The sequence below is a fragment of the Microcaecilia unicolor genome, chromosome 12, assembly GCF_901765095.1.
Source record: "Microcaecilia unicolor chromosome 12, aMicUni1.1, whole genome shotgun sequence".
Classification (NCBI taxonomy): domain Eukaryota; kingdom Metazoa; phylum Chordata; class Amphibia; order Gymnophiona; family Siphonopidae; genus Microcaecilia; species Microcaecilia unicolor.
Window position 1 is genome coordinate 37,913,945 of NC_044042.1, and position 144,179 is coordinate 38,058,123.

At 42.7% G+C, this 144,179-nt stretch overlaps 1 protein-coding gene across 2 annotated transcripts; it reads right to left on the bottom strand.

Moving 5' to 3' along the window:
• Positions 1-22,500: 22,500 nt before the first annotated feature.
• Positions 22,501-101,027, bottom strand: POU2AF1 (POU class 2 homeobox associating factor 1). Of its 2 annotated transcripts, none has more exons than XM_030221926.1 (5): positions 100,912-101,027; positions 35,247-35,374; positions 27,051-27,093; positions 26,667-26,938; positions 22,501-24,819 (listed from the first exon to the last, which is right to left on the bottom strand). In XM_030221926.1, exons 1-5 carry the CDS (start codon positions 100,925-100,927, stop codon positions 24,508-24,510), a joined length of 771 nt encoding a protein of 256 aa, XP_030077786.1. In that variant the 5' UTR covers positions 100,928-101,027; the 3' UTR covers positions 22,501-24,507. The 2 variants fall into 2 exon arrangements, with proteins under 2 accessions (XP_030077786.1, XP_030077785.1); XM_030221925.1 differs by having other exon boundaries at positions 22,501-24,822.
• Between the last annotated feature and the right edge of the window lie 43,152 nt (positions 101,028-144,179).

Here is a 144,179-nt window from a genome sequence, read left to right on the forward strand (position 1 = left end):
TGCTTAGCACTGCCTTTCTGCGGCTAAAATACCATTTATCCAGAGCAAATATTGACAGTAGCTTTGCATTGCTTCACTGCTAATCTCAAGTGAATGGAAAACTCATCTGGAACCCAAACTAGCTTAAGGTGTAAAATGAGAGATTTTGTAAAGATTTTCTCAGATGGGCAAACAGTGGGAACAGGCAGTATTCTCAGTACATTTGCAGAGAACACTCAACCTTAGGGACCTATGCACAGTGGCAGGGCACGTTTGGTGGCATGGAAGATTAGCAGGGTGCTACAGAATTGTATAACTGTTGATGTTACTGAAAGGAATGCTAATTTCAGTGTACAGTGAGTCAACCATTAACTTTATGAGGCTTGCTTTAGGCTGCACTGTAAATGCACCTAAGATGAAAGGAACCACATCTACTAGTATTACTACCTCAGTGTGACTCTTAGGACTTGATGTGTAAAGGGCTGCAATCCATTTGTTGGAGTGGAGTAGCTAGTAGTTAGAGCACCAGTCTTGACATCCAGAGGTGCCTTGTTCAAATCCCACTGCTGCTCCTTGTGATCTTGGGCACTTAACCCTCCATTGCCTCAGGTACAACATCAGATAGTGAGCCCTCCAGGGACAGGGGACTATCCAGTGAACCTGAATATAACTCACCTTGAGCTACTACTGAAAAAGGTGTGAGCAAAATCCAAAGAAATAAATTTGTGCCCTCATAAGCTGAAAAACCAGGATCAAACCTGGGCAACGCTCTGAAATCTTTCTTGCAGGTCAGCCCCCCAAAAGCTTTAGGCTCCAGTTAAATGGAGAACTAGCCTAATGGTTAGTGCAGTTGGCTGAGACCCTGGGGGACTGGGTTCCATTCCCACTACAACTCCTACTGACCCTGCACAAGTCACTCAACTATCCTTTGCCCCAGGTACAAAGCTTAGAATGTGAGCCCACTAGGGACAGAGAAAGTACCTGCATATAATATGTTGGTAAAACATTTTGCTTGTACCAGAGCAGGGGTTCTCAAGTCAGTCAGGTTTTCAGGATATCCACAATGAATATGCATGAAAGAGATTTGCATGCAGTGGTCCATTGTATGAAAATCTCTCTCATGCATATTCCTTGTGGATATCCTGAAAACCTGACTGGCTTGGTATGTTCTGAAGACTGGGTTGAGATCCCCTGTATCAGAGAAAAGCAGTATATCAAATCTCTGACCCTTTACCCTTTTTAGGTGAGGTCCAAGAACTGTGAATGAAACTATCCAAACCCATTCTTGCCTGATTGTGGCATTCATGAGGTCTGATGTAACTTCCGGTTTCCGCGAGGGCGGGACACAGGGAGGGAAGGCCCGAAGGCAGGCGATCTGTGACTGCCGCTTCGAATGCAGGGGGCCCGAAGCCGAGGAGGCAGGCAGGTGAGACTGGGGACTGCAGTGCCGGCGGCCTGACCCCAGCGCCGGGCCCCCTTGGAGGCCCAGGGAATTTTGTCCCCCCTGCCCCCCCCTCTCGGCGGCCCTGAGTATAGTTATAATTATAACCATAAAATATTCTTAAATAACTATGCAATTTATTCCAATAATATACATCTATTAATATACAAAATGAATCATAAAACTGTTTACTTATTATACATGTACTTAGAGATCATACAACATTGTAATTATACTCCCAAAACTTCTTCATATTTATCTCTCAAGAAGGCAGAAGCACCTATCTTGCATTTAAATTGTCCAGTATACATTCATGCAGTGTATCACTGTATCATCCTTCATTGCCCATGTTGATTCTCAAATGTATAACTGTATTCGAGTCCACATTCTTGAAAATATTGTTTCCTAACGGACAGTTTCACTATCTCAAATAGCAACGTGCAGTTCGAATCAGGCTCAGTAGCACTCCACAATGCACAATATCTTCATTTGCTCTAAACACAACATGATGCTATATTTCGCTTAACTAAGCGTCATTAGGGGATGAGACTTACAGCATTCAAATTTCTTACGGCTGCCAACGAGCCAAGAATTTAACAGCAAGTGTTTTATTCAGCATGGTGTTGAGACAACAAAAACGCTGACACATGCTTTCTACCTTCTTGAAAGATAAATATGAGAATGTTTTGGGAGTATAATTAATAACGGAGTATAGAGATTTTGTATGATAGGCAACACACCTATCCCTCCAGTTCAGTTTTTTAATGATATGTGTGAATAATACAGTGTTGTATAATCTCTAATTACATATATAATAAGTAAATGGTTTTATGATTCATTTTGCATATTAATAGAAAGTGTATGTAATTGGAAAAATTTGCATAGTTACTTAAGAATATTCAGGGGGTCTTTTACTAAGGCACACTAGCATTTTTAAACACTAGAGACACCCATAGGAATACATTGGCTTCTCTACAATTTAGCGCACGCCTATTTTCAGCGCGCATTAAAAGTGCTAGCGCGCCTTAGTAAAAGACCCCTCAATGACTATGCATGAGATTATTTGCATGCACTGCCTCCATTGTATGCAAATAGACTTCATGCATATTCATTGGGAAAATCCTGAAAACCTGACCTGGCGAGGGCCGAGATTGGACACCCCTGGCCTAGAAAATCAGAGTTTAGAGTCAATCCACTGAATTAGTGTTTCCCAAGTCCAGTCCTGGAGTACCCCTTGCCAGTCAGGTTTTCAGGATATCAACAATGAATACGCATGAATTTGATTTGCATATACTGCCTCCATTATATGCAGATCCATTTCATGCATATTCATTGTGGATATCCTGAAAATCTGACTGGCAAGGGGTACTCTAGGACCAAACTTGGGGAAACACTGTTCTGACTAGTGCAAAACTAACTTAGTTTGACCATTTTGACCTTGGAGAGGTTGGAGAAGGTTGATGGTCTAACTAGAAGCAAAGAGCAATACTTGTTGGTTGGTCCAGTTTTGAGCTTACAGCTCAAAGCAGTGTGTGGTATTTGTAGCCCCTGATTCAACCCTTTGAAATACGTGCTGCAGATTCCTGAGTGAACAAGAATGGGATTCTCAGAAAGCCAGGGGTGTAGCCAGACTTCGGCGGGAGGGGGGTCCAGAGCCCGCGGTGAGGGGGCACATTTTAGTCCCCCCTGCCATTGCCGACCCCACCGCCACTACCAACTTTGCCCCCCCCCCGCCGACGACCCTCTCAACCCCCCCTCCCACCGCCAACCCACCGTCGCCTACCTTTGCTGGCGGGGGACCCCAACTCCCGCCAACCGAGGTCCTCTTCTTCCCGCAAAAGGCTTCCGTCTGTTTCTGACGTCCTGCACATTATATGTGCAGGACGTCAGAAACAGAAGGAAGCCTTTTGCGGGGAGAACCTCAGCTTGCAGGGGTTGGGGTCCCCCGCCAGCAAAGGCAGGCAACGGCGACGGGGGGGAGGGGGGGTCAAGAGGGTCATTGGCAGGGGGTCCAGGGCCAAATCTACAAGGACCCAGGCCCCCTGGCCCCACTTAGCTACGCCACTGCTTCTTGGCGCTGAGTAAGTTGGCAGCTCTGTTGGCACAGGGTCTTTTCAGTGCTGAAGTAAGCTTTCATGCAGGGCTGTCTGCATATATCCCTGGATTCTGTCTAGGTCACCCAAATTTGGGTGCAGGTCCTAGATCCATTGCATAGTCAATTAGGTGTATATTATTGGAGTTAACAAGCACTTAGGGGCCATTTACTAAGTCGCATAAGCGCCTACGTACGCCCAATGCACGCCAATTCTGAGTTACCACCCAGATACCACGTGGCTCTTGCGGTAATTTCATATTCGGCGCGTGTCCACTACGCTTCTCTGAAAAAGAGTTTTATTTTCTGACGCGTGTCAGCTACGCACAGCAAGTAGCATTTGATGCACACAGGTCATTACCACCCGGTTACCACGTGAGACTTTACTGCTAGGTCAATGGCTGGTGGTAAGGTCTAAGACCCAAAATGGACGCGCGGCAATTTTCATTTTGCCGAACGCCCATTTTTGGCAAAATATTTTTAAAAGGCTTTTTTTTTACAGATGCTCTGAAAAATGATTCTGTGCACACCCGAAACCCACGCCTACACTACCGCAAGCCATTTTTCAGTGCACCTTAGTAAAAGGACCCCTTAATTGGCAGTAAGCAGGAGTTACCTGCCCTACGCCCTGTTCTATAACATGAGCATCTAGATTTCATAGCGCGCAACTTCAATGGGAGACGTGGCCATGGGTGAGGCATTGGCAGGTCAGGGGCATTTCCAGAATTTAGACGCAATGTTATAGAATACCTGGATTTGCACTCCTAACTGCCATCAGTTGTGTGCCAGCATTTACACCAGTCTTTGGCAGGCATTAACTGCTCACACCGAAAATTACTACTACTACTACTTATCATTCCTATAGCGCTACAAGGCATACGCAGCGCTGCACACCATACACAAAAAGACAGTCCCTGCTCAATGAGCTTACAATCCAGATAAGACATGAGATAGACAGAACAATTAAGGGTAGGGGAATAAAGAGGTGAGGATAAAGGATAGGGCAAGTGAGCAGTGGTTAGGAGTCAAAGCAGTGGTAAAGAGGTGGGCTTTAAGTTTGGACTTGAAAACGGCCAAAGACGGGGCTAGACGTACAGGCTCAGGAAGTTGCAGTAAGATAAAAGGAACGGAGTCTGGAATTAGCAGTAGAGGAGAAGGGGACAGACAAGAGAGATTTATCCACAGAACGGAGTACCCGAGGGGGGGGGCGTAGGGAGAGACAAGAGTGGAGAGGTACCAGGGAGCGTCAGAGTGAATGCACTTATAGGTCAATAAGAGAAGTTTGAATTGAATGCGGAAACGGATAGGGAGTCAGTGAAGTGACTTGAGGAGAGGGCTAATGTGAGCATAGCAACTTTGGCGGAAAATGAGTCGCGCAGCAGAGTTTTGGACTGACGAAGAGGAGAGAGATGGCTAAGAGGGAGGCATGAAATGCGCACTAAAGCTAGTATTCTATAAACGACGCTTTGCGCAGAGCACCCTTTAAAGAATACTAGTGAAAAAGGCCCATTTCTGAAACCAATGAAACGGGTGATAGCAAGGTTTTCCTCGGAGTGTGTATGTTTGAGAGAGAGAGTGTGTGTGAGAGTGACTGTGTGAGAGAGAGAGAGTGAATGTGTGAGTGTGTGTGTGTGTGTGACAGAGAGAGAGTGAGACTGGGTGCAAGTGTATCTGTGAGAGAGTGTGTGTGTGTGAGAATGAGAGTGTGTGTGTTAGAATGAGAGTGTGTGCGAGTCCGTATAAGAGACAGTGTGAGAGAAAGAGTGTGTTTCACACAGATACACTGTGTGTGAGAGAGTGTGTGTGAGAGAGAGAGAGAGAGTGTGAGAGACTGATTGAAGAGGAGAGAGATGGCTAAGTGGGAGGCACAAAATGCGCACTAAAGCTAGTATTCTATAAACGACGCTTTGCGCAGAGCACCCTTTAAAGAATACTAGTGAAAAAGGCCCGTTTCTGAAACCAATGAAACAGGCGCTAGCAAGGTTTTCCTCGGAGTGTGTATGTTTGAGAGAGTGTGTGTGAGAGTGACTGTGTGAGAGAGAGAGAGAGAGTGAATGTGTGAGTGTATGTGTGTGACAGAGAGAGAGTGAGTCTGGGTGCAAGTGTATCTGTGAGAGAGTGTGTGTGTGTGTGTGTGAGAATGAGAGTGTGTGTGTTAGAATGAGAGTGTATGCGAGTCCGTATAATAGACAGAGCGAGTGTGAGAGAAAGAGTGTGTTTCACACAGATACACTGTGTGTGAGAGAGAGTGTGTGTGTGAGAGAGAGAGAGAGAGAGTGTGAGAGACTGATTGAAGAGGAGAGAGATGGCTAAGTGGGAGGCACGAAATGCGCACTAAAGCTAGTATTCTATAAACGACGCTCTGTGCAGAGCACCCTTTAGAGAATACCTAGTTTAGCATGAGTCATTCTGATGCCTAATTTTGGGCACCATTTATTGAATCTGCTGCTAGACTAATATACAGATTGAATAGATATACCAGTGTTTCAACTCAACAAACTGCACTGGCTCCCCATAGCAGAAAGACTCCGGTTCAAAGCTGCTTGTTTAGCTTTTCAAATCCTACAGGGTTTCAAGCTCTGAACTGCTGACTAAGACCGCTTCGCTACGTCTGGTCCAGTCTAACAGACTGAAAGAACAACTGATGCTAGTGTCACCGTTTCAAAAGACAACTCGATATCAGAAGATTTACAGCTCGCCGTTCCCCGTACTTGGAGTTAAAATATGGAACACTCTACCTATTGCCATCAGAACAGAAAACAACTACCTTAGCTTCAGGAAGAGGCTAAAAACCTTTCTCTTCCCAAAAACTGTTTCAAAATAATCCGTTATGACTTCTACCTTCTACCACCCACAATCCTTTCTTATAATATTTTGATCTCATACATTACATCAATGATATCTAATCTTCTCATACCTCACACTAACTCCATCTGCTTTTGTCTCACCTAGATTGTAAACGACACTGAACTCTAGAAAGGGGATAATAGCGGTATACAAGAATTGATTTGAATTTCAATTTGAATCTAGCCCATACTTAGTAGATGACGGCAGAGAAAGACCTGTACGGTCCATCCAGTCTGCCCAACAAGATAAACTCATATGTGCTACTTTATGTGTATACCTGACCTTGACTTGTATCTGCCAATTTCAGGGCACAGACCGTAGAAGTCTGCCCAGCACTAGCCCTGCCTCCCACCACCGGCTCTGCCACCCAATCACCGCTAAGCTTCTGTGGATCCATTGCTTCTGAACAGGATTCCTTTATGTTTATCCCACACATTTTTGAATTCCGTTACCGTTTTCATCTACACCACCTCCCGCAGGAGGGCATTCCAAGTATCAACCCCTCTCTCCGTGAAAAAATACTTCTTGACATTTTTCTTGAGTCTGCCCCCCTTCAATCTCATTTCATGCCCTCTGGGATTGGTTAAATCAATAGAGACCCCTCCAGACATGGCCTCTGGCAGTCACCTGGTTGGCCCATGCTTAGTGCTAGATCTGCAACAATGTAAATCTTGTTAAAATATCATACAATCCTTTGTATTTGTCTTCCAAAGAATTATTGTTGATGTCTATTGCAAAATTCTGGCATCCATGTAAGGAAGGCTTCCTTCTCAGTGAGAGGTAAGGACTCAAGTTATGCAAATGTCCCGGATATCTGAGATTATAAATTAATGGAAGTTTCAGAGGTCACGCTTCATGTGCTTTCTCACTTGGCTTCAGCTGCTGCAGTGTGTCCAACTTGTCCTGTTTGTACAAGAAGCTAAACCAGGGAACAGGGAGGGAGATAATGCTGATGGACTTATCTAAGACTACCTGGTACGTCTCTTTAGGTGTTATTTTTAATTTTTAAAACATTTCATTTCATTTATAGATCATATGGCATTGCAACAACTTAATGGGCTTTACAAAATAGAAATGACATATTAAAATACACTAGCCCCTTACAAAACCCACAAAACCAGCTCTAGTAACACAAGGACCAACAATCAAAGTAGTTTAATCGGGAATAAGAGGCTTCTGACTGGTTAAATTGTATTGAGCAGTCCAGCTGCTGCTATTCACTGGCACTTAACAATATAGTGCTGCTGAAAATTGGTCCTGACCAGGGGCTTAGGCAGACTTCGGCGGAAGGGGGGTCCAGAGCCCGAGGTGAGGGGGCACATTTTAGACCCCCCCCTGGCGCCGCCGACCCCCCGCCATTGCCGACCCCACCAACAACTTTGACCCCCCCTGCCGACGACCCTCTCGACCCCCCCCTCCTGCCGCCAACCCTCCCCCGCCATCGCCTACCTTTGCACGGATGTCAGACTCAGAAACAGAACGAAGCCTTGCGCTGGAAGAAGAGGACCTCGGCTGGCGGGGGTTGGGGTCCCTCGCCAGCAAAGGTAGGTGACGGCGGGTTGGCGGTAGGAGGGAGGGTCGAGAGGGTCGTCGGCAGGGGGTCCAGGGCCAAATCTATGGGGGCCCAGGCCCCACATAGCTACTCCACTGGTCCTGACCACCGTGGCACTGACTGGGTAGAGCCGGTCAGGCCACAAGATTTGGGATAGTCCCAGAAGTTATGCAGGCACTGAAACAAACAGCAGGTTTGGTGCTAAATCTCAGCTGTACTCCCATAATTTCTGGGTATCACTGCTTATCCTGGAATGGCTCCTGGCCTGTTAAACAGCACTGAACTGGCTATCTGGCAATATTCAGCGGGAATATTGCCAGATAGAGCTTAGTGGATAACCAGTTATTTCAAACATGAGTTAGATTTGCAAACAATGGAGATAGTGTATGTAAATTTATCTCATGCATATTCATTGCAGTTATCCTGAAAATTTAACCGATAGGTGTGTCCCTAGGACTGAATTAAGCACCCATGCTTTATAGAATAGGCATCTAAACAAAAAGCACGCAGTTATGAAACTACCCCCTTTGCGCTATTGTATATTATGTTATACTGAACATCTGACTAGTTAGGTATGTTCCTAGGAGTGGGTTGAGAACTCCTGTTTTAGAGGGAGTGGGTTCAGTTTGGTGCCATGTGTTCAGTAAGACTGAAGCTGGAGCTAAGACAGAGACTTCCAGAAGCATGTAAAACCAAGCTCCCAATGAATCCCAGATTCCTTGTTGAAAATTTGCAGTAGTTCAAATAAAGTAAACTTGAACTCGAGAAGCATGCGGTGCTGCCTGTAAGAATGAGTGGCACCTTTGTTTCACTGGTAATCATAGCTTGTTACAAAGCATGCCTTATGCAAATTGAAGTGCTGTTTGCTTTCACCCTGTGGTGGCAGTGTTGGTCATACTGCTTCCTATAGGTCCTTCCTCTTTTAGCTGAAGTGATTTCAGGTAACAGATCACTTTAAGTGGTTTCTGCTCATTCAGCAAAAGAACTCAAATTCGCAGCCAATGGCTTTTTCATTTTCATGCGCTCTTTTCTATTCTCTTCAGAAAAAGCAATTTCAGTAGCTCTTCTGAGGAGTGATTGGCACCTGTAAGCGTCTTATAAAAGTATAAAAGTGGGCCATGGGTGGCATTTGACACAGAATGACTTGGCAGTCTGAAGTCTCAGTTTACCATGTCTGTCTCCTAGCCTCACTGCTTCCTAACTGGTGTACACGCAGCCATGGACATTGTTTTAAAGCCGGTTCACCAGGTAACAAGATATCATCCATACAGGCCCTCTACTACCCAAGTTTATGTACTGCATATCCTTCAGAATGATGTGTGTGTGTGTGTGTGTGTGCCGGAGGTCATGATAGAGCGACTATATTGCTTCATAACACAAGGGAGAACATTAGAACATAAGCATTGCTATACTAGGACTAACCGAAGGTCCATCAAACCCAGTATCCTGTTTCCAACAGTTGCCAATCCGAGTCACAAGTACCTGGCAAGATCCTAGAGAGTTCTGGGTTTTCTCCCACTGCATTCACAGAATTGTCCTTACAATTTGGGTCTTTTTGATCTGAACCCACTGCCCAGGAACATTTCAGAATGAGGCTGCAATACAAGTGAGCTTAGTATTGGCTCAAAGAAAAAACTGAACCACCTAATTCAAGTTGCGATCCGTTGCAGGGCCACGAATGATTCAATCACCTTTAATGGAGATGTCGTATTGTAGCAACATGCCAATATTTCCAAAACCTTTGTTAGCGAAGCCCATCTCATAAACCATGTTATTTCAGTGATGCTCTGTATGGGCCACAAAACTTGTAATCCTGTTCACACTATGATTGTGACAAAACCACAAAACAATGTACCTCTTTGCAATGTGTTGGGGGAGGGGGGGATCAGTTTAGACAACACTGAATGCTCTATCACATAATCTTAGGTTCCAAGGTCCAGACAATCCTTGTTTTTAAAAGTCTTCAATTGTCCTTAAAAACATTAAAAGCTTAGATCAGAACCTGACATGATCTGCATGTTTTGTTAACAGTACTTCAGGAGTCAGGGGTCAGGGGTCAAAGCTACTCGCTATACTTTTACTTTTTGCTTTCATCTTACATCAGGTCACAGATTGATCACACTATAGAGCATTCAGCAGTTTCATAACTGGAAAAGCACATTGCATACGAGGTTCCACCTAGACATAGGAAGGTAGTTTGAGTAGATTTTGAATTTTATATGTGATACCTTATTTTGGGGTACCTCATACTGGATCGTGAGGAATATGTATTACAAATAAATGACTCAAGTTCTTTTATAGTGCTTAAAAATCATGTGGATGTTGGAACTGTTGTTTTAAAATATTCTTATTTGATATAAACGATATCACTTCCATACCTGGATGACTTCGGGATATCCATAGGTTGCAGCAAGGTGGAAGGCAGACTGCCCTTTGTTATCTACTGCATGAACATCAGCTCCGGCTAAGATCAGGTCACGCACGATAGCTGGCTGCCTGGCAGTAACGGCGACCAAGAGAGGAGTCTGAAAGCAGTACAACATGATCTGTTCTGCATTAGCATTGAACAACTAAGGCCTGCTGATTTATGGAGGAACTAGTAAAAAAAGCCCCGTTTCTGATGCAAATGAAACGGGGGCTAACAAGATTTTCTTCTGTGTGCATGTGGGAGTGTGTGTGTCCCTGCCCTCTGCCCTCTCTCCTTTCCCCTGTGCTGTCTGTCCTCTCTGTCCCCTCCCCCCTCGGAGTCGAGTCCTTCAGTGTTGTTTCCTGCTGTGCTGTGTTGTGTTACAGAGATAGTGAGGGCTTCTGCCCTCTCTCCCCTCCCCCTCCCCCCTCTGAGTCCTTCACTGTTACAGAGAGAGCGATTTGATTTTGTGCTTTGCTGTGTTTTCCTTCACATCACTGTTTGTGTTACAGAGAGAGCGAGGGCGGGGCAGACACTCATGGGGAAACTGGATATCTCTCCCCCTTCACACTTCCGGCTGGAGGCTTCATTTAGAACGTTGGTGGTGCCTTTTATATATAGAGATGAGGTTTTGTGCCTTTCAAGGGAGCATTCTGTAATTCATGAGACTGGTGTTCTCTAGGGGGGTCAGTGATATTGGAAACTGACTTTTCATGCAGGCAAGTTGAGTGAGCCAAGGACATGCTGATTGAACCTCCCAATCGTGCTCATCCACTGAAGATGGCCCTCTGAAGCTCATGTCTCAATAAATTGGTTAGTTCTAAGTTTCCACCTCCCTCTGTCATTTTAGTTGCACCAGACAACACAGCTACTTCCTTGAAAGTTTTTTTTTTTTTTTACCAAACCAGGATTGGCATCTGGCAGCAAGCGTAGGGGCCTTTTTACTAAGCTGTGAAAAGCGCTAGTGCGTGTTTACCGCAACTTAAAAGGGCTTGCCGTGGGATGCACTCAGGCATTCTGCAATAAGATCTCAATCTGCCTGCCCAACTGTGCACTAAAAAATATTTGCATTTTTTTCATGGAGGGAGTGTGTCTGGGGATGAGAGTGGGCATTTCTGTATTAATTAGTTAATTAGCACAGGATTAGCATATGAGCTCTTACCGCCTACAAAATAGGTGCCAGTAAGTATTCATGCTAATCGTAACATTAACGCATGGCCATTAATTCAAATAATGCAAAATCGGCAATTTTACAGCTGTGGTAGAAATGATCTTAGTGTGTGGCAAAGTAAAAGGGCCCCTTAATTCTCAGGCCAAACAATGCTGGGAAACCAAAGTGTCAAATCTAAGAAGTGACTTGCGAATATTCACATTTTTCTTCAACTTTTGCCAGCAATGTCATTCTGACCATGAGTATTCAGGAATATTTTAAATTAAGTTAAACATTACCAAAATATTACTAGTGTAATTAATATGAGGAAAAAACAACCTCAGTGGCTCTCCTGAGTCTGAAATAAGGAAGAGAGATAGACAGGGGCATAAAAGAGAATGTCCAGTGGCCTTATTTTATTGATAACATTTTTATGTTTTTTTTTCTCCCATTGGAAAGGAATACTGATATATTAACTTTTTTTTGCTTACAGATTGTATGAGAAGCAACAATCACTTTGCAGTTTATTTTTTATAAATATAAGAATATTTAACCCTAATATTAAGCACAGCTATTGTAAATCTGAGCACTGAAAGGTTGAATGATTTGCTTAAATCGTCTCTTTCTTTTCCCCGGAACCCACTTTGTCCTTGTCTCTCCTCTTCATAGTTGATTCTTTTTGCCTTCTCCAGGTCAGGATAAACTATCTGTGCTTCCTCCTTGTATCTTAAATGATCCATTTTTGTACAACAAACCTTGCCTGGCTCAGAAGATGATGCATGATCTAGGAACCTTATAGTTTTGAAACTGGGAGCTTGAAGCAAATCTCCACTTTATCCTTAACAGTTAAAACTTCTCTAATAGGCAAAATTCACATGTCAGCCACAATCAGAGTATTGCTGGTATGTGCTACCCTGGGTGAATCCCTCATTCAATAATAAGGCATTTTCTTACCTGTGATTTATCATGTTATAAGCTCCTAGTGGAATAAACTTTATTACCTTGTACCTAATTCTAGACAGTGTTATGTATAATAAATATTTGTCTATAATAGCTTTAGCTTCATTCAATGCTACTGTCTTGTCTCTTTGAGGGCAAATTATTTGCATTACCTTGCCTTTGTGTTCCTTCATATCAAGTCTCCTTAGGTCTGCCATGCGCTCTGCAGCCGCCAACGAAAATTCTCTCATACCTTTAGCTGCACATATATGAAGAATTCTAAGACAGCAAAAGATATTAGTCATGGTATGCTCATTGCAATCACTGGGATACATATGTCTTGCAAGCACCATCTGTATGACTTCATGTGTGTGTGTTAGATATTCAGGAGTCCAGGGCAGAAACTGGGGACAAGGCCCAAAAGCCCACCTGAGGGCTATGCCTTCTTCAGCTTGAGGCAGATTTGGGGGCCCCTGTAGCTTGGAGGCCCAGGGCAATTGTCCTGTTTTCCGCTCTCTAACACCAGCCCTGGAGGCATATGAAGACAGGGTCCTCAAATATTCCATATAGTAGGCTTATGAGTAGGTAGCATGGAAGCTAATTCATTTAAGGGAAAGAAAGCGTCAAGATGAAACTGAGTCCTTCTAGCCTTGACTTAAAATGCTGATGAATGGCAAAGATAATTTCATGAGTGATATGTCCCATTATGCATCAAGATAGTATTGCTACTGGGAGTGGGATTGATAGGCAGCACGCTACCACCAGACTGGACAAGAAAAGATAGGCCAGAGAGTCCTAGAGGAAATCCAGATAACCTGAAGTGCTGGGAGTTGGGTGACACCAACAACTACAAAAGAGCCACCGTCACCACACAAACTACTAAAAAGACACCAAAATGGGGGAACAAATTCTTTGGGTTTTGCTAAAAATCATTACGGCCCAAAACTGTACTAAATAGTGTGTGCTTGTTGACTTGGGACTTCTATGCAAATAAGTCTGCTACCAAAATTTCAAGTGTGTTAAAATTTTACAGGAACTGCGTATTAGGAAATTTAATGCATGGTAGTGGCAAAGCCTCTGTTGGGGGTAGGGGCTTACTCTTTCCATGCAATTAACACAGATACAATACACTCACCACATGTTAACCACATTACGGATAATGTGGACACAGTTAACACCCATCTGTTGAGGTAACATTAACTGATCCGTGTAATTTGCTGTGTTGATAGTTAATACATGATACTACTATAAGTTACCATTTCTGAACTCCAAGGCACAGTCCACATCCATTCCGTGCCCTATTCCATGCTATACATTACCGTGCATGAACCAATAGCCCCTAGTAGGGCCTCACACGCTATTGGCCATGCAATAATGGGAGATTTAGCATGTGGTCATTAATGCTGGAAATAGAAAAATCAGTCATTTTACCTCAGCGGTAAAAATGGCCTTAGCAGGCGGGAATGACCTGTATGAGGGCTCGCTGAGGCCACTTTTTACCACAGCTTAGTAAAAGAGCCTCATGGAAATTGCTCATTATCTAAAAATTTGCATGAAGTTTCACAATAGTTTAAGTATATACCAAATTAAGGGCCCTGTTTACTAAGGTGCGCTAACATTTTTAGTGCGCGCTAAAGCTAGAGACACCCATAGGAATATATGGGTGTGTTTAGCGTTAGCGTGTGCTAATTTTTAGCATGCACTAAAAACGCTAGCACACCTACAGCACGGCTTAGTAAACAGGGCTCTTAGTTATTTGTGAAGCTGACAACTAAATTTTGCTTGCTAAAAGGGCAAACAGAGCATATTACCCATGTAGCCCACACTAATTGCCATAATAGCACCATATTTGGCCTTTAGGAAGGCACTGAAAACTTCTTTCCCAGATTTTAAATTTAGATTTTATGTGTTTTATTTATACAGCTTTATTATAATCACCCCAGATCACAACCTCCCTATCTCAGACAGCCTGAAAATTCTCGGAGTAACAATTGACCAAAATCTCACACTAGAGACCCAAGTGAAAACTACAACAAAGAAAATGTTCCACTCAATGTGGAAGCTCAAACGAGTGAAACCTTTTTTTCCTGAGGGAAATATTTCACAACTTGGTACAATCCATGGTACTAAGTCATCTAGACTACTGCAATGGAATCTACGCGGGATGCAAAGAACAAATACTAAAGAAACTCTAAACTGCTCAAAACACAGCAGCCACGCTTATATTTGGAAAAACGAGATTCGAAAGCGCAAAAACCCCTACGAGAAAAACTGCACTGGCTGCCAATCAAAGAACGCATTGCATTCAAAATCTGCACCATGGTTCATAAAATCATCTACGGAGATGCCCCAGGATACATGACAGACCTCATAGACCTACCAACCAGAAACATATCAAGATCAACACGAACATACCTAAATCTCCACCACCCAATCTGCGAAGAACTCAAATACAAATCAACCTATGCATCCAGCTTTTCCTATATAAGCACACAACTATGGAATGCATTACCAAGCACCGTGAAAACAACAAACAACCACCTAAAATTCCGGAAATTACTAAAAACTAACCTGTTCAAAAAGGCATACCCTGACGATACTACTTAAATGCCTCAACCCTGCAACACAACGAAACCAAAGCTCATGCTGGACATAACTGTTCCCCCTTACGATTCCCTAATGTGTCTGGAACACATGAACTGTACTCTACTACAACATCACTCTGTATTTGCTCAGACCGGTACTGGCGATCGCCTGTACGGTATTATGTAAAACAACATTGAGCCTGCAAATAGGTGGGAAAATGTGGGATACAAATGTAACAAATAATTATTATTATTATTTCATTGTGCTGTTCACCATCTTGAATGGCAATTTGTTGGCCAAGAAAAGGATTATATAAAGTTTTATTAATAAATAGTAATGGGTTTTTGCACAACTCTGAGCTCCTTAATACATTGGCCTCATATGCTAGATTGGGTTACAGTTAACCCAAACAATAAATGGCAGTTTTTATAAGCTTCTAATGCAAAGTAAACAAAGACGGATTTACATGCTGCGGATAGTTGCACCTGCTGGTCTGAACAGGATAATCAGCTGAGTTCTGAGTTGTGTTTGTTGTGATTTATGTGAACATTTCTACTTTGGTGGTGATTATGTTTCTGTGAAAGGTTCAGCCTTCTCATTGTTGAAGGAAGAGCCATTCAAATACACCAATAGGGGGAGAGCAGCAAGCCATTTTCTTGAATGCTTGAATGCACCAATAAAACAGTGATTGGTTAGCTCGTAAAAGTTTTGAAGTAATTGTATAAGCAGTGGGTTTCAGTTCCCGGAAAAAAAAAAAACAATTTTTAGGGATATGCAGTCCAAAAGAGAGATGAAGCATTTCTTATGGCTGTAATAAAGCACTTTGGATTACAAATCACCCTGAAGCAGGCATTTAGGGTGCTGAAACACGACTACGGTTGGATTTGTTTCTATAAAGAAATGAATTTGCACACTGGCCACTGAAAATCTGGGGTCTATTGCCATCTGGGGTCTATTGCCAAGGAATGTATTTCACATTGTAAGTATTGAAAACTGAACTTTAGAAAATTGTTTGAAATGACTTTGATGCAGCATGATTATGCCAAGGATTTTATGGGGTCAATTTGATAAATTAGGTTTTATGTGCATAAATGTTTAGAACGTTAGTACGCAGCTAAGCATTATTATTATTATTTGTTACATTTGTATCCCACATTTTCTCACCTTTTGCAGGCTCAATGTGGCTTACGTATAACCGTTAACGGCGTTACCGATTACGGTCTGAATACATGGTATGAATGAATATAAAGTGATATTGTGGTAGAATGAGGTACATGTAAGGTAGGTACAGTTGGGGGAACTTAGAGAGGAAAAGGGGGAAGAAGAGTCAGGTAATGTTCGTTACGGTCTTTGGTTGCATTGTGTTGCAGGTGAACAGGCATTTTTATGTTGGGTCAGTTATTCTGCAAACACCTGCTTAAGTTAAATAGCACATATTTGTAAGGGGAGGGGTATGTACAGAGGAGAAATGGGTGGGGTTTCCATTGCCATGTGTAACTTACAGTACTGTAAGTTAGGTGAGTATCTGCCACACTTAGGAGCTCACGCTTGCACAAGTTCCATTGGCTGGTGTAAGTGGTCACACTTAAATGCTACATACATTTATACCCAATTAAGCTGCTTTTCTATAAAAGAAAGTATATGCCTACTTTCCTATACAGAATAGACACTTATTGCATGCCTTCTGGTTACCTCATTCTAGGTGCCTTGTTATAGAATTGCCCCCTAAGTGCTGAGACACCATAGCAAATGCTGTGCATGATAGGTTTTTAAAGGCATGGCATTCCAGATACAACAACCTGGGGAGGGGGGGGGGGGGGGTCGTTTTACTAAGCCGTGGTAGCATTTTTAGCTCATGGTAGAAATCAGCTGGTGGTAAGTGCTGAGACACCCATTCTGCCTTCTTTATTAAAGAAATTGATATTCCAGGAGGTTGATATTCTTAGGTGAACCAATCTGGTTTGTAAAATTCAGACAAAGCAGCCTGTCTGTCCAACCTCCAAAGCTTAAACCCAAACATTAAAAAACAAAAATCTCCCAGGCTCCCATTCCATCCCTCCCAGCCTCTTGCAATCTTCTTAACTTAACTTATTCTCAGGGTCAAAATGGGGCAGGAGTGTGGCCAGTGCAATTCTGGAGTAAAGCATGGAGTGAAGCTGCATACGCCTTGTAGTGCTATAGAAATGCTAAATAGTAGTAGTAGTAGTAGTAGTAGTAGTAGTAGGATGGGACGGCAACAGAAGGTACTGAGGAACATTCCTTCCCTATTTGGACTCCAGAGATCTTTTTAGATAAAGAGAGGTAAGGAGATGCATGGAATAGAGGGGAAGGTGTCTTTTAAAAAATCAATTATACGGGTTTAGGCAGCAGCGAGAGGGGTGGTACTGTTAGCAAGTTTTTACAGCGTGCTGCTAATAGCACTCAGTAAAACATTTTAGTGTGTGTGTTAATAAAAAATTATGAGCATCATAAAAAAAGGGTAAACAAAATGAAAAGCCTCAATGAAACAAAAACAAAAATGGCATGAAAAAAATGTACCTGCATAGCCCTACACAGCATGTTCTGTGAATAATTCATACATTAGTCCAAAAAAGATTTCAGAGCCAGGAAAGAATTCAGCTTTCCAAGACAGAACTGACAGAAATTTCTATTTTCTTTTGATGAAACATGATACACCACTGGACATGGGGAAGACAGTGTTATATGATCATTCACTACCTGAAATTTAATGCATACTGGTCTCAGAGTAAAGTTGTTACGAGTATAGACATTTCCCCGAAATAACATTGCAGTCATTTGACAATTCTTTTGTAGCAGCACCCTAAAAAAATCATCCTCTATATTTATAATGAGGACATTTCTGGAGTTTCTGTTTCTAAATGTTTGTGTGCTTGTTGATGTAATGGAAGATGGGCTAAGAGATCTGTCACTGTCAAGGAGTGTTTCCCATCCCTGGAGATTAATTCTGAGAGGGAGAAGCTGCCAGTAAGGTAAGTGTGCTAAAGAAGCCTAGGAGGGTTCAAGGATTGCTGAGGAAGCATAGGATCTCTGAATGGCCTGCTAGGCCTACCAAAGAGAGGGGATGCCCATAGGTGACATTAGCCTAATCTAGGAGAACGTGGAAAGCTGGACAGGTCAATGGAGGGTCTGGAATGAAAAGCTAGAAGGAAATGACTAACAAAAACAACAGAAAAGCTCTATCAACACTCAGCAAGGGGACTCTGGGAGAGCCCAAATGCCAGAGAGTTGTCTTCCTTTAGGAGATGAGTGAAACATAGAACATGGTGGCAAACAAAGACCATATGGTCTATCCAGTAGGCCCATCCATGCCAACTAATAAGCTCTAAAATCCTTTTTTTTCCCTTAGAGATCCTCTGTGCTTGTCCCATGCTTTCTTGAATTTAGGTTCAGTCCTCATCTGTACCTCCTCCACTGAGAGACTGTTCCATGCACCACCCTCTCTACAAAGAAACGTTTCCTTAAATTACTCCTGAGTCTATCTCCTTTTACCCTCATCTTATGACCCCCTTTTCAGAATTTCCTTTCAACTGACAAAGGCCTACTTCCTCTACATTTTTGGCACAGGAAGTATTTAAGTATCAGTATCATATCTCCCTTCTCCTGTTTTTCTTCCAAAGTATACATACATAGGAGCTAACTTTTCAAAATGATTGGAGGTGCTAAACACAATGGAAATTATCCCCTTCCTGGACACAGTAAAGAAGTTTGCCCAATATTGGAGGTGCTCAAGTACCCATAGATCTGGCTCCTATGCATATATAGCTCTTGAAATCTGTCCCCATATGCCTTATGACAAAGAATACTAAGGGGGTGTTTTACAAAGTCGCACTAAAGTTTATCAGCTGCCGGTAAATGCTGAGATGCCTATAGGAATATAATGTGATAAGTCAGAAATCAATCCCACAGTCTTTGGTAATAAGTAATCATACTACAAACAGAACCAAGACTCTACGCTTGCTACTACAACGCATTAATCAATAATGTAAACCCACAGATATAAGCACCAGTGCGTGTAAATTTTCAAGATATTTTACTTTAACAAATTCTTTTTAATTTTTTGATTTTTTTGAAAGTAGTAAATTGGCTAATAAGAAGCGATGTGAGGAGAAGACGGCTCTATCCTGAGTGTTCGTGTGGCCTTAACCCAAGTCCCTGATGAAAGATTTCTTGAAACCCGCGGTGTCGGGCATTTCCAGGGGAAGCTGGCCAACTGGTCTTACTCATGAGCAAATGAGGGCGAAGTGATAGTCGTCAAACAATATTGTTCAGATAAGTTTTTGGTTTTCATTTTTGTATTTTTTATTTGAGCTATTTGAGTAGCACTTTGCACACTGGCACACGTATTACAGCACTTTCAAAAATATATGAGAGTAGCCCGATGAAAGAGGTGCTATGCCACTTGGCAATAAAACTGTATTGCCTAAAAATAGTGGTTGTTGCTGAGAGCACTCTTTTAAAAAAATGTTTTTAAAAAAATCAAAAAATTAAAAAGAATTTATTAAAGTAAAATATCTTGAAAATTTACACACACTGGTGCTTATATCTGTGGGTTTACATTATTGATTAAAGCGTTGTAGTAGCAAGCGTAGAGTCTTGGTTCTGTTTGTAGTATAGGAATATAATGGGCATCTCAGCACTTCCCACCAGCTGATTTTTACCGCAAGCTAAAAATGCTAGTGTGGCTTTGTAAAAGACCCCCTAAACATATTAGTAGCTGTCCTCTGGACTGACTCCATCCTCTTTATATATTTTTTGAAAATCTGGTCTCCAGAATTGTATTCAGTACTCCAAATGAGGTCTCACTAGAGTCTTGCATAGAGGTACTATCATCGCCTTTTTTTTTTTTTTTTTTGCTGGCCATTCCACTCCCTTATGCACTCAAATATCACTCTGGCTTTTGCCATTGCATTTTACCTGTTTGGCCACCTTAAGATCATCAGTTACAATCAACCATTCCACCGGAGTGGAACAGGGTAGACGTGAATCTCTTGTTTACCCTTTCCAAAAATACTAGGCCTAAGAGGCACGCAATGAAGCTACAAAGTAGTAAATTTAAAATGAATCAGAGAGAAATATTTCTTCACTCAACATGTAATTAAACTCTGGAATTCGTTGCCGGAGCATAAAGTAAAAGCAGTTAGCTTAGCAGGGTTTTTAAAAGGTTTGGCTAGCTTCCTAAAAGAAAAGTCCATAAACCATTATTAAGATGGACTTGGGGAAAAACCACTGCTTATTTCTAGGATAAGCAGCATAAAATGTATCGTACCATTTGGGGATCTTGCCAGGTACTTGTAACCTGGATTGGCCACTGTTGAAAGCAGGATGCTGGGCTTGATAGATTTTTGGTCTTTCCCAGTATGGTAATACTTATGTACTTAACCTTCTTTCATGTGATCTCTCTCTCTCTCTCTATAAATATATAGATATAAATATATAGATCACCTAAAATGTCTCACCTAGAATGTAAACCACACTGAACTATGGAAAGGGGATATTAGCAGTATACAATAATTGATTTGATTTGATATATGTCCAAACAACCAAAGTAGATTGTGCTGCTGATGCAGGTATTGATTAGCAACTCATGTTCGGCAGCTACTTAAACAACTAAATGGTAGGAAAACACGGACACACTACTTTCAGTGGTTGCTAGCTTAATAAATTTTACGTTATGGCCACTGGCTAGTTCAGTTGGCTCTTCCTTTCTTCTGGAGCTCATATTTAGCCTCGGCTTTTCTGTGCCTCTTGTTTCTTTGGCTAGAAACTTGAGAAACAGTTATTCAAGACCAGTAGCCTGTTTCTGACCAATGGCGTGTTCAATTAAGTTGTTCCAAAATAAAACACTCTTAAGCATCTGCAAGCAAAGTCCTTTATTGGTAAAAAGAGAGAGAATAACCCAGAAAGAAATTCACATACAAAACATTAAAATTACAGATCATTGCCTTGAGATCATACAGAGCATGAAATTACATACACAGCTGATAATCGCCAAGCTTTGTGTGCCAGTAGTGTGATGCACCAGCTGTGAGGATGCGCCACAGCCATTTCCCCTGAACTGATGGCGCTACCATGGCACTGTGTAGCCTATTCAAAAATGGCGATTGTCACTATGTAGCTTACAAATGCATCTGGAAAAAAAAAACATATGCAATTTCTTTGCTGGGTTTTTCTGCCATGGTAAGCCACTACAGTGTCCCTCCAGTCTTAAGTCTTTGGTTACTCGGGGTTTCTTTTACTAAGCTGCGGCAAAAGGTGTTTTGACGCACGCTGAGGCCCTCTTTTACCGCAGCGGGTAAAAGGCTGTTTATTTAAAAAAAAAAAGAAATGGCCGTGCGACAAGTGAAGCACTTGCTGCATGGCCATTTTGGTGGGGAGCACTTACTGCCACCCATTGAGGTGGCGGTAGCGCCGGTGCTTAACTGGCAGCAATCGGTTACCGCCAGGTTAGCATGGGAGCCCTCACCCAGTGGCGTAGCAAGGGGGGGCGGGAGGGGCGGTCCGCCCCGGGTGTCAGCTCAGGGGGTGTGCTCCCTGCCAGCTCCCCCCCCTCGGTGAATCGACACCCCCCCCCGACCAGCTCCCGCACCCTACCTTTAAAAAGAATATCGGGAGGCGAGGCGCAGCACCTCACGCCTGCCCTGCACGTAAAAGAAATGTGGACCGTCGGGCCTTCTCTCGCTCTGTCTGTCCCACCCTTGCGGAAATAGGACGTTGCGTCAGCGGAGGGCGGGACAGATAGAGCGAGGGAAGACCCGACAGTCCACATTTCTTTTACGTGCAGGGCAGGCGTGAGGTGCTGCGCCTCGCCTCCCGATATTCTTTTTAAAGGTAGGGTGCGGGAGCTGGTCGGGGGGGGGGGAGGGGGTGTCATCGTGCTGCACCCGGGGGGGTGCAACGGCGAACTGCCCTGCCCCGGGTGGCAGCCCCCCCTGCTATGCCACTGCCCTCACCACCACCTCAGTGAGTAGCAGTAAGTGCTCCCCCCAAAACCGCTGCTTCACTTGTCGCACGATCATTTCTTTTTTTTAAAAAAAAAAAGTCTTTTACCTGCTATGGTAAAAGGGGGCCTCAGCGCGTGTCGAAAACAACTTTTGACGCAGCTTAGTAAAAGGACCCCCTAGTAACTAGTTCCAATCGGTTTTGAACTACAAAAAACTACACGGCCTTCAGCATCAGGAAATGCATTTGAAATAGGGCTGAAAGTACCTTCAAATGCTTAACGAGAGTGCTGAATGATATCACAGTCTAAATCTATAGATAAAAAATCATTTGAAGGTTTCAAATCCTTTAATTTTTTGTGAATAAAGACTACATTTAGAGGGCAATTTTATAAATCATTTTTCATCTAAACTGCTGTTTTATGCACCCAAATGGGCTTTTATAAAAATTAGATTATGCCTAAAAGTCCTTGCAGTGTGAGTGGGTGAATACTTTCACATTAGGCAAGCTCAGGGCAAGAGTTAGGGTGGAGCAAGGGTAGAGTTTAAAAAAAAAATGCCCAGATGTGCATAAAGTATGTGCTATGAACAGGCGTGATGTCCAAGTCTTCAATCTATACACTATTCCTGTCGGTTTTGTGCTCGTATTTTATAGTCACTTAGGCGCCTAATGCGTCTTTGAAAATAGTACAAAACAAAGAAGGAAAAAAAATCCTCCAAAATGGAAAAAAAAAACACAGATAGAACAAAAAGTAGAGTCAATAAGCGCATATGGGAACCAGATGATCCTTTATGGTCAGCAACGATAACATTGGAAGAACCCGACACAGGTGAGTTTCGGCATAAACATATGCCTGCGTCAGGGGTCAAAACAAAATCTCGCTTAGAGACGATAATGACCTTCAGGTTAGCAAACCCTCCAGCATTTGGATTATGGCAATGTGGTTCCCTGAAGAAGCGGAGCGAAACGGGACTGTTGGGACTGCATGACAGTTTTTCTGGAAGCAAGGAAGTACCACCCTTCATTTGAACTGGACAGCAGGCTAGGATAAGTGATTTGAATTCTTGCTGTCAGTTTGGGCGTTCAAAAGCGAAGAATTTAATTATATATATTTTTTTATACACTTTTTTGCATATTTAAAAAACCAAAAAAAAGTATTTAAGGGTTTTTTTTTAATGTCTTTGATTACTTTTTGCGCTGTGTGCACCTGAAAAGTGAGAGCGTTGCCACAGGAGTGAATGAGACATTTTCCCCATTTTTTGAGAAGTCACATATTTTGGTCTTCACTGGCGTACATTGTCTTAATTCTTATACTCCTTTAAAAGGTGTAAACATAGCACAGCGAGTGATGGCGCTTAGTATGCCGCCCAACACAGAATGCCTTGTTCGTAGATACAAGCGTGATATTGCTTTGATCCCTGACGCAGGCAAACGTTTATGCTGAAACACACCTGTGTCGGGTTCTTCCATTGTTATCGCTGCTGACAATAAAGAATCATCTGGTTCCTATATGCATTTATTGACTTCATTTTTTGTTCTGTCTTTGAGAATAGCACCAAAATAGGCATCTTCCTGTTCAATTAACCTATGCGCCCTGTTATAAAATTAACCCCTTGTAGTCTTACAGATTGATCTTGTGATCTACAGTGTGGTTTTCCTTTATTATTTCACTCAAACTAGACTGTTATAATTGGATGTAAATCCTGGGCTTTGGGAAGCAGAAAAACCCAGAAAAAAATGATATTCGGGTAATGGAGTATTATTAGCTATTTAAGACAACACAAATTTGCAAATTTATGAAACATTTGTTCTGTCTTTCAGAAAATCTTTGACATCAAACAGCACTGGAAAATACCTATTCTGCTTTACTGCTCACCCTGACTTTTATCAGCTGCTTCTTCACTGTCTTCAACTAGGTAGGGGGTGGTTGAGGTGTGTTGTGTGGGATGATGATTAAAGAGTTCCCTACCTTTTTTGATTAGATTTTCAATTTTTGCTTTAATCTTTAAAATTAAAATAAATCTTCAAAACTTTGATACATGTTTTAATCACACCCATTGTAGAGTAGTTGAAAGGAAGTGCCGTTTTATCCTGCTGGTGGAAGATGATTAGGAAAGAACCCACAAAGTAGATGTGATAGGAGTTTGTATCTAGTCTGTGGAAGAAGAGACCTGAACAGGTATGTGCTGAAACCTCCTTTAGTCCAATAAAGGTATCATCCATACCCAGCTACAGTACTTTGAGGGATCCCTTTCAACTAATTTTATTTTATGGACACAATATTCACCTGGGCGGAGAGACAGATAAGAGGGAAGGAGAGAGAACATAGGAGGTAGAGTTGTGGCAAATGTATTTATGGATGGGGTTGAAAGGACTGTGGGGAGATTCCAAATAAATTTAGACCAGAATTGTAGAGAGCTTCACTCATCCTCTTCAAACTGACTCCCTCCCCTTCATTTCCCTCTCCAACCCAGTACATGGAGAAGACGTTGGCCAGAAATAATTTGAGCTGGCATGGTCATCCTTGTTAAAATAAGATCAAACAAATTCAGTTTCAAAACCCCTCAATGGAGAGAGTGTTATTTAAAACATACGTATCGTTATCCTCGTCCTCCTGGAGTAATTTTTCAATGGGAGTGCAGCTGATGACTCGTCTCGCCTCTTCTAGGTCATGCGGTACTGGCTCTGGTATGGAAATGGGGAGAGGCACAAATTGGGGTCCAGCCAATGTGTTTGTGGGTGTTGGGTACTGCAGGGTGGCCGTGGGTAGTGTGGAGATTGGTTGAGCCCATGGGAAATAAGTCAGCGGTGCTTGTTGGTCTGTGAGCTCCAGTGGAGGCATTGGTCCAACAGAGCTACTCCTCGGCTGCTGAAAGAAGTGAAAATAATTAGTAAACACTCTGGGATAGAGTAAACAGGTACCTCCATAAGTGAGCAGGAAACAACTTTGTTTAGTTTAGGTCCCAATGATCAAAACAGCTGAATTTCTAAATTTAGGACATGTGGAGGGGCAGTTTTGATATGACGTCTAAGTCGGACTTTGGACGTTTTGTGCTAAACTTCCCGAATCTGAATAGGAAATATAGCCATTTTCGAAAAAGGCAAAAGTCTATCTTTTTTTTTTTTTTAAATGGACACTTGCAAGATGTTATTCTGCTCTATGTGTTTATCTTTTTTTTATTTTTTATTTATAACCATTTACATTTTTACAAGTGATAAAACAACTTGCCGGAAATACAGAGAAAGTAATAAATAGGAATTATTTCACTCAGGTATTTTTATTCTCTTCCTTAGACCACTAAATAGGGAGAGTGAAACAAGACAAGGAGATCAATTAAACAGTAAACAGAAAAAAAAGTGGTATTAACCTGATTATCCCCAGATATTACTCATCTAATTCATTATCCTACATTGATCATCTGGTTGGCTTCTTCAAGGCCAATACGGTGTATAGTCAAATCATTGAAAACATACTTATTGTCCAATATTAGTTAGAAATAATACATCTGATTACATTCTTTCTCTTTTAAAAACCAGAAGTTATTTAACAATACATATACTTAAGTTTCTAATTCAAATCCCACTGATTAAAGTAATCCCAGTTTTCACAGGCTTCACTCCTTTTAAAGTAATAATTTCTATGTGTTTATCTTTTTGGTCCATTTTTGAAAAACATGTCCAAGTGAAAAACATACAAAATCAAGCCATTGGGATGTAGGAGGAGCCAGCTTTCTTAGTAGACTGGGTTTGCATTTTTCGGGCATGGCCTTAATTAACATATTGCTCCATTCCAGCTCTCTTCTATACCACTCTGTGCTCAAGAATAACCCTATCCCTACCTGCCTAGACAAATATCCTATGCTTCATTTCCTCTACTAGATAACTGAAGAATGTTGATAGAATAACCATGTTTATACGTTTCTTTTGCAAAAAAAATCAGGTAATGCATTTCTATGATTCTGTAGGTGAACATTAATACAACTGCAAAAGTATAAATGATTCATGTCTCAAAACACTGTTCTGTTCCTTAATAAGACAGGACATGAGGTTTCAATATGAAGAAAGTTTTCTCCTGGCTCCTGCTTGTAAGATAATCATTATGGCCCGATACTCAGCAGGCGGTGATCAGCATTTTGCTGACCACTGCTGATGTTAATCCTGGAAATTCAATGCCAGGCTATGGGCCCTGTTTACTAAGTTGCGTTATAGGCGAGTTAACATTTTTAATGCTTGTTAACCATGTACGCGCCTACAATATCCCTATAGGCACCTACACGGTTAGTGCGTGGGCTAATTGTAGGCGCATTGGAAATGCTAACGCGCCTTAGTAAACAGGGCCCTATGTCTGGTCACGGGCATTGAATTTCTGGGTTTCCGAAGCCAGCTAATGCATAGCTAGTTAAGTGTAATATTCAGCACTTAACCAGCTATGGGTTACCTCATAAAGACAGGACTGACTTTTATGTGGTCCTGTGTATGAACCTTGCTGGTTAAGTGATGAATATTGGCACTTAACTCCACCCCTGGAATGTCCCCCAAATAGTCCGTTTTTAGTTCGGCGCTAACCTGTTATTTTCAACAACACTAACCAGTTAAATGTCGCTGAAAATTTGCGATCAGTCCCGAACAAGTGATTTAACCAGCCAGCTGCCATTTCTGGCCAATTAAATTGCTTTGAATATTGACACTCATGTAGCCTGGGCCTTCACTCACCGTGAAGTTGGTAAGCAGCGGCTGTGACGTGTAGGTCAGCACTGAAGAGGGGCCGACCACTGCGTAGCTGGGACATACAGGCTGTACGTACATATCTCCTGTGTAAGGACAAGTGACTGCTTCGTGGGGCACGTACTCTGGGCAAGTTGCCCACTGGGATAAAGGCTGTAGAGCAGTAGGAGAAGGCTGTGAAATCCAACCAGCATATAAAGCTCCATCATCGGAAATTGGCAGTGAAGGTGTGCTGATGTCCATATCAATACAGGACTGATCTGGAGAAGCCAGAGAAGGAAACAGTTACGATCCTGAATGCTGAAGCACTCTTATAACTAAATTAACAAAAAAAGAAAATGGAAAGTCAATGAAAAGTCTTGGCAGGATTACCAATAGTTGAGTATGTTGAAAGTGTCTGATGAGGCAGAATAACCTACAGGAGAGAGAGAAAAAAAATGTTATTACAAAAGGTTTCTGAGTGGTGAAATATTCTTAATACTGTCTGCATACCGAATAATTTGATAATTTGTTGACTGAAGATTTGACAGGCTTGATTCAAACCTTTCAGCCTCTCTAGTTTTCAGAATCTTTATTTGTGCTATAGAAACGAGAGAGGAGCAGCTTCTGAGCTTCCGGGCCCTCAGTCTTTCTCTGGTAGCCCTCCACAGGGTGCATACAGAGCTATTACATAGAAGAACAGACAGATATAAAATACCAGTATCATAACCTAGAGTGCCCTGTGTTTTTTGTATTTTTAAAAATGTTTTAATTAATTGTCTTCCTTTTCCATCCTGGCAAAATAAGCCAGCTCCTGCCAGAAGGGCTGTATTAGTAGGATACCAATTTAACCTCTGCGTATAATTGTGACGTCAAAGGCTATGCATTCATTTCGAAACAAATTGAAAAAGGTTGCGTTATTTCAAAATAAACCAAAATTAACCACAATGAAATAGCTTTTTAAAATCTGTTTCATCTTCAGGTCAGCATTGGAAAGGATTTATACGTTTACTGGTAACTAGTAACTTAAGTCCCCTGGCTTCTGATTTACTATGAGGTAAATTCTGTATAGATCGCTAAAAGTTAGAGGCCAAAAAACTGAGCGCTAAGCTAGTATTTTATAATGGCAGAAGTGTGCATCAAAGTGTTATAGAAAACTAGGGTAAGCCCACAGTTACGTGCTAAACTTTGGCATAACCACTTATACCGTGTCTATGGCTGGCGTAAATGGTGATGTAAAGTCTGTGCAAGAATAGTCAGAATGTCTCTGACACGCCCATACCCCTCCCCCTGGACTTGTGCAAGAGGGAAGTTAGGCTCACAGGGCCCGATATTCAGCGGGTGGTGGGCAGCACATTTGCTGTCCTCTGCTGGTGTTAAACCAGATATTCAATGCTGGGCTATATCCAGTGACCGGCATTAAATATCCAGGTTTGTTTTGGCCACTAGGAACTTAATCGGCTATGCTGATATTCAGCGCTAACTAGCTAATTTATTTTCAGCAGTGAAAGTTAGGCCTGGTATTTAAGTGGCCTATTTTGACTGCTCAGCTTTATATCCACGCCTAACGAGCATAGGCGTAGACTGGGGGGGCAATGGCCCCCCAAACGACGACGAGGCGCCGCCGCGCCATTAGTTAAAAAAAAAAACACATGCAGGCACGCGCTCCTCTCCATTCGCTTGGCTTCCCTGCCCTCTCTGTCTTCGTCCCGCCTTCCTCTGACGTCAGAGGAAGGCGGGACGAAGACAGAGAGGGCAGGGAAGCCAAGCGGAGTAGCGGACGGAGAGGAGCGTGTCCGTCTACCCCTCTCTCTTCCTCCCTCCCTCCGCCGCAGGCAGCAGTCTTTTCCAGTGTTCCTGGCAGCGGTAGCGTTGTACACGCTGCCTTTGGCTCTGCCCCGAAGCCTTCTCTTCAAGTTCCTGTTCCCGCATAGGTGGGAACAGGAACTTGAAGAGAAAGCTTCCGGGGCAGACCGAAGGCAGCGTGTACATCGCTACCACTGCCAGGAACGCTGAAAAAGCTGAAGACTGTTGCCTGCGCCGGAGGGAGGGAGGGAGGGAGGAAGAGAGGGGGTAAACGGAGTCACCATCTTGGACCTCGCGGGGGGGGGGGGCAGTAGAAGGAAGATGGATGGTACTGGGAGGGGTGGGGGAGCAGAGGGAAGGAGCAAGAGATGGTTGGGACTGGGAGGGGTGGGGAGCAGAGGGATGGACCAGGAGATGGATGGGATTGGGAGAGGTCAGGCACAGCAGAGGGAAGGAGCAGAAGATGGATGGGACTGGGAGCGGTGGGGAGCAGAGGGAAAGAGCAAGAGATGGATGGGACTGGGAGGGGTGGGGAGCAGAGGGATGGACCAGGAGATGGATGGGATTGGGAGAGGTCAGGCACAGCAGAGGGAAGGAGCAGAAGATGGATGGGACGGAGGGATGGTGAGCAGAGGGAAGGAACAGAAGATGGATGGGACTGGGAGGGGTGGGGAGCAGAGGGAAGCCTACTGGAAAGAAGACACTGCATAAAACAGAAGACACTGGGACCAAAGCGAATAGAAAAACTAAATGATCAGACAACAAAGGTAGATAAAAGTATTTTATTCATAATTTATTAATTGAAATGTGTCAGCTTTTTGAAATGTGCATCTGTGATATTTTGCCTGTAAATTTCAATTCCTTTCTCCATATTAGCATATTCATTTGCATATGTATATATGCAAATGATATGCTAATATGCTCCGCCCATTCTTTGCCACCCCAAATGAAACAGTCAAACTACGCCTATGCTAATGAGCTACGTCATGTGATATAGCTAGCTAGCTGCTAACCGGTATATTCAGCGAGAGATAACTCTTTTTCAAAATGGCAGCCGCACTAGTCTCGCAGGTCTCGACAGTCTTGCAAGACCTCCGCAGGGAATCTCGGCTGCCATGTTTAAAGTACGATGGTGCTGGGCAGGGGGAATAGCGGCAGCACAACGGGCAGGAAATAACATGCCCCCCCTGCAGAGGCCACTAGATCACCAGCAGCACGCCTTTAAAGGTAGGACTTAGGAGGGCTGTAGTGTGCAGCGGGCATCCAGGCAGAGCCTCTTGGCCCCCCTAGAGCCTCTGAGACCTCAGGCATTGCCCGGTTGCCCGAACGGTCAGTCCGCCCCTGCTTATATTAGATACTGTGAGACTAGATCTGCTGCTTTTTCTGTGGCTGGGGTGCATCTATGGAATGCACTAAAAGGTTAATTGAGATTATACACTGAAATTTTGCAGTTGGCTTTAGAAAACTTTCTTGTTTGTGGAGGCATTTATGTAAAGCGAGTCGTTATAATGGCACAGCTTTGCAGCAAGTTCTGGTTATGATACAGTGATGGCCTGTAATTTGTTGTTGTTTTTGTTGTTGGTGATTTTATTTTGTATGTTTTTATTGTAAACCACTTTGATTTAAGTGGTCTATAACAGTGTAAAATAAATAAATATTAATGTACACTTTACATACTAGCATTTAGCATTTACATGTGTATCTGCATCAGTGCATATTTTCTAGCGAAAAAGGTGCCGGTACTCAAATGGCAGGCCACCCTTCAGGGGTGGAAGTGATCACTGAGGGACCCACTCCACAATAGCCAGGCCCCCTGCAACCAGTAACAGAACCTATGATAAGGCAGAATTGTTGTGTAGAGCCTGAGCTCTTTCAATTAAAACTTGGAGACCATGGGTCAATTTTAGCAGACAATGGAAAAGGTGCCGGTACTCAGTACCCCCAAGTACCCCCTCAAAAAAAGCCCTGATCTGCATACTTACATGCATAAATGCTAGTACAGTGCCTGAGCGCTATCCTTCAAATTCTTGCTTCACTTACATAGCACATATTTCCAAAGAAGGTGTGTACATAGGGGTAGAGTATGGGCGGAACATAGGCAGGGCTTCAACTTACATATGTAACTTACCAAATGTTATAAGATACTGCTGCCTGCCCCTATAGAGGCACTGAATACAAGCATTTTGTTTAAATGCTGAGGCCAGCATTTAGAAAAATATTGTGGCTGCCTGTATATTTATAGTGCTTGGTATTTAAAATAACACGCGCCAAAACCGAAACTGGACAGAAAACAGAGGGTAGGGTTAAATTGCCATTTTTCTCAACAGAGGAGGGTGAATAGTGGAGTGCCACAGGGATCTGTACTGGGACCGGTGCTATTTAACATATTTATAAATGATCTGGAAAACAGAACTACAAGTGAGGTGATTAAATTTGCAGATGACACAAAACTATTCAAAGTTGTCAAAACACATGCGAATTGTGAAAAATTGCAGGAAGACCTTAGGAAACTGGAAGACTGGGTATCCAGATGGCAGATGAAATTTAATGTGGAGAAATGCAAAGTGATGCATATTGGGAAGAATAATCCGAATCATAGTTACCCGATGCTAGGGTCCACCTTAGGAGTCAGCACCCAAGAAAAAGTTCTAGGAGTCATTGTAGACAAAACATTGAAATCTTCTGCCAGATGTGCAGCAGTGGCCAAAAAAGCAAACAGGATGCTAGAAATTATTAAGAAAGGGATGCAAAATAAAACTACGAATATTATAATGCCTCTGCATCGCTCTATGGTGCGACCTCACTTTCAGTATTGCATTCAATTCTGGTCGCTGTATCTCAAAAAAGATAGAGCAGAATTAGAAAATGTTCAAAGAAGAGCGACCAGAATGATAAAGGGGATGGAACTCCTCCCATATGGGGAAAGGCTAAAGAATTTAGGGCTGTTCAGCTTGGAAAAGAGACAGCTGAGGAGGGATATGATTGGGTCTATAAAATCCTGAGTGGTGTAGAACGGGTAGAAGTGAATCAAGTGAATCTTCCTGAGAAGCAGTTGTTTTAGTCCAATAGGTGGAATTGGTTTTACTGCACCACTGGGTTGTCAAATGCTAGCCCCTGACGCAGCCCTTTAGGAGGGCAAAATGTGGCCGTGTCAGGCTTATTTTAAGTAATCTGGTGAATAAATTGTTTTTCTCAACATTGCCATTGGCGATTTGCATCGTTTTTCTATTCCATGTTGTATATTGGGGTTGGACAGTGCTACCTTGAGTGTTGTGTATTTTATGTTTGTTGCATGATTGTTTCTTACTTTTCTATCATGGACTTTGGAGTTCTTTTATTTTATGTATATTTTTATTTATTTATTTATTTTTGCAAACGTTTTTATCAAGGCTCAAAAAACCAAAATACAATCAAGAACAAGATAAAACAGGAAGGCAGTATATACTTCAAACCAAATTTCTTAGGCATAACTTCTATGTAGTTATGAGCACTAAATGCTTCCCACTGCTCATGTATGAAAGAAAAACAACTTTGGGTGGCTAAAAAATTTTTAAACCACCATCCCGCTGATAATGACAAATGGGGAAAAAGCCTCAAGGTGCTGCAAGATCCAGCTCTGATCTCACTAGCAACACGTACTCCCATTGACCAATTGCTGGTCTTAAGGGGATTCGTACCTCATCATAGGCAAAACCCCCCCCCCAATGTATTTAAACATTAATTCAAAACAACAGAGCACCTATAATGCTTCCTAATCATAAAGAATAATGTCACTTGTATACTTTTAGATTGTAAACCGCTTTGATTCACAGTTTGATGGTTAAAGGCGGTATAGTATTTCTTAATAAATAAACAAACAAACCTGTTTTTAAAATAAGTGCTGGCCAGCCAAAGCCTTTTAAAAGATTACTATAATCAATGCTACTATGGGGAAAATTCTATATATGGTGCTGAACATTAGGCACTATTCTGCACCAAATTCTCACGGTGCAAAAAAGTGTTATAATGAATGAAAGGTGCTGAACCGAGGCAAAAATGGCACATCCATGCAAAAAACACACTTATGTGCCCATTTATAGAATAGTGTGCACTTCCACGAGGATCTGCAAATGGGGTGTGACAAGGGAAGGGCATGGGCATTCCCTTAAATGCACGTAGTGTTATAAAACTTGGTGGATCCGCACCCAACTTCATGCTGGGATTTACACCTAGTTTCAGTTGATGTAAAACTCCTTGAACTCAAAGCTCAAAGTTATCTCAAAGTTAAACTCAAAGTTATCGAAACGAAAGATGGATGTCCATCTTGTTTCGATAATACAGGTTTCCCCGCCCCTTCGCCGGAACGTCCTTAGAGATGGACACCCTTAGAGATGGTCATCCCCATTCGATCATGCCCCTCCACTGGGCCCTTTTACAGAGCAGCAGTAAGCCCAATGCGGGCTTACCACTTGGTCTTCCAGAACTACTGCTGGCCCAACGCCCTGTTACTGCTCAGTTAGCATGGGAGCCATTATTGCCACCTCAATGGGTGGTGGTAAGGGCTCCCTGTCACATGGCCATGCAGTAAGAGTTCTCTTACCGCATGGCCATGTGTACCTGGAGTCCTTCTACCTGCTGCAGTAAAATTGCCCTTGCACAGGGGAAAATGGCCCCTGCTGTTAGTGCTGGGCCCTTTTTCCCGCAGCTTGGTAAAAGGACTCCTATATATCTAGAAGTAATATTCAGGTGCTATTTAGAATGCTGAATGGTTAAAATTAGAACACCTTATTTTCCACTTGACTTTATGGATAGTGACTGAATATAACTGCTACACATATAGTTAGGGAAAATGCCTTTGTTCCTCCCCGGGACTATTTGGATATTGCTGGACTGCTCAGAGGGAATTTTTGGCAGCACTCTCCATATAGGGGGCTTTTGCGTTTAGTGGCAGCTGCTGAACGTTTAAGCCCTTTGAATATTGGCCTTCTTTATATCTGTGCTTCCCTAATGGAAGTGTCCCTGGTGCAGGAGATGAAGATGTGCAATAATCTCTTTATCCTAACAGGAAGCTGGAACTGACTATGGCTAGGACAGAAAGTCATTCAGGTCCCACTTTGTTTGCTTGCTAACTTTCTAAAGAATAAGGGGTCTAAAGAATAATATTCAGTGGGTCCCACCCAAATAAGCACTGCAGACCAGGTCTATACAAGGATGACAGCACTGAATATCCAGTCAGACAACCTCAGCACTATTAGGATGGTGCCAGGAGAGTCTGGGGTCAAAGGCTGGATGGAGCTGGCAGTTACCCAGTTTGCAGTGTCAGTCCACTAATTGAGGGCACCTTTTACAAAGCCGCTTAGGCTCCTATGTGCGCCGAATGCATGCCAAATTGGAGTTACTGCCCGGTTACCACGTGGCCCTTGTGGCAATTTCAATTTTGGCGCAATCTGAAAAATATTTTTTATTTTCGGCACACATAACGGATGCGCACCAAATGGCATTTGACGCGCATAGGTCATTACCACCCACATTCTTTACTAATAGGTCTCTGGCTGGCGGTAAGGCCTCAGACCCAAAATGGATACGTGGCAATTTTGATTTTGATGCACGTCCATTTTTGGCAAAAAAAAGAGGCCTTTTTTTACAAGCGTGCTAAAAAATGGATTGCGTGCGCCAAAGACCCATGCCTACACTACTGCAAGCCATTTTTCAGCGCGCCTTTGTAAAAGGACCCCTGAGTATCCGTCTGGATAAACTTAGGACAAAACAAGGCTATCCTAACTTTCTCTGGTTACCAATCTGGATACTGGTCTGGATACAGTGGAGGAGTAACCTAGTGGTTAGGGTGGTGGACTTTGGTCCTGAGGAACTGAGTTCGATTCCCACTTCAGGCACAGGCAACTCCTTGTGACTCTGGGCAAGTCACTTAACCCTCCATTGCCCCATGTAAGCCACATTGAGCCTGCCATGAGTGGGAAAGTGTGGGGTACAAATGTAACAAAAAAATATCACTGATGCTCAGATAAGGTGTGCCAGCCAACTTAGACCTAGATATTAAAGCGGTAGCTGATTTCCAGATTCTGGTGCTGAATTTCCAGATATAAAAATCCCATGGCAGCTGTCGATTAAAAAAACTGCTGACTGCCATGGGCTGAATATTGGAAGATCAATTTATTATTGACAATTGTAAGCTTCTAATTTATAAAAGGGCTGTCAAAGAGCAATATATTTCAAAATAGGCATTTCAAAATGACATGCCCCTTCAGTTCTGGTTGGCACAAAAAATTATTTCTCTCCATGGCAGCACAATATGGGTATTTTGAGACTGGTGAAGGATGCCGGCCTAGTCTTTGCATTTCCCCAGTACTGTTGGCCCACTTAGAAGTCACCCGCCATTGGGCTTTCTTTTTTTTGCAGTCTCTTTGCTCTGGAACTCCTCCCACTCTCCATCAGGATAGAGTTATTCTTTCCTAAATTCAAAACGGACTTAAAAACTTGTTTCAGCTGCAGTCTTATCCTACGTACTGCACGACCTAGAGAGGCTATGGTGTTTTTCTCTGGGAACAGCCTGTGAGTTGGATTGACACTGTCTGTATTATTTTTTTTGTTTGCTCGTTAACTTTTTCCTACCCTTTGCACTAAGATATTGGTGTTCCTTTTTCTGTTTTCTATGTGGTGTATTATTCCTTGATTGTAAACCACCTTGTTATTTTGTAAGGAAAGACAGTGTATTAAATTCAATAAATCATAAACCATAGGGCTGCGCTTGGCCACTTCCAAAGAACAGCAGTCTTTATCTCTCACCGTTGCTGCTGGTGTTGCATTCGTGTTGTTAATGGATCCTCGCTTTCTCTTTAGTAACTCTTTCACTGGCTCCTTGACACGGACTCCCTGGTACGGCCGAGGCTGCTGCTGCTGATCTGATGTGGCAGCTGAAAATTAAAGACATGGACTTGATGCTTACTTCTGAAGCTTTACTAAAGGCCTGTTCAACCAGCTTTAGTCATACGATAAACACAGTTCCAGCTGGAATCTCAGTATTGTTCAGCTGACTAATGTGATAATTCTTACTGGTGCTAGACCACAAAGCACATACTATCTGAATTTACATACCCAAGTATAGGATAATTTTATAACAGGGTGCCTTGGCAAGAAAGGCACAGATATACATATTTTATAAAGACAACTTATGCTCCTCTGTGCCTTCATAAAACAGGCTACCTGAAAGCCCCCACACAAACTTACCTAGTGGTTAGAGAAGTAGACTGAGAATCAATGAAACCAAGTTGAAATCCCTCTGTGGCTCCTTGTGATCTTGGGCAAGTCATATCAGTACAGCCATACTGGGACAGACCAAAGGTCCATCAAGCCCAGCACCCTTTTTCCAACAGTGGTCCATCCAGGTTACAAGTACCTGGCAAGATCCCAAAATAGTACATTTTATGCTGCTTATTCTAGAAATAAGCAGTGGATTTCCCCCCAAGTCCATTTTAATAATGGTCTATGGACTTTTCCTTTAGGAAGCCATCCAAACTTTTTTTTAAACCCCGCTACATTCTCTGGCAACTAATTCCAGAATTTAATTACACGTTGAGTGAAGAAATATTTTTTTCCGATTCATTTTAAATTTACTACTTTATAGCTTCATTGTGTGCCCCCTAGTCCTAGTATTTGTAGAAAGAGCAAACAAGCGATTCACGTCTACCCATTCCACTTCACTCATTATTTTATAGACCTCTATTTTATAGTCACATAGTAACATAGTAGATGACAGCAGAAAAAGACCTGCACGGTCCATCCAGTCTGCCCAACAAGATAACTCGTATTTGCTGCTTTTTGTGTATACCCTACTTTGATTTGTACCTGTGCTCTTCAGGGCACAGACCGTATAAGTCTGCCCCGCACTATCCTCACCTCCCCACCACCAGCCCTGCCTCCCAACCACCGGCTCTGGCACAGACCGTACAAGTCTGTCCAGCACTATCCCTGCCTCCCAACCACCAGTCCCGCTTCCCACCACCGGCTCTGGCACAGACCGTATAAGTCTGCCCAGCCCTATCCCCGCCTCCCAACCACCAGTCCCGCTTCCCACCACCGGCTCTGGCACAGACCGTATAAGTCTGCCCAGCCCTATCCCCGCCTCCCAACCACCAGCCCCGCCTCCCGATCTTGACTAAGCTCCTGAGGATCCATTCCTTCGGCACAGGATTCCTTTATGCTTATCCCACGCATGTTTGAATTCCGTTACCGTTTTCATTTCCACCACCTCCCGCAGGAGGGCATTCCAAGCATCCACTACTCTCTCCGTGAAAAAATACTTCCTGACATTTTTCTTGAGTCTGCCCCCCTTCAATCTCATTTCATGTCCTCTCGTTCTACCACCTTCCCATCTCCGGAAAAGGTTCGTTTGCGGATTAATACCTTTCAAATATTTGAACGTCTGTATCACCTGTAACTACAGGTACAAACGTACATTGTGAGCCCTCCTGGGACAGGAAAATACCTACTGTACTTGAATGTAATTGCTTTGACCTAGAAGTGAAAATGGTATGAGCAAAGTCCATAAGCTTTCTAAAAAATAAGGGGTTATACTGTTATTAAGGCCACTGCTTATCCTTGGGGGTAAATACCATGGAATCTTGCTACTTGCTGGGATCCTGCCTGGAACTTGTGATCTGGCACGGCCACTGTGGGAAACAGGATGCTGGGCTAGATGGGCCTTTGGTTTGACGTCACCCCAGCGCAGTAATTTTTATGTTCTAAATCTAAACTCTCTTCCTACACTTTCATACCGGCAGTACAATGTGCCGGTAAGAAGAGTGGAAAAAACACATACACAAGTGCCAATCCTGTCCCTGCTCTGCTCATTCTTCACTTCCAAGAGATTTCTACATAAACACTGCATAAAAAGGAGGTGTTATGTTTCTGAGCGCCTACTTTTATGTACGCAGTACCGCCAAGCAATTTTAGAAACTATAAATGATCTTATAAACGCTGTTCCACACAATCAAGCCACTCATAAAATTACTTCCTAAGAGTAAGAAGTAGGAAAAGTTCTATTCTTTATTTCAGGAATAAATCTGTACTTTTCTTTTTTTTTCAGGTCTAATGGTTAGTGCAGCAGATTGAGATCCTGGGGAACTGGGTTCAATTCCCACTGCAGCTCCTTGTGACCCTAGGCAAGCCAAGTAATCCTCCAGTGCCCAGGTACAAAAATTTAGTGGCCCATTTGCTAAGCTGCGCTGGGACCATTCCAACATCATGTTGCAACTACTACAACCATTACATTTAGAATGCCCCTTTATCAATATTATACGTAGAAACTGGGATATAGTACAATCTCATCCGTTGTTTACTGACAAGGTTTTACGTATTGCACACTCCAGAGGAAAGAATTTAAAGGAACATTTGAGTCCAGCGAGATTGAAGGAGAGATCCAGTTCCATAGTGATAAGGGGGCATTCTAAATGTAATGGTTGTAGTAGTTGCAACATGTTGTTGGAATGTAAAGAATTTGTAAATCCTGTTGATTTGGTAAAATACCAGATCAACTCTTACACGAATTGTAAATCAGACCATGTTGTTTATTTATTACAATGCCCCTGCCTTAAGATCTATATAGGTAAAACCACCAGACAACTTCACACAAGACTTTTAGAACATAAATCCTGCTTAAAGAGAAAACAATTGGGTTCCCCCCTGGTAGCCCATTGCAACACTTTTAAGCACGAGTTTGCTGATTTCCGTTGCATAGTAATCGATCAGGTCACAATGGATATCAGGGGGGGGGGGGCAATAGAGCTAAACATCTCTTACAAGCAGAACAAAGGTGGATCTTCAGACTCAAGTCTCTTGAGCCCAATGGTTTGAATACCATGATGCAATGGGCCACGTTTTTATAACATGGGCCCTTTAAGATTTGGTCTTAAGTTTTTCAGACAAGGTGCCAGCCAATCATATAATAGTGACATCAGAGTTGAGTAGTTTTAAGGCGCCATTTTCAAGGGCAGTGTTGTTCTGATAATGAGCACGGCAGGGCTTAGTAAGCAGGTCAGAAGAAAAAGTACAAATTGCTATTAAGTGTAGGAGTGTGGCACCAGAGCAGGGGCTAATTCATGCTTTTATTTGTTAAGCAGATTCACATCGCAGCATGAGATGTTTCCCTTGAGAAAGCCTGTACGGCGAAACGGGACCCCGTCGGGCATATCAGAGTGAAGCTAAATTGCAACTGCAAGGACGGCATTAAAGATAAGTGTTCGTCAAAAGTGATGTGTTTGATGTGTTTTGTTGATTAAAGGTATAAGGAGGTTTTTTTTAGCCTATGAAGATTCCATCCCGGTTTAACAGACACAAGTATGTACTGAAACGGGAATACAGAGGTTTTTTTCCTCCTCACTTAAAAAAAAGTTGAATAGCAACTGTTAATTGATTGAGCTGCTAGTGGAATAGCAACATTCCATGTAGAATCTCCAATAGTAGCAACATTCCATGTAGAATCTCCAATAGTATCTATTTTATTTTTGTTACATTTGTACCCCGCGCTTTCCCACTCATGGCAGGCTCAATGTGGCTTACATGGGGCAATGGAGGATTAAGTGATTTGCCCAGAGTCACAAGGAGCTGCTTGTGCCTGAAGTGGGAATTGAACTCAGTTCCTCAGGACCAAAGTCCACCACCCTAACCACTAGGCCACTCCTTAAGCCTAGAGATGCCAGGTCCTTAGTCCTTGGAAACACTGCTGGTAGTGGAGCAACGCTATCAAACCCTACTCAACATGGCTGACCCTCTGAAGCAGCTGCATTAGGGTCTGCTCTGTGCCCTTTAAATCTACTAGTAATAAACAGGGGGCAGGTATCTATAGCCAAAGCTGTTTAAGGCAAGGTTATTGGTAACTTTGTAGACATTTAATTTAATGCATCCTTATTCATATTTAATAAAAAGAAGGAACATAGTTATCTTAGATCGGCTGCTTTTATCAGCTGGTATGTTTATAAACCAAAGTTCAATAAAGGCAAAGTAACCAAGAGAGAGATATGAAGCACAAGCCAGTAAGTATTTACTTCCTGAGCTATGATTTACCAATTCCAGCTAACCAGCTTCTGATCTCTCAGTTATCTGCCTCTTGAACTCCGGTGCGATAAGTCCTAATAATGCCACCTGTGTTTCCAATGAAACAAGTCAGTCTTCGTCTGGGCTGTGTCTCTCTCTCTCTCTACTGTTCTACTTCCTTTAGATTCTGCTGCCAAAATAGATGTCTCATGTGATTTATTGCTATGATTGGGCTGCTGCACCACTACATCTGAGTGCACTTTTCACATGTCGCATTGCCAGCAGGGTATCAGAGGGGACGGAGAAAGGCAAAAAAAGCTGGGAGAGTAGGGGGGTACTGTTCTCTCTAAGTAAGAAGGAGTCCTCCACTTACAGTCCTGCCAGTGGGTGGTGCTGTTCCACTATCACACTTTTAAAAGTGAAGGATATAAACTCTGCAGGACTCTAGGGAACCTGCCTGTCCTTAGCAATTGAAAACACAATTTTGAAGCGCTACCCTACACTAGCTAGGGTTACCATACTTCCAGATTTCCTCAGATATGTCCTTCTTTTCAGGGGACTGATGGGGGTCTGGGTGGCTTTTGTCTGGGTTTCTGGATGGGTGTGTGGGCCACCGCAGACATCTGCGGGACATCCACGGAAGTCTTGCAGGGCCACAACTTCTTGGCAGTCATTTTGAAGGAGCAGTGGCTGCAGGCAGGAAAGACTAGGGTTCTTTCCTGCCCAGAAGAGGCCATTAGACCACCAGGGCACGTTAAAGTAGGTTTAGGGAGGGCACCTCTGAGACTTGGGGGAGGGAGGTGGATGGATGGAGTCAGGTGGGTGGGAGGAAGGGAGGAAGGGAGCTGTAAAAAGGTGGATGGAGTGTGGGTGCAAGGGGGGGAGGCTGGAAAAAAGATTGATGAGGGGGACATACATGGAGGGGGGAATGGAAAAAGAGAGAAATGCAGCACATGGATACATGGGGATGGAGAGGAGAGGGGGACATGCTGCTCATGGATGGGAGGGAAAGGAAAGGGGGACATGCTGCTCATGGATGGGAGGGAAAGGAAAGGGGGACAAGCTGTTCATGAATGTTTGCTTTTTTTTTGGAAATGTATATCTTTTCTAATTTTGTATTTAGCAGAGTACAGTAGAAAATGTATTTCGGTTACTTTTACAAGTATTTTCAGTGCTTAGAGAGTCTGGCTTTCTTGGTGGGTCAAGGTGACTGTGTGGCAGGGGGTGGTGTTGGGGCAGAGGCGGTGCTGGGGCCGGGGTGGGGTGGCATTTTATTTTTTTGTGCTCTTTTGTGTCTCGGCAAATATGGTAACTCTACCGCTGGCGGCAGTACAGTTGAAGAACTCCCCCCTCAGTAGAGGAGTGGGGGAAGGATGGAGAGTTGGAGTATGTGCAGGGGGAAGGGGAGAGTTCAAAGTTAAGGGACTAGTATTAGGACTAGGGGGGAGGAAAAGAAAGAAATAACACGAGCAGCAAAATAAGAGGACTTCAAACAGTTTCATGATAACTGATCAGTTACTAAACACCTTGACACTTGCTGAAACACACATCGTTATTATTGATCTAGGTGTGGTGTAAAGAATAGTTTAATCAGTTCCAGCACATTGTTTTTGATAAGATTATTTTAGTGCAAACTCGTTGCTGCTGTTTTCCTTTGCTCCGCAGCTCTCTACGGGGTGTACGAAGCTCCACATCAGCTTTTGTACCACACACTCACTAAATCTTATAGAGCAAAGAGCCAACAAGCTTGCTGCCTGTTTGTAATGGCTGTGGCCTGTATTTTAGAAACCCTATTCATGACTTCCATGTGTAACTACCAGCATTCACATATATTTCTTGGATACATGTAGAAAACTGGGATTTACATGTGTAAATCTGAACTAAATACAGGTGACAAGGGTCTGGTTTGGGCTGGACTGTGGCACCAAAGTGATCACATGTGTTCCCCATTTAAGAAGATCATATGTATGTATGGGTTATGCTTTACGTTGAGGAAAATGCAACCAAGAAGGTGGAGGTACGCTAGGATCCTACGCAAGGAAACGCACACAGCAGGGAGTAGGAAGGGAAGGCTCCTCCAAGAAACCGGGGAAGACGTATATTGTAAATCGAACCTTTATTCCAGGAAGTTACACAGTGAAAAACTCGACTCGACACAGCTGTGTTTCGGCACTAAAAAGTGCCTTTCTCAGGAGTCTACAAAATAAGTATTACTATTAAAAAATATTTTACAAAAAAATATTACATATATAAAAAAGGAGAAATAAACATCACATATGTATCTAAATATAAAGTTTACAAATAAACTCTTTAAAATGTTTTACGTTACTTGAAAAATAAAAATTTGCATGCAGTAGGCCGCTCCTTAGAGGGAACACTAACATACACATGTGTCAGCATTTAAATGTCTAAGATACTTTTATACATGTGCAAATGTAATTACTTGCATGCGCAAGTTGCTGAGATGCCTCCATTGATGGGTTCCACATTGATAAATGTAAAATGGCTGCCAATTCTCCCCCCCCCCCCCCCCCCCCCCCGCTGCATGTAGCCGGTACATACACATGCTTCTCTGCATGCATTTTAGAAAAGGCTCATATCAGCAGATCTTTATCTAAAATACTACTGGAACTGGACATGTCCTGACCTGGACATCTCAATTCTGATGTCTATAGTCTATCTAAAATGAGTCTACCCATCTCTGGCGTTTCATTGTTTTGAGCGGATAAAAGGTGCAAAAGAAATTTGTGTTCAACCCTATGTGAAGTAAAAGAGAGCTTTTACACAGATAGTGAGTTTCCTATTTGAATCTGTGATCAGCGACAGAGAATTGTAAGACTGGCCAGGGGATGATGGGCATCTCCATGGAAAAAAATGGAGCCACTCAGTTACCTGTTAGTACCAAGATTGCCCATTAGAATATGATAAAAACTGGACTCTAGTCCACAAAAGCTTAGAAATTGCTTAGGGGCTAATATTCAGACCACGGAAATTATCCCGGCTAACTCCCGCAGTCACTACTAAACCTGGATATACAACGCCGGGCCGTTTCTGGTGACCGGTATTGACTATCTGGTTTATTTTTGGTAGTTAGAAGACAACCGGCTAGGTTGATATTCAGTCTTAGCCAGTTATCCTCTAACCGGCCAAAGATATCCCACATATTCACGTGGCCAAATATAGCCGCTAAAGTGAGACTGAAAATAGGCAAATAGATGTCTATGATCGCTGAGCTAACTGGCTATCTCCTAGCTGCTAACCGGTAGTATTCAGTGGGAGATGGCCACCTATTTCCCGCTGAATATCACTGGATAACTGGTTATAGGGCACTTAACTGGCCAGGTGCCGATCTTGGCCAGTTGAATATTTTTGAATACCGTGTGTGTGTGTGTGTGTGTGTGGGGGGGGGGGGGGGGGGGGGTTAGTCTATAACAGTATGAAAACGTGTGTGGGGGCCTTAGTCTATAACAACATGAAAACATGTGTGTGTGGGCTTTAGTCTATAAGAGTATGAAAACATGTGTGGGGGGAGGTTTTGTCTATAACAGTATGAAACCATGACTGGCTATGTGTGTGTGCGTGTGTGTGTGGTGTGTGTGTGTGTGTGTGAGGGGGGGGGGGGGTTAGTCTATAACAGCATGAAAACATGACTGACTGAGTGTTTCCCAAGGACTGACTCAGTGCTTGGGACATACTCAGCCAGTCATGTTTTCATGACACTCATGACGATTATGCTTGAAATAGATGTGCATACAATGGAGGCAATGCATGCAAATTTATCTCATGCATATTCATTGTGGGTATCCTGAAAACCTGACTGGCTGAGCTTGTCCCAAGGGTTGGATTGAGAACCCCTGGTCTATAAGGCGCCACCTGCCTCTGAAGCATTCTAGGTGCCTACAGGGTATATTACTTCTGCACTGCTAATTGTGATAAGTTGGATGAGCAAGCTCCCTTTGCCCCAGAACTCAGCCTCCACATCAAAACATCATATCTGATTTGATCCTGCCCAACATAGCAACAGACACCAAGGCCCTTCAGAGCTAGAAAATGCCATGAAGTATTGTAGCATAGCATCAGAGCAAATTTCTGTCGCCTCCATCATTGGTGGATCTGGGACTGGACAGATTTTCTACAAAGACCAGACTCTGACCCTGTGGTTGCTATGTTATTAGTGACTTGTGTACTAGACCCAGAAAGGGACTGGCTACTCCGGATGTTTTTCCGTTCTACAGACACTACTTTTATGAATGCAAAAGTTCAGCTCTTTCCACACGAACTATAGATGCCCTCTCAACATCGCAAAACACTATTGTAACTCCACCAAAATGTAAATTGTATGCCACTTTGAACTGAAACTTGTTTTTGGATAATAGAGGGATACAAGAATGCATAAAATGTGTCTAAGGACACTCAGCAGAGAAGGAGACAGTTGCTTCTTTTGAAACCAGCAGTGTTGAAATTGGGAGTTCTTTTCTTTTTGCGTTATCAATGTAAATGTCTTATTAAGTACCAAGGTGCACGTTATGTGTTTTATGAACTTCAACAGGTTCATAAAACAATCTGCATTTGTCGCTGACAAGCCATTTAGCTTATTAACGTCTGGTATGTCTTCCTGCCATTCTATGTTGCTCCACTTCAGTTACTTCATAATAGGCTTCTAGGTAAAGAACTATCCTCACCTGGTCACTGAGTCGAAGCTGAATTCATAAACAATTCAGATGTGAGGCACGCCTGTAACTGGTTGAATAATTTTTCATTTTATTCAGTCAAGAAGAGCATGTCTTCCTATACCCTTACTGTAAACCTGGATGCTTAAGATGTACATATTAAGGGTTTCCTCCTCTGGGGTAACTGAAAAATCTGAATATATTTTTGTGAGAAAGCCTGTAGTTGGTATTTCAGTTCCCTCCAGACATCCTCTGTTACCAAAATAATTGCAGCGTAGCTGACCTGAGAGTTTTGCTAGTGCTCTGCTGAGCTGTACCAACCCACCAAAGGAAAGCATTGGCTCCCAATCAAAGAACGTATTGCTTTCAAAATCTGCACCCTGGTCCACAAAATTACCTATGGCGAAGCCCCGGGATATATGACTGGCCTCATAGACCTGCCAACCAGAAACACAATTAGATCATCATGAACATACTTAAATCTTCACTACCCTAGCTGCAAAGGACTCAAGTACAAATCAATGTATGCATCGAGCTTCTCCTATATGAGCACGCAACTGTGGAATGCACTACCGAAAGCCGTGAAAACAACGTACGACCACCTTAATTTCCGGAAATCACTAAAGACCAACCTGTTCGGAAAGGCATACCCTACTGTCCCAACTTAAGTGCGTGAACCCTACAACACAATCGAAACCAAAGCTCGTAATGAACACTATATAACTCCCTAATGTGTCTGTAATACATGAATATCATTTGACCATAACATCACTGTATTTGTTTCATTACCGGAGGTGGCTAACGCCTCACGGTACTATGTAAGCCACATTGAGCCTGCAAAAAGGTGGGACAATGTGGGATACAAATGTAACAAATAAATAAATAAATAAATAAATAAAGCAGCAGTGTATAAAGCTGTCCTGCTCTGCGTAAAACATACCAGGACACATGCTTGGGGTCTTTTTGAAAAAGGCAGTATATGTGTACAGTAAGAGAAAAGAATGGAAATAGGTTATTATCCCAACTTCTAAAGGAGGGAATCCCCTGAAGTTAGTAGACAGCAGTTAATGCTACCTTTTCAGCTCTGAGAAAAGCTGGCCCTCCATAGAAAGAATCACTTTGTGCCTTTGATATTATTTTCTTTTCCATGTTTTATTTTGTTTGATTTCTATTGATAACCTTAAGAGTGGACTAACACGGCTACCACACTCCTCTGCCTTTGATATAAATGCCAAGGCAGGGAAGACACTATGGCTAGCAATGCATGGGAGTGGTTTTCCATAGAGTGGTTACTTGGAAGCAGATACCTAGACAAAGTCAGAGCCTAAACATTCCTCTCTCCTTCTGTAGAGGGATAGCATAGGCAATTAGCATAAGTGCCCAATTACCTGCATTTCAATCAAACCTTGGGGATTTCATTTACAGTGCCAACTTTACACTTGGAAATCCACAGTTACAAACCAAACCATAACGCCACTGATCCCAGTATTTTCAAAGGGAAACTCTATGGTGAATGTCCCTTTGACTAGTAGTTGTGGCCCTGAAAACACTGCAAGGATTTAAAAATGACACCCAATGAGTTTTTTTTTTTTCAGTACCTCCACTGTTCTCAGCATCAAGGCAAGACTGAGAACCTGCTCATTTCTTCCAGCTTTTGAGCAGTCCTAAATTAGGCTGCTTAGCATTGTGGGTGCTGGCACTGAATATCATGCCGGTACCCGCATAACTGTAAAAAAATGTTTTAAAGTGCTGGATCCCCCTCCTTCCTTCTCTCCCATCCTCCCACCAGCCCACACCAAGTTTAATGCCTCAAACCCCAAACTCGGCCTACCTTTTAATCCCTGGTGGTCCAGAGGGTCTTTAGGGGCAAGAGCACAGCCTTCTAGCTCCTACCACTAGCGGCTGGCCTCAGAAAACGGTTGTCACAACCTCTTGCAGCAGCTCACATTATTTGTGTAGTACCATGAGGCTGCCATGAGAGGTTGTGGCAGCCATTTTCTGAAGCCAGCCACTAGGGGCATGAGTGAGCGTGATGTGCTCCTGCCCACAATGACCCCCTGGACCACCAGAGATTAAAAGGAAGGCCATGGGGCCTTACTTGTGAGCACTGGGGTTTGGGGGGCAATGATGTGGTGGTTAAACTTGGTGCGGGCTGGTGGGTGGGAGGAAAGGAGAGGGGCTGGGAGGGAGATCTAGCAACTAAAAGTTATTCAGGTGCCAGCCCAATATTCAGCCAGGACCCACATAACTCTCTTATGCGGCCCTGGCTGAATATCGGCCTAGCCTGCGTAAGCTACTCGCCCCACAGAGGCGTAGCCGGGGGGGGGGGGGGGCACAGGAGGAACAGTGCTCCCCAAAACAGATTTTCAAAGAAAATGGCGCCTATGTGCTACAGTGTGCAGGAGCTGGTTATCTTTTCCAAAAACATTTGCGAGCTGGTTGTTAAATTCAGGCAGCACAGAGCCTTCTCTGCAGCAATTGCAACAGGCTCTCTCTGGCCAGACCCGGGTCCTTCCCTCTCTGTTGCAGTTTGCTTGCTGTTAGTTACATGGGAAAGGCTCAGCAAAGGGAAGGATTTGGAGCTGCTAGAGGGAGCCTCATGTTCAGGGGTGTAGCCACGGGTTGGCCTGGATGGGTCCAGGCCCAGCCACTTTCCCTCCAGGCCCACCCATCCAACATCCTTCGCTCGCTGTCACTGCCTTTTCTCCCACGGCTCCGGGTACGGCCGTCCGGGAGGCAGCGTTGCCTGCCTGCCTGCCCTGAAATAATTCTCCCCAGGCTCCGCTGCACTGGTCCCTGCGTTCTCTTTTTCGCCCGTCGCGCAGCGCTGCCATTCACACAGGCAGCTCCACTCCCCCCTGCAGCGTCCATCTGGCCCTACATAAACATGAAGTGCATCAGAGAGGGCCGGATGGGTGCGGCAGGGGGGAGTGGAGCTGCCTGTGTGAATGGCAGTGCTGCGTGACGGGCAAAAAAGAGAATGCGGGGACCGATGCAGCGGAGCCTGGGGAGAAGAATTATTTCAGGGCAGGCAGGCAATGCTGAATGCTGCCTCCCAGATGGCCATACCTGGAGCCACGGGAGAAAAGGCAGCGACAGCGAGCGAAGGATGTTGGATGCGCGGGCCTGGAAGGAAAGTGGGTGAGAGCTGCTGGATATGGGAGGGAGAGGAGGAAGGGGCTAGAGAGCTTCTGGACATGGGAGGGAGAGGAGGAAGGGGCTGGAGATCTTCTGGACAAGGAAGGAAGAGGAAGAAGGGACTGGAGGGAAGGGACAGAGCTGCTGGACATGGGAGGGAGAGGAGGAAGGGGCTGGAGAGCTGCTGGACAAGGAAGGAAGAGGAGGAGGGGACTGGATGGAAGGGAGAGAGCTGCTGGACATGGGAGGGAGAGGAGGAAGGGGCTGGAGAGCTGCTGGACAAGGGAGGAAGAGGAAGAAGGGACTGGAGGGAAGGGAGAGAGCTGCTGAGCATGGGAGGAAGAGGAAGAAGGGACTGGAGGGAAGGGAGAGAGCTGCTGGACATGGGAGGAAGAAGAAGAAAGGACTGGAGGGAAGGGAGAGAGCTGCTGGACATTGGAGGAAGAGGAGGAGGAGGGGACTGGATGGAAGGGAGAGAGCTGCTGGAGGAAGAGGAGAAGGGAATCTGGGTGGTAAGGCAAGAGCTGCTGGTTGTGGGAGGACGAGGGGATGGAGAACTGGAGGGAAGGGGGAGAACTGCTGGTACAGCACAAAGAGGGAGGGAAGGGAAACAGAGATACCAGACCAATGAGATGAAAGAAAAGGGAACACATACTAAACCTATAGCATGAGGGAGGAAGGGAGGGCGGGCAGGCAGAGAATCAAGCAACCAAACCAGATGCTGGAAAGGGGAGGGAGGGAGAGGGAGAGAAGCTGGATGGGGTAGGGTCAGCAAGGATAGAGATATAATGGCACTGGGGACAAAGAGAGGGGAGAAGCTGGACAGAGAAATATAGGGACACGGAGTAAGGGAGATACTAAACAAGAAGGAAGATAGAGGTGAAGAGATGGAAGAAAATGGATAGGGGACATGGAGAGAGAGAGTAGAAATATCAAATGGACATGAGATCTTGGTGAGTGAGTTAAGAGAAGACAGAAAGATGTAGAAACCAGAGCCTGGGACTAACATGACTTGGAAAAATAAAATGAGCAGACAACAAAAGGTAGAAAAAAGAATTTTATTTTTCTATTTTGTGATTAGAATATGTCAGATTTGAAATGTACATCCTGCCAGAGCTGGTGTTAGAATATATGGCTGGGGCCCAAGGCAGATATTTAGGAGGGGACCCCAAAGCTTACTAACAGGCTGCACCTTCTTCAGCTGGACTGGGGTTCTCTCTGGCTAGGGGGCCAAACGCAGTTGCCCTAGTTGTACCTCCCTTAACACTGTCTCTTGCATGTGCTATCATATTTGCACAGTATAGGAGAAAATGCATCTCTTTGTATTTCTCTGTGCTGTGCTAAATGCAAGGTCTGGCCTCTTGGGATTTTGATTTAATTTGTTTATGGTTTGTGGTCACTTATTCTGTATTTGGCATTTGTGTTCTGTGTGTGTGACCAAAGTATTCTGTTAGCATCAATTTTCTATGTAGTATTCTACAGTACTTTGGCTTGTTCAGTTTTCTTCATAGATGTATTGATATTTTAGGGCCCCACTGTAATATTTGGGGGAAGCATATGTGTATTGGCGGACTGTGGCTCAGTGGAGGATGAAGAGTGCACCCTCTTATATTTCCCCTAGCTCTCAATGTGGCCTGTAGCCACTGAGGCCAGCACTGCTACTCCCATTGAAGTTATTGGGAGTGGGGTAGGTGTGCGGTAGGAGTAGGGGCGTGGGCAGGGCATAGCAGGTGGCAGGTTTTTCTCTAGTGCCCATCCATCCAACCTGTTGACCCACCCAAAAATTGCCTTCTGGCTATGCCACTGCTGTAAGTAATCGTCTCTATTCACCACTTCCCCCAAACATTCACTGTAACTCTGCTAAATTAGAAGTAGTAATCCTGCTGTTATCTCCCGCTCCTCACCTCCACAGTCAGAATGGAACAGAGTAGACAGAGCTGTGAAAGGCTAGGGGAAAGCCTGGAGAAAAGAGATTAAACTATTCTAAGAGAGGCCTGAGGTAACACAAAACAAAGACTTCTTTTCTGGGTACTATTTCTGTTTATGCCCCCCCCCCCCCATCTAGATACAGAATGGGGACAAAGCCTCAGTACATCAGGTCCTAGCTTTGAGGAAAATAAAAAGTGATTAGAGGCCTGGGGGGAAAAGCTGGCAGGAATTTCTGCTCAATTCCCAGGTCTGAGGAAGCTTTCTGCCAGCTTTCATATATTTCCATTCTGTTACTCTGTATTAGAATTTCCCCCAAACAAGCCCCAGACATGCCACAGCAAATCCACTCCTACCCTAGCTGAAATAATATTTAACCATCTCTCTGATCTCATGTGCAACTTTCTTTAAATCAGTCACCTTACTTTCTAACTCTTCTTACTCTCTTACCTATCTATATGTTCCATCTTTGCTTTACCCTTCACTATCAATTAAAATGTTCTATTACGTATTGTGCTGTAATTGCCTATTGCTATTCTTACTGTACACTGCCTTGAGTGAATTCCTTCAAAAAGGTGGTAAATAAATCCAAATAAATAAATTGGGTATCTAGAATGAATATGCATGAGGTAAATTTGCATATACAAGGTTTCCGAGGTGTGCAAATTTGATCTTGTGCATATCCTGACTGGCCGTGGGGACCCTAGGATGTGTTTGGGAATATTTTAAGATGTACAGTTCCTTGGTGTGTTTCAAAGAGCTGCAAACTGGGGACAGCTTGTTCTTAGCCTGGTAAGAGCGCTGCACCTGAATTAATTTTTGCCAGATTTGTCTAAATAAGATAGCTGACCAGAGGGAGATCTGCTGCAGGATTAAAATTATGCTTTATTTCATACTTAAATCTTATTTAAGTTACTTATCTATAATGCCATACAACGTTAGTACCATTTCATACAAATATACATGAATCTCCATTCATAAAATGCAGAGTCATGGATCTCAGCTTCGGTGGTGGTATGGGTTCATGATAGAAACAGTGCAACAAGATAAGAAAATTAAGGTCAATGAATGTAAGGGGAAAATGTTTCAACTGTCTAATATCTCTTAAGACAATTGGTAGGAGAGGCTAGTGTCCTGATTTGGGAAAGGTAGAAGAGAGAAGAAATGGAAAGGTCAATCTAGAAAAGAATTTGGGAGAAGAGTGACTCATGGAAAGTGGAAAAGAGACAGAGACCAACTTAATTAGAAAAACAAAATTCCCAGATGACAAAGGTAGAAAAGAAATAATATGTATTTTTATTTAATACTTTTTAATTACTGAGATGTGCCTGCTTTGTTATTTTATTTTACAAAGTACAGGGAAAATTTCATTTCTGTTTCTCTTGCCCTGCTTAAAGAGTCTGGTTTTCTTGGAGGTCTCCATTTCAGGTTCTGTCTGCATGTTTTTTTGTGGTCCCCTATTTTGTATCAGATGAGGGTTTGTCCATATTCGAAGGTGAAGGATTCTGCTAACACAGGGGTGAGCAACCTTGGTCCTCGAGGGCCACAACCCAGTTGGGTTTTCAGGATTTCCTCAATGAATATGCATGAGATCTATTTGCATCGAACTAGATCTCATGCATGTTCATTGGGGAAATCCTGACACCTCGACTGGGTTGCAGTTTCTAGCTCTCAAAGACTGAGGTGGCCCACCCCCGTGGTAGCATATAGTATCTGTGTAGGAATCTGTAACAGTCCAGCTTGTTCCAGTTTCCCAGTAGCCGATATATTGGTGCTTTGGGGCCCAGTATAATATTTATATCACTGTCTTTTCATAAGTGTTTTAGGGCTGTTATGGTGTGGTAAAATTTCAGTATAGGTTTTGAGTGTCTTCTTGCAGAATTTTGTGTTATTTCACAAAGTGGGTGGTGGTGGCCCTATTTGAAAGTAGGTTCTAGGGTAAGGGCTGCCTTTGGGGGTCCTTGTCACACAAAGTAAAAATACTCAGGACTAGTGGTCTTCACATTCTGCAGAACAGCAGTAGGAGTGTGTGTGTGTGTGTGTGTGTGTGTGTGCTGTCTCTGAGGTGATGGTCACAATTTGAATATTTATACTTCTAGTTAAAAAGACAGGCTGCCTGCTCTGGCCGGTCTCCTGATGTAACTTCCTGTTTTCCTCGTAGGATGGACACAGCAGAGGCAGCCTGTGTTAAATCATTGTTGTTGGCCACAGCCACTGCACCTGAGCAACAACACCAACACTGCCACCTAGCCAACACCAACTGGTGCCTATTTTATAAAAGTCTTCTCCTCCTGATGTCAAAACCTGGCTATGCCTCTGCCACCCACATTTAGCCCCCAATATTCTGTACCAGTGCCCAGACATGGCCCAGCACTGAATATTGGGGGATAAAGGACTCAAATACAAATCCACCTATGCTTCCAGCTTTTCCTACCTGAGCGCACAATTGTGGAACGCACTACCAAAAGTAGTAAAAACCACACTCGACCACATGAATTTCTGGAAAGCACTAAAAACAGAACTATTCAGAAGGGCATACCCCACCAACCCAACATAAAAAACCTGGACATCTGTGACACAACTTAACCAAAGATCTTAACGGACATATCCTAACTCTTCCTTTCCCTCTCTAAGTTCTCCCCAATTGTCTTTACCGTACATGTATCTCACTCTACCATAATATCACCTTGATATTAATCGCAACTTGTATTTGTTCATACCAAAATCGGTTAACGCCAATTACGGTACCATGTAAGCCACATTGAGCCTGCAAAAAGGTGGGAAAATGTGGGATACAAATGCAACAAACAAACAAACAAACAAACAAACAAACAAATAAATAAATAAATAAATAAATAATTCAGCTGGTGTAGGTGTGTGCAGGGGAGAAGTTTGGGCAAAGTTGCATAGCACACGTGTAGGTTCTAAAATATGAACCTATGCACATATTTAAGCTGTGTGCATTCAAAACTGCTTCCAAGCTGGTATAAATGTACACGGCCTGATCGTAGTCAGCAGGTGTTGTGCTGATATTTTATGAAGACACATAGGAGCCAACTTTTCACAATTATTAGGGGTGCTAAGCCCAATGGAAATAACCCCTCTCTGGACACATGCAGGAAATATTCTCAATATCGGGGGTGCTCAAGCACCCACAGGGTCGGCTCCTATGTAAAGACATAGAAGCCTATCTGTCTTTACAAAATACGTTCAACAATAGGCACCTACTTGAACTCCAGAGACAACCTGCTACAAACTTACCCTCTATGTGTAGGTTGGTTCCTAAAAAAGATTGGACCTTTTTGTACCAAGGTACCTAGGCCCTTTCTCTCTTAGCAAGATCTAATGCCTCTTTCTTCTATCACTGTTTTTTTCTTTTTTTTTTTTTCAATCCACCCACCACCCAGGTTTGGCAGCAATCTGCTTTTCTGTATGGTATGTGACAATACCATTATACCTAATCTAATCTACATGTCGGTGAACTATGTGGAAGTTTTACAGTCTACAGTACAGACTGAATTTCTGAAGGAGTAGGTGCTAAGAGCCAGCTGGAATATTTTCCCTTTGCACAGACCTAGACCAGATACTGCAAACATTTATGAGATTAGATGACTGAGCAGGTGTGAAAGGCTCAAAGAGGTGTTAGGGGCTCTGCAAGTAATACTCAGGACTGAATGAAATTGAACTTTGCCACATTCACTGATGGCTGTTGGCTGAATCATAAGCAAGTTAAACAAATAATTCATAATCGGTACATTGAACTGATTTTCATGAAATCTCCAGTGTTCAAAATGAAACAAGCATTTTTTGTACTGGTTTTTATGAAAACAAAATTATATTTCATAAGAATTGCATGATACTTTATAACATGTTCTGGAAGTAAAACAAGTTGGGAAAGCATGCAGAGACATGACTTCAAAAATGCTTTCCAACATAGAATTGTAGAAGGGAATATTGGGTGCTTATTAAAAACTTTCCTGTACAAGTAGGGGTTAATTTTGTAGCAGTGTGCTTATGTGAAAAGTCTAAAAAGGTATTTTTGGTCTATTTTAAAAGGCAACATAGGCATCTATCTGCTTCTCTTATAACCCCCCAGGAGTACACAGATGTTTTCACATAAATTTATACCTGCTCTGAAGGTGCAACTGTGAGTGTATACTCTAAGGGATAATTTTATAAAGTTTTATTTGTGCATATATGTCATTTTCCATCAAAAAGTAGGATTGAGTCAGGCTCACGAACAGATGAACTGCTCTCCCACAGCTCAGAACTTTAGTGTAAAGTGCATGGCCCTTCCCCCATGCAGTGATAGCCTCAGACCTTGGTTATGTCTTTTGGCTTAACTGAATCGATATGACACAAAGCTCTCCAATATTTTTCATCAAGTTTATTATATTTCTTCCTTCTCACTCACGCCACCTAAGTCAAACTTTTGGCAGAAAAATTCTGAATTTCAGTATACCCACCAAATGTCTCTTGTGCCTCGGTCTTGAACAAAACCAAAAAGATTGTAAACCTTTTTTCTTGAATGTGTCCAAGAGCATGAAGAAATCATCTCAATCAACTCAGAGAGCATTTGGATGTAGAAAGAAGTGTCAAAATCTCACAAAAAGGCTTCTGAGCCTGAGCAAACTAGTCGAGAAACTTCCATGGAAATGCTTTGACCTCTCAGCACAGTGGCCTTAAGAGTCCAGTCACTAAAAGGGTAGAAACCCTTGAGGTATCTAAATTCAGAGCACAGCCACTTCGCGGGCACTTCCAGCCTCCTGTGCAGAAGCTGCTTGCATCAGCTCCAGCCAAAGTGCTAGCTATGTGCAAACAGATCTGCACAGATTCTCCTTCTGATAGAAGGAGGCACTTGGAATCCCTCACTGTAGAAAAACTTCAGGGCAGGGTCAGTGCCTCTTCTGTGGAGTGGAGTCATCCAATCCTGCTATCAGTTCCTTCAGTGTAGAATGTTCTACCATTATGCAATCATTTGTACAATGTCCTACTCCTAAGGTACCTGCATTGGTTACAGAGCCAATGAATCGTCCTCATTGATATCTTTTCAGTTGCCTGAGCATTCCCACCCATTTGAAGACATAAAGAACCATCACATTCTTCTGGTCATATGACTGTGCATAGAGTTTCCTATTTGGGTCCTAGATCCTTTTGATACATGTCTATCCTCGATGGAGCATGAGGAGGAGGGATCTATCCTTCTGACCCTTCTCCACCTTCAAGGAATGAGTTCCTATAAAAGGACATTTTACGTCCAAGGTTTGTCACTGAGATATCTAAAGAGGTACGAGCCCAATTCAGATGTCTATGGCCTTTTAAAATATATAGTGGCCCTGAAGACAAAATTGTGGTACCTATATTTGGAATGCTCAAGGACCAACAATTCCACACGTGGCAAAATTCACTCTCTATTCAGTCAGTCTCTGAATGCTTGGATATGAAGTACAAGGTCCAACCATCTCCAGGATTCAATAAAGTCCAGTTTTCACATTTTTAAGTAGTCATGGAAGAGGTGATGTGGAAAATCAAAAATTGAAGACATTTTTCTAATACACCCCCTAGGAAAAAGTCTAGATTGAAGGATCACATCAAAAGAAAGTTTTTCAAGAGGCAATGTTCTATGCTTACGAGCTCTATGTGATGCAATATATGCATACTGCCTTCTACTAAGTGCAAGTCTTCTTCCCAGATCTCTCTACACAAGCCAGGAGACCCTGGCATCCATACTTGCAGAAGCTGATGACTGTAGCATGCATCTTATCAGGATTGCTTATGATTCTTTTGAACCCTTGGCTAGAGTCTCTCTGCAATTTCCACCTGATGCCTAGCATGGCTGTCAGGCTTATGGGAAGACATTTTCTTCAAGTTAGAAGATGCTCCATGTACTGGAGATTCACATTTTGGAAAACGTTAAGGACACTGTGCACATGATTATAGGCAATTGCTCTACAGCAGGGGTTCTCATCCCAGTCCTCAGGATACACTTAGCCAGTCAGGTTTTTAGGATTTCCACAATGAATAAGCAAGAACTAAATTTGCATACACCACTTCCACTGTATGGAAATCTATCTTGTGTATATTCATTGTGGGTTTACTGAAAACCTGACTGGCTTCTACAGCATTTCTCAGCTGTTCAGCTCTTTACATTGGCCACCACTGCTAGATACATCTTATTCAACCAGTTCAGACTTGGCTATTATTGCAAAAAGAGGTTTTACTACCAAAACAACCTCAACAGGTGCGATGAGCTCCAGCATATGCATCTAGACAAAGGGACATAGCTCAACCTAAGTAATTGATCTCTGTACCCAAATTAAGCCACAGCTTTCTTTTTCACTATACTCTTTAAAACAGTCTCTTTAAAACATTCATCTTGCTCTACCTGTAGGATGAAGGGTACAGTTATTTCTATTGGCTTGGCAGAAAATTACCATGGATACGTGGGCCTTTTCCAACATTTGGAATGGTGGTCACTTCAGATTCACCAGCCATGCCCTGGATGGTCCTCTGCCAGGGACAAAATCTCCTTCAAGCCGTTTTGCAGGAGGAGATTCACTTATTCTTCATAGAACCTGTCCCACCTTAGGAGAGGAATTGAGGGTTTTACTCAAGATGCATTCTCATTCCAAAAGAGACAAAAGGTTTACATCCTATCCTCAATCTCAGAGACTTCAATCATTACCTTCCTAAAGAGAAATTCAAAATGACGAGCATTCCTTCAATTCTTCCTCTATTCAAAAAAGTTCACTGAATTTGTGCCATGGATCTTAAAGTTGCATACGCATATATTCCAATCCATCTTTTTTGCAGAAATGCCTCAGGTTTTCCCTTCAATCCAATCATTTCTAGCATAAGTCACTTTGAAATGAGTTCAAGGGCCTCTCATCTCTCAGTGTTTTCAAAATGCCTCACTGTGGCAACTGGCTGAAGACACAGCTATCTAGTTTTTCTATACCTGGACATTGTGCCTTATACATATCTCATTGTGGCAACTGGTTACCTTCACAGACACAGCCTTCTAGTTTTTTTTTTAAACCTGGATGAATGGCTTCTAGTGGTTCAGTCACAGTCACAGTCACAGGTTTTAATTCTTCTACAGAGAACAATCCAACTTCTTAATCAACACATTATCCAACCTACGCCATCTCTTTTATAGGAGTTGTCTTGGAGACTACCCAGACCAGACCATTTCTTCCAGAGGGCAGGATCCAATGCTCAAGGCCCATGTTCAACATATATAATCAGGTGATGACCACAGCTTACCTACAGATGCTGGGGCACATAACCAGTTCTCCATGTTGTACTCTTAGCTCATCTGAAAACGTGGTATCCTTAGTGGAAATTAATGCTCCCAACCTCTCTCTGTCATACTGTGTCTGACTTCCCAGATTTGCCTTCCCCTAAATTGGCAGATTAACAAATACAACCTAGCAGTAGGTGAGCTTTTTTCACTATGGCAATATCAGTTAGTCTTCACTAGAGATGCTTCAAATTGAGGGCATGGAGCTTATTTAGCCAATCAGCATTCCCAAGGAATGTGGTCATGATACAGGTCAACTCTCCACATCAACCATTTGGAACTCAGGGCAATCTTCTATGCCCAATGAGTATTCCTTCACTGTCTTCACAGCTACTCTGTACTGATTCAAATGGATAATCAACTAGAAATGATCTATATGAACAAGCAAGGGGGCTCAGGTTCTCTTTGTCACTGCTGAGAAGCAACTGGAATCTTGGAGTTTGCCATAGCCAACTTCACAGATACAGGCTACTTACATATCTAACAGACTCAGCAGACTTCTGTAACCTCATGAATGGTCCCTCAGTCCAGAATGTCCATCTTTCAAGGCTGGGGAACATCTCAAATCTATTTCTTTGCTAATGAAGAGAACACAAAGCTTCCTCTTTACTGCTTCATTCTTCCTTCTCCCTTGACTTACAGCAGATGCCCTTACAATTCCATGGATTTAGTCATTCCTCTGCACCTACCGTTCAATTCCACTCATACAGAGAGTGTAGTGCAAGTTGCAAAGCCATTGCACAATGATTCTCAGTGTCCTACTGGCCTCGACCAAACCAATACTCTCTCCTTCACAACCTTGCAGTTCTATTTCTTTTTCAAAATGGTTTAAATTCCCAGCACTGATTACTCAACAGGAGGACTGACTTCATCCAGACCTTAAGCCTCTAGCCCGAAAATTGAGCCATTGTTAGTGTCTAGTCTTGGCATTCCTCTGTCATTTCAAGGCATCTTGATTGCTACTTGAAAACCTGTGAGACAAATGTGGTGCTCTGCTAACAGCCATGACATTGTCATTTGTTTTCCTATGATGATTCTGCAGTATTTATATCCCCTTGGGCTTCAAACCTCTTCTATCAGAGTTCATCTTAGTACATTGCCAGCTTATCATTCACCAACAGATCAGAGGCATAGCCAGACTCAGTATTTTGGATGGGCCCTTCCACGCTCACGTGCCCCCCCCAACCACATGTTCTGTTTAGAGGGAACATTGGTGGGTATATTAGTTTTTGGTGGGTTTTGGAGGGCTCACACTTCACCACAAGTGCAACAGTTAGAGTGGGATATGGGCCTGGGTCACCTTTTCTACAGTGCAGTGCACCGACCACTAGGTTACTACTGTGATCCTTTCCACTTTTTACCCATTGGGGCAGTCAGAGGAACTTTTTCAAGGCAAAACAAGAGCGTAGTGGAGTGCGTCTGCCATCCTGGATCTGCCCTGGTCAGCTTGTACCTTTAAGTGATCCAGGTGTAGGTGTGTTCAAAGACATAGTTTGGGCAGAGCAGAGCATGGGTGGAGGTATGAAGTACACACGAGGGGTAAAAGGGGCACTCAGGGAAGACAAGGCCATAGTGGAGAGATTAAGGGGCCCTTTTACTAAAGGGTTGGTGCTCTTTAATAGGCTTGCTGTGCACCAATACGGAACTACCGTAGCAGCCCAACAGTAATTCTGCCCCCAGTGTGCGCCATTTCTGGCACTATTTTTACTGCCGGCCATTTCTTTTTTCAGTCTTTTTACCCTCTGCGGTAAAAGAGGTTTTGGTGCACAGCAAAAACTGGGACCGCTGCTTTTTAACATATTTATAAATGATCTAGAGTTGAGAGGCTAGGATAGGGGAGGGCAGACTTATACGGGGACTGTGCCAGAGCCGGTGATGGGAGGCGGGACTGGTAGTTGGGAGGCGGGAAATACTGCTGGACAGACTTATACGGTCTGTGCCCTGAAAAAGACAGGTACAAATCAAGGTAAGGTATACACATATGAGTTTATCTTGGGCAGACTAGATGGACCGTGCAGGTCTTTTTCTGCTGTCATCTACTATGTATGTAATAACTAGTGAGATATTAAATTTGCTGATGACACAAAGTTATTCAACGTTGTTAAATCGCAAGAGGATTGTGAAAAATTGCAAGAGGGCCTTACAAGACTGGGAGACTGGGCATCTAAATGGCAGATGACATTTAATGTGAGCAAGTGCAAAGTGATACATATGGGGAAAAGGAACCTGAACTATAGCTACATGATGCAAAGTTCCACATTAGGCGTCACTGACCAGGAAAAGAATCTAGGTGTTATTGTTGATGATATGTTGAAACCCTCAGTAAACAGCGGCGGTTAAGAAAGCAAATAGAATGTTAGGAATTATTAGGAAAGGAATGGAAAACTAAAATGTTATAATGCTATTGTATTGCTCCATGGTGTATTGCTCCATTGCACCTCAAATACTGTGTGCATTTCTGGTCACCAGATCTCAAAAAAGACATAGTAGAATTAGAAAAGGTACAAAAAAGGGTGACAAAAATGATAAAGGGGATAGGATGACTTCCTTATGAGGAAAAGCTAAAGTGGTTAGGGCTCTTCAGCTTAGAGAAGAGATGGCTGAGGGGAGATATGATGGAGGTCTATAAAATACTGAGTAGAGTGGAACGGGTAGACGTGAATCACTTGCTTACTCTTTCCAATAATACTAGGACTAGGGGGCAGACAATGAAGCTACTAAGCAGTAAATTAAAAATAAATGAGAGAAAATATTTCTTCACTCAAAAAGTAATTAAACTATGGAATTTGTTGCCAGAGAATGTGGTAAAAGCAGTTAGCTTAGCAGGATTTTAAAAAGGTTTGGATAATTTCCTAAAAGAAAAGTCCATAAACCATTATTAAGATGGACTTGGGAAAATCCACTGCTTATTTCTAGGATAAGCAGCATAAAATATATTGTAGTACTTCGGGATCTTGTCAGGTACTTGTGACCTGGATTGGCCACTGTTGGAAACAGGATACTGGGCTTGATGGACCTTCGGTCTGTCCCAGTATGGCAACACTTATGTTCTTATGTGCTTGTATTTTATAAAATGTATATTAGAGGTCCAATCAAAAGTCTTCTAACAGCTGGGGAGCAGAAAGTGTATTTGTTTGTCTGTGTTTGTGTCACCCATTAGAGGGTCTCATAGTTTCCAACAAGCTAAACAATCCAAGTAATGGTTGCTCAATACCTTAACAAAAGCAAATCCAATCGCAGCTTTTCCCAACACTGAACTACTACTACTACTACTTATCACTTCTATAGCACTACAAGGCATACGCAGCGCTGTACATCATACACAAAAAAGACAGTCCCTGCTCAAAGAGCTCACAATCTAAATAAGACAGGCAACAGACAGAACAACTAAGAGATAAGGGGAATTAAAGAGGAGGGGATAAAAGGTACAGGCAAGTGAGCAGTGGTTAGGACTCAAAAGCAGTGTCAAAGAGGTGGGCTTTTAGCTTGGACTTGAAAACGGCCAGACGGGGTTAGACATACATGCTTGGGAAGTCTATTCCAGGCATGAACAAATGTAAAGCATTTTTTTTTTTACATATGACAGCACTCAAACACTATTATATATGAAAATAAATAATTTTTAAGCCCAGTCAGTTGTGGCTGCTCCCTCAAAATATCTTGTCGGAGAAAACAATGAATCCACCAAATACCCTCATCGGTTCCAGTTTTTAAATAATCTATTATTTCTATATCTCAATAGGTTAACAGTTCACCACATTGTGTTAATATCAAATTGCTACATATCTTAACATCTCTTATTCATAGCAAATCTTGCTGACTGACTGGTCTTGTCCTGAGGACTGGATTGAGAACCCCTGCTGTATAGAATAGGCACTTAAACATCGAGACCCTGCTATTCAGACTGAGGGAGTAAGGCTAGACATGTTGGGGGAGGGGGTTTGAGGTTTATCCTTGACCTTTGTACCTGCCCGTCAAGTAGACAATTATTGTCTCTGGAGAGATGTAAACGCCGATATGGATATTCCATAGTCATCCCAAAACTGTACATCTAGCCCTGTCTTTAGCCGTTTTCAAGTCCAAACTCAAAACCCACCTCTTTACCACTGCTTTTGACTCCTAACTCACTTACCCTGTCCTTTATCCTCACTTCTTTATTCCCTTACCCTTAATTATTCTGTCTGTTTACCTGTCTTATCTAGATTGTAAGCTCTTTGAGCAAGGACTTTCTTCTGTATATGGTGTACAGCGCTGCGTATGCCTTGTAGCGCTATAGAAATGATAAGTAGATAGATAGATAGATAGATAGATAGATAGATAGATAGATAGAGGTAGCCGGGCTATTTAATGAATCTGGATATTTAATGCTAGGCTGTTTCCGGTGACTGGCATTGAATAACCAGGTTTTTCTCGGGAAGTTTGAAAATAACCAGCTATATCGATATTCAGATATAGCCGGCTATTTTTAAACTGGCCAAAGATATATCAGGGTTTGACTCAGCTAAATAAAACCAACAAACCTGGTAGATAGCCGATTATATCACATGACATAACTGGCTATCTGCCAGCCGCTAAATGGGGATATTCAGCAGAGGATAGCCGGTTATGCCCCGCTGAATATCAGCAGATAGCTGGTTAAACACTGGTTAAACAGCGCCTGTTCTGACCGGTTAAATAGTGCTAAATATCAGGCAGAGACACACTTTCATAAGGTGCCAATATCCAGCCTGCAGCAGTAATTGTTAGGAAGACGCTTCCAGATGCAAAGTGAACTAACTCCAGATATTCAATGCTGGGGCATGAGCGGCTCCCAGCACTGAATATCCAGGTATGATCTTTGTGACGAAGCACCTACCCACCCACCTGGGGTTACCCCACGGCCACTTAGAGGGTCTTTCCCCAGCACAGCTCAGGTCCGCCTGCACCTGCCACTTGTGCTGTACATTAGCACCCTCCTCTCACCGACTGGGTCACAACCGCCTCTGTGCAAGTCTCCCGCAGGGTTCCATCGGCTGGATCCCACTAGACAGGAAGCAGGAAATTATATCAGCAAGGGCGGGACCTGGCTGATGGAAGCCTGCGGGGCCGCCTTAGGCAGCAATAATGGATCACTACAGGTGCTGGGGATACCTGTAAGGTACACTAGGTAGGGATGGGGATCAGCGATGGGTGGGTAGATGCTGGGGTGCTGTGGAGGAGGAGAGATGTTGATGAAGGGTTCTGCCGCTGGGTGGGCCTGTGCCCATCCAGGCTCACCAATAGCTATGCCACTGGCAGCACTAACCAGCTATGTGCTGCTGAATACCCAGGATAACCTCGCACATGTGATTTAAATGGCCAAAACCCTCTCCTGGCTATTTAAATTACTTTGAATATTTAGCCCAGCATTACCCCATTTGTGCCATAATATTTTATTAATTAGAAGTGGTTGCATTAATAGTGCATACAATCAAATTAAATGACATAAATACTCATGGTGGTCCACTGTGAAGATGCATTTATTCGAGTCACACCTGAGACATGTAGTAAAAAGGACTGAAAACACATCCTGTAAAACAGTATGAAAAAAGGAACCTGTGGGTGAAAAAAGAAAAACAAACCCCAACGATCTGAAAACAGTATTTTTTTTTTTGCCTCCATCTGAAACTAAGCTGCATCTCTCAGGAAGTTCTTGATGCTTGCTTGTTTTCATTATGAGTAGAAGTTCTGTGATGGTAGCAGAGGAAGCGAAGCTGAGCTGCCAACAGGTTTCTGAGAAACTGAAACCACGGCATCAGCCACCTGCCTAGTGCTGTGTTTGTAAGTCCAGGGGATAGGGAACATGTGCATGTGGGAACAGAGAGGAGGGAGGGAAGAGAACATTGGACTGTCCTAAGTGGACATTATTCAAGCTCCCCATCTTGGCACAAAGGACATAGATACTTTTCACTTGTGGACTGAGTACCAAATTTTAAAGCAAACATTTATGCATATTTTCCTATGAAAATTGTCATGGGTACAAACTACCTGTGGACTTTTGCATCTGCTTTTAGTACTAGCAAAAAATTTAAAGCTTTAAATCTCAGGGGATATCCAAGTCAGTGCATGCAAAATTTGCAAAGTATTTTACAAAAGTCTTGCCCAAGGCAAAGACTTTTGTAAAATACTAAATCCACAGGAAAAAGATGGTTAGTAGCATGTGCAGTGCTAACAACCGTTTTACAAAAAATATATTTAAAAAAGGAGCTTTGCACATATATGTGGCTGATTTTGTTACCTCCATATGTAAATGCTGGATTCACAAAACTGGATGCCCAAGGGGAGCCAATTAAGGAGCGGAGTGTCAAACCTCTAATTCGCAGCTTTATGAGGGGATTTTAAGTGCCAGAGAGGTAAGCCTAATTGACCCCTGAATCACTTTTCAGAAGCCAAAGTACAAGTGAGTAGTTTTTTCAGCCTGATTAAGGGAGGAAAATTTCCATCTGCAACTTTACCTGATCCCTGGATTTTGATGGGGATTTGCATTCAATAACATGCATTTGGTTAAGGGCCCCATTTGCAAAGGTGTGCTAGCGTTTTTAGCGTGCTCTAAAAATAAGCATGTGCTAAACGTTTGAGATGCCCATATATTCCTATGGGCGTCTCTAGCATTTAGCGTGTGCTAATCATTAGTGTGCACTAAAACGCTAGCGCAGCTTTGTAAAAGACCCCCTAAGACACCTTAAAAATTTTAGAGCTCTGTTTACTAAGGTGTGCTAGATGCACACTAGCATTTTTAGCGCATGCTAAACAAAAGTGCATGCCATGGGGCGTAGCCAGACTTAGGCGGGAGGGGGGTCCAGAGCCTGAGGTGAGGGGGCACATTTTAGCCCCCCCCAGCACCGACGCCCCCCTTCGCCGACCCCCCCCCCCCGCCGCCGCCGCAGCTACCACCACCACCAACTTTGACGATCCCTGTCGACAACTCTCCCCCCGCCAACCCTCCCCTGACACTGCTGTCACCGTGGGCTACCTTGCAAAATGGCTTCGTTCTGTTTCTGTGAGTCTGACGTCCTGCACGTACAACGTGCAGGACGTCAGAAACAGAACGAAGCCTTCGCGGGAAGAAGATGACCTCGGCTGGTGGGGATTGGGGTCCCATGCCAGCAAAGGTAGCCCACGGTGATGACAGTGGCGGCGGGGGAGGGTTGGCGGTGGGAGGGGAGTTGAGAGGGTTGAGGCAGGGGGGTCCAGGGCCAAATGTACGGGGACCCAGGCCCCCGTGGCCCCACGTAGCTACACCACTGTAACTGTGTAGATGTCCATAATATTCCTATGGTCGTCTACACAGCGCATGCTAATTTTTAGCACGCACTAAAAATACTAGCACACCTTAGTAAACAGGGTCTGTAGTGTGCATAAAATCAATTTAATGTTTATTAACCTTAAATTAATACAAGCACAATCAATTTTGGCACAAGAAAAAAGTTCTAAAATGTGCTAAAAATTGCAAATGTGTGTGTAGGGACCTCTAAGGTTTTGCTTTATGTGAATAGCAGAGATCTCTAGTAGCTTTACTAGAGTACTGGACTTTCACTTGCAAATAGCCCTACAGTGTGATTGATATAAAACCCCAGCTCTGTTTGAATTCCTTGTCCTTGGCTGCTGCTTCCATGGCCATCATACCACTGAACAAGGGGGAGGGGCCATTTTTCCAGCACTCCAATGCCCTTTTTACCACAGCGGGTAAAAAGCCCCCAGACAAACATGGCCACGCAGTAAGAGAATTCTTACCGCATGGCCATGTGGCAATGAACCCTTACCACGAACCACTGAGGTGGTGATAAGGGCTTCTGTGGTAACCTGGCGGTACCCAGGCAGTGCGCGGCGATGTTTGATTACCTCTGGGTTACCACTGTACAAGCCATTTCGGGGGGGGGGTCTTTTCCCCCCAGAAATGGCGTGTGCTCAGGGTGGAACTTCTGCCGGTGGCTGCGTTAGGCTGGTCCTGATTTAGCATTCGGTAAGCCTGTGTTGGGCTTACTGACGCTTTGTAAAAGACCCCCCTAAATAAACAAAAGCTATAACAAGCTTGCATTAGGAGTATATTAAAAAATAATGCACTGGAAAGAAGTTGGATATGTTGCCATATATTGGTGTAACAATAGGTATGTCTGATGGGTTACTGGAAAGAGGGCCATTTGTTAGAATGTGTGTCACTGTAGGGTATCACATCAAAATCCAGAGCAGCAGAAGCCATCTTTTCAAGAAATTAAAAGGGGAAGGGGTAAATTTCTAAGAAATATTGCAAACTGATGGTTAACAGTTTTATTTAGGTTACTTTATAAGGTTCTGTGTATTTGGAGAGAAATTGTCCTATGTGATATGAATTTGTTTGAAGAAATTATAAGGGAGGAAAGGATTGGAGTGCATTGAATACAGAGAGAATGACATGAGATGACACGATATCAGCCCAACTTGAAACTGTTTCTAGAAATAAAAACATAAGAATTGTGATATTGAGTAAGATCAAAAGTCTATCAAGCCCAGTATCTTGTTTCCAACAGTGGCTAATCCAGATCATAAGTACTTGGTGAGAAACCCAAAAGGTACACAAATAGGTGCAATGCACCATTCCATGTTCTGAATAACATTCTGTCCCCCAAAAAGTATCAGCTCAGCCTAGTGTATTTCGCTGGGGTGTTAAACCATCTTTCATTCCCCATTAACATATATAACATTCTTCAAAGAAGAATTTGGAAACTGGCTGCCCTTCCCTGTGACTGATGTGGTGACTGGTGATGTATCGAGTTCATGACTCTAAGTTTCAGAATACTTTTGTTTTATGATTTCTGTCCTTATTTTTCCCTGAGAGCATTTCTTCAACACCAAAACTCATGAAGAGTAAACATATGTTAGTTTCAGCTCTCACAATCATCATTCGATACTTTCAGAAATAGACTTTCTGAATGTTCCATCTGGTAATCTGCCCCCCCCCCCCCCCCCACCATTTAAGAAGAAAGACTGAAAGAGGAAAGCTGATCATAAGGTCAATGAATATTTATTTTAGAAATATATTTTATTACACATTAAGGCCAGACTTAACTTTCGCACCCTAAAATAATAGTTGTTTATTGATTGATTACTGTAGGAGAAGATGTTCCAGAAAAGTCATTGTTCATTTCCAGGAACTCTTATTTTTAGGAAGTCTCACTAGAAAACAGAGAATTAGATCACAAGAATTAAATTCCATATGCTTTATAAACCTAGGGGGTCTTTTTACTAAGGTGCGCTGAAAAATGGCCGCGTTGGTGTAGGCACGTGTTTTGGATGGGCACAGATCCATTTTTCAGCGCACCTTAAAAAAAAATCCCTTTTTTAAAAATTTTGGTCAAAAATGGACGTGCGTCAAAGTGAAAATTGGCGCTCGTCCATTTTGGGTCTGAGACCTTACCGCCACCCATTGACTTAGCGGTAAGGTCTCACACGTTAACTGGGCAGTAATGGTCTACGTACATAGGATGTCTTTTACCACCCGGTTAGCGCCGCGCACCAGAAAATAAAAATTATTTTCCAGCACGCGTACTGGACGTGCATAAAAAATGAAATTATCGCCTGGGTCATACGGTAGCCGGGTGGTAATTCCAAATTGACATGCATTCGGCATGGAGGAGCAGGAATAATTGGGCATTGCTTTTAATCGCTAGACATCAGGGACTATCAGTAAAATCTGGGGTAGCTCTCAAGTCGGAACCTGTGACTCCTAGGAGTAATCTTGTGATATGGTCTGACCCCTAGTGCTAGTACCATGAAGGTCATTGGTACCATTTTGACACCGTGGAGCAGGAGCTAAAATACCATGAGTTAGGGCCTCTTAAGCTGCAGTAAGAGGGGGCCTGCTGTGGTGTCGGTGTGTGGATTTGCCGCAAACAAGGCCCCATTTTACTGCAGCAGGTAAAAGGTTGTTTTCGCCCCCTCCCCCCAAAAAAGAAATGGCCCTGCGCTAATCACAGAGATTGGCGTGCCAACATTTCTGGGAGGAAAGATGACGGTAAGGGCTCCTGCGCTAACCCAGTGGTAACCGGGCAGCACCAATTACTGCCGGGTAAGCCCCAGTGCTACAAAAATAAAACATATTTTTGTCACACCAGAAATGACGTGCGTTGGGGGTGGGACGTGCGGTAGCCTGCTGATAGTCCCGATTTGGCGCCTGACAACTTTGTGGTAGCTCTACTGCAGCATGGCGTCTCAGCGTTTACCGCCAGCTGATTTTTACTGCGAGCTAAAGACGCTAGCTCAGCTTTGTAAAAGGTCCCCTGGGGGAGATAACCCTCAAATAACACAGGATAACCCAATATTAAGAAGGAATATTCAAAGGCAAGAGAAATAATCCCTAAATAAAAGATCCTTAAGAACATGAAAGTACGGCTCCAGGCCCTTTGTTTTCATGCTACTACTACTACTACTACTACTACTTAACATTTCTAGAGCGCTACTAGGGTTACGCAGCGCTGTACAATTTAACAAAGAGAGACAGTCCCTGCTCAAAGAGCTTACAATCTAATAGACAAGTGAACGGTCGGTCCGATAGGGGCAGTCAAATTGGGGCAGTCTGGATTCACTGAACGGTAAGGGTTAGGTGCCGAACGCAGCATTGAAGAGGTGGGCTTTAAGCAAAGACTTGAAGACGGGCAGGGAGGGGGCTTGGCGTAAGGGTTCAGGAAGGTTGTTCCAAGCATAGGGTGAGGCGAGGCAGAATGAGCGGAGCCTGGAGTTGGCGGTGGTGGAGAAGGGTACTGAGAGGAGGGATTTATCCTGTGAACGGAGGTTACGGGCGGGAACGTAAGGGGAAATGAGGGTAGAGAGGTAGTGAGGGGCAGCAGACTGAGTGCATTTGTAGGTAAGAAGGAGAAGCTTGAATTGAATGCGGTATCCGATCGGAAGCCAGTGAAGTGACCTGAGGAGAGGGGTGATATGAGTATATCGGTTCTGGCGGAATATGAGACGTGCAGCAGAGTTCTGAACAGACTGAAGGGGGGATAGATGGCTAAGTGGGAGGCCGGTGAGGAGTAAGTTGCAGTAGTCCAGGCGAGAGGTAATGAGAGCGTGGACGAGAGTTCGGGTGGTGTGTTCAGAGAGGAAAGGGCAAATTTTGCTGATGTTAAAGAGGAAGAAGCGACAGGTCTTGGCTATCTGCTGGATATGCGCAGAGAAGGAGAGAGAGGAGTCAAAGATGACTCCGAGGTTGCGGGCAGATGAGACGGGGAGGATGAGGGTGTTATCAACTGAGATAGAAAGTGGAGGAAGAGGAGAAGTGGGTTTTGGTGGAAAGACGATAAGCTCGGTCTTGGACATGTTCAGTTTCAGGTGGCGGTTGGACATCCAGGCAGCAATGTCGGATAAGCAGGCCGATACCTTTGCCAGGGTCTCCGCGGTGATGTCTGGTGTGGAGAGATACAGTTGGGTGTCATCAGCATAGAGATGATACTGGAAACCATGAGATGAGATCAGGGAGCCCAGGGAAGAGGTGTAGATTGAGAAGAGAAGGGGTCCAAGGACCGATCCCTGGGGAACACCAACAGATAAGGGGATGGGGGTGGAGGAAGATCCATGAGAGTGAACTTTGAAGGTGCGGTGGGAGAGATAGGAGGAGAACCAGGAGAGGACAGAGCCCTGGAACCCAAATGAGGACAGTGTGGCAAGAAGTAAGTCATGATTGACAGTGTCAAAAGCGGCGGATAGATCCAGGAGGATGAGGATGGAGTAGTGGCCTCTGGATTTGGCAAGGAACAGGTCATTACAGACTTTAGAAAGTGCTGTTTCTGTCGAGTGAAGAGGGCGAAAACCGGATTGAAGCGGATCAAGGATGGCATGAGAGGAGAGAAAATCAAGGCAGCGGCTGTGGACTGCGCGCTCAAGTGTCTTGGAGAGGAAGGGTAGGAGGGAGATGGGGCGGTAGTTTTTCTGTCTCACTATGTTCTTCCGTGACTTGATCGCTGTGGTGGGAAGGTGAGTTATGAATAAAAACATCAATGGGTTGGTAGATTACATAATATGGTTGAGAAAACCAAGCACTTTGATTGTCAAACAAGCATTATCATTTGATTGTATATCTTCTTTGACATGCAGTCCAACAGCATTCAAGTGATCAGTAATGTATTCCCCTGTTGAAATCTTAACATTTAGCAAAAGAAAACATTTAAATCATTTTTAAAGGCCAAACACAATGGACGTATTTAAAGCATATTAACACACTGTGTTTTCTGTTTGAGGACATTGTATTGAAGAATTGACATTACTGTGAAGAATTGTGATATACTATCCCTTTTGCGTGTGTTAAAGGAACATATTGAAATTTTAAAGGCAGAGACAGACCAAAAAAGTATGCTTTGGATCTATGTTCGCCAACAGGCTAAACTGCTCTTGATTTCTTTTTTATACCGCATTGACAAACTTGTTCTGATTTGCCTAAGAAAAGCAAGTCCATGCATGTAGTACAAAATCAGGACCAGCTGAACCTGTGCGGAAACTATAAAAATAAACATTACCTAAGTGAACTGGATGGCACAGTGAAATGACAGAGAGACACAGAGGTGTCCTTTTACTAAGCTGTGGTAAAAAGCGGCCTGCGAGCGTGTCTTTTGGGCGCTTTTACTGCGTCTAGGAAAAAGGGCCTTTTTTAAGGGGACGGAAAACGGACGTGCGCTAAAATTGAAACCAGTGTGCCTCCATTTTCGGCGTGAGACCTTACCACCACCCAGGGGCGTAGCCACGGCGGGCCTGGACAGGCCCAGACCCAGCCACTTTACCTCCAGGCCCGACCACCCAACATCCCCTCACCCGGGGTTTAAATCTCTTTTACCTCCGTCAAAGCGGCTGTGTCATTGAAAGCCCTGCCCATCAAGCCTTCCCTTTTTGAGTTCATTCCCTCAGAGTCCCGCCTTCTGACGTCATTTCCTCTTTCCGCGAGGGCGGGACTCTGAGGGAACGAACTCACGAAGGGAAGGCTTGATGGGCAGGGCTTTCAATGACGCGGTCGCTTCGACGGAGGTAAAAAAGATTTAAACTGCTCGGAGGAGATCTTCTGCTGACGGGGCTTGTGGATCCCCTGCCAGCTCAGGAATTTCTTTTGGTTTTATTGGGGGGAGGAGAGAACCAGAGGGGGACTGAGGAGAGCAGGAGATCACCGGAGGGGGAGAAGGAGGGCGGAGAGAGCACTGGAGAGGGGCTGAGGCGGGCAGGGAAGAGATGAGTTTTCGGGCCCATCTTCTTTGGACTCAGGCCCACCTGAAATTTGACAGCTGGCTACGCTCCTGCCACCACCCATTGACCTAGTGGTAAGGGCTCATGCACTAAATATGCCGTATGCGGTAGGAAATAAAGAAATAATTTGTCCCAGCGTTATGGGCGTGTGCCAAATCCAAAATTACCACCAGGGGAGTGCACTAGCCTGGTGGTAGTCTCATTTTGGAGTGCACTGCAGGTGTGTAGAGCCTACCGTGCCTTTGTAAAAGGGTCCCAGAACATTTCATGCCTAAGTGTCAGATCTGTGGGCCCCTTCTACCAAGCTGCGGCAAAAGGCGGCACATGTTTTACACGCGTTCCAAGACCACCTTTTACCGCAGCTGGTAAAAGGAATGTCTTGCAAATGGCCGGGTGGCAAGTAAAGCACTTGCCGATTGGCCATTTCGGGGGGGAGCCCTTACCGTCACCCACTGAGGTGGCGGTAAGGGCTCCTATGTTAACCTGGAAGTGTGCAGCACTGCCCAATTACCACCGGGTACACTCCAGTGCTACAGAAATAAATAACTTTTTGTAGCGCTGGAAATGACAGTGCACTAGGGGTGGGAAGTACTGCTGTGCTGTTGCGGTAGCCCAGCAGTACTTCTTGTACAATGAGCGGTAAACCCTCATTGGTCTTAGGGCTCCTTTTACTAAGCAGCCATATGTGACTAAAGTCTTTATTAAACAAGGTTTGGTGGACAATGAAAATTGAGTTGGCCATCTTAGTCCAGCTATCAGTGAATGAAGCAGTGTCCACTCTGTTGTCTGTATCATTTAGGAGTCCAATGATTGGGTGGTAACCAGATCTTTTCCTTGGACCACTTGGATAAAGTACTGTGGTTGTCATGTTGGTTAACTTTAAAGGTAATAAATAAAATAAATATTTTATTTTGTTTTATTTATTACTTTGCCTCATTTGTCTGGCTATATTGCAAATGTTAACACTTAAACCTTTGTAAACCACTTTGACCCAATTCTGGTAGAAGCAGTATAGAAATGTTTTATGTTATGTTGTGTTTATGTTATAAAACAAAACAAAACAAAAGACAAAAAAATGATACTTCTCATTGGACCAAATACCATAATGCAGGATCCCATTGGACTAGATTTTGATATTCTGATTTATACAATTGTGTTAAAGCAGTGTACAATAAAAAAATTCAAGCAGTAAGATCATCATAATGAAAATAAAATGAAATACAATACTAAAATTAACAACAAATTCCAAAACCAACAAAAACGAATTTCAAAATCCAAATCTGCAAAACCTTTTCAAATGCCAAGGAAGCTAGATGCTACTAACATTAGATGACTATAAGATTAGACTAAGTATTAAAATTAAAAACAAATGCCATAGCCTAACAGAAACAAGTTTCAAAAAATCCAAGTTTTCAACACCTTGTGAAAACCAAGGAGGCAGTAAGTGCTGTCATAGTAATTTTTTTAAATGGCCACGTCAACATTAGCACATGGCCAGAAAAAGATATTGGAGGGGGGGATGAGACTTGATATACTGCCTGTTTTTTTTTTGCAACTACATTCAAAGTGGTTTATATATATTTAGGTACTTATTTTGTACCAGGGGCAATGGAGGGTTAAGTGACTTGCTCAGAGTCACAAGGAGCTGCAGTGGGAATCAAATTCAGTTCCCTAGGATCAAAGTCCACTGCACTAACCACTAGGCTACTCCTCTTTTAGAAAATTGCATCTTTTACCACCAAACTAGAATTGGGAAAGACCTGCGTAAGAGTACGCCATACAGCTTATTATTGAAAGAGAAAGACGCCCATATTTCGACCCAAATTGGGAGATGGGTGCCTTTCTCTCATGGGCGCCCAAATTGGTATAATCGAAAGTCGATTTTGGGCACCTTCAACTGCAGCCTGTCGTGGGAATGGACAAAGGTGAAGGCGGGACTGGGGCATGTTTATCGACCGAGGAGAGATGGGCGCACTCGGACGATAATGGAAAAAAGAAGGGCGCCAGAAGCGAGAATTTGGGTCACTTTTTTTGGACCCTTTATTTTCACGAACAAGTCCCTCAAAAGTGCCCCAACTGCCCAGATGACCACCGGAGGGAATCGGGGATGACCTCCCCTGATTCCTCCAGTGGTCACTAACCCCCTCCCACCAAAAAAAAAAGAACTTTAAAAACTTTTTTTTCAGCCTGTATGCCAGCCTCAAATGTCATACCCAGCTCCATCACAGTAGTATGCAGGTACCTGGAGCAGTTGTTAGTGGGTGCAGTGGACTTCAGGCAGGTGGACCCAGGCCCATCCCCCCTTACCTGTTACACTTGTGCTGCTAAATGGGAGCGCTCCAAACCGCCCCCAAAACCCACTGTACCCACATCTAGGTGCCCTCCTTCAGCCATGTGTGCTATGGTAATGGTGTAGAGTTGTGGGCAGTGGGTTTTGGGGGGATTTGGGGGGCTCAGCACCCAAGGTAAGGGAGCTATGGACTTGGGAGGTATTTTAATTTTTTTTTAATTGTTACAAGTGCCCCCTAGGGTGCCCGGTTGGTGTCCTGGCATGTGAGGGGGACCAGTGCACTATGAATCATGGCCCCTCCCATGACCAAATGCCTTGGATTTGTTCGTTTTTGAGCTGGGCGCCTTCGGTTTCCATTATCGCTGAAAACCGATACCACCCAGCTCAAATCCGCCCAAATCCGATGCATTTGCCCGGCACAACCCATATTATCGAAACAAAAGATGGACGCCCATCTTTTTCGAAAATACGGTCTGGCCCGCCCCTTCGCGTATCCATCCTCGGAGATAGGCACCCATGGAGATGGGCGCTTGCATTCGATTATGCCCCTCTAATTAGTCAAAAAATGTATTGTTAGTATGATATAAGAAGGTAGTATCATCTTTTGTTTTGTTTCTATTTATTAGCTTGGACCACTGGAAGAACCGTTTGGGTAAATTTACACTGTCTGTACTCATGGAGGGGTATTTTTGATATGATATCCAAGTATCTAATTGTTGACGTTTTGCTCAAAACATCTAAAATTCTCATCCTGAGCATAGAAATGATTGAACTAGAAGAACATCTATTCTTTAGGTAACATTATAAAAAAAAAAAAAGTCCTAGAGAAAAACGCACAAAAGGAAGCCATGGGGATGGCTGTGTGGCATTATTCCTAGTAAATTGGCCATACAAACATCTCAGCAGAGCAGAGGGGCAGCTTAGTGGTCAGTGCAGCAGACATCACATAAAGGGACCCAGGTACAAATCCCACCTTAACACCCTTATTTTGTATCGTGACCCCTTTAGGAACACCTAAAAATCTACTGTACCTATCTGTATACCTCTTCAAAAGATCTCAGGTCTGTAGGTGTCTCCTATCTATAGGTACAGTTAGTATTTTGTGGATTTTGGAAGGCTCATTATTTCTACCACAAGTCAGTTACAAGTTAGTTACCTAGGTCCCTTTCTGTACAGCCCACTGCACTGACCACTAGCCTACTCCTGGGACCAGCTTGCTGCTCTAATAAGAATGGCCATAATATCTGAAGCTGACATACAGCCTGGTATGTACTGTCACTGTCACATTTTTGGGGGGTGTGAGGGGGTCAGTGATCACTGGGGGATTAAGGGGGTGGTCATGCCCTAATCCCTCCCATGGTCACCTGATCATTCAGAGCACCTTTTTGTGACTTAGTCGTGATTGATATCACAAATACAGAAGAAACCTGTCTTTGCAAAAAACAACAATGATCAAAAACAGCGAAGATGACGCAAAAAACGTAAAAAGTGGAAAAAATGAAAACTAAGAATTAAATGAAAAACAGAAAGAAAGGGAATGAGAAATTGAAAAAAATTCACACAAGATAAGAAAAAATACTGGGAACAAGATGAAAACCAAAATATAAAAATTAGAAAAAGACGACACAAGAAAAATAAAAAATGAATCAATTTATTAAGGTGATTTGACTCGACACAGCTGTGTTTCGGCCCAACTGGCCTGCGTCAGGAGTCTAAATAAAACAAATTAAATTTAATTTAAAACATGTCAATTTAGACTATAAACAAAGATAAGTGAATATACAACAAAACAGATGTACTACAATCATTGGTCCAATGCTATCTTGCAGTACGTTTTGGGGAGGAAACTCACCGAATACAATATAAAAGCAAAAAATAAACAGGTGAAATACATATTTTATACGAGCTGGTCAAAAAATATTAATAACTCATCTTTAAATTTATATCTGTCAATGGATCTCATATCATTACTAAAGATTATATATTTTTTTAAAAAACTTATTAAATGTACTTCAATTATCAAAGCTTCTAAATTTCTACATGTGCTAATCATTCTATATATATATAAGAGATAATACAAATGAATGGTCATTATAAAACTAAATCGTGTTATATAAAACCTTAGTTTACAATTCATGTTGAGGAATAAAAAGGGGGAGTGAATTAAATTTTAAAATTTACCTGTTACACCATGTATATATTGTGTGGCAATATCAGTCCTTGAAGAATAATGAATTGTGTGGCAATATCAGTCCTTGAAGAATATTGAATTTAAACACACCTTTATTCGATAAACACTCTACCTTTAAAAAGGCTGTGTGTACGGTCTGGTAAAAATCTATATAACAAAGGAAGAAAATATGTAAACTGTGGAAGTTGATATTCTCAATCTTGCTATAGAACTTCTTGTGCTTTGTTAAAGGTCATATATCACGTATCGATTGTGTACTATCTTATACGTGATTTTATTTATAAAAAGATATTTAGTATTTAAAAATATTGTCGGGATGCCTTATTTCCATGATGTATATAGCGGGAAGCTCTAGGGTAAAGTAATGCGTCTGTAAAGAGGAATCTTATAGACATTGCTTGTCTCATTATGCAGCTGAGTATATCCGTTACAGGCCTATATATAAAACAAAAGTTATAGATGGTATTCAGTATTCTTATGTTTTAACCCGTTAAGCGTGTACTATATCGATAATTCATTTGACCAGTTCAGTAGAATCTAATACCCCTAGTTTTACATGAAATTATCCAATATACACGGTGTATATGCATTCCTATGAATCTATATGATATTTATAATATATATACCCTGAATTTTATCTTAGTCTCTTACCGTTGTGGAATACTCTGGTGCTGGGAATATATATATATCTCATTGGAGAACAGCTGCAAAGCTACTAGGCGTTCGCTGACAATCAACTGGCGTGACGTATACGTTTTCCTTTATAGAAATGTGAGATCTAATAAACACGTCACTGCTCATGTCATATCCGCATTTTTCAAAATGATTTCCCCCGCCAAAAGTAAACTGTGGCTAATATACGTCACTTCCTATGTTGTGAACCACTTGGACAATAGTTTCTATTGGTTTGATGGAATTCGCAAATGGGTGCGAATGTAAATGATGTATTTAAATAAATTAAAACCTTATATATTGTATTTATTAAATAAGTAGGTGTGTTATGCATTATAGTTTAATTGTCTAATGAGTGATCGAAAAAGCTAATTGGGACCCACGATTTGAATCCAAATGATGGTCTTAAAGATTAAGTGTCATTGCAATAGTCTTAAAGATTGGATGTCGTTGCAATAGAAACAATTTATCACTGATCACCTATGGTTATCTTACTAATTTTATAATTGCCCTAGAAAGCATACAATAGTGTATGGCTATTTAGATGAAGCAAAAGTTGACTAACTGCGTCAAATCCAATTACATCGCACTGCATATGTTTGGACCACTTGGACAGTGGTCCCTATTGGTTCGATCGAATTCGCAAAGATTTGCAAATGTAAATGATGTATTTAAATGAATTATCCTTCGTTCCACAGAAAAAGCGAAAAGAATTAGGCAGTCTCATTAAAACCTTATATATTGTGTCTATTAAATGAGTACTTGTGTTGTGCATTGTATTTTAAGTTGTCTAATGAGTGATTGAAAAAGCTGATTGGGACCCACGATTTAAATCAAAATGATGGTCTTAAAGATTAAACGTCATTGCAATAGTCTGAGAGATTGAATGTTATTGCAATAGACCCAATTTATCACTAATTGCCTATGATTATCTTGCTGATTTTATAATAAACCTAGAAAACATCCAATAGTATATGGCTATTTAGATGAAGCAAAAGTTGACTAACTGAGTCAAATCCAATTTCATCGTGCTGCGTATGTTTTAATCATACTGGTCTAACTATTCAATAAATGGAATATTTGTTGGTCAAATAACTTGTGGACTGGATGGCAGATAAAAATTGATATCATCTAAAATGTGGGATTAACAATGTGATACTGTTCTAATCCTTGATTTATTTTCTAAATAAATAAGATCGGTATAGATATAAATTATTTTAAATTATAATCTAAGATTATCGATCTAAATATATCTAATGCAAAGAATGGATTCGAAATAACTTCTCATAGAACTAAATGAATAAATTACTAATATTATTTTCTGGTGTCCTATCATATAAAAATATGTATATGATGATTTATTATATACTCTCTCATATCAATGCGTTTATAGAGATCACTAGCAACAAGTTAAATGCACGATATTGAAACTACATTTTTTTGTAGAGCATTGGGATACATGAAGAGTAATATAAGGTATTTTTAATCCTTATGAGAGATAAATTCCATTTTAAAACGATTAGTATACAATTACTTTACCCATATATGTAAGCTTTGATATGAGAGAGTATATAATAAATCATCATATACATATTTTTATATGATAGGACACCAGAAAATAATATTAGTAATTTATTCATTTAGTTCTATGAGAAGTTATTTCGAATCCATTCTTTGCATTAGATATATTTAGATCGATAATCTTAGATTATAATTTAAAATAATTTATATCTATACCGATCTTATTTATTTAGAAAATAAATCAAGGATTAGAACAGTATCACATTGTTAATCCCACATTTTAGATGATATCAATTTTTATCTGCCATCCAGTCCACAAGTTATTTGACCAACAAATATTCCATTTATTGAATAGTTAGACCAGTATGATTAAAACATACGCAGCACGATGAAATTGGATTTGACTCAGTTAGTCAACTTTTGCTTCATCTAAATAGCCATATACTATTGGATGTTTTCTAGGTTTATTATAAAATCAGCAAGATAATCATAGGCAATTAGTGATAAATTGGGTCTATTGCAATAACATTCAATCTCTCAGACTATTGCAATGACGTTTAATCTTTAAGACCATCATTTTGATTTAAATCGTGGGTCCCAATCAGCTTTTTCAATCACTCATTAGACAACTTAAAATACAATGCACAACACAAGTACTCATTTAATAGACACAATATATAAGGTTTTAATGAGACTGCCTAATTCTTTTCGCTTTTTCTGTGGAACGAAGGATAATTCATTTAAATACATCATTTACATTTGCAAATCTTTGCGAATTCGATCGAACCAATAGGGACCACTGTCCAAGTGGTCCAAACATATGCAGTGCGATGTAATTGGATTTGACGCAGTTAGTCAACTTTTGCTTCATCTAAATAGCCATACACTATTGTATGCTTTCTAGGGCAATTATAAAATTAGTAAGATAACCATAGGTGATCAGTGATAAATTGTTTCTATTGCAACGACATCCAATCTTTAAGACTATTGCAATGACACTTAATCTTTAAGACCATCATTTGGATTCAAATCGTGGGTCCCAATTAGCTTTTTCGATCACTCATTAGACAATTAAACTATAATGCATAACACACCTACTTATTTAATAAATACAATATATAAGGTTTTAATTTATTTAAATACATCATTTACATTCGCACCCATTTGCGAATTCCATCAAACCAATAGAAACTATTGTCCAAGTGGTTCACAACATAGGAAGTGACGTATATTAGCCACAGTTTACTTTTGGCGGGGGAAATCATTTTGAAAAATGTGGATATGACATGAGCAGTGACGTGTTTATTAGATCTCACATTTCTATAAAGGAAAACGTATACGTCACGCCAGTTGATTGTCAGCGAACGCCTAGTAGCTTTGCAGCTGTTCTCCAATGAGATATATATATATTCCCAGCACCAGAGTATTCCACAACGGTAAGAGACTAAGATAAAATTCAGGGTATATATATTATAAATATCATATAGATTCATAGGAATGCATATACACTGTGTATATTGGATAATTTCATGTAAAACTAGGGGTATTAGATTCTACTGAACTGGTCAAATGAATTATCGATATAGTACACGCTTAACGGGTAAAAACATAAGAATACTGAATACCATCTATAACTTTTGTTTTATATATAGGCCTGTAACGGATATACTCAGCTGCATAACGAGACAAGCAATGTCTATAAGATTCCTCTTTACAGACGCATTACTTTACCCTAGAGCTTCCCGCTATATACATCATGGAAATAAGGCATCCCGACAATATTTTTAAATACTAAATATCTTTTTATAAATAAAATCACGTATAAGATAGTACACAATCGATACGTGATATATGACCTTTAACAAAGCACAAGAAGTTCTATAGCAAGATTGAGAATATCAACTTCCACAGTTTACATATTTTCTTCCTTTGTTATATAGATTTTTACCAGACCGTACACACAGCCTTTTTAAAGGTAGAGTGTTTATCGAATAAAGGTGTGTTTAAATTCAATATTCTTCAAGGACTGATATTGCCACACAATTCATTATTCTTCAAGGACTGATATTGCAACACAATATATACATGGTGTAACAGGTAAATTTTAAAATTTAATTCACTCCCCTTTTTATTCCTCAACATGAATTGTAAACTAAGGTTTTATATAACACGATTTAGTTTTATAATGACCATTCATTTGTATTATCTCTTATATATATATAGAATGATTAGCACATGTAGAAATTTAGAAGCTTTGATAATTGAAGTACATTTAATAAGTTTAAAAAAATATATATAATCTTTAGTAATGATATGAGATCCATTGACAGATATAAATTTAAAGATGAGTTATTAATATTTTTTGACCAGCTCGTATAAAATATGTATTTCACCTGTTTATTTTTTGCTTTTATATTGTATTCGGTGAGTTTCCTCCCCAAAACGTACTGCAAGATAGCATTGGACCAATGATTGTAGTACATCTGTTTTGTTGTATATTCACTTATCTTTGTTTATAGTCTAAATTGACATGTTTTAAATTAAATTAAATTTGTTTTATTTAGACTCCTGACGCAGGCCAGTTGGGCCGAAACACAGCTGTGTCGAGTCAAATCACCTTAATAAATTGATTCATTTTTTTATTTTTCTTGTGTCGTCTTTTTCTGATTTTTATATTTTGGTTTTCATCTTGTTCCCAGTGTTTTTTCTTATCTTGTGTGGATTTTTTTCAATTTCTCATTCCCTTTCTTTCTGTTTTTCATTTAATTCTTAGTTTTCATTTTTTCCACTTTTTACGTTTTTTGCGTCATCTTCGCTGTTTTTGATCATTCTTAGTCATGATTGAAACAGGTCCAGGTAAAAACGTCCCAATTTTGCCCTAGGAAAAATGTCCAAATTCTGGGGCTGCCCAAATCACACCCAAAACACCCCCCCCCCCCCCAACATGCCCCTTTGTGATTTAGACAAATTGTAGAGAAAACAGTCAAATCTGAGCTTTGAAAATCACAACTTGGACGTTTTCCCGTGAAAAATATCCATCTGGTGCTTTTGAGATGTTTTTCTATTTTCAAAATGAGCGCCATGATCCCCCAATCCCTTGTCCTATAGATAAATGGAAGAATTCATCTTCCAGTGGTGTTAGCTGTCAAAACTTTACTACATAAGGAAAAAAACAAATAAGAGAAAAATATTAGCAAACTACAGACATCCTTTGCTGTAGAAAAAGAGACTTAAGCCTAACAGATACAGATACGTAACACTAACTTATGGCTTACAGGACCAGCCACTTGAAACATAATTAATTCTGTTCTGTTCATTGCTGGAACAGAAGATGTTTTAGTGAAGTGAAGCATTCTCAACCGCATGACTGAAGAAGGACTCTCAAACTAGACAGGCTACAAATGAGCCTTACAGACCTTTATTGCCGTTACCTTCTCTGTTTCTATGTTTCAAGTATCTGAATCTTATTGGCCTTGCACACGTCAAGGGTAAATCTGTAATACAATGCCTACTAAAGGTGGCAGCCGTTTCAAGCATATTCTATAAAAAAAAAAAAAGTAGGCACCTACTCTTCATTACTAATATTTATTTAATTAACACATTTATATCCCACGTTATCCCACTTAGTTGCAGGCTCAATGTGACTTATACAATACCGTAGAGGAAGACTCCGGTTCATTAATGCAAATACATAATACATTAGAAAGCATGTAATAAACATCAGTATAAAACAACAAGGAAATAAAAGAGGGAAGTTATAAAAATCTAGTACGGTTCATATTTTGTTGTGTCGCATGAAGTGAGAAGTTAATCTGGATCGGGGGGGGGGGGGGGGGGTAGGCCTTCTTAAACAAGTTGGTTTTCAGTAGTTTCCTGAAGTTAAGATGGTTATGGATAGATCTCACGGTTTTGGACAAAGCGTTCCACAGTTGTGCACTTATGTAAGAAAAGCTGGATGCATAAGTTGATTTCTATCTAAGTCCACTACCGTCTGGATAATTCTAATTAAGGACCCCTTTTACCAAGCTTTAGTAAAAGACTCTCTTTCTTTTAAGGCATGAGCCCTTATACCACCCTATAGCTGGTGTAAATGGCCATGCCTAATTGTGAGTCGGAATGCACGTAACATAGTAGTAAATGACGGCAGATAAAGACCTGAACGGTCCATCCAGTCTGCCCAACAAGATAAACTTGTTTTACATGGTATGTAATACTTTATATTATACCTGAGTTTGATTAGTCCTTGCCTTTTTCAGGGCACATACCATAAAAATCTGCCCAGCACTGTTCCTGTACTAAAGGTTCTGAAGCTAACGTCAAAGCCCCTTCAAGTTTACACTCCAGCCCATCCATATCTATTTATAGTAACCATAGTAACATAGTAGATGACGGCAGAGAAAGACCTGTACGGTCCATACAGTTTGCCTAACAAGATAAACTCATATGTGCTACTTTATGTGTATACCTGACTTTGATTTGTATCTGCCATTTTCAGGGCACAGACCGTAGAAGTCTGCAAAGCACTAGCCCCGCCTTCCACCACCGGCTCTGCCACCCAATCACCACCCATGTAAATTGCAGTATTCTATAATTTGCTTATGTAAGTGTGTGCTCTGCTCAAACTCTGCCCATGTGCCTGCATTCTATAAGAGGCCATTACGGGATGAATTCTATATATAGCACTGAAAATGTCAGTGCTGAAAAAAGCGCTATTCTATAAGCCAGGCTTAAAGTTAGGCGCAGTTTATAGAATAGTTCTTATACCTAGGAATCGAGCCTAACTTTAAGCGCAGCCTAAGTTTGTGCCTAAATTAGATGCTTATCCTCCTTATTCTATAGCAATGTGTGTAAATGCTAGGAACGCCCCTGTTCCGCCCATGACTCCCTCCCATTTCCCACCCCCCTTGTTTTACTTGTGTATAAAATTTAGGCATGGATCCTGCGCCTAAATTTAGGTGTGTATATTCTGATTAAATCTAATTGGTGCCAATAATTGTTTGTTAAAAAGCCAATTATTGGCACTAATAAGCTCATAATTTAATTAAATTGTGTACACAACTTGGGTGTGCACCAAAATTTACACATGCTTTTTTTGGTGACTTTTATAGAATTAGGAGGTATGTGTATAAATGACTATTGAGCTTATTTTCGAAAGGGATCGCTGGCGATCTTCCGACACAAATTGGGAGATCGCCGGCGAACTCCTGATCCCGGCCAAATCAGTATTATCGAAAGCCGATTTTGGCAGGCCCCAACTGCTTTTTCGTCGCTGCGCCGGCCAACCTTCAAGGGGGCATGTTGCTAGCATAGCGAAGGCGGGAAGGGGCGGGGCGGGGTTACGAGGTTGCCGGCTTCGCCTCATAATGAAAAGAAATGGCTGGCTTGAACGAGCATTTCGCCGGGTGGACGGTCCATTTCATTTTAGGACCATGTCTGAAAAAAGTGCCCAAACTGACCAGATGACCACCGGAGGGAAGTGGGGATCACCTCCCCTTACTCCCCCAGTGGTCACCAACCCCTCCCACCCCCAAAAAAACATTTTTTGCCAGCCTGTATGCGAGCCTGAAATGTCATACTCAGCTCTCTGACAGCAGTATGCAGGTCTCTGGAGCAGTTTTTAGTGGATGCAGTGCACTTCAGGCAGGTAGATCCAGGCCCATCCCCCCCTACCTGTTACACTTGTGGTGATAAATATTGAGCCCTCCAACCCCCCCCCCCCAAAACCCACTGTACCCACATGTAGGTGCCCCCCTTAGGGCTATGGTAATGGTGTAGATTTCTGGGGAGTGGGTTTTGGGGGGGATTTGGGGGGGCTCAGCACACAAGGTAAGGATGCTATGCACCTGGAAGCTATTTTTGTTTTGTTTTTTAAATTTTGTTAAGTGCCCCCTAGGGTGCCTGGTTGATGTCCTGGCATGTCAGGGGGACCAATGCACTACAAATGCTGGCTCCTCCCACGGCTAAATGCCTTGCATTTCGCCGGGTTTGAGATGGCCGGGCCCGGTTTCCATTATGGCTGAAAATTGGAGCCGACCATCTCAAGTAAACCTGGCCATCCGCCAGCGATCCGGCTCTAAATCCGGCGAGTGATTTGGCCAGCGCCAAGCGTATTTCAAAAACACGCTTGGCTCCGCCCCCTCACGGAGCTGGCCCCAAAGATGGCCGGCCATCGATTTGACTGGCGCCGTTCGATTATGCCCCTCCACAGTACCATCATTTACATAACTTTCTGCCTCCTAACACTAGGCAGCCCTTGTACAATTACCCCTATAGTATGCTCTAAGATTATACATTATGTAACCACTGAAGGACCATAAGTACATAAGTACATAAGTAATGCCATACTAGGAAAAGACCAAGGGTCCATCGAGCCCAGCATCCTGTCCACGACAGCGGCCAATCCAGGCCAAGGGCACCTGGCGAGCTTCCCAAACGTACAAATATTCTATACAATCAAGCCATTGTGACATCACTAATGAGGTTGGCTCTTATTGGTGGAATGAGCCACTATGACATCACAATAGGTTAAATCACTGCTCTATGTAATAAAAGTGAGCCAAGTAGAGGACATAAGTACATAAGTAATGCCACACTGGGAAAAGACCAAGGGTCCATCGAGCCCAGCATCCTGTCCATGACAGCGGCCAATCCAGGCCAAGGGCACCTGGCAAGCTTCCCAAACGTACAAACATTCTATACATGTTATTCCTGGAATTTTGGAGTTTTCCAAGTCCGTTTAGTAGCGGTTTATGGACTTGTCCTTTAGGAAACCGTCTAACCCCTTTTTAAACTCTGCTAAGCTAACCGCCTTCACCACTTTCTCCGGCAACGAATTCCAGAGTTTAATTACACGTTGGGTGAAGAAAAATTTTCTCCAATTTGTTTTAAATTTACTACACTGTAGTTTCATCGCATGCCCCCTAGTCCTAGTATTTTTGGAAAGCGTGAACAGACGCTTCACATCCACCTGTTCCACTCCACTCATTATTTTATATACCTCTATCATGTCTCCCCTCAGCCGTCTCTTCTCCAAGCTGTATAGCCCTAGCCTCCTTAGTCTTTCTTCATAGGGAAGTCGTCCCATCCCCGCTATCATTTTAGTCGCCCTTCGCTGCACCTTTTCCAATTCTACTATATCTTTCTTGAGATGCGGCGACCAGAATTGAACACAATACTCAAGGTGCGGTCGCACCATGGAGCGATGCAACGGCATTATAACATCCTCACACCTGTTTTCCATACCTTTCCTAATAATACCCAACATTCTATTCGCTTTCTTAGCCGCAGCAGCACACTGAGCAGAAGGTTTCAGTGTGTTATCGACGACGACACCCAGATCCCTTTCTTGGTCCGTAACTCCTAACGTGGAACCTTGCATGACGTAGCTATAATTCGGGTTCTTTTTTCCCACATGCATCACCTTGCACTTGCTCACATTAAACGTCATCTGCCATTTAGCCGCCCAGTCTCCCAGTCTCGTAAGGTCCTCTTGTAATTTTTCACAATCCTGTCGCGATTTAACGACTTTGAATAACTTTGTGTCATCAGCAAATTTAATTACCTCGCTAGTTACTCCCATCTGGACCTGGACCAGTCTTCCTAATAATGGCCTCACTCATTTAATTCAAAAAATGTCTCTTGTTTTCTGTCTGTGAGTCTTGTCTGTCTGTTTGTCTTGACTACCCTGTAAGCGTCAAGGAACAGGGACTGTCTATTCTGAGTTTTTTTTTAGAGCATTGTGTACCCCTGCTAGTGAAGTGCAAGTATTTCTTCTTCTTCTTAATAATAATAATAATGATGATGATGATCTCCCTGATATTTAACCAGGACAGTATGCATTTTTTAAACTGTAGTTAAATATAATCCAATTATTTGGTGCTGGTACCCAGATACCGGCTGGTGCTGAATATTTGCATTCAGCGCTGACCGATGGCACTGTCCAGTTAGTGAAAATCAAAATATGGAGAAAAAAATCCAACTCTAAAGGAAAACCACCAAAACAATCCAGAAGTGGAAACTGTAAATCTCTTCCTCTCAGCAAAAACTCAGATTATAAATGTGAGGAGCAAGAAAGAATACATAAATTTTACAATCTTAAAAATCAGGGGAAAAAGACGTCAGCTGACTGTGATCTTCAACAGACGATATAAACACTGGCCTTATTCAAAGACACCAGTAACTTCTTAGAACAGCTCAATTCATTGGTCAAAAACACTTCCTTTAAAATCCCAAATGTTCAACATCATTGCTCACTTCACGGTACAAACCTGTCGTTATAACATACAATTTTAAATATTTTTATATGTATATTTGGTGCATTTATTTTGAATCAAGTAATCACAATCAATGTTTGCACTTCAGTGTTGCATATGCTTCAATATTAACAAATTCAGCAGAAAAAGCACTCCGCTTAAACAACAAGGCAGCGAGGACAGCAAGGGGACGATCTCTACGGGGACCCATTTCACCTCCCAGGCTTCTTCAGAGGAATTAAACACCCTTCCACTGCTGCCAAATCAATACGGTCATGCCATCACTTTCAGCCCACTGCATTCAATGAAAGCCAAGCCATTAACCGGATAGCTAATCGGACAAAGTTAGAACAGTCTTTTTGCTGTCCCAACTGGGGCCCTCTTTCTAAGCTGTGCTAGAGTCTGGGCTTAGTGCATTGGAACGTCTTGCGTTAAAACTAAGGGCCCCTATTACCATGACGCGGCAAAAGGGGGCCTGTGCTGGCATCGGCATGTGTTTTTCACACACGCCGAGGCCCCCTTTTACCACAGCGGATACAAGGGAAGTCTCTCTTTCCTGCAGGAAATGGCCCTGCGGCAAGTAAAGCACTTGCCATGCAGCCATGTGGGGGGGGGGGGGGGGGGGGAGCTCTTACTACCACCCACTGAGGTGGCGGTAAGAAGTCCCACACTAACCCAGTGGTAACCGGGCCACGCGCAGAGATGCTCTGAATATTCACAGATAGCCAGTTATATTGCGTGATCTAACCAGTTAGCCACTAAGGACTAGATTCTATATAAGGCACCCAAAAAATGTATGCTTAGGCATCCTATATAATAAAAGGCACCTCCAACATTCTGAAGCTGACTGCATGGCTGAGGCATTCCTGCTCTCTGTATCCATCTCCTGAATTGACATCACGTACTTCCGGGTTCGTCACGAGCAGAAGTGACCAACCACACAAGGTTTCTCGGCTTCAGAATGTTGGAGGTGCATTCTATTAAATAGGATTGGTCAGTTCCTTGAAGCACAGCCAGAGCTCAGCGTCCTGCTCAGACACCAGAGAGAGGGGGGGGGGGGGGGGGGGGAGGTATCTCTCTCTCTCACACACTCTCTCTCACAGTCAATGTCTTTATCTCTCTCTCACTCTCACACACTGTCTCTCACACTATGTCTCACACTGTATCACATTCACTCTCTATGTGTCACACAGTCGCTCACACACTCTCTTGGTCTCATACACTCAGTCTCACAGAGAGTCTGTGTCTCACACACACTCTCTCTCTCTCTCTCACACACACTGTATCTGTGTGAAACACACTCTCTCTCTCACTGTGTCTCACATACGCACTTGCACACACTCTCATTCTCACACACACACACTCTCATTCTCACACACACACACTCTCTCTCTCACAGACACACTTGCACCCAGACTCACTCTCTCTCTCACAGACACACACACTCGCACATTCACTCTCTCTCTCACACAGTCACTCTCACATACACTCTCTCAAACATACACACTCCGAGGAAAACCTTGCTAGCGCCCATTTCATTTGTGTCAGAAACGGGCCTTTTTTACTAGTATTCTATAAAGTACGCCTCAATTTATGCATTCTTTATAGAATACACCTACATTTCCATGTGGTTTACATGATACACTGAGTGCCCGTCCATGCGACCAAATTTAATCATGGGCCGTTACGCCACGTACAACTAAGGTGTAAATGCTGACATCTAAATTAAGTGTGGACCGGATGTATTCTATAACAAAGTGCAGAGATTTTAGAAACATCCCTGATCTGCCCATTCCATGCCCCCTTTCAACTATGCAGCTTAGAATTTATCTGTATCACTTTACAGAATATGCTTAGACTGTTGTGCGCGTGATTTCTAATTAACGCCAGTGTCAATAATTGCTTGTTAATTGGCAATTATTGACACTGATTGTCTTGTTAATTAATTAAGTTGTGCAAGCAAAACCAGAATACTACCAGACTTGCGTGTGCAACTTAAGTCACGCTATATAGAATCCAGGGGTAAGCGCTGACCTCCGGATTCTATATACCGGGCACGGTTCTGCATGTAAATCCAGGTGTATTCTATAACTACGCACATAGATTAGAATTTACACGTGTCCATTGCTAAGCGTATTCTGTAATGTACTGCGCCTCAATTCTAATGCAAGCAGGCAAAAAGGGGCATGCTTAGGAGCATGGAAATGGGCATTTCATGGGCGTTCGAAAATCTACACGCATTGTTATAAAATACTAGTGGAACCATGCCCGTTTCCTCAACAATGAAACGGGCCCTAGGAAGGTTGTCATGTAAGCTTTTTTTTTCTCTCTCTCCCCTGCCCTCCCCTCCATGTCCAGCAATTCTTCCCTCCCCTCCCCTCCATGTCCAGCGATTCTCCTCTTCCCTGCCCTCCCATCTGTGTCCCACGATTCTCTCCTCTACTGTCCTCCCATGTCCATCAATTCTCCTCTGCCCTGCCCTTCCCTTCCTCCCTCCCTCCCTCCCTCCCTCCCCTCGATGTCCTGTGATTCTCTCCTCCCCTCGATTTGTACTTGAACATTCTCTGGCTGGCTGGCGCTGGCTTCCGTTCCGTTCGTAACATCCCTCCTGACGTCAGCTCGCCTCCAGCGTTCCCTTCCCTCTCACTGTTCCACCCTCTGACATCATTACGTCTTGACGCGAGGGCGGGACAGTGAGGGGGAATGGAACGCTGGAGGCTGGCTGATGTCAGGAGATGTTACGAACCCAGGCAGCCAGACATGGAACGTTGGAGGTGCAAATTATTATATAAGATAGACCGGTGCACGTAAATCTATGTGCAGTATTAGAATATGCTTAGGTGTAATTGCCTAATGCGCATTAATTTTAGGCACCATATATAGAATCGGGCCCTGAACAGGAATATTCAGCAGGAGATAACCAGCTATCTTCCACTGAATATTCGTGGATAGGCAGTTGTGCTATTTAACCGGCCAGGAACCATTCCTGGCCGGTTAAATAGAACTGAATATCTGGGAAAATATGTTGAACTATTGTCTGCAGTTCTGGACCATCTCCTGACCCTTCCTATTATATTTAGACATTGGCCTGCTAAAAGTTATGATGCAGGATTTTAACAGCTAACTGTTTATGTGATTACTTTTTTGACGATTGAGATGTGTAAACCTTATGGTTTTGTTGTTGTTTATGAGCCAAACAGTAGTGAGTTAAAAACAAAAGTGTCATCGTTGGTGATACGTTGAAATCCTCTGCTCAATGTTCAGCAGTGGCTCAAAAAAGCAAATCGAATGCTAGGCATCATTAGGAAAGGAATGGAGAACAAAACAGAAAATATTATAATGTCTTTGTATTGCTCCATAGTGCTACCATACCTTGAGGACTGAGTACAGTTCTGATCACCACATCTTAAAAAAGGTATAGCTCAGCTGAATTAGAAAAGTTACAGATAAGGGAAATCAAAATGATAAAGAGGATGGGACAATTACCTTATGAGGGAAGGCTAAAGAGATTAGAACTCTTCAGCCTGGAGAAAAGATGGTTGAGGGGTGATATGACAGAGGTCTATAAAATAACAAACTTCCGCAAACTACTGAAGACACATCTCTTCAACAAGGCTTACCACAAAGATCAACCAATGTGAATATACATAACTCCTCCACACATAGTCAGAACTGTCTTACAATATCTGCTTGATATACTACTATCATGTTTTTTCATTATCATGTTGCCCAAGATCCTAAATGTCTATTTTCTAATGTATTTCCACCACTCATGATGGATTGTAAGCCACATTGAGCCTGCAAAGAGGTGGGAACATGTGGGATACAAATGCAATAAATAATAATAAAATAATAATAATAATATGAATCATTTGTTTACTCTTTCCAAAAGTACAAGGACCAGGGGGCATACAATGAAGTCCAAAGCAGTACATTTAGAACAAATCGGAGAAAATATTTCTTCATCTAATGTATCATCAAGCTCTGGAGTTCATGGTCAGAGAATGCAGTAAAAGCAGTCAGTGTAGAAGTGTTTAAAAAGATTTGGACAAATTCTTGGAAGAAAAGTCCATAAATCATTTTTAAGCTGGACTTGTGGAAAATCAAATGCTTATTCCTGGGATAACTGTTAAATGATTTAGACCATCACTCTGTCCCATACAATAAAATATCAAAAAATATTCACAGAATGTGTAAATGCAAATATAATAGTCTTGAATACTATTAGACTAAAGTGAGGGAGAGTCTCACAAGAGCGCACCAACCTGCCTAAGATAAGTGCAGTGTGCATTATTGAGAAATACATTTAAAAAAAGCAGTGCAAGTCCTTCTTTTGTTAATATAATGGGGATGGTGGAGGTTGAGTCAATGATTAAGACATTAACACGTATAATGGATTCACCTGTTGAGTGAAAGAAATACCATCGTGTACTATATATGAGACTCTCCCTCACTTTAGTCTAATAGTATTCAAGACTATTATATTTGCATTTACACATTCTGTGAATATTTTTTGATGTTTTATTCCTGGGATAAGCAGCATGAAATCTATTTTACTCTTTTGGGATCCAGCCAGATAATTGTGACTTGAATTGGCCACTGTTGAAACCAGGATACTGGGCCTGATTTACCTTTGCTTTGTCCCAGCATAGTGATGCTTATGTATGTATTTTATGTACTAACAATATTTATACACTGCTAGTGGTATTCATACATCTGCATTCGGCATAGATGTTTTAGTTGATAGGATTCTGGTCTGGTATATTTAAGGGGGGGAATGTGAGCTGCTATTAAGATGGGTTATTTCACTGTTAACCTGAGTTATTAGTAACTAGGTCTCATCGCATAAAATGGAACCTGCGCTAAAATAGCATATCCTGTGGTAGAATAACCTGTTTTACTGGTAGTTCACGTTGATAACTTCACCCCTTAATGGTTATGATGGTAATAACGGTAGGAAAGTTAATAGACTTTGGAGCTCATTTTCAAAGCACTTAGATTTACAAAGCAACCTGTGTAAGTTTATAAGTCTATGTGCTTTGAAATGAGCCTCCATGTGAACATCATTAATCATAAAAATGGTCTGATACACATTTGTCTGATGTGGCCACCACCAGGCACAGATAAGTAGACCACACAATCAAAGAAAAGAATCGTGATATTCATTCAAAGATAAAAGGGCCTCACAGAATCCCAATGACACAGTATCAGTTGATTGTGGTGAAGATTAGGGTAGAAATAAAGATTTTAAAAACCTACTAAAGTGTGAACAGATTTTCCATTTTACATCCAGCTGTGACTTCATTAGTGTGAGACCTTTTACAGGAGTAAGAAAATGAAGGTCTCTGGTGGACTGATGTCCTCAAAAGCAAATTTGAACAAATAATTCACAGTAATTACAGATGCTGACTAACTCATAGCAAGGAAAGAACTTGTTTGGAACCTCAGGCCTGGCTAATCTTGAACTGCAGACCTGAATACCTGATGCTTCATCTCTGAGCCACTGCAAAGCACCAAGCAATGTTTAAGCTAACACAAAAGTGGAAACTATGTGCTGACTCTAAGGACCAGTGACAGGGCTGCCGAGAGGGGGGGCAGGCAGGGGAATATTCCCCGGGTCCGAGCCTCCAAGGGGAGCCCGGTGCTGGGGTCTCTTTCTCTCTCCTGGTCCTGACGGGACCTGGGTGATCACGTCAAGACAGGAGCGAGAAAACTCCAGCACTGGGCGCCCTTGGAGGCTGGGGAGGAGCAGACACAGCATGACTTCGGGCAGGGCCTCTGGTTTGGATGTGGGGTTCTCTCCCAGGTCCTACCAGCAGAAAAGGTCTTCCTCCAGCGCTGCTCTTCATTCTGCCGCGTTGCCTGCCAAGCGGCTGCTTTTCCCCTCAGGCCGTGCATGCTCAGTTTTGAAACTGAGCATGTGCAACATGAGAAAAAAAGCAGCTGCGGGGCAGGCCATGTGGCAGAGTGAAGAGCAGCATTGGAGGAAGACCTCTTCTGCTGGCAGGGCCTCGGGATCCCCGCAAGCCAAGGTATTTCCAGTTGCGGAGGGGAAGTGATTCTGGGAGGGCGGCAACGATCCTGGAGGGGTGGCAGTGATGACGATCCTGGGGGGGGGGGGGGGGAGTGGCCTTGCCTTAGGCCTGGTGGCAGCCGTGTCCCAGGCCCAGTTCAGTCTCTCGGTGGCCCTGACCAGCGATCCCACTCCCAGAGAACCAGATGGGTCTTTGGGACTAAAGGTGAGCGGCTGGGAGCAAATTAGATTGTCCCAGTGCCTTCATTTTAACTCTAGTTTTCCTGAGCACTGCCTTTTTGATTTTCTTCTTTTTTAAAATAAATGAAACTCCTGTCTTCCCTTATTTGTCCTGACTAGATTGTCCCTGCTTCAAAAAGCTTACAGTCTCTTATACATATTTTTACAGCTCCGGATGTACTTAGTAGTGAGCAGAAATGTTAAATCAAAGAACGAATTGCATTCAAAATCTGCACCCTGTGTTCACAAAATTATTCACGGCGAGGCCCCGATCTACATGGTAGACCTTATAGACTTACCAACCAGAAACACAAAAAAGTCAGCACGCACATACCTAAATCTCCATTACCCAAGCTGCAAAGGACTAAAATATAAATCAACATATGCATCCAGCTTCTCCTACATAAGCACACAACTTTGGAATGCACTACCAAACGTCATGAAAACAATGCATGACCATGCATTCTTTCGGAAATCAGTAAAAAACAATTTGTTCAAAAAGGCATACCATAACGATCCAACCTAAACACCTGAACCCTGCAACACAACGAAACGTATACCAGAACTGGACAAAACTTAACTCTTCATCCTTGACTACCTAATTCACTCTGTTACTCATGAACTTTAACGCAATCAACACTCTGTATTTCTTATACCGGAATTGGCGATCGCCATCACGGTACTATGTAAGCCACATTGAGCCTGTAAATAGGTGGGAAAATGTGGGATACAAATGCAACAAATAAATAAATAAAATAAATGGCAGTAGTAGGTGACTCAAAGACTACTCAGGCTGTGCTGCCAGACCTGAAGAGTGAGCTCTGTGATGCTCAAAATGAAGCTATTGGATACCTGTTTATTTATATGACTTTAGCTTCCACTTTTTTTCAGTAGTAGCTCAAGGGGAGTTACTTTCAGGAACAGTAGGTATTATTCTGTCCTTGGAGGGCTTACAATTTAAACATGCACCTAACACAGCAAGAATGACCTAATATGGAACGCATTAAAGCGTCATGTGCTTCTGCATGTGTGTGTGCTAACCGTGTGGTAAATATTTTGTGGGAAATTTTGGGGGGTGTCAAGGGAGAAGAGTGGGGGATTCCCACGCTAACCATTTAGCACATCTACATTACCATGAACTAACAGGTTAACAACGCTGGATAACGCAGGAGCCCTTAGGTGGCAGGAAGTCATTTTTAACCATGGCTATTAGTGCACAGCCATTAATGAAATAAATAGAAATTGGGGATTTTTATATCCGTGGTAAAAATGGCCTTAGCGTGCAGGAATGGCCCTTGTAAGGGCAAGCTGAGGTCATTTGTTACTGCTACTTAGTAAAAGGACCTCTACGTTTGTACCTGAGGCAATGGAAGATTAAGGGGCCCTTTTACTAAGGCGTGTAGGTGCCTACGCATGTCCAACATGTGTCAAATTAGAACTACAGCCCAGCTACCATGTGCCTTGGGCAGTAATTCCATTTTTGATATGAGTACAAAACATGCGGTAGAAAATATATTTTTTAAATTTTCTACTGAGTGGTGCTTACCTGGCAGTAAGCCAGGGGCATAGCCAGACACCCAATTTTGGGTGGGCCTGGGCCCAAGATGGGTGGGCAGAAGAACTCCACCTTGTCCCACAAGTGATTTGGTCTCTCCTTCTCTCACCTGCATGCCATATGGTTCTCAAACATACCCCTTCCCCTGCATACTTTTTAAATAGCAGATTTTCACAAAACTCTGGCTGTGAATACACACTGCTCATGTTGGCCCCACAGCCTTCCATCTGATGCAACTTCCTGTTTCCGCATAGGAGGGAATACATCAGAGGAAAGGCTGTGGGGCTAGTGCGAGCACTATGTATCAGCTGCTGCTCGCTGCAGGTGAAGATCTGCTATTTAAAAAGTATGCAGGAGGGACGGTTGTTGGGAGTTTTTGGCTAGTGGGGCTTGGGGATCCCTGCCAGCCACATCATAGGTGTGCTGCTGCTGGGTGGGCCTGAGCCCACCTGGGCCCACCCTTGGCTATGCCACTGCAGTAAACGCCAGTTTACACACACTGACACTTACCTCCTGGTTAGCGCATGAGAACTTGCCACCAATTCAATGGGTGAGGTAAGGTGTCCGGCCAAAAATGGACACTCGCTGTTTTTAATTTTGCCACATCCATTTTCGGCCACAAAAAAAAGGCCTTTTTTTCCAGGCACACTGAAAATGGACCTGCGCACATCCAAAACATGCACCTACACCAGTGAAGGCCATTTTTCAGCGCTCCTTAGTAAAAGGGCCCACAAGTAACATGCCTAAGATCACAAGAAGCAGTACTGGCATTTGCACTGGGCTTCCCTGTTTGTCAGCCCATTGCTCTATCCACTAGGCTGCTTAGACTCAGCCAATAGTCATGCAGCCATTTTTGAAAACACGGACTGCCGCCAGCTAATTTAGACCTAGATATTCAAAGCTGGGTCACATCCAAGCAACGGCATTGAAAGCCAAGTCAATGAGAGTACATAGAAGTTTTGTGGTTATACCTAATATTTAGTACTGCACCCACATAGCTAACTGGGCAAAAACAGGACTGCTATTAGCGGGGCCCTTCTACTAAGCTGCGGTAGGCTCTATGTGTGCGCTGCGTGCACCCAAATGAGACTACTGCCAGGCCAGCGCGCTCCCCTGGCGGTAATTTCAGATTTGGAGTGCGCCCATAATGCCTGTATGAATTATTTATTCATTTCATCCCACGCACACCATTTCTGGCATTAATTGGCAGCTGGCACGTGTTGACCAGTCACCGAGCGTGTAGCAGGTGAGCCCTTACCACTAGATCAATGAGTGGCGTTAAGGGCTCAGGCTGGTTTTAGACACGCATTGGTTTCAGTTTTAACACATGCCCTTTTGCCATCACATTTAAAAAAAATAAAACTTTTTTCCGAGAGTTAAAATGATAAGTCCACTGAAGATGTTAAAACGGTACTTTAAAGAAATTTTGGAGTTACCTGAGGCAAACTTGCCACCTCTTTCTCAGGTCTATTATGTACCTCAAAAACTACAAGAACCATCATTGCAACAACAAACATCTCTGGATATTACAAACTTCTTGGAGACATCAGATACTGAGCAAGCCACCGCGGCAACTTTGGTAGCCACGGTGGCTTTATTCCCAGATAAGTAATGGTTGTTCAAAATGTTTTTTAAACATAAGGACAAACTGTTTTTGGGATTAAAGATACTATTATTTCCAGATGTCTCAAAGGACACACAAAAGAAACGTAAACAAATTTTGATATTGAAACCAGAAGTATTGCGGCTAGGTGGAACATTTTATCTTTGATTTCCCTGTAAATGTAAAGTATCCTATAATGCTCACAAATATGTTTTCATGGATCCATCTCATCTAACAACATTTGTGGCCTCTAAAAGAGCTGAAGGAATGAAATAATATTAACCTTGCTTAAATTTCTCTTAGATGTTAAATATCCTTAATATCTCTGGTGGTCATGTGTTAAGGTGCGCGCTTTTTGGAAAGCGATTCAATATAGACTACAGAGTTGGCTTTCAATACCCATTAAGTGGTCACCTGAATATTTCCTATTTCTAGGTAAGCCTCCGGGTCTAACCATGCCTCAATCATTGTTGGTTCGTCATTCCATGTCGGCAGCTAGAGTTACACTGGCTGCTTCTTGGAATTCCCCTCAGGTCCCTTCTTTGATAGTGGTTAAATAAGTTGTGGTATATTTGTGAAATGGAGAGACTGAGGGCTATTAGTGGTCACACTTTGTCTAAGTGGGAGGAGGTTTGGGAACCTTTTACTTCAAAATGTTCATTTCAGTGGCGTAGCCACAGGTGGGCCTGGGTGGGCTGGGGCCCACCCATTCAGGGCTCAGGCCCACCCAACAGTAGCACACGTTTAATGGTAGCTGGTGGGATCCCAAGCTCGGCCAGTTGAAGACTTTCTCCTGATGGTAATGAAAACGCTACTCTCCACAATACCGGCACCTGCGCATGCTGATGCAGACTGCCAAGGTGGAAAGAAGCATTTTTCCACCAGCTGAGATATTTTTTGGGTGGTGGTTGGGGGAGAGGGGGGAGAACACTTGGTGCCCACCCACTTCTTGCCTAGGCCCACCCAAAATCTGTTGTCTGGCTACGCCCCTGGTTCATTTTAATTGCTGTCTGCAGAAGCTTAAGGGGTAATGTGATGGGGTTGTTGTTTTTTGTTTTTTGCTTTTTTTGGGGGGGGGGGGGGTCGAGTTTCTGTTTTCTAAAAATTATACTACATTATGGAAGTTTCTAGGTTGTGTTTGGATAACTGCTGTTGCGACTTGTTCCCCTTCGGGACTTCTATTGCTGTTTATTTTCAGTTATATGACTCGTATCTGATCTATTTTGGGTTTTGTCTCTGTTTAATAAAGACTTCTTTAAATTTCAAAAGAAATTTTCGTTTTAATCCTCCTGTATAATGGATATTTCTCTCGTACAATGTGGACTTCAGTGTTGAAGATGTTAATTGTATTTTCCATTTTCTTTTTTTACTATTTCTAAAAGTAACACTTTCCAATCAAGTTTAACTCCTTGAAATAATTGTATATGCATTAAAAAAAACCCTTTTGCAGACGCAGTAAAAACTGGCCCAGCACGCGCCTAATACATTTTACTGTGGCTTAGTAAAGTGTCTCTCCTTGCCCAGTTAGCTATCTGGGCACCATCACTGAATATCACCAGTGCTTGCATAAAGGTTAAAAATAATCCCTTGTCTGCCTTTAACAAACACACAAAAGTAAAAACATACATACATACAGCAAATAAATACTAATCAAACACACAAAAAGTATGAAATGTCTCAACACCACAGAATACAATACATCTCATCAAGGCTGCGCTTTAAATTACAAATTGATCAAGCTGCACGACCTGCATGTCACACACAATGGAGTGTGGCTGAAAACTAACTATCTGCGGTAGTCCATGTGTCAACATAAACAAATGACTCTTCAATTGTTTTTTTTTTTTAAATGAAGCAGTGTCTGCCTGTCTCCTAAAAGCCAAAGACAACTGGTTCCACTCTCTAACATAACTTCTAGATCTGCCCAGGCTCTGCCCCTAAGCCACACTGATACTACCTGGACAATGCCTGGGCAGTCAGGATATTCATTAGTACTACTTGGTTAAGGCAGGGGCGTAGCTAGGTGGGGCCATGGGGGCATGGGCCCCCACAGATTTAGGCTCTGGCCCCCTCTACTTTTGACACCCCCCGCCACTTTCGACCCCCCTCCCGCCGTCACCACCGCCGACCTTCCCCTGCCGCCACAAGGTACCTTTGCTGGTGGGGGTCCCCAACCCCTGCCAGCCTTAGTCTTCTTCAACGCTAGTCTCGGCGCGTTCGCTGATCTGTGCTGTGAGTCCTGACTGATGTCCTGCATGCATGTCCTGCATGTTAACGTGCAGGACATTAGTCAGGACTCACAGCACAGATCAGCGAATGCGCCGGAGACTGGCACTGAAGAAGACTAAGGCAAAGGTACCTGGCAGCGGCGGGGGGCAAAAGTGGTGGGGGAGGGTCGGCGGCTGGGGGAGGTGGGCTAAAATGTGCCCCCCCACCTTGGGCTCTGGACACCCCTCCCGCCGAGGTCTAGCTATGCCCCTGGGTTAAGGGACCCTTTTACAAAACTGCGGTAAAACATGGCCTGTGGTAGTGTAAGCACGTCTTTTAGGCGCACGCTGGGCCATGTTTTAAATGCGGCTGGGAAAAAATGATTTTTTTAATTGGCACGTGCTAATATTAAAACTAGCATTCGCCTATTTATGGCCTGAGCCCTTACCACCACCCGTTGACTTAGCGGTAAGGGTTCACACGGTAACCATGCAGCACACGCCAATGTGGGTGCATTGCTGATTACAGCTGGGAACGCCCGCCCCCCCCCCAAGGTAGAAAATAGAAAATTATTTTCTACCCTGAGATTTGCTGTATGCCAAAATTGAAATTACTGATTGGGCGCATGCTACCCGTGCATTAGCCCCTCCCATGCTTTCATAGAAGGACCCCTAAATGTCACTAAATATCCTCTCCAGAGCCACTCAGTACAATTTAATCCTGCAGCAGCCCCTCCAGCCTGGTTACTTCCTGTTCCGGGGCAGAAGGAGCAGGGAGCCAGCGGAGCCGACAGGTGCGCGGCTGCTCTCTGCACCCTCCAACAGCCAAGAATGCACCCGGGGAGGGGGGTGTCATTGCGCCGGGGGGGGGGGTGTCATGCTGCAGCCGGGGGGGGGGGGGGTGTGCAGTAGCGATCTGCCCAGGGTGGCAGTCGACCTTGCTATGCGACTGGCTTGAGGTAGTGTAGGAGCGGATTTTGGGTGTGCGCAGAATCATTTTTCAGTGCACCTGTAAAATGTCTTTTTAATTTTTGATGAAAATGGACGTACAACAAAATCAAAATTTCCATGCGTCCATTTTGGGTCTGTGACCTTACTGCCAGCCATTGACCTAGTCATAAAGTCTCATGCGGTAACCGGGCAGTAGTGACCTAAGCACACCAAATGCCACTTGACACTCATCCGATACACATGCCCAAAAATAAAAATTGTTTTTCAGCCACGCATATTGGACACGTGCCAAAAATGAAATTACCACAAGAGCCAGGCGGTAACTCCATTTTGGTGCATGTTGGGCGCGCGTAGAGCCTTACGCAGCTTAGTAAAAGGGCTCCTTTGTGACGACCTGGATTTGATGACCTTGAAACTGGACCTGGTTCTTACTACCTACTGACTGATGATATCTGGAACTGATATTAAACATGTTTATGTTATAACCATCAGTTGAAGACAGCTTACATTTGAGTAGTTGAAATCCTATGAAGTGAATCCGTATACTTCAGATTTTATTCCGATGTTTAAATAAATCCTATAGATTGGGGTCTCAGCCTAAGCTCATGATGAGAACCTAACAATAAATTAGGACCTAAGTTTACGAGATTTTATCAACGACTTCTTTGACACTCTAGAATAGATGCATTAGCCAGTACAAACATAGGTTTGACTTTCATCATTGGCAGAGCAGAAGTTTATGACAATCCACCACACAGAGAGAAGAACATTCTAAGCTGGAACTCAAAAGGGACCCATGCAACAGAACTCATGCTAAAAAAGCATTACCATGCAGTTCTGGGAAATGTTGCGCACATGCTAAAAAGGGACTTAACATGAAATCTATACCATTATTCCTGAGAGAAAGATAAAACTTGACTTCAATAGCACGGCTGGGCTGTGGTACTTATGTGGACGCTAGCTGCAGTTCAAAATTTCACTTGCAAGCCAGCCCAAAGTGAAAAGGTTTATTAGAATTACCCTCTTTGTGCTGAGGGAAAGGGCAGATGAAATCTCTCTTCTAACTGGTCTTAGTGCTGCTTCAATACAGTTTGCAAAGGATATTTCAAACTACAGCCCACCCCTAATAATAATGGCCTTTAACTTGAATATTACATTTTATTGTATAATGGAAAGTATACAAACATTCTCAACAGGCCAAATTAAGATACAAAACAGATTATCAAATCTAATTTTTGAAAGGCATTCTGTATAAATCAATATTTAAAAGCAGTTATGCAGTTGGCAGTGGGTGCTGAGCTGTTCTTTACACTTTCAGGGCTCCTGAATGCTTAACTTTTGGCAGTGTAATTCACTATCCCCCGAATTCTTTATAGCGTGCCTAGAGTTATGCGTGGTTCTGAGCGTAAATCTAGGTGTATTCTTTAACTACACATTTTGATTAATTGTTTTAACAAGCTGCTAAGTGTTGTTAACAGCTGTTAACAAGCAATAATGAGCGCTAATTGGCAAAAATTAGAATTTACGTGCGTACATCGCTAAGCATATTCTTTAATGTACTATGCCTAAATTCTAATGTGCACAGGCAAACAGGGCCATGGAAATGGGCATTTCAAAATCTACACGCATTGTTATAAAATATGGGCTAATGCGCGTAAATCTACACACAGGGAATTACACCAGCTTTTCATTGATATAAATGGACGTGTGTAGATTTAATCGCATGAACTGCGCCTAAGAGTATTCAAAATACTGTGTGTACATTTATGCATGGTATTTAGAGTACGCTTAGGCATAATTGCCTAATGTGCGTTAATTTTACTACTACTACTTATCATTTCTATAGCGCTACAAGGCATACGCAGCACTGTACACCATAGACAAAAAAGACAGTCCCTGCTCAAAGAGCTTACAATCTAGATAAGACAGGTAACTGACAGAACTATTAAGGGTAAGGGAATAAAGAGGTGAGGGTAAAAGGACAGGGCAAGTGAGTTAGGAGTCAAAAGCAGTGGGGTAAAGAGGTGGGTTTTGAGTTTGGACTTACTACTACTTATCATTTCTATAGCGCTACTAGACGTACGCAGCGCTGTGCACTTGAACATGAAGAGACAGTCTCTGCTCGACAGAGCTTATAATCTAATTAGGACAGACAAACAGAGCAAATAAGGGATAAGGACAAAGAGTAGCAAGATTCCGCGCAGAATCCTAAAGAGTAGCAAGATTCCGGAATCCCATAGTAGCAAGATTCTGTGTAGAATCCTAAAGAGTAGCAAGATTCCAAAATTCCAAAGACTACTACTTATCATTTCTAAAGTGCTACTAGATGTACGCAGCGCTGTACACTTGAACATGAAGAGACAGTCTCTGCTTGACAGAGCTTACAATCTAATTAGGACAGACAAACAGGACAAACAAGAGATAAGGGAATATTAAAGTGAGGATGATAAAATAAGGCACCATATATAGAATCAGGCCCTATATGAACAAAGTTAGGAATTTTAAAGTTATACAGAAAGTGGAAACATTTGGCTCCTCTCTGTCTAACTTCTGGGTTTAGGTTCCTACAAAGTCCATATACTAAAGTCATAGCTCCCGTAGCTGAAAATACGTATGATTTCAACATATAACTTATCTGTTGAAAGCTACGTGCTGACCATTCAGTTGAATATCACCAATAACTAAAAAAAAAATAATAAAAGGTTTAAATCTGTAACCTGAAGAAAACAAATTGTACTTTTGCTTAGTAGTGATGTTTTGTAGCTGCCTGTTCATACTCAATTGTGATCAGTTGCCAGAGTGGAAAATAAGATGAATGTTGTTTCCACTTAAGGATAGTCAATGCAAAATAGTTAAACTGCACACCATTTCCGTCCAAGTTAAGACAGTCAAGCTCAGGAAAGGTCAAAGTAGAAGGAGAAAGACCAAGAAATCATATCACCGAGCTCAGATACTCATAGACATTCATAGATCAGTTTGAGATTGTGCAAAATGATTGCTTGAATAAGTAGAAAAACAAGTGACCCCCCCCCCCACCCCACCTGAATAGCAACAGTTACTTCAGAAACTCTCAGAGCTTTGAAGGTTTTCCTCTACATACATTTTGTAGATCTCACTTTCCTTTGTGACTCATTAACTGATATTAACTTCTTTGAGACTGATGCAAGGAGAGCCACCAACCAGTAAACCATCTTGGCCTCCAATTACTAGCACTATTACAACATTACCGTCTAATTAATTTTTGTCTGGTCCCTTAAAAGATACCAGTCTGCAAAATGCCCTATCTTTCCTGGGACAAAGCAAAGACCGTTTGTCTAAACTCCTTTCTTGTTTTTTGTTTTTCCTCCACATGTCCTGTGGCTGTCTATTAAGGTGTTTTAAATGGCTTTGTGTTGAGACTGTAGCATGCTATGCTTGTAATTCTTATTGTCTACGTCTGGGTAATACTTGCTGTGCACCTCCTTGGGTAAATTTCTTCAAAAGGATGGTACAAAAAAATCCTGTAATAATTACGTTAATCAATTAATTTTAATCCATCTGTAAACCAATGGACCCTAGAAAAGCCATACCTCAGTGTACAGGTTACATAGATGAAACAATTGTCACAGACTTATAGGGAAAGTAAATTATGAAATGCTGGTATGAAAAATGCAGACACATCACTTACTTCTTTGCCAGTGCATGTTCTGGGAGAGGCCGCAGTTTTTTCCTTTAGAAGAAAACGGTTTGGTTCTCTGGAGTATTTGACCGGTGTCTGTTCTACAGTGTATGTGGATGCCTCGCTGGTTTGCATGTGTTGTGAGACAACTGATTTAAGAGGATGTTGCATTCGCCTGTTTTAAAAGCCCCAGGTTCCTGCTGTGAAGTTCATGGCATCACGTCCTCCAACCACAACAAGCAGTCAAGCAGTTCTTTCCCTCCCCCCCCCCCCCTCAGTTGTGTACTGCTCTTCTCCACATTAGACAACTCTCATCCATAGCTGAAGGTGCTTTGATACACAACCCTGCCCTGCCCTACCAACTTTTGCAGTTAAAGTTAAACCAAAACATGAGACATTTGAGCCTGCAAATAGGTGGGAAAATGTGGGGTACAAATGTAACAAATAAATAAAATAAATAAATACCCCAAAAATTATTATTTTCTACAAATTTTATAGCAAGAGTAAAAACAGATGGTTTACGTAGGTATTCCATGAGGGCATTTGATCAAATTAATGTAGAGCTCCCTTGAGGAATATCAGGAAGTGTGGTTTTCCATCCATTTCAGTTGTGCGATGAGTATGACGTATTTTATAATATACAAAAACTGGAAACAAACTTCAGAAGATTCTATTTTTCTTGTGTTTATGGACCTATACAATTTCCAACAGTTATGGAACAGAGCGGCAAACCTTGTATTTTTGCTCATCTTTTACAAGAAACCAAAATCCCCAGAGAGGTCACTTCATCTGCACAGTGAAGGAAACACCTGCAAGAGCTTCAGACCTAAATGACTACATCCTTTTTTTCTGTTTGGTTCTGGTTGAAATGTGCTGTTCCAGACACAAACGATGATCAGATCAAAATCAGTTTTAGGCCATTCTTTGTGTCATTGGTACTCAGGATCCACAAAGAACCCTATTTTCCAGATGTCTGAAGTGCAGACATGGGTAAGACAATTTTCAAAGCCATTTTTGGCAGGCAGATAGCAATTTATTCACCGGAGCCCCTTTTACCTCTCGCACCGAGGATACGTCTCCAAGTGCTGCCCGGGAGGGAAAGCTTAGGACAGTTGTTGTAGTTGGTGATTCGATCATTAGGCATATAGATAGCTGGGTGGCTGGTGGACGTGAGGATCGCCTGGTGACTTGCCTGCCTGGTGCGAAGGTGGTGGACCTCACCCATCACCTAGATAGGATTTTAGATAGTGCTGGGGAGGAGCCAACTCTCTTGGTACATGTGGGCACCAATGACATAGGAAAATGTTCTGGAAGCCAAATTTAGGCTCTTAGGTACAAAGCTCATATCCAGAACCATTAGGGTAGCATTTTCTGAAATGCTACCCGTTCCACGCGCAGGGCAAAAAGACAGGCAGAGCTCCAGAGTCTCAATGCATGGATGAGACGATGGTGCAGGGAGGAGGGTTTTAGATTTGTTAGGAACTGGACAACATTCTGGGGAAGGGGGAGCCTACTCCAAAAGGATGGGCTCCACCTTAACCAAAGTGGGACCAGGCTGCTGGCATCGGCATTTAAAAAGGAGATAGAGCAACTTTTAAGCTAGAAACCGGGGGGGGGGGGGGGGGGGGGGGGGGGAGGCTGACAGTCGCTCAAAAGTGCATGGTTCGGGATAAGGTATCTTTCAAAGATATCACCAAAACAGGGAAGATAGGGTATCCTGATAGTGAGGTTCCAAAAGAGACTGTAGTAGATCAGGTGTCCTTAAATAAAAATAAAAAACAGACAAAAGATTGCAAATTAATACTGTCAAGTACTGAGCATCTCTTCCGCGCTCCTGTGGAAACAGGAAATTACGCCAAAGGAGTGGAGGGGTGCGGTAGAAGGAAGACACCGAGACTGATGCGGGTAGTGTTAGGTGAAACGCGGCCTATGTTTGGAAGGGGAAAACTGTTTTTAAAGGGTAGATAGAGGAAGGTAGCCTGTGACAGAAAGAGGATGAGGGTTGCTGGCTCTTCTTTTTTCCCTGCACATTCGATTCTGCCAAGTAAGCTCTGGGCCAGCTACCTATAGGGCCAGTGACATCACAGGCTCAGGCATTTGGTGCCATTTGGCGCCCGGGGCCAGAGCCTCACCTGGTCCATAGGTTAAGCCAGCCCTGACGCTAACCGCTGTTACCACATCTCTGGCAATGAGTTCCAGAGCCTAACTATTCTTTGAGTGACAAAATATTTCCTCCTATTTGTTTTAAAAGTATTTCCATGCAATTTCATTGAGTGTACACTGGCCTTTGTACTTTTTGAATGAGTGAAAAATCAGTTCACCTCCACCCGCTCCACATCTCTGGTCATCTTATTGGGCAGACTGGATGAGCTGTGCAAGTCTTTATCTTCCGACATTTACTATGTTACTATGGTGCTTATTTTCGAAGCACATGGACCTTCCAAGAGGCCGAAATGGATGACCATGTGCTTGAAACATCCAAGTACCAATTTTGCAAAGGTAGAAAAAGGACAGCCAACGCAGTACATCCAAATAGCATGGGGGCGTGCTGCATAACCGCCGAGAGGAGGGGGGGCAGGAGGGACAAAATTCCCTGGGCCCGGCGCCGCAGTCCTACCTGCCCTCCGTCGTCGACCATCTGTCACCGGGCAGGGCCCCCTGCATTGAAATCACAGTTGCCTCTCACCTCCGTGTGAAAGCGCTGCAGGCAGCAGGGCAGCAGATTACCTCCCTTCGGGCCTCCTTCCCTTTTTGTGTCCTGCCCTCGCGGAAGTTATGTCAGACGAGGGCGGGACACAGGGAGGGAAGGAGACCCAAAGGGAGGCGATCTGCTGCCCTGCTGCCTGCAGCGCTTTCACACGGAGGTGAGAGGCACTGTGATTTCAATGCAGGGGGCCGGGCCCGGTGGTGGGTGTAGGGGGGAGCGGCGGCGACCTCGGGGGGGGGGAGGGGGAGAGTGGCTGCGGCGACCTCGGGGGGCAGGGCCCCGGGGAGCAGTCTTGCCCTGGGCCCGGCCCAGTCTCTCGGCGGCCCTGGCGTGTTGTGAGCATATTTTGAACTGGATTAGGGAGGGGGCCTGAACTCTGAACATCTAAGAACGATTGCTGCAGGGGTAGAAATGTCAATGTCTTAAGGATGTCTTTATTTGGACCTGTTTCAGGCACGTCCAGGGCACACAAAAAGTGCACTGATTGAGCAGTTGACCACTAGATCCACAAAAGCTTAGCTGAAATTGGGTGGCGGGGGGAAGAGGGGTTGGTGGTTGAGAGGCTAGGATAGGGGAGGGCAGACCTATACGGGGTCTGTGCCAGAGCCGGTGATGGGAGGCGGGACTGGTGGTTGGGAGGCGGGAAATACTGCTGGACAGACTTATACGATCTGTGCCCTGAAAAAGACAGGTACAAATCAAGGTAAGGTATACACATATGAGTTTATCGTGGGCAGACTAGATGGACCGTGCAGGTCTTTTTCTGCCGTCATCTACTATGTTACTATGTTAGATCGATTAAAAGAAAGGTATCTCATTAATCTCCTACTGGCTGCTGTCCCCCTCCCTCTCCCCTGAAATCAAAAGGGGATACCAGGTGCTATGACAGCTTCAGGTATTGTAGACATTCTGGACAAAGCAAAAAATCAAGTTTCAGGAGTGGTCCAGTCCAGTGGTCCAGACTGTAAAGCAAAGGATGTGGGTTAAAATTCCACTTCAGCCTCCTTTTTTTTAAATGTAATTGTGAGCCTCCAGAAACAGAAAAATATCTACTGTACCTAAATACATAAGCCACCTGCAAGCCTGAAGGCTATAGAAGTGGTGTACATTCAGGTACAGTGGGTATTTTTCTGTTCCTAGAGGACTTACAATTATAAAATAAAAGAGTCAAAGTCTGATTTGAACCTGGATCTCTTGGTTCACAGTTCACTACACTAACCACTAGGCTGCCCCTCTGGTCTGTATGGCTGTTTTCATAGAATGCTGTCATATAGACGGCCATGTCCCTTTTTCCCCCCTCCCCCACCCTGTTTATAATTTGAACATCTCTGTTTGTAAAATTGATGCTCATGCGGGATGTTTCCAGCATATGGAGGTCCATCTCACATATTTTCAAACAGGAAATTTTGACTTCAGCGGGAGGGGGGTCCAGAGGCCAAGGTGAGGGGGCACATTTTAGCCCTACCCTGGCGCCGCCAACCCCCCCCCCCCCCCCCGCCATTGCCGACCTCTGCCACCACCACCTTGACCCCCCCCTGCCGACGACCCTCTTGACCCCCCTCCCACCGCCAACCCTCCCGCCGTCGCCTACCTTTGCTGGCAGGGGACCCCAACCCCCACCAGCTGAGGTCCTCTTCTTCCGGCCTAAGGCTTCATTCTGTTTCTGAGTCTGATGTCCTGCTCGTTACGTCAGACTCAGAAGCAGAACGAAGCCTTGCGCCGGAAGAAGAGGACCTCGGCTGGCGTGGGTTGGGGTCCCCCGCCAGCAAAGGTAGGCGATGGCGGGTTGGCAGCGGGAGGGGGGTTGAGAGGGTCATTGGCAGGGGGGGTCCAGGGTCAAATGTATGGGGGCCCAGGCCCCCGTGACACCCCACGTAGCTATGCCACTGCACGCGACGACTCTTTAGTAACTTGCTTTCCCTGTCCAAGTGAAATCCTGTTCCTAACTCTAAGATGTTCCAGTATGTTTACAGGCAGTTTCCCAGTTAGATGCTCAATAACAGTTTGGCCCTTCATTTTGGTAAAATGGAGGCATTGTTAATCTCAAGTCCCCTGTACTGCCACTGCCTGATAACTCACCAATGGATAAACTTACTCTCCCCTGTGTGCTCCGATGTACTCTGCTTCGTATTCTTCATGATTCACAACTCGATATGAGGCCCTAAATTCAAACTGTTTTTCATTTTGTATGTTTAAACCGCGCTTATTGCATAGACCAAAACTTTCTGTGAGCATCTGATTGTTACACAGGTGTTCAGATGATGGTTCTGCCAACCCTTGATTACTGCAACTCTTATTAATCTCAGTTGCCAGGTGTGTCACTTGAAGCTTATAGCTGGCTCATAAGGCAACCACACGACTGATAGTTGGCGGCTGTTGTTATGCTCATGTTACTCCTAGTCTTCAGATGCAGTTTTGGCTCCCCTATTGTTTTCCATCTTAGGTACAAATTGTTACTGATGGTACTCAAGGCCACGAGCTGTGCAGCACCTGTTTTTCTGGTATGGTCTTGACTGAATATCATCCTTCTTGTGCCTTGTGGTCTTCACAACAGGGATTATTGAATATTCTCTCCTTTAAAGCTGTACCTCAGGCATTTGTTTTTGCTGGCATCTTTTCAATAGTTAGGCCAAGTAATTGGAATGCTTTTCCTAGTGATTTATGTTTGGAACTCAATCTAAAGAAGTTTCAAAATAAACTTAAGACTCTTCTGTTTCATGAAGCATTTGGTTAAACTGGTGAGAATCGTGTTGAACTATTTCTGAAGTTTTGTGTTACCTGCTTAGAAATATGAGCTATTGGGTTATACATAACTAAACAAATCAAATAAAATGTGTGATTCCTTTGAGAGTTTCATAATGTTATACTGTACCTTTAGTTGTAGATTGGTCAATGCTCTCGCAAATCTCTACCAAGTTCATGCACAAGGGAAGCGATTGATAAATGAAAATATAGAATAAAGATAAATAAAACGCATTGCTTATGTCAAACAGCAAAATTAACGCTGAGAACTAAGAGGGTCATTTCTTCAGAGTGTTTATTGTCCTCTTGGCTTTTGTTGAAATAACCAATATCCTTAACAATCATTGTATAATTAAATTTCATGCAAAGATTATTATGTTAAAGAATGGAAGAGTGCAGGATTGCACAATACTCAATTCACAACTGTACTCAAAATTCATACTTCAATGCATAGCCCCACTGGAAGAAGCTTGAATGTATTAACATAACATTGATCAAAATATTTTTGATTACTTTATAACATACCAGTAGGATATCTGAACTATAGTCCCTTTCTCAAAGCAGTATGTAAATCTGCAGTCTAAGCTGGCAGCCATTATTACTGTTTTTGCTGTCCCAGCAGAGAAGCTGGTAAGCTAAAGTCTCATAAAAACAGCAGTCATAGGGGACTTTGCTACTGAACAAGTGTCACGGGATAGGAGGCAATGGTCTGTTGTGGATTAGCAATTGGTTTTTGGACAGAAAAAAACGGTAGGGGTAAATGACCATTTTTCTCAATGGGGGAGGGTGAATAGTGGAGTGCCACAGGGATTTGTACTGGGACCGGAGCTATTTAACATATTTATAAATGATCTGAAAATTGGAACAACAAGTGAAGTGATTACATTTTCTTTTGACACAAAACTATTCAAGGTTGTTAAAATACATGCAGACTGGGAAAAATTGCAGGAAGACCTTTGGAAATTAGAAGACTGGGCATCCATTTGGCAGATGAAATTGAATGTGGAAAAAATGCAAAGTGATGCACATTGGGAAGAATAACCCAAATCAGAGTTGCCTGATGCTAGGATCCACCTTGGGGGTCAGCACCCAAGAAAATGATTGTAGACAATACGCTGAAATATTCTGCCCAGTGTGCGGAAAAAAGCAAACAGGATGCTGGAAGTATTCGGAAAGAGATGCAAAATAAGACCAAGAATATTAGTGCCTTTGTATCGCTCCATGATGCAACCTCACATTGAGTACTGTGTTCAGGTCTGGTCGCTGTATCTCAAAAAAGATACAGCAGAATTAGAAAAGGTTTAAAGAACAATGAACAAAATGATAAAGTGAACGGAACTCCTCTCATATGAGGAAAGGCTAAAGATGTTAGGTCTCTTCGGCTTGGAAAAAAGATGGATTGGGAGGGGGATATGATTGAGGTCTACAAAATCCTGAGTGGTGTAGAACAAGTAGAAGTGAACTGATTTTTTACTCTTTCAAAAAGTACAAAGTACATGAAAATACTTTTAAAAACAAAAAGGAGGAAATATTTTTTCACTCAATGAATAGTTAAGCTCTGGAACTCTTTGCCAGAGGATGTGGTAACAGCGGTTAGCATATCTGGGTTTAAAAAATGTTTGAACAAGTTCCTGAAGGAAAAGTTCGTAGTCTTCTATTGAGACAGACATGGGGAAACACTGCTTGCCCTGGGATTTGATAGCATGAAATGTTGCGTGTCTGGTACTTGTGACCTAGATTGGCCACTGTTGGAAACAGGATACTGGGTCTTATCTTCTTATGTAATAGTGATGGAAAGTATGGAGATTGATATGAGTTTAAAGGTTACTGAAATATAAGAGGGAAAATCAAGACCTGGCAAAATAAGGAGGCTAGCCTATGTGGTAGACCAAGGGTTATATGCAGTGGTTCAACTAGCATAATACTGGGGACAATGCTCAAGGCTACTGCCAGTATAAACAGGCAGTTAACATCGGATTTGCGCACACATTATTGTGCGCCGAATGTTCGGAGAGTTCGGGCACTGGTGTTAACGTGTGTGGTTAAGAAGGCTGAAAAATGTATGGTAATGAAGTCAGTAAGTATTCCTTTGCAATGCGCAGAACGAAAGGATGGCCTATAATGCCAAAAGGTTTTCGCCAGGTTGGGGCAACGTAGAAGGTTTTGAGGAGAGGATTTCTTTGTTAATTCTTCACATTGAACTACTGGTTTTGTCTTCTTTAACAAGCGGAAGAAGGCTCCTGCAAGTTTTAAAGACAGACAGGAAGGAACAAACATGTGCACGTGTCTGAACAAAATTGAAAGTAAAAGCACACATCTGCGCACCTTTTCTTCTGCAACTAAATATGAGCCTTGCAAAAATTCCACGTGTTTTGTAATATTTGTGAGGCTCATATTTAGGTGCTGAAGAAAAAGCACCGATGTGTGCTGGCACTTCCTTTTTTGTCTTGCTTTGAACACAAGAGCCATTTCTTTCTGCAAAATCTGGACGCGTATAAGTCAGGCACATTCCTCCTTCCACTTCCTGTTTAATTGCGCGATTTAACTGCACATAAAATTGAAATATAATTTGCTTTGAGCATTGCTGAGCTAGTTTATTGTGTTTACTGTTGAGTTGTGGTCCCATCTGCCCTCGGTTTCAGTGTGAGGATCTGAGCATTTTTAAATATGTTTGTTTTACAATTTTGTATGATTTTTATGATTATTTATTTATGTATTTGTCTTACTTTACATTCATTTTTATTTGTATGGACTCCTGAGGCAGGCACGCATGTGCCAAAACATGGTACCATGTCGAGTCAGCTTAATTAACACCTATAAATTTACTTCTGTGTCCTGAGTCTGTTTTTGAAGAGCCTGATCCGGTTCCCACTCCTTGTTTTTTTAACTCTCATTTACTCTAAAACATGAGAGTCTGTGGTAAAAGCCAGGCATTTTGATCTTGATTAAAGCTTGCATGCTATCACATGGTGGGGACTGCATTTGTTGGAAAACAATGAATGATCCAAACGCCTGGCTTGGGACTTGCCGAATAACCAAGACCTGATATATTATGAAGTCAAGGTCAGAAATGAGCATTTAGTGTAGTTTGATAACAGCCAAAGGAACATAAAAGTAAGAACTGAAACCATAAATGATTTACTCTCTGTGTTACCAGGGAATATTTGCTAATGTCAGAGTGGACTTCGGAGGTCTCTTTTAATATATAATACGGTAAATTTATTGTTTTTATTTTTAAATACAAGTCAAAATGAAAATCTTAAACCACAGACCTAATGATTCATAAGAACCTAAATAGAAAAATCAACAGCTGGCAAAGAATAAAAGTTTTAACTAGAGCATTGTGAAATGGGGGAGGGGTGGGGGAGGATTTTTGGGTCTAGCTGGTTCTGAAGAGACATGAAACCCCAAGGATTCTGTGGAATGCTGCCTACCTTTGCTTTGGCAGTGGGAGGGGGAGCTTTGCCAGTATCATAATAGAATTCCTTATTTGCCCAGTTTCTCAGTGTTTTACTTGGCTCCAGTGTCCCAATGATAACCGAACGCCAAAGTTGTTGGCTTCCATTTGATTTTAATTAGCTTATCTATCACTTAGCACCAAAGTACTAAAGTAGTTTTCAGGAAAGAAAAAGAATACAAATTACAATCAACACTTAAAATACACTTCCAATAAAATCATACTAAATTGCAAACCATATTAAAAACCAATATCTTCACACTGTACAAAAACAAACATTAAAATAATACCTAGTGCAATATGCAAATAGTTCTATAGAACACACACAAAAAAATCATATTATTCAATTCCATAACTTTGCTGAAAAAGCTGTCTTTAGGGCTTTATGAAAACTAAAATAACTAGTAATAGTACATAGTTCAATCGACAAACTATTCTACAATGCAGAACTAGTATAACAAAATGCCTTCTTCCTAATGGTGGTTAATTTATTATTACTATTCATTTATATATATATACAGTGGTGGAAATAAGTATTTGATCCCTTGCTGATTTTGTAAGTTTGCCCACTGACAAAGACATGAGCAGCCCATAATTGAAGGGTAGGTTATTGGTAACAGTGAGAGATAGCACATCACAAATTAAATCCGGAAAATCACATTGTGGAAAGTATATGAATTTATTTGCATTCTGCAGAGGGAAATAAGTATTTGATCCCCCACCAACCAGTAAGAGATCTGGCCCCTACAGACCAGGTAGATGCTCCAAATCAACTCGTTACCTGCATGACAGACAGCTGTCGGCAATGGTCACCTGTATGAAAGACACCTGTCCACAGACTCAGTGAATCAGTCAGACTCTAACCTCTACAAAATGGCCAAGAGCAAGGAGCTGTCTAAGGATGTCAGGGACAAGATCATACACCTGCACAAGGCTGGAATGGGCTACAAAACCATCAGTAAGACGCTGGGCGAGAAGGAGACAACTGTTGGTGCCATAGTAAGAAAATGGAAGAAGTACAAATGACTGTCAATCGACAAAGATCTGGGGCTCCACGCAAAATCTCACCTCGTGGGGTATCCTTGATCATGAGGAAGGTTAGAAATCAGCCTACAACTACAAGGGGGGAACTTGTCAATGATCTCAAGGCAGCTGGGACCACTGTCACCACGAAAACCATTGGTAACACATTACGACATAACGGATTGCAATCCTGCAGTGCCCGCAAGGTCCCCCTGCTCCGGAAGGCACATGTGACGGCCCGTCTGAAGTTTGCCAGTGAACACCTGGATGATGCCGAGAGTGATTGGGAGAAGGTGCTGTGGTCAGATGAGACAAAAATTGAGCTCTTTGGCATGAACTCAACTCGCCGTGTTTGGAGGAAGAGAAATGCTGCCTATGACCCAAAGAACACCGTCCCCACTGTCAAGCATGGAGGTGGAAATGTTATGTTTTGGGGGTGTTTCTCTGCTAAGGGCACAGGACTACTTCACCGCATCAATGGGAGAATGGATGGGGCCATGTACCGTACAATTCTGAGTGACAACCTCCTTCCCTCCGCCAGGGCCTTAAAAATGGGTCGTGGCTGGGTCTTCCAGCACGACAATGACCCAAAACATACAGCCAAGGCAACAAAGGAGTGGCTCAGGAAGAAGCACATTAGGGTCATGGAGTGGCCTAGCCAGTCACCAGACCTTAATCCCATTGAAAACTTATGGAGGGAGCTGAAGCTGCGAGTTGCCAAGCGACAGCCCAGAACTCTTAATGATTTAGAGATGATCTGCAAAGAGGAGTGGACCAAAATTCCTCCTGACATGTGTGCAAACCTCATCATCAACTACAGAAGACGTCTGACCGCTGTGCTTGCCAACAAGGGTTTTGCCACCAAGTATTAGGTCTTGTTTGCCAGAGGGATTAAATACTTATTTCCCTCTGCAGAATGCAAATAAATTCATATACTTTCCACAATGTGATTTTCCGGATTTAATTTGTGATGTGCTATCTCTCACTGTTACCAATAACCTACCCTTCAATTATGGGCTGCTCATGTCTTTGTCAGTGGGCAAACTTACAAAATCAGCAAGGGATCAAATACTTATTTCCACCACTGTATATATATATATCCCACTTACAACTAAGTGGGTAACAGAAAACATACATTAAAACATCAATATAAAACGGTACAATAAATATAAAACCAACCATCAAACAGCAATTTTCTCTATCCTTCTGTCATCAAATAGCCAGTCCATCACGTGTATGCCAAGGCAAATAAATACGCTTTCCCCTCCTTTTAAATGCATTAAAAGATGACAAAAGACATCAAGTACCAGGAAGTTTGTTCCAAATTGAGGGTCCAATAATTAACATTGTGCTATGCCTGGTAACTTCAATAGAAATCCACCAAAGTGGAGAACTCTGAGATCCCACGGGATGCAACAAAAGCATTGGTTATGTGACCAGAGCAAACACTGAAATTTATTGGTAACTCATAGTCTTTTTCAAGACCACTCCTTAACGTTTTTTGGTTTTAAGATACCTACATTGGAGATTTTTCGTCAAAAGACTCCTGAGTGAGGCGGTAGGCCGAAACACGGTACCATGTCGAGTTCTTTTATCAATAAATTTTCTTAAAAGTATCAATGCTGTCCCTCTTATCTCTGGATACCAACTGAGCTGCCATTGATCCTGTCATGTCCCCTACCTCAACGCAAGCAGCGTCCTCAGGCTGCGCGGGGTCCCGTCGACACGCACACTTGACTGGCACTGCCTTGAGCCATGTGTGTGTAGTCCTTCTCTGGGTTTGTTCAGAGAGCGGTGGTTGCAGGCTCCTTAATTGCTTTGCTTCCATGCACCTGTGTCTACTCTCTCTGTGCCTGGCTTCCAAGCTCCTTGATTGCTTTGCTTCCACCCACCTGTGTCAACTCTCCCTCTGCCAGGCTTCCCTTCTTCTCTCCTATTGGTCTTCTGGTTCCTCCTTCCCCTGCTCTTGTCCTATGACTGTGCTCTTTCTCCCTGCTGGTTCCTGCTGATGTCAGATGCCAGCACTTTATCAGCTGAGCTCTTCCTGGACTCCATGCTTCGGCTTCTACTTTGGTAGGTGTTACTTGCTCAGTAGTTTGCTTCTTATCTACTTGTCCCTCGTTACTGACTTTGCCTATACCTGGATCATTCTCTTGCCTGCTGCCTGCCTATTGACTTTGCCTGTGCCTGGATTTCTCTCTTGTCTGCTGCCTGCCTACTGACTTTGCCTGTACCTGGATTACTCTCTTGACCTGCTGCCTGCCTACTGACTTTACCTGTGCCTGGATTACTCTCTTGCCTGTAGTTTGCCTATTGACATTGCCTGTACCTGGATTACTCCCCTGCCTGCTGCCTGCCTATTGACTTTGCCTGTGCCTGGATCACTCTCTTGCCTGCTGCCTGCCTGGCTGATACATTCACCACCCCGCTTCCAGCTCCGTCTCGTAAGTCCTGCAGGCTGCCCGCACCTAGGGGCTCAACCTCTGGGGAACGGCAGTCAGCGCAGTTGAAACCTGGGGTTGTCCATCTGCCAAGCAGAACTTGATCCAAGTACCAGGCTCAGTAGCGCTCTACTTGGTACAAGAACTCACAAGTCTGACAGATCCAGAGAAAAATCCATATCAGGCTCATGAGCACTTCATCTATCCTTTGTGGATCTATATCTAAGAAGATTCTTTTTTCCTGGATTTGACAGCTGCTCTTTCTATCAGACTTATTGTGCTAGAATTACTTGTTTGTGAATAATATTTACATACAGCTGCTCTGTGGCTCAGACACAAAGGAATATTTACATTCCTGGAAATTGTTTCAACAACGCATCTGACAGTTTGTTTTGTGATGGTTTACATGTATAACCTATTCTTTCTTGGGTATAACATTGGGGAAAGAATGTCAGTCTGACTCTACATCTAGCTCTAAAAGTGATTACAGTAAGCTTCTTCTACTTACAGCATAAAAATGAGGAATTTGCATTATAGCATGTTTCACCTAGATAAAACATATGTTGTTCTTGGTAATTAGGCCTTATTTATTATCGGATTACCCACTGTCACTTTGGTTGCTGGTATTAAGAAGCTGTATGTTGCTCTAGCATACCAAGGGCAGGGCGGTGGAGGCAGTCTGCCCTGGGTGCTGGCAGCAAGGGGGTGTGACGAGCAGTCATTTGGCTGTTGGCTCTGCCGGTCCCCTGCCCTGGAACAGGAAGTTGACAACAGAGGTGGCAGGGGACCGACAGAGCTGACAGCCGTGTGACTGCTCAACATACCCCCCTTGTTTAGAGGAGGGGGTACTCCTCCCCATGTGGCAACTATGGTAGGTTTGCCACTGATATGTTGGTCGTTTCCGATTTTCGGCGATAATGGAAACCAAGGACGACCATCTTAGAAATGACCAAATGCAAGCCCTTTGGTCGTGGGAGGAGCCAGCATTTCTAGTGCACTGGTCCCCCTGACATGCCAAGACACCAATTGGGCACCCTAGGGGGCACTGCAGTGGACTTCATAAATTGCTCCCAGGTACATAGCTCCTTTACCTTGTGTGCTGAGCCCCCCCAACCCCCCGCCCCAAAACCCACTACCCACAACTGTACACCACTACCATAGCCCTTACAGGTGAAGGGGGGCACCTAGATGTGGGTATAGTGGGTTTTGGAGGTCTCGCTGTTTTCTCCACAAACCTAACAGGTAAGGAGGGGGACGGGCCTGGGTCTGCCTGCCTGATGTGCACTACACCCACTAAAACTGCTCCAGGGACCTGCATACTGTTGTCATGGACCTGAGTATGACATCTGAGACTGGCAAAAAATATTTTGAAAGATGTTTTTTGAGGGTGGGAGGGGGTTAGTGACCACTGGGGGAGTAAAGGGAGGTCATCCCCGATTCTCTCCGGTGGTCATCTGGTCATTTCAGACACCTTTTTGTGCCTTGGACGTAAGAAAAACAGGACCAGGTAAAGTCGTCCAAGTGCTCGTCAGGGACGCCCTTTTTTCCATTATGGGTCGAGGATGTCCATGTGTTAGGCACGCCCAAGCCCCACCTTCACTACGCCTCCGATACACCCCCTTGAACTTTGGCCATCCCTGTGACGGAAAGCAGTTGGGGACACCCAAAATCGGCTTTCCATTATACCGATTTGGATGACCCTGGGAGAAGGGCGTCCATCTTCCGATTTGTGTCGAAAGATGGGCGTCCTTCTTTTTCGAAAATGAGCCTGATAGACAAAATGATAGGCATAAGAACATAAGTACATTTAATTCAATATGACCTTCTTTACCCTACTCAGTCTGGGTTTATAGAAAAATTTACTATTGAGACAGTGATTGGTACTGTAGTAGCCACGGTAAGAGCATCCTAAGTAAGAGCCAGACTGAATAATTTTACAATTGGGCTTTCTAGCGATTTTGATCTTCTGGACTGGCAGATTTAATGAATATATTACATTGGTGTGGACTTGGGGGCAAGGTCCTATCCTGGTTAGAAGGTTTACTTATGAACCACTTTTATTCAGTTAAGAAGGATGGGATTATGTCTGAAAAAATAGAATACAACTAGCAAAGTCCCTGTTTAATTTACTTATGAGCTCGTTAGGTGTGCTATTAGATCAGGCTAACTTTAGGCATTTCATCTGTGCAGATGATATTACTGTATTCTTGCCATGCTTACTAACTTGGGAAGACACTTTATCTCACATTCATCTAAGTAAAGACTAACTCCCCCTCTTGCAAAGCCGAACTAGTGGCTGCTGGTGTGGTAATGCTGACACAGCCCATTCAAGGTGAATGGGCTGTGTTGGCATTGTCGTGAGGCAGCTGCTAGCGCAGCTTCGTAAAAGGGGGATATGTTTCTTTGTACCGGATCAGTTGATGATCCAAGCTATATCTCTTCCTTTGCTCTCGAAGGGAATAAGTTTACTATCGATTTACAATCAGAAATTTTAGGAGTTGAATTAGATAGTCTGATGATTATGGAACAACAAGTATCCTCTATTCTTAAGAAGTATTATTTTATTCTTTGGAAATTAAGAGCAATTAAGAAATACTTTTCTATGGAATTATTTCGAAATCTTGTTCAGTCATTCATCCTATCCAGATTTGATTAATGTAATCTCACTCTTGTTGGATGTTCCAAAACCTCTCTCAACCGATTACAGATTATGCAAAACATGTCTGTCAGAATTATTTTTGGTCTGAAACTATATGATTCAGTCAAAAGGTATTATTATATATTACATTGGTTGCCTGTGGTGAAATGCATTCACTTTAAAGCGAGTGTTATTGTGTGTAAAATTTTATCTGGATATGTTCCACTTTACTTGATTGAACTGATTTCCTTATTACACAGATCAAATACAAGGATTCAATATCTTGTGCAATTTCCATTTATTAGTAAGTTAAAATCTATCAAATATTTTTCTCACCTTCTTCAGTATCAAATGCCAAAGATATGGAACTTATTACCTTTATCTTTATGATGTTCTCGACACTATTTACTCTTTAGGAAGTTATTAAAAGCTTTTCTCTTCACAGAGGAAGATATCAAGACGTAGATAGTGTGTTAACTAGATCTATTTTATTGTAGAATTCATTGGATACATTTGTTGATTAGCTTTTTGAATTGTACTTTCTGGATATACTGTATCTGGTTTCTTGATAATGTTATCCACCTTGATCTGAAGAGGTGTTGGTAGACTATAAGACACGACATAGCATAGCATAACATAGCAACATAAGAATAGCTATACTGGGTCAGATTATTGGTCCATCTAACCCAGTATCCTGTTTCCAACAGTAGCCAATCCAGGTCACAGAAACCCAAATAGTAGCAGGCTTTCTGACCTTTGCGTTTCAAGCCTTCTGACTCAGTCTCCCCCAGTATCTTTCCTCGCTTACTATACCATATTCACCAACTTGCCTACTCCACTCACTAAATAATCATCATTTGGGTTTACCAACCCCCAAATTTGGCCAGTTAGAGTCTACAAGACATGGTGCCTTCTTTTCAGCGCCATTGTTCTGGAACTCCCTCCCTTTACATGCTGATCACTCATTTAAAACTTTCAAGGCTAACCTAGAGGCTGGCTTTATGTTCATGCTGTCAACCCACCCTAAACTTCATCAGTCTGATGGTCTACCGCTGCAAGTTTTTTTTTTTGTTTATATCTGTCCTCCGATGTGATTGCTTATTTATTCCTACCAAACATATTGTAGTTCTTTTCTTTTTTTCTGTGTGTTTTTTGAGTTCATGTAAACTGCCTAGATAAGCTAGGGCCCCTTTTATCAAGCTGCGGCAAAAGGGGGCCTGTGCTGACATTGGTACACGTTTTTCACCTGTTACTGCGGCGGGTAAAAGGGAAGGTTCTCTTTCCTGCAGGAAATGGCCATGCGGCAAAGAAAGCACTTGCTGCATGGCCATTTTGGGGGGAGCCCTTACCACCACCCATTGAGGTGGCATAAGGGCTCCCGCGCTAACCGGGCAACATGCGGCACTGCCTGATTATCATCGGGTACATTCCGGCACTACAAAAATAAGAATGCTCGATATGACAGTGTGCTAGGGGTGGGAAGTACCACCGGGCTGCTGCAGTAGCCCGGTAGTACTTCCTGTTTAGCGAACGGTAAGCCCATGTTGGGCTTACCATCGCTTAGTAAAAGAGGCCCCTAGTTAGGCAGGGCAGTATCGCAATCTAAATAGACTATAAACTATATACTATTCCATGCTACCAATCCCAGGGAAAGCAGTGGCTTCACCAATGTCTATCTCAATAGCAGACTATGGACTGTTCCTCTAAAAACTTGTCCAAACCTTTTCTAAACCCAGATATGCTAACTGCTGTAACCATATCCTTTGGCAATGAGTTCCAGAGCTTAACTATTCGTTGAGTGAAAAAAATATTTTCTCCTATTCATTTGAAAAGTATTACCCTGTAACTTCATTGAGTGTCCCCTAGATCTTGTACTTTTTGAAGAAGTAAAAAATCTATTTAATTGTACCCATTCTTCCAAATGTCAGACATACATGCTTGACTATCTGCAGGGAAGTCAAGCTTGTATGTCTGGCTGTTAGTTGGGTTACTTGCAAATCAGGACTGTTTCAAAACCTATCCAGTTATAATGTTACACTTCCAAAGACAATCAGTAGAAATAAAATAAAACACAGAAAAGAAAATAAGATGATACCTTTTTTATCGGACTAACTTAATACATTTTTTGATTAGCTTTTGAAGGTAACCCTTCTTCATCAGATCACAGATAAGCAAATGTTGATTTTAAAAAAAAAGGTATCATCTTATTTTCTTTTCTCTGTTTTATTTTATTTCTATTGATTACCTTTAAAAGTGGACTAACACTGCTACCACATCATTCTACTTCCAAAGACAATCCAAGTTTCTTGCTTTACTGTGCATACCCCTCACTCTTTCAAAACTGGCAAGGCTATGCTTGCTGTTCCTCTGGAGATCAGCATTCAAGCTGAATCAAAACTGACTCACCTGGGCGCCCCTCCCTCCTCCCATACCTGCATGTAAGTACTTTCTCCTGGTCTTTAATTCCAAATGAGAGATATGAGTGCAGAATTACTTTTTTATACTAAACAGGTCCAGAGTGCCTAAGCGCTGCATTAAGACAGAAATGACGTATGATTTGCCTTAAGCAGGATTCACAAATTAGTTTCTGATGTATAATTAAAGGAAAGTTGTAATCAAAAAATGTCCTTGGGGGATTTCACACAATTTTCACATCATCCAGAGCTAGTACATACATAGACACATTGCCATGCTCTGTATGGAAAGTTTGCATTGCTTGTAGCAGAAAGAGAGAAATTCTCAAAACCATAGGCAGCAAATAAATTAGGAAGGACAATGTTTCTTGCCTGTATGCCAATCTTCTATGTTGTTGCTTACAAATGGATAAAGTCATTGTGAACTACAATGAGCTATCTTCCGCATTTTGGGTCCATGTACGTATGACAAGGGGAGCTGTTTGCTAATCTTACTGATATACTCCTGGTTCCGCCTCTGTCTCCCAGAAGGAAGTTGATAGAGGTTCTGGAGTTTTAAAAGTGTGGGCTATCAGAGTTGTGCTACCTTGATCTTGGGAGGTTTATTTGGGGCAAGATAGAGACAAGGGGCAGACCTTGCATACTGTCACACTGAAGACACCACTAAAATCCCATTAAAGCTAAGGGTTGGAATTGCTACAGCACCTGTGTAGTAGGATTCAGTCCTTTTATTGGAGTTATATGATTGCTTTGTGGGGCCAAGGGAAGGAGGAAAGATGCTCTGTCTTCGGCTATATCTCATTTCCTTGAAATGCATTTCAGTTGAGCAAATGTTGCAGTCCCTTGCAGTTGTCTTGTCAAATAGGTATGTGCATGAAAAAAAAAGGTTTTTGTGTCATTATGGGCCCCATATTCAAAGGATTTATGCTTCTAACTTTGGGTTCCTTTCACTAAGTTGCGGTAAAAGGGGCCCTGTGCAGCGGCCGTTTTTGCCACGTACTGAAGCCCTTTTTACCGCAGCGGGTAAAAAGGCAGAAAAAATAATCATATGGTAAGATTGCGCATGGTGCTGCCCGATTACTGCTGAGGTAAAAAAATAGGTATCTATTTTCCCTAGCACCGGAAATGGTGCATGCTGGGAGTGGACCTACTGCCGGCACCCGCGTTGGGCTGGCAGTAGTTCCGGATTGCCACGCTATAACTCAAGGAAAAGGAAAACTCAACTTAGTAAAAGGGCCCCTTTGAGAATTATGTTCCTAAAATTACCTATTTGAAAATGTACTATGTCTGAGTGCCTAAATTTATATCCAAAAATAGAGGCATAAAACTGGGTGGCAACAGGGGCGGATTTAGGGTGGGGAAAATTAGAAGCAAAGTACTGATTTTCAGCATTGGGCTCATACATTTTTATTTATTTATGATTTTATTTAGTTATGACATTTCAATGTGGCTTATATAACAAATAATTAAATGAATGATACATATTAAAAATTATATAAACAGAATATAAAGTACAATAAATAATGCTCTAACATTGGCTTTTTTGTAAAACAAATATAACATATGTGGTGAATTAACCTGGATTCAACTGTTCTTAAGGGTAAATGGATAGAGAAGATTAAATCATAATTAAGATTGTAAACAAAGAAGTGAAGATGAATAAATATGGGTACAATTAGAGCTAGATAGGATTAGGGAGGAAAGAAGAAGTGAAATTAATTGTATGAATGGATAATGTTGAAATAGAATTCTTTGTTTTCTGAAAGGCTAAATTGAAAAAATGAGTTTTCAGTAGGTTTTTGAAGGACAGGTAATCATCTGTGCATTTAATTCTTTTTTTGGTAGAGAATTCCAAATGCTAGTACCCTGATATGAGCAAATGAATGGCAGTCTTAAATTTATAAGCATGGAGGGGCATTTTCGATAGGACAACTAAATCCGATTTTGGACATTTTGTGAAACCAGAATAATTTTCAACTTTTTGTTTCAAAAATGGCCATTTGCTAGATGTTTTTGTGCTCAGTGCATCTATATTTTAGGATCATTTTCAGAAAAAAAATGTCCAAGGGAAAAATGCACAAAAACAAGCCATTGGGATGTATGGGGAGTCAGCATTCTTAGTAGACAGACATCCCAGCACCCTAAGGAGCACTAAAATGGGCTTCACATAAAAGGTCCCAGGAACACATCTCACCATTGCCCCCTTATATTGTATGGTGAACCCTCCAAAACCCACCAAACGCCTACTGTACCCAACTGTACACCACTACAATAGCCCTTAAGTCTGCAGGTGTCACCTTTATGTGGGTACAGTAGGTATTTAGGGGCCAATTCAGGCCATGGGAGGCAGGACGGCTAAGTCCCATGGTTGGCGTTGAGACTGGATATTCAATGCTGGGCTGTTTCCGGTGACCGGCATTGAAAATCTGGGGGAGGGGGGGGGGTTATAAACTTAACCAGCTAACAGGGTTGTTTACTAAAGCTTAGCTCGAGTTATCTGCAGCAAGGCCCATAGGAATAAAAAGGGCCCTGCTGCAGATAACTCGAGCTATGAGTTAGTAAACGGGGGGGGGGGGGGGGGGGGGGGGGGGGGGGGGGGGAAGTTCTGAAAAAATAAATACTCAGAGCACAAAACCTTGTTACAAATGGTATTAAAAAAAATAGACGTTTTGCGGTTTCCAAAATAGTTATGTATTGTATTCAGATTTGGGACGTTTAGCACAAAATGTCCAATTATACATCATATTGAAAATGCTCCCCTAAATTTTCAACTAAAAATTCTGTTTAATATAAGATCATAAAAATTATGCTTATAAATTTAGGGAACTGTTTACTAAGCTGCGCTGTAGGTGCGCAAACATTGTAGCGCATGCTAAAAATTAGCATGAGCTAACACTAGATACACCCATGAGAATATAATTGGTGTCTCTATCATTAGTGCACACTAAAAAGTTAGCGTGCCTACAGTGCAGCTCAGTAAACAGGGCCCTTAGAATTCTGGTTCATTTCCCTAGACTTATGAGCCTAGTGCTGAAAATCAGTGCTAAGCTTCTAACTTCTTTTCCTCATTTTTCCCTCACCCTAAATCCACCCCTTCTGCCACCCATTTTTAATGCTCCTAAATTTAAGAGTTTACTGGCTGATATTCAGTGCAAGTTAACTGGCCAGGAATGGCCGCCGACTGGTTAATTTGTGACTCGGTGGATAACTGGTCATTTTCAGTGGCATTTAACTAGTTATTGCCCCTAAAAATTCCTGATTGGTGCCAAAAATAAAGCCGGCAATGTTGGGGATGATCCAGCGGCATTCTAGGGGCGTGACTGGTTAAGTCCTGATATTTGGAACTTAATCGGCCAGGTTTAGCAGCCAAATAAGGCTGCGTAAAAAGCAGGCCTAACTTTGCCTGCTAAGCCATGACTGGTTAAGTCTGAATATCAACTTGTCATGCGCTAGCTGGCATTGAATATCCGGGATGAACAACGGCAGCAAGCAGTCAAAACTGAGTATCAGGTGGTTAGTAAAATAAGTATAAAGTTATACACTCAGCCCTAGCACATTTTTAAAGAGGCCAATTCATGAGCATAAGGGGGCTGGTGCTGGTGTCAGCATGTGCTTTACATGTGCGCTGAGGCCCCCTTTTACTGCAGCTGGTAAAGGGAAGTCTCGCCTTTCTGCAGGAAATGGCCATGCGGCACGTAAAGCACTTGCCACGTGGCCATTTTGTGGGGGAGCCCTTACCACCACCCATTGAGGTGGCGCTAAGGACTCCTGTGTTAACCCGGCAATAACCAGGCAGCGAGCAGCACTGCCCGATTACCGTCAGGTACATTCCGGCGCTACAAAAATAAATACATTTTTGTAGCATGGAAATGATGGCACGCTAGGGGTGGGAAGTACCGCTGGGCTGTTGTGGTAGCCTGGCGGTACTTCCTGTATAGCAAGCGGTAAGCCTGAATTGGGCTTACTGCCACTTAGTAAAAGGAGCCCACATTTAAGAGCCTAAATCCTTCAAATATCGGACCCTCACCATTTTTTGAATATTGGACCATATGTTTCTAAAATGGCTGACATAAACTGGCTCCAACCTTAGCCTCAGCACCACTCCCTCCTGTCCTCCTGTCTTTTGCTTGCTGCCTCAGAGGGGAAGAGGAACCTTGGCCTATACTACTACTACTTAACATTCCTAGAGCACCACTAGGGTTACGCAGCGCTGTACAGTTTAACAAAGAAGGACAGTCCCTGCTCGAAGGAGCTTACAATCTAAAGGACGAAATGTCAAGTTGGGGCAGTCAAGATTTCCTGAATAGAGGTGTAGTGGTTAGGTGCCGAAGGCGACATTGAAGAGGTGGGCTTTGAGCAAGGATTTGAAGATGGGCAGGGAGGGGGCCTGGCGTATGGGCTCAGGGAGTTTATTCCAAGCATGGGGTGAGGCGAGGCAGAAAGGGCGGAGTCCTAGATATGTCAGTACCTATAGAAGTCCTGCTTATTGATTGGTCCTAGCTCCTTCCAGTTTCCCCTGGCTAGCTCAGCTAAAACAGTTGAAAAAAAAAGTACAGTTTGGACAAATGAAAGTGAAGCATCTCTGGCTGAAAATAACACAAGAATTGCCCAGTATCCTGATTTTGGCAGTGACCAATCCAGGTCATAAGTACCTGACAGGATCACAAAAAGTCAACAGATTCCATGCTTATCTCCAGGTCCACCTCAGTAATGATTTATGGATTTTTTTTGCCTCTATGGACGTTATTTTTTGTTTATTTTAAAAATGTATATACCATCTAAAATCTAGGTGGTTTCCACAAAAACACAATAGTACAAAACAGTAAACAAAAAGACACTGTACAGACTAAACAATTCTTCATCCTGAATCCATTGTAAACTGCCCAGCAAATAGTATAATATTCAGCCTGTTGCAAAAAGCTGTGTTTAAAAGTTTTTTAAATTATAAAATGCTGCTGACCTACGCTCTAGTCTCAGCATAATGTATTTTCATAGCAAAATCTACGGCTATACCAACAGTTTTTACCACATCCTCCAGCAATTAAATCCAGAGTTTATATATGTATTGCATGAAATTATATTTTCTTTGATTTCTATTAAATGTAGTACTTGGTAATTTAATTGCATGTCCCTCGTCTTTGTACTTTTAGAGAGAGTAAATAATTGATTTGCATTTACCCATTCTCCTCCACTCATTTTATAGACCTCTGTCATATTTCCCCTCAGCTGTCTCCTCTGCATACTGAAAGCCCCAACCTCCATAGCCTTTCCCTATAGGGGATTTGTTCCATCCCCTTTATCCTTTTAGTAGCCCTTTTCTAATTCTGCTATATCTTTTAGTCAGATTCACACAATGCTCAAGGTGCAGTTGAACCAAGAATGATACAGCGGCATTTTATTCTCCATTTCTTTCCTAATAATTTCTAACATTCTGTTTGCTTTTCTTGGCTGCTACCATTCACTGAGCAGAACATAAGTAAGTACATAAGTAATGCCACACTGGGAAAAAAGTAAGGGTCCATCGTGCCCAGCATCCTGTCCACGACAGTGGCCAATCCAGGCCAAGGGCACCTGGCAAGCTTCCCAAACGTACAAACATACCATGCCTGATATATCATTACTTTGTCTATCATTTTGGACAGCAAAGCACATGAAAGGACACATTTATCATGTATCTTTGATATTGTCATGTGTTTTTAAAAACACAACACACCCCTGTTTAATAAATTATTGATGGACTTCCCAAATTATTTCAGTGAAAGCATCTATTTCATCAACATGTTCAATATTTCTTCTGTTAAGAACACACACAAAAAAAAAAATAAGAAATGTGACACTAGGTCAGATCAACAGTCCGTCAAAACCAGCAATGCCGTCTTTGTCAGTGGTCTGTCTGATGTGGAGAAAGTATTCCGTAGATTCTAATTGGGAGATCCTTTCCCTGTTGTTAAAAGCCAAGGTCTCAGTAGTGAGAAGTAGCACACTCTAAGCTTACCTCACTAAGCTGCAGTAAAAAGGTCCCTGCGCTAGAGGCGGGAGGCTGCTTTTGCTGATCATTGAGGCCCTTTTTACCGCAGTGGATAAAAAAGGATTAAAAAAACCATAGCTGTGCGGTAAGATTGCTCTTACCACATGGCCATGCAGGGGGAGTACTTACCGCCACCCACTGAGGTGACAAGAAGGGCCCCCGCATTAATCCAGCGGTAATCGGGTAGCACGCAGCACTGCCGATTACTTCCAGCTAACCCCCCCGCTTAAATATTTTTTGAATATTTCTGCTAGTGCTGAAAATGCCGCATGCTTGGGGTGAAACCACCGCCGGTACCCACATTGAGCCGGTGGTAGCTCCAGATTGGTGTGCGGTAAGCCGCGGTAGACTTACCGCTGCTTAGTTAAAGGGCCCCTAATAGTTCTTAATGAGTCTGCCTTTGGAAGCTAAACCAAATTTGAAAGGAAACCCCCAGCTATACTATTAGCCTCAACCATATCCTCCAGCAACAAGTTCCACAGCTTAATTGTACATTGCCAAAAAAAAAGTATAAATGTGTTGTTAAATTATTGTCAAAATCCTGTAATACATCAGTGCACCCTATGATTTGACTGTTTAGTTTTTGCTATTGTGTTAGAGCAATCTACCCACTTCCAGGTGCATGTTGCACTACTGTATACGCTTTACATTAATAAATTACAATGTCTCTTCCCGTCACAGGGGCGTAGCCAGACAGCAGATTTTAGGTGGGCCTAGGCAAGAAGTGGGTGGGCACCAAGTGTTCTCCCCCTCCCCACCAAAAAATATCTAAGCTGGTGGGAAAATGTTTCTCTCCACCTTGGCAGTCTGCAGCAGGCTTGCGCTGAAAACTGAGCATTCACAGGTGCCAGTAACGTGGAGCACACCATATTCATTACCATCAGGGGGAAGTCTTCAGCTGGTAGAGCTTGCTAAACATGTGCTACTGTTGGGTGGGCCTGAGCCCTAAGTGGGTGGGCCCCGGCCCACCCAAGCCCACCTGTGGCTACGCCACTGTCCCATCATGAATACAGAGAATACCACAAGCCAAAGTATTTGTTTAATCTTAAAGGAAGAACATTCATTATGTTTAAGATTCTTAGAATGTTCACATATTTCATACTTCTTTTTAACTGGTAATTACCATTCCATAACATACCTTCCATAACAATCACAATCCCATGGTGATAATCTTCCCCAGAGACAGTCATCTGGAATAATACTGCACCATGTTGGCTCTTCATTGTAGATATTCATTGCAATGCTCTTCTGGTTGCCAAAATGAAAGCAGTACAAAGTGGTGTAAAAGCCTGATGGCCTGCTCCATTGTAATTTCTATTCAGGGAGGATAGGGGGAAGAGAAAGGGGGTGGACACAAATAAGCAAACATCTTGTTCAGGACCTAAGTTGTACTGGCTCACTCTCAAGTACAACTTTGAAAAAAGGGAAATGGAGACTACCATATTAACAGGAAATACAAATCCTACCATGACATAGATTTTTGACTCAAACCCCTTTCTTGATATCTGCTCTGCGTAGGTTATCCTGCAACAGCAACACCAACCAAACTGAAATGAGGGTTTCCTCATGGAATGAAGGCAGCCATTATGGGGTTTTATGAGAGATTCCACACACAACTCTTGAAATTTGGCATTTTGCAAAAGACATCTCTCTTTGTGTTTTCCACACCTTCCTGCTGCAAATTTTAGTATCATCCACAAAAGAGCAAAACTTTCCTGACAGCACCTCCATAAAGATACTTATAAAAATATTTTAAAAAGTGAAAGAATTGGACCAAGGATGAATCCTTGCTGTAGTCCACTGGTCATGCCCTTCTCCTTGGTGTGAATTCCTTTTTCCAGTCCCTTTTGCTCCTTGCCATTCAACCAGTTTTTAATCCAATCAGGAGCAGCAGAACACATTTTTGGTAGGGAGAGCCAAACAAACCAATTTCTTCCCTTCTCTCCAAGTTTCCTAGACACTGATGCAGCATAGAATGAAAGGTTGGTCAGGCCAGGGCTCTGGTGGCCTACCCCATTCTGTTACCTATGAACCCAATCTATCAGTTTTGTGCTCATACCAGGGAGCTCAGTTTATTTAATACCTGCCTATGTATAAATGGGTGAAAGACTTTGCTAAACTCTTAGGGCCCTGTTTACTAAGCCGTGCTGTAGGCATGTAACTTTCTAGTGCGCGCTAAAAATTGAACAGGCAGACCCAATACAGGATTTGCCCCTGTTGCATACTTAGAAACTCAAACGACTAAAACCTTTCTTCCCAAGAGAAACCTTTCAAAACCTAATACAATTAATGGTCCTAAGCCATGCAGACTATTGCAATGGAATCTACACGGGATGCAAAGAACAACTCACAAAAATACTCCAGACCACCCAAAATACAGCAGCCAGATTGATATTTAGCAAAACACAATTCGAAAGTGCCAAACCCCTTCGAGAAAAGCTGCATTGGCTCCCAATCAAAGAACGGATCATCTTCAAAATCTGCACTTTAGTCCATAAATTATATACGGCATAGTCCCAGGATACATGATTGACCTTATAGATCTACCAACAAGAAACAGTTGGATCGTCAAGATCATACCTAAACCTACACTACCCAAATTGCAAAGGATTGAAATATAAAACAAACTTACGCATCCAGCTTCTCCTACATAAGCGCACAACTATGGAATGGCCTCACAAAAGCGGTGAAAACAATCCATGACCACCTGAACTTCAGGAAATCACTATAAACTAACCTCTTCAAAAAGGCCTACCCCAACAACCCCATGTAAACTTCTTCACCCAGGAACATAACATGACTAATGATCGTACTGGACATCACACAATCCTCATCCCTTCCGATCCTCCACATATAGCTAATTTGATCACTATACAACCTGTATTTGTTATCAACCAACTGGGCAATCGCCTTTGGTGGTACCATGTAAGCCACATTGAGCCTGCAAATAGGTGGGAAAATGTGGGGTACCAAAGCAATAAATAATAATAATAATAATAATAGATATGTAATTCTGATTGTTGAAAATGATTTTTCTAAGAAAATCAAAACTACAGCTCTCTGAAGGCGATTGGGACAATAAACAGGACTTGGAACCAGAAGCGGAGCCAGGTTGAGCCAGGTTAACGGCGCGAGAGGAGTGTGAGTGGACTTCTGCTGGCACACATTTTCAGTGCAAAATGATGAAAAAAAATAGGCGTCGGCACCAGCAGAACTCCGTTTGGGGGAGCAGCTGCTCCCCTGGCGCCCCACCTAACTACGCCACTGCTTGGAACATCCTGAAAAGAGAGGGCAGCCTTAACTGAAAGACAGCACCATGAGCTCTTTCTTCACTGCTACCCAGCATTTTCCCATTTTACTATGTTGATATTCAGACAATGTCTGAGTTTTTTTCATTGACACGGGGATAGCCAATAAAATGTTCATTGCTGATCAGTCCTACGGAGATCATTATAATGAAAATGGTAACTCTTTTTCTCAACATACCAATGAAATCACTTTGCTTTTGGCAAAATCAGTGAAAAATGCATTCTCAGGGCTTACACGAAAGGAACACAAAAGCCCTGCCCTAATCGCAGTACAGAAAGGCGATGAAGAAAATAAAAGATATTTGAAGCTTAAGCTTCCCTTGGAATTAGAAGTGGTCAAGCCAGAAAATGCAAAGTGAGAGCCAAACCAAGGCAGAGCAAATATTGCATTTTTGGCTTCTGGACAAAACTGCCATTCTGCACAGCACAACCTTGGATTGGAAAGCATTGAGGAAACCATGCAAATGGGAGCTACAGTGTCACAAAGGTGTCCTCAGTCATAGGGGGCTTTTGGGCTCATTTTCGAAACAGAAGGGCGACTATCTTTCGAAACAAATCGGGAGATGGGCGTCCTCCCAGGGTCACCCAAATCAGCATAATCGAAAGCCGATTTTGGCCTCCCTCAACTGCTTTCCGTCGTGGGGACGACCAAAGTTCCCGGGGGCATGTCGGAAGCATAGCAAAGGTAGGACTGGGGCACGCTTAACACATGGGCGTCCTTGGCCGATAATGGAAAAAAGAAGGGCATCCCTGATGAACACTTAGCTGACTTTACTTGGTCCTTTTTTTTATGACCAAGCCACAAAAATGTGTCCTAAATAACCAGATGACCACCAGATGGAATCAGGGATGACATCCCCCTACTCCCCCAGTGGTCACTAACCCCCTCCCACCCTAAACAAAATTGTTAAAATATTTTTTCCAGCCTCTATGCCAGCCTCAAATATCATACCCAGCTCCATGACAGCAGTATGCAGGTCCCTGGAGCAGTTTTAGTGGATACTGCAGTGCATTTCAAGCAGGCAGACCCAGGCCCACCCACCTGTTAAATTTGTGGTGGTAAATGTGAGCCCTCCAAAACCCACCACAAACCCACTGTACCCACATGTAGGTGCCCCCCTTCATCCCTAAGGGCTATGGTAGTGGTGTACAGTTGTGTGGAGTGGGTTTTGAGGGAGTTTGGGGGGGCTCAGCACACAAGGTAAGAGAGCTATGCACCTGGGAGCAATTTCTGAAGTCCACTGCAGTGCCCCCTAGGGTGCCCATTTGGTGTCCTGGCATGTGAGGGGGACCAGTGCACTACGAATTCTGGCTCCTACCATGACCAAAGGACTTGGATTTGGTCGTTTTTGAGATGGGCATCCTCAGTTTCCATTATGGCCAAAAATCGGGGACGACCATCTCTAGGGACGACCATCTCTAAGGTCGACCTAAATGTGGAGATTTGGGCGTCCCCAACCATATTATCAAAATGAAAGATGGCCCCCCCCCATCTTGTTTCGATAATACGGGTTTCCCCACCCCTTCGCGAGGACGTCCTGCGAGGATGCCTTCAGGAAAACTTGGGTGCCCCGTTCGATTATGCCCTTCTTTGTCTTTCTCTACTGCATACAAAACATAAAGAAAGTATGCAGAGTAATGGAATTAGAAAGAGGTTGAACTCCATGTGCTCTTTCATCTACTTATAAATGACTGTATGCGAGCCAGTTTCAAGTCAGCTATACCAGATAGCAATTTTGATGTGCTCCAGTCTAGGATGTACAAATTGGAACTATCTTACAATTCATTCTAAGAAATGTATTTCAAAAAAGAATCAAGCAACTTAAAGAGCGAACACTTATCTGCAGTAGCTGAATCCCAACAGGCACTCGTTTCACAGTGGCTTCGTCAAGGGGAACAAACTCTTGTTATGACAGGTAGGTGATTGACAGTTGAAGGAGTGTTTAAAATACTGCCGCCATATTGGTTTCAGTTTTCGAGCAGGCTGGCAGCGAATTTCAGAGAGTGCAGTGCAAGTATGTTAGAGCGCACGAGGTGTGGGATTAATGTTATTGGGATTCATTTTATGATGCATGATAATGAAGAGTTTGTTCTTTCCAGATGATCTGCTGATTCTTATCGCCTGACAAAGCCACTGCGAAGCGGGTGCCTGTCGGGATTCAGTTACTGCAGATAAGTGTTCACTCTTTCAGCTGCTTGATTGTTTTTTAAAATATGTTTCTTTGAACAAATTGGAATTGAGACATCCAGATCGGGAAGTTCCCCTAGCTTTTTAGAACAATTCCATATGGAAGGAGCATCCATTTTAGAGACAGAAACATCTAGAATATCAACCGAGTGGGTAAGGGCCAGGAAAGAAAGAAAGAAAGAAAGAAAGAAAGAAACAAACAAACAAACAAACAAACAAACAAAGGCTATTTTATGGCCATGCTAGAAATGGATTTAGCATGCAGTTTTAGATGTGCATATCCTGGCTTGATGCAATATAAACATTTAAAAGGAAGTCTATGCATTTCTAAAACTCAATAAATGGTTTACTTTATTCCATCATTTACTATACTGCCCTTAATCCATAGATATCAGAGTGGTGTACAATGCAATTTTAAAATAGTCATAACATAACAACACACAACAAAATAAAAAAATCGTAAGCAAAGTCAGTTAAGTTCCATGATCCAAGACCTCCCCAAATGCCTTAGCGAAAAAGTGGGCTTTTAAACCCTATTTAAGCTTAGTTAGACAGACTCCATGCATGGATCAAAAGAAAAACATTCCATAAATATGGTGCTTCTAAAATATGCACCTTAATAAAACCCCCATACCCAGCCCATCTTTCCATGGGCAACCCCTACCCTTTCTCTCATAGTAACATATAGGTGAGTAACGTAGTAGATGACGGCAGATAAAAACAGTTTATTCAGTCTGCCCAACAAGATAAACTCATACTATATGGTATGATGTGATACTGCATACATATACTCAATCTTGATTTCTCCTTGTAATTTTCAGGGCACAGACTGTAGAAGTCTGCCTGGCACTAGTCTTGTTTCTGAACTACTGAAGCTGTCAACGAAGCCCCACTCCAGCCTGTCCAAATCAGGGTACAGACCATAGAAGTCTGCCCGGCACTGGCTTTGTTTCTCACTTACTAGAGTTGCCATTTAAGCACCGCTGAGTTCAGTTGGTTCCATTCTGTCCATACAGGATTTTTTTTTCTGTTTATCCCATGCATGTTTGAATTCCGTTACAGTTTTCATCTCCACCACCTCCAGTGGGAGAGCATTCCAAGTATCTACCACCCTCTCCATGAAAAAGTGTACTTCTTGATGTTATTCCTGGGTCGGTCCCCCCTGCAACCTGAATTCAAGTCGCCTTCTCATCTCTGGAAAAGGTTTGATTGCATATTAATACCTTTCAAATATTTGAATGTCTTTATCATATCACCTCCAGGGTACACATTTTCCGGTTCCCCAGATAACCCACAAAGCATTTACAATGTGGTGCAAAGCACTTTGATTCAGCTTTTTCATCCACAGATAAATCTCAAAGCCATGTGCCCAGAAGCGTGGCATCTTGTAATGTGCTGTGTACATTGATGGAGTTATTATAAGCTACTAAATATTAACCATCCTTAGAGATGATTTGATACGAATAGACTAAAATCCAAGTATCATAGCATGGCTTCAGAATGCCTGCAAAGAACATAGTCTGCAACAGATCATTTTTCATTGATTGTATTACTTATTAATGTAAAAGTGAATGAGAGGGCATAGAGGAGTCTGAAGCCACACTGGCTTAATAGCACTAGTTAAACAGGAAATGACATGAAAGAAGAAGTGCTAATGTGGTTCAATATATGTAAAAGGTGTTAGTTTTACAAATTGTCGATCATCAGTGACAGGACTGAAGCAACTACATTAGACTGGATTAAGCAGAGAGAAAGAGACTCCCAAAGCATCAGAAACCACAACCATAAGTACTGTGAAGCTTCGTTGAAGTCAAAAGAGAAATGAGGATTGCTTCCATTGAGTAGTGAGTGACATGCTGCTGGCCCTGAGGTTCTCATGACATAAATCCCTGACCTTTCTTTGGCAAGCAGTTTATGAATGATAGTACATATCTTCAGTTATTTAATCCTTAAGAATCACTCTGAGCTTGCCAAGACCGCAGATCCTGTTTCTACGGTCGAGGTTCCTGTAATTCCCACCACCAAACAGTTAAGACATTTTAAGAATCACTTTCTTAAGAAACTGAAAATCAGGGTCATCGCAGCCGTTAGACAGGACTAGGCAGTCGCCTAGGGCAGCAAATTCTTGGGGGGGGGGGGGGGGGGTAGATCTTGACAGCCACACAAACACAAAGAGACAGCAGGAGGTGCTTTTACCAGCAGTGAAGGTGGGCAGTTTTCAAATAGCCCATTTACTCTGATTACTACTACTACTACTGCTTAACATTTCTAGAGCGCTACTAGGGTTACGCAGCGCTGTACAAAATAAACAAAGAAGGACGGTCCCTGCTCAAAGGAGCTTACAATCTAAAGAACGAAACGTCAAGTTGGGGCAGTCTAGATTATTCTGGGAAGGGTGATACTGGGGTGATTCTGATTGGTAGAGGGGCCAAAAGCCCTTAAAGTTAATTGGAAGGGGGAGGAGCAATAAGCCGAAAGTTTGCCAAGGGCACCTAATATCCTTGCATCCAGAGGCATAGCCAGACCTCAAATTTTGGATGGGCCTCTGGGCAAACTGGGTGGGCACATGTAGTCTCTACATCCCCTTGGCACCAACAAAAAACATTAATACCTAATCTGGTGGGGATCCCCAAGCTCCACCAGCAGCAGAGGTGCTCCAGAGGCAAGAACAGCTCCCTTTCATTCTTGCTCCAGCTGCGCATAAACTGAGCGTATGCAGCAGGGGGCGGCCAGCTTGACAGCAGCACATACACAGTGCCACCAGCTGGACCAAGTAGGAAAGGGTGCTATTCTTGCTTTTGGAGGACCTCTGCAGTTGGTAGTCTTGAGAATCCCCACTAGCTATAACAAGGACACAAGTCCAAGGTGGGTGGGCCCAGGCCCACCCGTGCCCACCCATGCCTACACCACTGCTTGCATCAGCCCTGCTGAAAGTAAGAAAAGGACATTAAATTTATACAGTCTCTTAACCTTGATTTCTTTCTCCCCCTCTCTTTCAAGTCCTTTTTCACTAGACACAGGTGGTATGAATACTAACCCCTGAATCCTATCCATTATAAGATTGCATCTAATCTGCCCCTTTGCTCTCCCATATAAATTTTCCTTAGCCAAGTTTCTATTTCTGTGATCTGTAATGACAATATTTGACTTTTCTGCCCAGGAAATGTCTTTAAAGTCTGCTAGATTTTGTAAACTTTGATGCTATTTCTGGACTGGCAGGTCACATTTTGACCTCGTTCCGTGTACGTACAAGAACTGGGTCTGAACTGAGTCAAATATATTGGGCAAACAGTACAACGAAGGAGACAACCATGATGATGGCAAAAACATTTAACGGAGTCAGAGAGTTCACGTCAGAAGCTTATTGCATATTACTCATGACGTCAGTGTCCCGTTACTCAGCACATGTTGACTACTCTCTTAATGATACACTTACAGATCCTCTAGCACTTTCAGAAATTACATATTACAGGGACTCCTGAAGCAGGCCTCATCGGTCGAAGCACGCTTCGTGTTGTCCAGTATTTAATATGCAATAAACTTCTGATGTGAACTCTTTGGGCCCATTAGACGTTTTTGCCATCATCTTCGTTGTCTCCTTAGCTGTACTTGTTTGCCTGGTTTTACCTGTGTGGAGGTTTTTGTTCTTCAAATATATTGGAACATCTGCAGACTGGGCTTGTGTTATTTCAAAAGTTCATGTTCAGCTTTGGATAATTGTTATGCTGGACTAATAAAAGGTACTTGCAGCCCTATAAAGAATCCGGTTTTCTCAAGGGCTAAAACACCTGCTACATCTTTACTTCACTGGGTCAGGAGAGGTTCAACAGGTGTGATAGGATTAGATCCAAAACCCTTATACTAGATTCAGGCTATCTAACATATTGGGGTAATTCAAAGAAGGTAAAAAGATATCATTTGAGGCTATCAAAAAGGAAACTGAATTCAATCTCTAGAAACAAATGGTAGAGTGCTCACATTCATATTCCTTAAAACAGTTGGCAGTCAGGAGGAAAGTCCTGTTAAAATGAATGAATTGCCTATTGCTTTTCCAGCCATGGCCATCTGACACTTTTTAAGAAAACTGTTTAGAATTTCATGGACATTCAGGGGCCTTTTTACTAAGCTGTGATAGGGCTAACACCAGAAGCGGAGCCAGGATGAGGCAGGTTGACAGTGCGGGAGGAGCGAGAGCAGACTTCCGCCAGTGCACATTTTCAGTGCAACAGGACGAAAAAAAATAGGCGCCGGCAGAACTCTGTTTTGGGGACCGGCCGCTCCCCTGGTGCCCCCACCTAGCTAAGCCACTGGCTAACAAATGGGTAATGTGAGCGCCCTGCAGTATTTTTGAAGTTAGCATATACTGTTTGCCATGCTAAAAAAATAATTTTCTATTATGTAACGTGGGGAGCGTTCCTGGTGGTAATTGGCAGCATGGCCACGTTAACACACGCTGTCTGACTATCATAGGAGTAGCGTGTGAGCCTTTACCGCCAAGTAAATAGCTGGCATTAAGGGCTCAGGCAGTAAATTGCCGCATGCTGCTTTTAATATTAGCGCACGGCCATTTACCACCCCATTAAAAAAAGGCCTTTTTACCCGCCATGGAAAAAATGGCCCAGCGCGCACCAATTTCACATGTCCAAAGTAGTGCAAGCCACGTTTTACCACAGCTTAGTAAAAGAGCCCCTCAGAGTCCACATGTAGCAGTCCTGAGTAGCTGAAGAGCTCAATATTAGGTATACAGTATGGGATAGGGGAAAACCTCAAGGTTCCTGAACCCTGGGACCATGTTAGGAACGAGGGGGAATGTTAACTGTTAAGGCTCTACCTTCTATAGGATGCTGTCTTCCTTCTGTGGTTGCAGCAATCCTTTCACCCCTTGAGTACACAAGAAAGTCCACTGTCTAGGCCAGTCTTTGAATAAAAACACTGGGCCCGATATTTAAAGCTATTTATCCTGATAGCAGATACTCTTACCCGGATAACAGTGCTGAAGGGGGACAATCAGTAATTTTCAGCAGAATTATCCAGATAATGCCTTGAAAATTATCACCAATTGCCCCAGAGCTATTCGTATACAGGGCTGCCAAGAGGGGAGGGGGGTGGGGTGGGGGGGGGCAGAATTCCCTGGGCCCAGGCCTCTTAGGGGGGCCCAGTGCTGGCCTCTCTCTCTCTCTCTCTCTTGCTCCTCACAGGACCCGGGTGATCGCGTCCCGACAAGAGCAGGAGAGAGAAAACTCTGGCGCTGGGCCTCCCTTGTAGGCTGGGGTGGATCCGGAGGAGCAGACACAGCAGGCTGGCAGGGGTCCCTCTTGGGCCCCACCAGCAGAAGAGATCTTCTTCCAGCGCTGCTCTTCTTCACTCTGCCGCATTGCCTGCCAAGTGGCTGCTTTTCCCCTCAGGCTGCCCATGCTCGGTTTTGAAACCGAACATGCACGACGTGAGAGAAAAGCAGCTGTAGGGGTAGGCCATGCGGCAGAGTGAATAAGAGCAGTGCTGGAGGAAGACTCTTCTGCTGGTGGGGCCTTGGGATCCCCACCATCCAAGGTATATACAGTTGCGGCGGGTGGCAGCAATCCTGGGGGGGGGGGACAGCGGCAGTGGCAGCAATGATCCTGGGAGCAGCGGTGACAATCCTTGGGGGCCCCGGGCTTGACTCAGTCTCTCAGCGGCCCTGTCCGTATAGTGCTGATACAGTCCAGGGGCGGAGCTAAGATGGAGCCAGGAGTTACCCAATTAGTAGTGATGTTCAATCCATTGAGTAACTATTTGGATAAAGTTAGACAGCAAAAAGGCTGTCCTAAATTTATCTGAGTAGTTATCCGGGTACTGGTCTGAATATTGTTGGTACCCAGATAAATGTTGGTGCTACTTTATTCTTGTTTATTTAGCTCTGATATCTTGGTATGGCCCAGTGCTGAATATCCAGGTATAAAAATATCTGTGGCAGCTAGTGTTTCAAAAGAAACACTGACCACCATAGGCAGAATATAAAGCCTGCTAGTTCTGTGATTTTTTTTCCCCCAAAGTAAAAAGGCCAACACACAGAAACATAACTCAAAAGAAAATTTCTCAAAACGTTGTAAATTTCTTTTAGCTCTTCTCTTTTCCCTTCACTGACTTCAATGTCTACCAGCTCTAAGCCTCCTTCTTCCTTTCGATTCTTCTGTACTTCTCCTTTCTCTTCCTTGGTTCTCTTCCCTTGGGATCTGTAATACACAATCTGAGTTCTCTTCTTTCTAAGTGGGCTTCTGTAGAACACAGGCCCTCTGTGATATTCCTGTTCTTTGTCCAAATCAGGGACATAGCCACAATGGAGCTAGAGGAGTCTAGGCCCCTCCACTTTTCTCTCAGATTCCTCTAATTCCCCAGACCCAATGGTGAAGAGCTCCCTACCAGCAGAAGAGATCCATAAGCCTTCATTGATGGTTGGCATGCACAGCATGAGCATAAACCTCATAGGCAGTGTATCCCATTCATGATCATGTAGGGGTTGTGCCATCAATGAGTTTTCGATGAGGATTTGGTGCTGGCTGCACATCGGGGAAGGTAAAATGATGAAAAGCAGCATGACAAGTTCTCACCACTACTATCTGTATGTCATGGGTGAGTGACATATACAGATGAGGGACAAGTTAACCCTGCCCCCCCCCCCCCCCCGCTAAACAAAACTGTATTTTGGCTACACCCCTGGTCCAAGCAACTTCTTACTACGGGTCCAGGTGCCCTTCTTTGGGTAAAGACTCCTTGTAGGATCTCTCTCAATTGCCCTAGGCACATCCCTGAGTCCTGGCTGCTTCTCAGTAGGCTGAGAAAGAAAAGGAGAACCTAACCTCTCCTTACCACTTCTACTCCATCTGAGATCATTTTCACACACCTTTTCTGACTCCACATTCAATTTTCCCTTAAGTTATTTACCTTTATTTTATGTTTCATGCTTGTTACTCTATCTTATCTATCCATATGTTCCATTCTGCTGACATTCTATGCTGTCTTTTAAGCTGTGGAACCATGTGGGAGAGGCCAGGGAGGAGGGAATGAATGAGGAGGATAGTGATTACATGGGGTAGAAATATGGTAATAGAGAGTAGATTAAAGATTAAAGGGAATGGAAGACTGGGAAAGGCGTGAGATGGGGAATTGGAAAGCTAGTGGTTGAGAGGAGGAGATAAAAATTTGATAGCTGAAAAGTAAAAAGAAGGGTGAGAAAGAGGGTGAAATTTTAGTGGACAGAGAGGAAGAAAGTAAAAAAAAAAGAGAGGAACGAGCCAAAAAGGAAAGATCAATATGTCAGACAGGTGTAGTGACAAAGAATTTAGCAGAGGACAGACAGGAAAGCAGAAAATAGAAGCTGAAACCAACATGATGGAAAAATAAAATGTCCAGACATCAAAGGTAAGAAAAACTATTTTATATTTAATTTATTAAATGAAATATGTTAGCTTTGGGAAATGTATATAGCAAATGTTCTTCCACTAGAAAAGGAAATGCATTTCCCCTTTTTCTTTGTTCAGTGTTGCAGTACATTCTGAGTCTTGCAGTTTCTGGTTCAATTTTTGTCTACATATTTTTATTTCTAATTTATGATCCCTTGTTCTGTATTTGGTGGGGGTCTTTTGGTGTGATAGTACTGGCAGATGGAGTGACTGAAGAGGAGGCAAGGAGGGGATCCAGGAGGTCTCCTCCTTTATTTTCTGATCTGGTCCCCAGCATGTCTAACACCAACCCTAACCCTTGCTGTAGCTGGTGAGGATCCCCAAGAATTACCAGCTGAGGACCTCCTTCAAAGACGGCCAGAGCTCCCTTCTACTAAACTCTGCATCCTTAAGCCACTGACACGTAAGCATGCATGGAGTGGCTCAGGGAAGTTGCTGCTGCCTGCCAAACTTGGCAAAAGGCAGTTCTGGCCACCTTTGGGTAAAATCTTCTGCTGACAGACATTGGGGATCTTTATTAGCTAAAGTATTTACAGTCCATTCTTGCTATTCGCTGGGGTTAGGTTCCTAGAAAACCCCGAGAATACCGAAAACACAAATACAGAACCATTGATCCTATGAGAAAAGGAGGTTAGGTTCCTGTGTGACCCTGTTCACTGTACATTTTTGCTAATACCATTAACTCTTCATTTTATGTACCCTTCTTGTAAAGAACATTTTAAAAGAGCATTTTATAAAGGCATTTTATACACTTTCTACAGTATATACAGTATAACAGGAGCTTGCCAAACTAAAAGTAGACAGAGCGATGGGATACACTCGAGGGTGCTTAAGGAACTCGGAGAAGTTCTGTCGGATCTGCTGACAGACCTCTCCAATGCTTCCTTAGAAACTGGAGTGGTCCCGGTGGACTGGAGAAGGGCGGATGTGGTTCCTTTGCACAAGAGTGGAAGTAAGGAGGAGGTTGGGAATTACAGACCTGTCAGTCTGACCTTGGTGGTGAGTAAGCTAATAGAAACGCTTCTAAAGAGGAGGATTGTGATATTTCTTGAACTACATGGAATGCAGGACCTGAGGCAGCATGGCTTCACTAGTGGCAGGTCGTGTCAGACGAATCTGACTGTCTTCGACTGGATGACCAAACAGTTGGATGTGGGAGGGGCGCTTGATGTGGTATACTTGGATTTCAGCAAAGCCTTTGACGCGGTTCCGCACAGGCGACTGATAAATAAGTTGAGTGCCCTCGGTGTGGGACCTAGAGTAATGGATTGGGTTAAAAATTGGTTTAATGGTAGGAGGCAGAGGGTGGTGGTAAATGGAGCTTGCTCTGAAGAAAAGGATGTCGTCAGTGGAGTACTGCAGGGATCGGTCCTAGGGCCGGCTCTTTTTAACGTCTTTGTGAGCGATATTGCGGAAGGGCTATCTGGTAAGGTTTGTCTCTTTGCGGATGATACTAAACTCTGCAACAGGGTGGACACCCTGTAGGGTGTGAATGACATGAGGAAGGACCTAGCGAAGCTAGAGGAATGGACCGATATTTGGCAACTAAGGTTTAATCTAAAAAAATGCACAGTCATTTTGGGTCGCAAAAATCCGAGGGAACGGTACAGTATAGGGACTTGGGGGTGATTGTGTCTGATGACCTTAAAGCTTTCAAACAGGTAGAAAAAGTGATGGCCAAATCCAGAAGGATGCTTGGGTGCATAAAGAGAGGCATGACCAGCAGGAAAAAAGAGGTGATAGTGCCATTGCATAAGTCTCTGGTGAGGCCTCGCACTTACAGAAAGATATAAACAGGATGGAGTCGGTCCAGAGGGCGGATACGAAATTAGTAAGCAGTCTTGAATGCAAAAATTATAGGGACAGGCTTATGAACCTCAACATGTATACACTGGAAGAGAGGAGAAAGAGAGGAGACATGGTAGAAACGTTTAAATATCTCAAGGGCATTTATGTACAGGAAGAGAGCCTTTTTCAAATGAAGGAGAGCTCTGGAATGAGGGGGCATACGACAGAGTTGAGAGGAATAGGCTTAGGAGTAACCTAAGGAAGTATTATTTCACAGAAAGGGTGGTGGAGGCATGGAATGGCCTCCCGGTGGAGGTGGTGGAGTCTAGGACTGTTCCAGAATTTTAAAAGGCATGGGATAAGCATGTGGGATCGCTTAGGAACAGGAAGAATTAGGGGTTACAGAGGATGGGCAGACTGGATGGGTCATATGGCCTTTATCTGCCGTCATGTTTCTATGTTTCTAAATGGTACCATTCTCGGGTATTTGCAGCTCACGTGCCCGACCCTGCATTTTTTAGCATTAAATGTAAGCTGCCAAATTTCAGACCCGTCCTCTAGTTTTGCTAAGTTCTTCCTCATGTTATCATCCCACCATTATACTTGAGTGAAGTTGAAGCTAAGTATTTTTTTCACTTCTTTTTTGGATCCGTGAGTTGTCATTCCTGTGAGGTTTTTAGCGATAAATAGTATAAGAGATGAGGGTTTTTTATGCCGATGAAGAAATTGGTCCCATGTTATTTCCTCCACACCCTATTCAAAAAAAAATATATAGGGTGTAGGTTTGGGTACAGAGGATTTTTCCCTTTCTCATTAATAACTTTTTTGCACTTTACAAGAACATAGTATCGTACTAAGTATCTTGCAATCTGCTTAAGAGAAGTTTTTTGTGCTTATATGCATTGAGATATTCTCTTATCCTTTTTGTTGATTGATCTCCTTCATGTAACTTCACAGGTGTTAGTCAGAAACAGAGCCAGTGCAAACCTAGTGGTTGCTGTAGGTGAAAGTTTTGGTCTTAAACATCCCTAAAATAATTTTCAGGCTCATACCTACCTCCCTCCATCTCCTCTTTGAAAAGACCAACTATATCCTCTGTGTGCTGTGCAATATTTTAAAAAGCACAGTATCTAGTTTGGGAAGAGAGTTGCCGGTGACATCAAACATACACACAAACAAACACACACATTCTGATTGGTTCATGCAGTGAATGTAATGTGTGACATCACAGATTGCTGGTAACAACCAGATTCACTGTGTGATAGAGGCTGTCTTGAAATGCAATTGCTCTATCTAGAGTGTCAGGAAATAATAGACTTTAATGGGGGAGTAGCTATTAAAGTTTGGCAAAAGTCAGGCTTTTACTGCAACTTAATTTACCCTGGTTAGTGACTCCCCTATATGAATCATGCAGCTTGAGATTAACCTTGCAAGTTGTGCTGGAAGCATCAGATTGCTAAACTGTATGTTTCCCCCACCCCCATAGACACATCCCTGCTGAAGCCCCTCCATTACTTATTCCCTCTGAAGCCCACTCAACAATGATCCCCAAAGCCTCTCCATTTACATATCCCTCTTCCCCTAGAGTTCCTCTTTTGCAGCAAAGCTCCCACCCTCCCATAGCCTCCCCCATGGGCCTACCTGGTGAAATTCCTTGTGGTCTAGTGGGGTCACTCCTGCCCCTGCTGGTGCTGGGTTCCAAATGGTGCCAGTGACCTCTATCGGTAGTCTTGTGGTTTTACTGCTACAGGTCAAGCTGCTGTTATTGCCCTTAAGGGGCAAATAACATGGCTTTAACACACCTTAATAACTACCCCCTACATAATTTGGCTAAACAAACTTTATCAGATTTTAAGACCAATTTTTTTAAAAAGAGTTATGATATATCTTCATGTCCATTCTTGAGAAATGACACAGTACGTGTCACAGGCTTAGTCTTTACTGTTAAGGACAAATCAGTTACAGTTGGGCAAAATTTGCAAAAAGGCCCTTTTCTCTGCTAGAATATAAGCAGCTAAATGTCTTTGCTTGGTTTTAGTTTATATATATTTTATAGTGGTAGCTATGACAGGAATTTGGTATGTTCTCAGCTCTATGGCTAAAATTTCCCTTCCAGTATCTGGGCAGAATAATAAGAGTGTATTCTGTATATATACAACGAAAGATATATTGACAAAGGAACATCGATATTCATAAGGGAATAGTGAGCAGGAAAATCAGTCATATACCGGGTGCCTCCTTGAGTGGGGGACTCCACTACTGAAGATCTGGAAACAGCCACAAGTGAGCCCCCTTCTTCCTAGGTGGCTGATTGGGTGTTATTTATGTCACTGGTAGGGCCAGCCTTGGGGTAGGGGAAAGCAATGAGGGCTATTGCCTTGGGCCTCCAGGCCACAGGGGGTCCCAAGCCTGCCAAAAGCTGAAGTAAGCTTAGCTTGCCAGTAATATTTGGAGCCCCATTCTAAAATTCTGTGCTGGGCCCGGGCATTTCTTATGCTGGCCGTGGCCACTGGGAGTGGGGCGAGATTATATAGTTACATAAAAATGGACTTATTGGAAAATCAAAGAGCTCTTTCTTGCAGGTGCTTTCTATATTTCTTTCTACAGTGCTGTCACAAATCCTACCCTGTGTCCACCCCCCCACCCTCTCTCTCTCTGCCACTAAGGTAATGTCATCAGGTGAGTGAAAAAACTGCTGCAGAGACTGAGAATTAAACAACTCTGATTTGTAACTTCCCCAGTTCTCAGCCAAGAGAAATAAAAAAAACCCTTCAGTTTCTCTATGAAGAATTAATTCAAGTATAAATGTACCTGAGATTATAAAATATTCAGTGAAGTAAGAAGCAGCAGTGACTCATACTCATAATATCCTACATTGTCATCTGAAATCAAAAGCAGAACCATAAATCTTTTTTGGCCTTAAGTTTGACTCATAAGCTTAAAAACCGGAGGAACATGCAAGGGTGACTAATGCTACTGTTACACTTTCACTGTTTTATAGATAACGAACATCTCTGCTCTGTTCAAAGACACAATTGGTACAATAAAGAGGTTTCAAATTACACATTGGCATGGGTCTACTGTTCTTGAGTGAGAGGAGGATGAATAAGAGGAAGGACTAATCTCTTGAAAGAAAGGTAATGATTTTTAGGTCCAATTGTGTGTGTGTGTGTGTGTGTGCATGTGCGCACATGGTGAATGTGTATGTGTGTGTGTGCACATGCAAGTGCACGTCAGCCTCACCAATTTGCTTCATTTCATTAAATGCATGAATAAACATGTAGATAAAGGTGAGCCAGTTGATATCGTGTATCTAGACTTTCAGAAAGCGTTTGACACAAAGTCCCTCATGAGAGATTCCCAAGAAAGAGTCATGGGATAGGAGATAATGCTCTGTTGTGGATTAGGAATTGGTTGAAGGATAGAAAACAGAATGCGGGGTTAAATGGCCAATTCTCTTGGTGGAAGAGGGTGAATAGTGACGTGCCCCGGGGATCTGTACTGGGACCAGTGCTGTTTAACATATTTATTAATGATCTGGAAATGTGAAAAATGAATGAGGTGATTAAATTTGCAGATGACACAAAACTATTCAGAGCTGCTATTCATTTATTGGGATTTATTAACCGCTTTTATGAAGAGATTCACCCAAGGTGGTGTACAGCAGGCACAGTTTAAAAATAAAACTTACAATTTTGTAAACAGCTTAACAATAGTAAAATAACAAAGAATAAACATAAATACAATAAATGAGGAAAACAGTAAATTGAAACCTAATAATAGAACTACCATGAAACAGTATCAACAATATACACATTTAACAGCACTTTAATTCAAATACCAGAAATATAATACAATGTTAGCATAATACTAATGATACACCTAATAAGTATGCATTAGAACATTCAACTAGCATAGATATGATGCTAAAGATTTTCTACAATACGGCTTACAATATAGCTGGGGGAACAAGATGCATGGTACAGAGTCAATTGGGATAATTTGATGGTTAGCTAAAATCAAGGCAAGATCATTGTATTAGTTAAGCAAGACATAAGGAGCTGGTCTATGTTACAGTGTGTGTAGCAAGCTAGACTAGGTGCAGAATGAGTGTATAGTCAGTTCCCCTATGTATTAAAGGCTTGGGAGAAGAGCCAGTCTTTTACCTGCTTCCTGAAGTAGAGGTAGTCTTGAGTTAGATGTAGCCCTTGTGGGAGTAAATTCCAGAACATGGGGTCTACTCCTGAGAAGGCTCGCTGGCGGGTATCACATCGTACAATTTCTTTTGACGAGGGTACAGATGGTGATGATCCTTGAGAGGACCTTAGAGGTCTTAAAGGTGTGTAACGAGCTAACTTATTAGCCCTTTCTACACCTTTAAAACACACGTGGATAGTGAAACATTGCAGGAAGACCTTAGGAAGTTGAAAGACTGGGCATTCACATGGCAGATGAAATTTAATGTGGACAAATGCAAAGTGATGCACATTGGGAAGAATAATGCAAATCACAGTTTTTTGATGCTAAGATCCGCCTTAGGAGTCAGCACCCAAGAAAAAGATCTGGGTGGCATCATAGACAATATATTGAAATCTTCTGCCCAGTGTGTGGTGGCGACGGCCAAAATAGCAAACAGGATGCTAGGAATTATTAGGAAAGGGATCGAAAATAAGACAAAGAATATTATAATGCCTCTGTATCACTGCATGTTGCGACTTCACCTTGAGTATTGTGAGCAATTCTGGTCACCATATCTTAAAAAAGATATAGCAGAATTAGAAAAGATTCAAAGAAGGGTGACCAAAGTGATTAAGGGGATGGAACTCCTCTCATATGAGGAAAGGCTTAAGAGGTTAGGACTCTTCAGCCTGGAAAAGAGAAGGTTGAGGGGGATATGATAGAGGTCTACAAAATGCTGAATGGTGTAGAATGGATAAACATAAATCATTTTTTTACTCTTTCAAAAAATACAAAGACTAGGGGACATTCATGGAAGTTACATGGTACTACTTTTAAAATGAACAGGAGGAAATATTTTTTCACTCAACAAATAGTTAAGCTCTGAAACTGATTGCCAGATGATGTAGTATCAGCGGTTAGTGTA

Excerpts from the sequence above, each read along its gene's own strand:
- POU2AF1 (XM_030221925.1), bottom strand. Across the intron at positions 27,094-35,246 it reads ATGCAACACCAGCAGCAACG|GTTATTCTGCCTCATCAGAC; the intron begins GTGAGAGATAAA and ends TCTCTCCTGTAG. Across the intron at positions 26,939-27,050 it reads TTCAACATACTCAACTATTG|ATCAGTCCTGTATTGATATG; the intron begins GTAATCCTGCCA and ends TGGCTTCTCCAG.